This window comes from Tauraco erythrolophus, chromosome 5, assembly GCF_009769465.1.
Source record: "Tauraco erythrolophus isolate bTauEry1 chromosome 5, bTauEry1.pri, whole genome shotgun sequence".
Classification (NCBI taxonomy): domain Eukaryota; kingdom Metazoa; phylum Chordata; class Aves; order Musophagiformes; family Musophagidae; genus Tauraco; species Tauraco erythrolophus.
This window is the reverse complement of record NC_141469.1, coordinates 41,122,750-41,242,622: the sequence shown is the minus strand read 5'-3', so window position 1 is coordinate 41,242,622 and position 119,873 is coordinate 41,122,750. Positions and strand designations below refer to the sequence as shown.

The window sequence follows — 119,873 nt, the reverse complement described above, 5'->3', positions numbered from 1 at the left end:
CACCACCAGTTGCAGGGGAAACTCAGCTCCGGCACACCTCATCCCGTTCCATCCTCACTGACCTGGTGTCGGTGTGGCCGTTTCTCTCAGATCTCAGCCCTTCCTGGATGAATTCTGCCCCGTGGGCACCCCGGGAGCGGGGCACTCCCCGAGTTCCCCAGGCGGCTCTGCTGCCGCCATCCTCAGCAGGTGCTGCTGGCTCGGCATGGGCAGCTGCCCAGGTGGGAGCCGGGGAGTGGGGGCAGTGCCCTCCGCCCTTCTCTCCTCGCTGCCGGGCAAAGCACCTTTTCCGCTTCCTTTGTCCCAACTTAAATAGAGCAATTCGCAGAGGCGCTGATTGGCTCAACCCCAGCTCGAGGGGGATGGGAGTCCGATCTGGTGGCCAGAACCGGGTCTGACCCAGTTCCAAAACCAGGGAAGTCACAGGGAGCAAATCCCCTCTCCTGCCACCAGAACCCCTTTACATCAAACCCATGACGCTGATCTTGTCACACGGGAGTGTTTGTACCATCTCAAATCCATTTAAATGAGTCTTGTTCAACCAGTTGGCAAACGTAACACAGACGGACTTGGCAATTTTATCCTTTACTTAAATTAAACTGTAGTCTGTGATATAGTTTGCCAAGTTAGGCAAATGGTGTTATGATTATTGTAAGCTAGTGGTCTCCGTATCATGATTTCCACCTACTTAATACTTGCAGTTTTAAACCTGCCTGCTTTGCTATCGTAATCGGGAAAAGGTTATCAGTGCACTGGATCAGGTTGTGTGTTGTAGTAAAATATAAATGTAACATATAAATATAAAAAATATAATGTAACATCATTAAACACAGAACATACTTAGTGAAAATACTACTCACACCCTTAGCACAGTGGTTACCACACATGATTTTCATGGGACTGGGATAAGATAAAATGAAGGGAGAGACTCTTGCTTGGAAATGAGTGTAAACAGCAGTGGAGGAGCCTCTTTCCATCCTGATGCTCTCCATGTGGCCAGGAGTGGAAGGGCATCCAGTGATGAGCAACCCACCTTCAGATAGTTGTTTTATGAGGAAAGAGCTAGCAAGGGAGTAGAAACATCTACAACTATTTCAGTGTATAAATACTGTAGCGGAAATGGACCAAGGCAGACTTACAGGGGAGAGAAAGGAGCAGACAGAGCTTGACAAGGCCTCTTACCCTTCGGTTAGCACTGTCCCTTCACACTTCCAGTGGCATTTAGCACGCTCAGGCTGCACAACTGATCAAAGCCACATAGAAATTAGGAGGAAGATGAGACAAATCTAGCAAAGATGGCACCAAATGCTATGCTGCCAATATACCCAAGCTGTTCTGCATCTCTTTGAGTAATTTTGGACGGTTCTGCCTGTCCTCCTTTGCTGAGAAAACGGGGTTTGACTTTCCTGAAATTCAGAAAATATCAGCACTTTCTAGCATAAATAAAGCTGCGTCAGATTAAGTCTGACTGGTGTTTACGACCTGGTGGTGACAACCTCTAAGCTGAGCAATGTCTGTTGTGTGACAGACGTTATCTTTAGCTTCATCTCAAATGCACAGAAGCCAATTTGGTGTCGTTTTCAGGGAAATTGGGACTGCAGAGAATCGGTCCTCTTCTAAAACAGAGTGACTCTTTGTTCCGTTAAGGGTGCTGTACCCAGCAATCCTGGTTTGAATGGCAAGGCTTGAAGTAGTTCAGCACACATGAAATCAATAAGCGGAATTGGGGTGAAATGGTCAGGGAACTGCAGTTGATCAAATGGCATTAAAATTTATTAGCTGATTTTACAATTTGGCAGTAAACAGGTATATGCAAGGCAAAACCCAGCCTGCTGTATCTTAATAGTCCCCTGCCATGATTCCCACAAAGCCTGCTCTCCTTCTCCTGCAGCCTCCCTGCCTGTTTTTGTGGGTTATCTGAAATTTTTGTTATCTAAGGATTCATTTTCAAGTGCCTACGCTTTCGAGGGACTGCAGGTTATCTGAGCTTTGGCCATACATGGAAGAAAATACAGTAATTCTGTTTCATAGATTTCAAAGGACATAATCCACCCACAAGTGGATCACTTTTCTGTAGCTAAAGGATGAATTTTACCTTCGTTTACAAATCTAATTTAGAAACATTTTTTCTGAGTTTAAAGTGGAAAGAGAAAAAATAAAATTCCTCATTGATTTTTGGGGAGGTTAGGTGGTCAAATAGTGTACCGAATTTCACATAGCAAAATAGTGAAATGCAGTCATCCTGCGAATATGAAAACCTCTTTTCCTTATTGTTGTGGTTTAACCTCAGCCGGCAACTAAGCCCCATCCAGCTGCTCACTCACTCTCCCCTGGAGGGATGAGGGAGAGAATCAGGAAGACAAATGTGAGAAAACTCATGGGTTGAGATAAAGACAGTTTAATAGGTAAAGCAAAAGCTGCACACACAACAAAGAAAAACAAGGAATTCATTCACCACTTTCCATCGGCAGGCAGGTGTTCAGCCATCTCCAGGAAAGCAGGGCTCCATCATGTGTAACAGTGACTTGGGAAGACAAACGCCATCACTCCAAACATCCCCCTTCCTTTTGAGCATGGCATCATATGGTATGAAATATCCCATTGGCCAGTTTGGGCCAGCTGTCCTGGCTATGCTCCCTCCTGTCTTCTTGTGCACCTGGTAGAGCACGGGAAACTGACAGTCCTTGAGTGCTCAGCGACAATGAAAAACATCAGTGTAGTTAGCGTCAGTACTGTTCTCGTACTAAATCCGAAAACACGGCACTATACCAGCTAACATGAAGAAAATTAACTCTATTCCAGCCAAAACCGCAGCACACTCATAGAATTGTTATCATCTCTATGGGGTTTTTCTTTCACCTGGTGTCCTAATGATATTAGAATCCTCTTATTGCACTATCAGTTTCATTTTGGTCTGTTTGCGAGAACCCTTTGATAACTTGGAGCTCATTCGGTTTGATAGAGTTTGGAGAAAAGGACCCAGGATGCAGACATCCTGAGTCCCACTGACTGGTCCTAATATACTACAAATACCTTTTCTCCTTATTGCAGGGTAGGACCGTAGGTGAAGCTCAATGTGAAAACCTCTGGGACACCGCAAACTGTTCTGCCTGTTCCTCTTTCCATAGTGGATCCTTTCCAGATCTGAGGGTTTGGAGCCACCGTGAATCCCTGTTTAGGGGCCTTTCGGAAAACATAAAAGCAAGGACAGTACGTGTGACCAAGTCTTCTTTTTCTGGTGTAATGTGAATGACCACCTCCACCACCCATGGCAAGCAGCACACCTCTGTGTAAGCAACCAGGGCTGGTGAGCAGAGTGTCACTTCAGAGGACTTGCCAGCTCACCCAAAGGAGGATTTGGCAAGCTGTACTTTTGTTTGATTTCTGATAATGCTTTTTAAAAATAGTTTTCATAAAAGCCTATCTTGTAGGGCTGCATTTCAGCAAAGAAAACTGCTTTTGCGCTTCTTTAAAGGAAAAGTGCAGTAATGCACCAGGTGTGTGATCTGGACCAGAAATCTTCAGAAGTCAAAAGCAAAGGACATTTAATCCTGACCAAGCAGACAAAACATTTGGTACGAAAGCTGGAGAACGTTCAAGATTATAATAATGTACTCTGCATGTTGCAGTACATCTCCTCTAGCAGTTGGAGTCCAAAAAGGTCACATCCACCATGAGTGCGGAAAGAAAAGAAAACACTCAGCAAGATGAATATTGCTCAGAGCATTAATTTTCCCACACCTTCTTCCACAGCAGGGTCACAAGCAATTAAGAATCCTCATAGTGGGAACACTTCTACTGACATACTTTCCTCTCACCCACAATTTTTTTTCAAATTTCTTACTTTGGGCAGGCAGTCGGTCGTGATCCAACAAAATTCATTTTTATTTGCAAATTAACCTAGAAATTAAACTTTCTCAGACAAAAAGTGTTCTTCCCTTCTATACTCCTCATTTTGTATAGGGTGAGTCGATCAGCAGCTTTCTGTCCATTACTGTCCATTCCCGTCAAGCTGCTGGAAAAATACATTAATGCATTGCATTCCATTGCATTTACATTGACGTTATACTCAATAAAGCAGGGGGTTTATGAAAAAAGGGTTGAGAAGCAAAAATGAGAACGTATGAGAAATACCTTCCTGATCTTGAAGAAACAGAGCTGACAACTTTCATATCGGGGTATTTATTTTAATATTTATGTGCTCCTAAATGTTCATCTGATTCCATTTCTCTCTGCAATTCAAGATAAATATCCGAGATTTTGGAAAAGAGAAAGAGTCGTCGCGTTAGCAGCAATGACAGTGATAACGTAATACATCAAAGTGACAAAATGTTTGTGTCATACTCACCTGGGAATTGGAATATTTTCCATTTGACGTCCACTTGGAGGATCACATGCACCGTTGTACATGTGTGCACTGGGGCACAGGAGGTGTGCCAGGGACCCGCACGTTCCCCTGCACGCCCAGTTACAGTGACTGTTGAAAGACACAGCATATCCTTTGAACTTCACATTCCTGTTCCGATTTTTATATCACGCCCATTGATGTGCTGTCTGAGTGCTTCTTTGATTGTGTTACCCATTTGAAATGCCATTTTGTCTATGGGTATCTGATAGCACAACCATTCATGTGCAGGTGACTGCATTTATTTGTGGCATGGCTTGAATGGATGCACCTGCAAGTCTACTTAAAAAATCACCTGAGCCTATGAACTGGAATCTGAAGGAAAGTAACAGAATGCACATTTCAGTGTTATTTCTCATTCCTTGGAGCTCTATTTCAATGCCTTTTTTCCTCTCAAAGAAGAGAGAGGATTTTATTTTTATGCAGGGATACATATGTGTGTGTCGTGGTTTTAGGCTGATCCAGCAACTAAAACTCACACAGTCTCTCCTTCTCCAATAAAGTAGAGAGGAGAGAAAAAAAAACAAAAGGACTGAGGGTTGAGGCAAGAACAGAGGGAGCACCCACCAACCATGGTCCTGGGCAAAACAGGCAGCGCTTTTCTCAAAGCAAAACAGTTTATTAATGATTACTTAGAAGGACAAAGGGAAATAAAAACCGATTACTTGAGAGGACAGAAAGAAACAAAACCAGATCTTAAAACCGACACCTTCCCCCCCCCCCCTTCCTTTTCCTCCCGGCTCTACCTCCTCCCCCCAGCAGCACAGGGGGCAGGGACTGGGGGAGTGCAGGTCAGTTCATTCCGTGCTGTTACTGCTGCTTCTTTCTTAAAGGAGAAGGAGTCCTTACACCCTTTTCCCCTGCTCCAATGGATCCCCTACCCACGAGGAAAAATCCACAAATTTCTCCAACGTGAGTCCAGCCCACTGGAAACAATCCTTCCCCACAGATTGCTCCGGTGTGGGCTCTACCACAGTCTCGGGTACTTAGGGAGCTGTAGCCACTCGCTCCGGCGTGGGTCGTCACGAAGACTCCAGATGCCTTTCTGCCTTGCCGTGCCCCCAACACGACCATCCTCGGGCTCAGGCATCTTCTCCCCACGGGCTGCGAGTGGGTTGCTGCTCCACCGAGGCCGTCCTGGTTGCAGGGGGGCCGCCTGCTATCTCACCATCAGCCGCAGGGGAAACTCGGCTCCGGCACACCTCCTCCCGCTCCATCCTCACTGACCTGCTGTCGATGCAGCTGTTTCTCTCAGATCTCAGTCCTCTCCAGGTGAACTCAGCCCAGTGGGCACCCCGGGAGTGGGGTGCCCCCGAGTTCCCCAGCTGGCTCCGCCGCCGCCATTCTCCGTGGGCGGCGCCGGCCCGACGCAGGCAGCAGCCCGGCCGGGAGCCAGGGAGCGGGGGCAGTGCCCTCCTCCCTTCTCTGCTCGATCCTGGGCGAAGCACCTTTTCCGGTTCCCTTGTCCTGACTTAAATAGGGCAATTCGCAGAGGCGCCCTATTGGCTCAACCCCGAGGGGGATGGCAGTCTGATCCGGTGGCCAGAACTAAGCCTAACCCGGATCCAAAACCGGGGAGGTCGCAGGGAGCAAAATCCCTCTCCTGCCACCAGAACCACCCCCCCCTCCACATCAAACCATGACAGTGTGGATACAATAGACATCACTTTTTAAAACAAGTAATTTTTGAATGTTCTTTTAAAGAAATTTATGTGTGTGTGTGTGTGTGTGTGTGCCTGTGTATATGCATATTTACACTTCTAACCCTCCACACACCTGTTTTCCATCATCTGAATGTTCCGAAACAATCATTCATTTTTAGTTTCAGCAAGACAGGGCCGTCTGTTGCATCCTGCTGGTGCTCCAGCCTCCCTCCGCCTCCGACAAAGCCCTCGCTCTCTGCGCCAGGATCCCTCCTGGGTGGTACTCGGCCCTGCTGCACCTGCCTCCCCTTCCACCTCATCCTTCTGGCTTACAAGGAAGGCTCCTTGATGTCTCCGAGACCCCTGGAGAGTGCAGTCTATGCTTGGCAGCCCCTTGCTGAGTGGAGCAGGGCCGCTGCGGGTGAAGCTGCATAAAACATCTCAGGCAGGGAGAGCAGGAGAAATCCTCCCTCCTCGTGGAGGGGGAAATGATAACTGAATAGATTGCAGTTAAATCAGAAAACACCTTGTCTGCAAAATTAATTGTGGGCAGTGATAGCAGTCTCTTCAGAAGTGTCATGGGATTTTTAAAGGTTCAGAAACAGCTCAGCACGAGTAAAAGTTGCAGAATTCAGCCACAGAATTGGGACCCTAAAGTCTTTGGGGTGAAATAGGTGTGTATCTTTTAGAGAAGGTGCTTTACACACCAATACAGCATTTGCAGACATTTAAAACCTTATAGCAACACCAAGTCCCCAGACTGTTTCCTGACAGCATGCTGAGTGACACTTGGAAAGGGTGGGCGCACCAAAGGCTTCCCTAAGTGGCATCCCTGCATAGCCACAGCAGCCGCGCTTCAGAGAGAAATGTCCTGTCTCGTTCATGGGAGTATCACAACTTTGCTGCCATTTTGGATAATTATTGTTGTGCCTTGTTTATTTTATAGAATCATAGAATATCTCAAGTTGAAAGGTACCCATAAGGATCATCAAGTCCAACTCCCTGCTCCTCCGAGAACTACCTAAAATTACACCATATGACTAAGAGTGTTGTCCAGATGCTCTGTGAACTCTGACATGCTTGGTGCCGTGACCACTACCCTGGGGAACCTGTTCCACTGACCAACCACCCTCTCAGTGAAGAACCTTTTCCTAAGGCTCAATCTGAACTTCCCCTGATGCAGCTTCATTCTGTTCCCTTGTGTCCTATCGCAGGTCACCAGAGAGAGGAGACTGACACCTGCCCCTCCGCTGCCACCCTAAGGAACTTGTAGACTGAGATGAGGTCACCCCTCAGCCTCTCTTCTCCAAGCTGAACAAGCCAAGTGACCTCAGCCACTCTTTGTAAGTCTTGCCCTCAAGACCTTTCACCATCTTGGTCGCCCTCCTCTGGACACACTCTACTAGTTCGGTGTCTTTCTTATATCGAGGTGCCCAAAACTGCACACAGTACTCAAGGTGGGGCTGCAGCAGTGCGATGTAGAGTGGAACAGTCACATACCCCGACTGGCTAGCTGTGCTGTGCTTGATGCACCCCAGGGCATGGTTGACTGTTTTGGTTGCCAGGGCACACTGTTAACTCATATTCAACTTGCCTTCAACCCAGACTCCCAGATCTCTTTCCATGGGGCTGCTCTCCAGCCTCTCATCCCCCAATTTGTACGTATAACCAGGATTACCCTGTCCCAGGTGGAGAATCTGGCACCTGCTCTTGCTAGATTTCATATGTTTGGTGATCACCCAGTGCTCTAGCCTATCCAGATCTCTCTGTAAGGCCTCTCTACCCTCAAGGGAGCCCACAGCTCCTCCTAGTTTAGTACTGACTTAATGTACGTTTGATTCTTGCATTCAGAACATTTATAAAAACATTAAAGAGCATCAGCCCTAAAACTGAGCCCTGGGGAACCCCACTGGTGACTGGCTGCCAGCCTAATGTGACCCCATTTACTAAAACTCTTTGAGTCTGACCTGTCAGCCAATTGCTCACTCAACGTATTATGGACTTGTCTAGCTCTATGCTGGACCTTTTGTCCAGAAAGACACCGTGAGAGACAGCATCAAAAGCTTTTGATTTCTAGTAGCATTCTTGTATTTATTTGGGGGGGGGGGGGGTTTTACAGTGACCTCAGGATAAAGCACCTGTGACCCAGCCGGAAGAGAATGAGAGGAAAATCCAACAGGACTCACAGTTCGCAACAATTTCTGTCTGCCCACCAACAAAATAGACATCCTGAGATTATTGCGGTTGTTGAATTAAGATGCAGCTGTGGTGCGTAATAGCTCCAGCGAAGAGGTGTATTACATGAATCATTAAAATCACTGAAAAGATAAAATCAAGCAAACTGGGAATAATAGTAACCTCAAATAATTTCTCTGTCTTGTTTCTACCTAATCAAACGAAAAAGAAATTAACTCGCTAACTCAGGTGCTGCTCATGCTTTCTGAATTTCTGGCTCCCAGAGGGACTATGTATAGGTGGAGATGATGAGACCCAGGTCTGCTCAGCATGAAGAAGAGGATTCTCACTGCTATCCTCGACTACCTACCAGGAGGCTACGCTGGAGCTGCAAGGCAATTGCTGAGAGGCAGCAGACACAAGTTGCAGCAGCGGAAATTGTCACAGAAATTTTGCAACAGGCCCGTGGCGACCAAGGAGAGCCACTAGGACTCAGAGTATAGAATTACGAAAGTAATTCTTTTATTCATGCGGATGAGGTATCCCAATCAAATTGGAGCACTCCTACGAGGTTCTACACGTGGTTCTTATACCTTTCAGGCATTCAGATACAACAGGACTTGATCAGTTGCTAAAAAGACCAAGTGCAAGGTCCTGCACGTGGGTCAGGGCAATCCCAAGCACAAGTACAGGCTGGGCGGAGAATGGATTGAGAGCAGCCCTGAGGATAAGGACTTGGGGGTGCTGGTGGATGAGAAGCTCAACATGAGTCGGCAATGTGTGCTGGCAGCCCAGAAAGCCAACCTTATCCTGGGCTGTATCCAAAGAAGTGTGACTAGCAGGTCGAGGGAGGTGATTCTGCCCCTCTTCTGCTCTCGTGAGGCCACACCTGCAGTACTGCATTCAGCTCTGGGGCCTCCAACATCAGAAGAACATGGAACTGTTGGAGTGGGTCCAGAGGAGGGCCACGAAGATGATCTGAGGGCTGGAGCTCCTCTCCTATGAAGAAAGGCTGAGAGAGTTGGGGTTGTTCAGCCTGGAGAAGAGAAAGCTCCAGGGTGATCTTATAGCAGTCTTCCAGTACATAAAGGGGGCACATGAGAAAGCTGGAGAGGGACTTTTTACAGGGCATGTAGTGATAGGACAAGGGGCAATGGCTTTAAACTGAAGGAGGGGAGATCTAGATTAGATATAAGGAAGAAATTTTTTACAATGAGGATGGTGAGGCACTGGAACAGGTTGCCCAGAGAAATTACGACAGCCCCATCCCTGGAAGTGTTCAAGGCCAGGTTGGATGAAGCTTTGAGCAACGTCATCTAGTGGAAGATGTCCCTGCCCATGGGACACCTAGACTATCTTTAAGCTCCCTTCCAACCCAACTCATTCCATATACCTTAAGAAAATCCACACAATTCTCTACCACAAAGACTAACAGGGAACGAGCTTTCTCCTCCCAAAATCCAGCCTCCCTAGGAGGAAAACAACTCATCCCACCCACAGCACCCTGCGAAGTCAAGTCATTCTTCTGACCCCCTATTTTTTTTGGGGGGGGAGCGGGGGGTGAATGATGCTGCAAGAATTACGAGCGGGAGACACCGGCGCGCTCCAGCCCCCCGGGGGGGCTGGAGCGCGCCGGTGTCTCCCCCCATCGCACCGCCCCTCCCGGGACCCCCCCCCCGCTCCTTCCCCGCCCGCCCTCCAGTCCACGGGGCGGCGCCGCGCTGATGTCAGGGCGCGGGAGGCGGCGGCGGCGGCGGGGCCGGGGCGGGGGTGGGGGGGGGGGTCGGTGAGCGGCCGCCGTCCGAGCGGCGGGTCACGGCGGCGGTATGGCGTCCCCTCTGCGGCTCTCGGTTCTCTTCGCCGTGCTGTTCCTGCCGTCGTCCGGCGTTCCGCGGAGGCCGGCGCGGTGCTCGCCGCCCTGCAGCTGCTGGCGGGAGTCGGCGCTGTGCGTGGGGGCGGCGGGGGCTCCGCGTAGCCTGCCCGCCGGCCTGGGTTCCTTGTGAGTTTTGGGGGATGTACGGCGGCGGGAGGAGGTGGTGGGTGGTGGGATTTGTCCCGCTTCATAGGTGGCTTCTCTTTTTCCAGGAGCCTGGTAAACGGGACCTTCTCCGAAGTGAAGGACAGGATGTTTTCCCACCTGCCCTCCCTGCAGCTGCTGTAAGTAATGGCGCTAAAAAAAAAAAAAAAAAAAAAGCCGACGGCCGATTAGCACTTTATCGGGTGTCCCCCTCCCCAAGCGTGATCACGGGTGCGCTGGTAGAAAGGGAGGTAAGGGGTGAATCCCCAGGTCGTGCAGCCACGCTGGTACGGCTGGTGTTTCGTAACAGAGGGATGCGTTTTCCGCTCGTAAAACCGCTTCATAGAACGTGCGCTGAGTTACTGAAGGAGGACAAAAATGTTTGCTGATGCCCTGCTTTCAAAAATTCAGCTTTAATAAGTTTTAGGGCAGAGTTTTGCCCCTGGAGTCAGGTGGCGGTTCTGACTCGCGCTCACTTTGTGCCCGTGAGTCTCACGTTGGCTTTGGGATGTTGCGGTTGCGACGGGGGGCGAGCAGAGGCTGCTGGGACACACCTCGGAGGAGGACATCTGTGCGCGAAGCGCTGGTGGTGTCTGCAGCATGACTCTGTGCTTCAGCATCCCACCTGGAGGGTGGCCCTTCAGATGCCTTCTGACCTGGTGGATCTACAGGCAGGATGGTCCTCTCTCCCAGGGGACAGCACTCTACGGCCCTCCTCCCTTCCTGACCTCAGGCGAATCGCTCGGTTGTGCCCGTGTTGCAGTCAGCTCTGGTATCGTCCCCAAACTCGCTTTAATTAGCTGTCCTGGGAGGCACAGAAATACGGGGTGCGGTACAATTCCCCTGGGGAGCCCAGATGCTTCTCTGGTAGCCTGCAGAGAAGCTGTGCCGCTGCCTGCACCCTGGCTAGCCCAGTGCAGCCTGCCTGTGATGCCCAATACCGAGCAGACCCTCCACACCACCCCGTGTAAGGACCAGATTACCCTCAAAGCAAAGGCACGCTGCAAAAGAAAATTCAGCAGAAAGATACAAGGCACGCTGGAAACGCAAGCTAAGCGCTTGCCACAGAGCTAGATGTTAAAATTTGTCTTAGCAAGAGATAGTCCCTAAGAACATTTGGTAGCACGATGGCCCGCCTCACCTCCTCGGGCACTCCCATCTCATTCTCAAAGGCCTGTCTTGCTATTTGGGGGGAGTAGCACCCCATGGAAAATGCCGGGGAGAAGTGGGCAAAGCAAGGGGTGGAGGCTTTCACTTTCTTTAGCATGGCACTGGTCCCAAACCCGAGTTTTTGTGGGACTTGGGGGCCAGCACAGAGCCCTGGGCAGAGCATGGGGGGACTTTGCTCACCAGTGACCCGGGGCAGACAGCAGAGCCATTCTAGCTGGGAACGACAGGAATGAATCCAAGGGTGAGTTGAGAGAAACCGTGGGTGGAAAATTGAAGTTGGTGGAATCCAACTTGTTTTGGATAGCAGTACTGGGAAGAGGGAGGAAGAGAAGATGAAGGTTATCCCTTTTCCTTAGCTGTAGTAGATTTCCTGGAGGAGATGGGGGGTGTGAGGTGGTGGGGTGGAGGTCAGTTGTTGAGAGGGTCGAAGTTGCTCCTGTCACTTTATGCAGTAGATCAGGTGTGGGAGCGAGAAGTGTTTGTCACCACCACCACCTTGGGCCTTGACACGTTTTGTTGGTTTGTGTCATTTGTGACTTTTCCCTTCAAACATCAGAAAAAAGAATTATTAAATGACTAAAGAGATACATGCATAATTGAGCACTTGGGTACCTCAGGACTATGTTTTCTGTGGCAGTAGCCATGGTAAAATAGTAACTCAAGGACTTCTTTTTGATGGCGGTCTGCATCTTTGTCAGATTTCTTTGGGATAATTTAAGGAGCATTCGTCTAGTATTAGTATAATAACCGAGGATCACAGGGAAAGTTTGCATTTCATGTTCATTAATCTTCTAAATTAATTTCAGTAAAATGCCTAAAACCATACGAAAAGAGGATTAATAAGTTACTCTAATAAAGCGATTAGTGCAGACGTATTCACTTGTAGTGGAAAATTCTGAGATTTTCCAAAAATTGTTTCTTTTGAGTAGTGTTCAATTTTTAGACCAAATAAGAAATTTTGCTATTTTCTTAAAAGGAGATGGCTCGCTGTGCCTTTGAACATCGACATTAGAGATCATCTGTTCTTGTGCTTTGATACAGCAAAGAAGGAACTTTGCTGGCAAAGCCTTTCCGTAGCATCCTTCTCCCTGACCACCATGTTCTGGCTCAGGTGACAGCCGCTCCAGTGCAGCTCTAACATGTTTTGTCCCTGAAGTTCACGCGGGAGGGCAAGGCAGTGCCTCAAGCAGGCAGCACCGCCGCTCTTCCTCGCTGGCTGTGGATGCAGGGCTTTGCTTTGCAAGGGTAGCAGGACTCTCTGTCTCTGGCAGTTTGGACACATCTGTGTTTTGAGCTGATGAACCTGCTGTGTGAATCATGCACTGTCCTCCCATGCCATGGGCCATAGCCCATATGCAGCAGGTCAGGCTTGGAGCATCCCTCTGGGAGCACAGGATGAGCGAGCGCTGACCCACAGCGACTGCATAACTGAGAGCTGGTGCTGGTGCTTGGGAGCTCAGGACTGGTGCTGAGATGGTCTCTTGAAAATTGTCGGTGTGCTGGAGGGGTGGTGGGCAACTGGGTTCCACACTCCACAGACATGCCCTATAAAGACAGCTTGTCCTCAGGGGACCAGGGAGTCGAAGGCCAGGTTACATTTAACCAAGGTGAGTGGCACAGAGAGTATTTTTCCTGGGGAGTAGTGGACATTAACTGGCATCACGTTATGCCTCTGATTTTTTTCTTTTTTATAGACCATTCCACAGTATTTTATGTGTGCTGCATTGGTGGGGCAATATGGGCTCAAGTCAGTAAGATTAGTTTGGTCATGGGCAATAAACACAACGGGCATAATCCAGTGTGTCGAGTTTTAATGTGCTTTTCTAATGCCTGCTCTCCATTTTCAGCTTGCTGAACTCCAACTCCTTCACTGTTATACGAGATGATGCCTTTGCTGGTCTCTTCCATCTAGAATACCTGTAAGTTTGGTATTTTATGTCTTCCCCTGTCCTTTATGAATCAAGATGTTTTGATAAGTTGCCAAGACTCCTGCTGTGCAGTCTTAGTCTTTACTGTGATTCCCAGGAGCAAGGGAGATGAAGGATTTATGTTCCGCTCCTGTTCAAATGTTCTTTACAGTGGCTTGCCATTTTTCAGAGGTTGCAGTGGATTTTTAAAATACACCGTGAATGCAAAGTGGCTCTGTGCAATTACAGTACGTCCAAAAAGGCATTGCTTACCTTGTCCTGGCTTTCCAGAACAGTGCCAACACCGTCGAGGGGCTTTGAACCTCAGGAAAGAGGTGGGGAGGCCTGTTCTAGCCTGCTGGCAGCCTGAAGACGAGTTGAAGAGTATCCGTGTACTGCCCAGAACAACCCTGATTACCAGACTGCTTCTCTTCCCTCAACTTTCTTCTTCAACTTTGCCTTTTTTCTGATAACTCATTTAATGCCCATGGCATTTATCTTTGCATTATAAATAATTATAAATATAAACATATAAAATATATTTCATATAAATGATTGTGATTATTTATATTATTATTTTAATTTATTTAACTTTCCTACTTTCCTTTTCTCTACTTAGCTGGTTTTTACATTACCTTCATTTCCCAATCTTTTTTTTTTTTTTTTTAGGTCACCCTTTTTTCTTTTAAAAAAAGTATTATCCCTGGTACCAGGTTGTCCTCACTTCCTACTCCAAAGGACTGCCATTTCTCTGTTACTGGACATGAGCTGGTATGTTTGAAACTCTGAATATGATCTGAAAAAAATTCCTCTTTCCACCCACCTTCCCATGCTGAAAGGTAGCTGTGGAAAACATTTCTGTCTTTTTCTAAAGGAAGACCAATGCTCATAAAACTGACTCTTGCTAAAGTCTTTTAGGAAAGTAGGTATTAAGGTGGGGTGTATTCAGGATCAATAGTCTGATATGTGTGGAGCAGCCAACAATGGAATTTGCAGACCAAGAAATCGGGGTTAATGGTAAATGGTATATGCTGAAATCCATGATTCAGCTACATCTGGATTTTTCAGAAGTAGCGAGTTATCTAATCATTCTCTTTTCCATGTGTCTGCAGGAAAAAAAGTAATTTGCAATATGTTTGTAAAAAGGAAGAAAAACCTTTTAATGTTTTTTCATTAATGACTTGCTTCCAAGTGCCAATGAGCTTGTCACAGCAGCATATGCAGTTGTAGCGGTTGCATTGGTGACTGCGGCCGGACTCCTGTCTGAAAGAAAAAAGTCCTGCCCCTCCTCAGCTGGTCAAAGGGGAAATCTCTGTCCCTGGTTGCCAGCTGTAAGCCAGGGAACAAGATGAAGACTGGTAAAGCCTTACAGTTCCAGCAGCTGAACAAGTGGTCTCAGTTGATGGTTGTGGTCACTCTCCCTGCCAAGTCCACAGAGCTCTTCGTCTTCCCACCAAATTGTACCTCCACCTTTTGGGAATTGGGTGCAAGTGGCCTTTCTCTGGGTATCTTTTTGGCCATGGAGCCAGTAACACCATTGCAGCTTCAGTAGCTAAGCTGCAGTAGCTAAGGTGATCAGACCTTACGTAGAATAAGAAAACCTCACTGACAAACAAGAATGACAAGTGTCTTTGTGTACAAAGCAAAGTCTCTGGATGAAGAGCAGCTGGGGAGCACCCACAACAGATACCTATCTCTCTCCCTCTCCCTCTCTGTCTCTATCGCTTTATGTCTCCAGCTGTGTCCTGCGGCGCTTGCAGCACTGATAATGGCATTCAATGCACCCTTAAACTAACTGGCTCCATGTACAGAGTCTGGGTAAGACAGGTCTGATCAAGACAGGAGCTTTGCTGGCGAACCGAGTGGCGTTTCCAGGGTAGGATCCCTTTGAGGCCAGGTTTGGTGACTCAGGAATCCAGCAAATTCCTAAGTCTTAGCCCAAATTTGCATTCTGTTGCTGCAGTGTGTGCAGTGAAGCTATGTTTATTTGCACGGACTAGTGAGCTGGCAGTGCGCAGGGATGCCAGGTGCCAGTGAGAGTGTCAGGAGGCAGCCTGGCTCTCTGCTCTGTGGGTTGAATTCGTGTTCCCGGGCAGCCTTGTAATGGCTGACCCTCTGCTGACATCTTCCATGTAGACACAGCACTTTCTCATCCACACCCTTTGCGTGCAGTCAGGGTCCTGGTCACTTCATGAGGATTTTGGGTATGTCTAAACTGCAGAACCCAGAGCACTGGCTATCATCTCCTGCATCCCCATCTTGACTCTCTCGCGAAGAGACCTTGGCTCCTAGCATTTTTCCTCTATTTCCTCTGGAAGGCGAACAAAGATGCATAGGATGAAGGGAGACACTTTTATCTCATAAAACCTTTTATAAAGTCAGCATGCAGTTGTCTTCATCCAGGTACAGCTGTACTATGCAATATCTTGATGGCCACCTGGCTGCAGTCACTTTGCAGGGCTGATGGTGTATTTAGGGATGCGTCCTCAAGTGCTCAGGGGTCAAGATGCTCAAATATCAGCTCTTTCTTTAAATGCTGACGTGCAGTCAGGAGGAGCAGCATGCTCCTGGAATCGATACGTGCCTGTCATTATTCCCCCAGCGCACGGGGCTGTGACCTGTGTGCAGCCGGGCACCCCGCAGAGGTGACGTCCTGGCTGGAGAGAGCTGAACTGCGACAGCAAGAGGGACAACAAGGCAGCAGTCTTGCCTTTTATGCAGACTTCGGATGTCTGCAGTTCACATCTCAGCTGTGCAGGTGCGAGATGCAGCCACGAGATGTGGCACTGCCTGCAGCCACGGGAGCCCCCCATCAGAGCGCCCGTCTGCAGCCTGGGCAGCCCTGGCACCACGGAGCTGCCCGGTGGCTTTAAAACACAGGTGGTTTGTGAGAGGAAGGCAGGACTTCAGCTTCTAAAGTCCATCTCAGAAGTCTCTCTTACACAGGTCTCTTGCCTCACACGACACACCTCGAGAGGACTGACCAACGGAGGAATAATGTTTTTTGCTTTGTTCATTTTGTTCCTCTTCTGCTGGATGTTTGTGTCACGTGCTGCCCCTTGTGCTGCCCGGTACCTGCATCATTCCTTGCGGCCCACCCGAGGAAAGGGGAAAAGGGAACGTGAGCAGCTCCACAGAGACTTCCTTGCCTTTAAGTCTGAAGGGGCTGCCCAGGAACCTGCTGAATTTGGAGGCCATAGCTTAAAGCACTGGTGATGCTAATAATAATTAAAGTCTTTCAAAATCCTTTTTTTTTTGTTGTCTAGATTCATTGAAGGAAACAAAATTGAAACCATTTCAAGAAACGCATTTCGTGGCCTTCGAGACCTGACTCACCTGTAAGTTATTTGACACTTGGTGGAGTAATTTGTACTTGAATGAAACTCTTCTGGGGGTCGGCTGGTTTTCTGGCTATGTAGGAAACCTCCCTGCCCCTCTGTGCGCCAGCTTTCTCCTACTCTCAATAACGTGCCTTCCACAAATTAAAAACTGGCCTTAAAAAATTTCCTGCTTGAGCAGCACTGCGGCACGTTGGGCTGCCTGCGCACACTCGCAGCTCGTGCTGGGCTGCGGCTGTTACCCACTGATGCCGCACTGGTACCACCGTCACACTATGTGCTCGTGATGAACATTCCTGTTTCTTTTCAGGGTGTTCAGTGACCACTCTGTGTGTTACATTTGCACCTGGGCAATAAAAAAGCTTTATGTATTTTACTTTATGTGAGCTTCAAGCAATCTCCATTCTTGAATGAGAAAAATTAATATGTGCCTGTTCCTCATGACCATTAACAATGCCAGTGGCTGGACAGTACCAGATAATTAACAACCTGTAAGTGAGCTCAGACTTAACTCAGAGTCAGCCAGTCAAGAGATAGCAACAATACTAAGCTCTAACTTTCTTTTCTAGTTCTTTGGCCAATAACCATCTCAAAGCTCTGCCAAGGGATGTCTTCGGTGATTTAGATTCTTTAATTGAACTGTAAGTAACGAGAATCTTTCTGTTGACTGCCTGCTTCTGTCACTCTGTTACTCTGAGCGTTATGGTCTGGGTTTGTGTGGTGCTGTATCTGATATCTGCACAGAAAAGAAATGTGCATTTTGTTGTTCTAGCTTTTCTCATTTTAAAATTGTTTACTTGGTAGACTCCTCTAAAATAACTGCCATTTCTCAAATCACTGTTGCTTCGTGTGATGCTGTACACAGCTTGCATTATTGTACTTCTTTCTGGTGTTTCATATAAATTCTTTTTTAGGAGAAGGGATACAATGAATTTTAAAACTACAATTTCTCTGAACATTTTTTCCTCTTATTGTTGCATGTATTCTCTGAGATTATTTTAGTAAAAGGCATTCATGAAAAAAAAAAGCTTTTTTCCTTGTTTTTGTGCAGTAGTAGCACATTGCTGACTTAATGTCAGTGTTTTCTTTTATAACTGAGCTGCTAGTCAGCTTCCCCTATTTTTGTCCTGGCTCTCCCGAACAGAAAAGTATAATTGTAAGCCACAAAAATTGCCAAGGGATCGAAGAACAGGTACAGTGTTGAAATTGCGTATACCATTAGTAGGGGGAGGTTAAATTGACTCCACATCAGCAGTGGCTCTAAAAATATAAGCCTTACATTGGTATTTTAATGTCACACAGAAATGGTACCAGCAAGGCCACTCTGTCAACCAAGGGTACTGGAGTAGTTTAGTGAAGGAATGGGATTTATCTGTGTCAGTGGTAGATGGTGGGACGGAGGCTTGCAGCAGACAACCAGACTGCCAGGATTTATTACATTGAGTCCTAATCCTATGAAAACTTATAAACATGAGTGACTTTACACATGAATCACAGTGCTCTATTACTACGATTCTATTTCCTAGTTTGAAACAGTTTTTCCAAGGACAGCACTCAGTGAAGGAGAGTCCATAGTAAGAGAGTCCAAATAAAACTTAAGAAACATCCTTGTTCTCAGTTCAAAAAGAATCCAAGGCTACTCAGATATTCTTAAATTCAGCATGTCAAGGTGATAACAGTTCTGTAGTATTCATATTGCTATCAACCTTTTCAAATATGTTTATTTCTGTGTGTTTTTTTAGAGATTTAAGGGGAAATAAATTTGAGTGTGACTGCAAAGCCAAGTGGTTGTTTTTGTGGTTAAAGATGACAAATTCCACTGTTTCTGATGTCCTGTGTATTGGTCCAGCAGAATATCAGGATAAGAAGTTAAATGATGTGACAAGTTTTGATTATGAATGCACCACTACAGGTATTCAGAACGTATATTTCTAAGCACACTACAAATGGTTAAATATCAGAAGTTTAGACTATAACCTTTCGCTTCTGTGAGCATGACCTGGGGGGAGGAAAGGGTTATATACAAAGCACATCTGAGTACTAGAACAAGCATAAAGTGGGAAAATTACATTTTGAAGCCAAAGTAAGTACCGAGTTTTTATTTGGATTAAGGGATAATGGGAGAAGAGCTCTGACTATTCATATTCCAAAAGACTTGATTATGACTCACTTTGTGACTTAATTTTCATCACAGAATGCTTTCTATTATCTGGAATGAGGCCATATAGTTATGGCAGATGAGCTTCCCAAAATCTCTGTATTTCACAGAAAGCAATGAAAAGAAGTTCAAATAATGTGGCTATATCTGTTATCTTTATTCAATAGGCCACGATTTAATAGCATCAAATGTGGCGGCAATACTGCCAGCAGTTCTTCACGGAACTCCATTAAGTTGGAGAGAAATGTCCAATAATATTCTGACTACTGTCTTGTGTAGGATCTTGATTTTTATTTTAGGTAATGTAAAGCATGCTGAAGGAAGTGAAGAGCAGCTTGCATGTGGTTATGCTTATATTTTATGACCGAACAGCCGCAGTTACCTAGCTTGAAATGTAGTCACATCATATAACTGAGAACATCAGCTGCGAGTATCGTTTTTCGTCTTTCATGTATATGATGTCAGCATTCTGCCTTTTTTCTGTACCATAATATCAGAAGCGTTCAAGTTCTCATCAGTCATCAAGTCAGTCATCATTATTAAAAGAAAATAGAAAAGTTGATTACTAGTAATGTCAAATAAAGTTTCAGGACAAGGTATGAAAGGCAATCCAAGGGCAATATGCAAAGGAAAAGCAAACGAACTCAAAATTAAAAAAAATATGTCAGAAGAGCAGCAGAGGTAAAGTGCAATAATCTGCTACATAAAAGGATGTCAAAAACAGGAGAGCAACGTAGCTTAGAACGGTACCAAAGTTACGTTCCTGTGTCTGCAAATCCACTGAGATGCAGAAGTACAAAGTAAAAGCAGGCTTCATTTCATCTCAATGTGGTTTAAGCAATTGTGCAGCACTAACTGCGTGCGAGAGCACGCCTTATCTATCTGGTCGTCAGGCCTATACTGACCTACCTGCCCTCCGTCATCTCTTTGTATCTAGAAAGTTAGCTAGAAAGTTGCTACAGGCAAAATTCACCCTTAATCTTAGTCCCTTTGTCTGCTGCAAGCGATATTACACTGAGCATAAATCTAATTTCACATGCTGTAGCGTTTGCTGGGGAGCTAAGGCGTTACGTGGTGCAAGCATTGCCCAGCCGAATATTTGTTCAGAGGCCATCAGAGAAGAGCTCTTGCAGCACAGCGTATAGCTTTAATACACTCTTCAGACAGCAAGGGACATTTTCAAACCAGTCATTCGCTGGGTGTTGTGGGGGAAGGCTGTGTGCCTGAGCTCCCTGGCCTGGGGGTGGGCAGCAGCATGCTTCCCGCAGCTCCGGCACGTAGTGCAGGTGAAGGGTGCAGAAGACATGGAGCTCTGGCGTCCTTACAAAATGTCCCAGAGGTGCAGACTGTATGCAGAAATGACCCATAAGAGACAAACCAGAGATAAGCAGAGTAGAAATGCAAATCTTCAGGAATGTGTCACCCTTGCGACAGCATCATGTCCCCTGCACTGAACTGCAAGCTGCCTTGCTCTAGCTGTAACCCATGGTGGTCTGTGGCATCAGGCCACAGCTGCTTTTTCCTTCTCTGCCGTTGCCTCCCTCAGGTCCAAAGGGAGCGTAAATATGCCCATATTCATTCCTTGATGATTGATTAGTCACAGGCTCAGTCTTGTACCATATTCTGAAATAAAGCAACGTACCCTGTAGGTGTGTTCTCCTTTCCCACTCGGTGATGGGCAGTGCTCCGCAAACCTCTTTCATTTGTGTTAATCTTCAGTATTGTATTTCCCTCCTTTGCCAGGCATGATCAGACCTTCCATCCTTTCTGGTCTCTGGTACTCTGTGTCGAGCATGGCTGGATGTAGGGTGTGGTAACAAAGCAGTTTGCTTGGTAAAACGTGCATCTCGGCGGCTCCATCAGTTCATTGCATCCGCTGAACTGCTACAATGGTAACAGGAGGAGAATGGAAAGAGGTGCTGCCAAATTAAAAAAAAAAAAAAGTCAAAGAACAAAACAGTCCTATTTCTTCTTCACAGAGAAGGCAATTCACAGTGTTGGTGATCTTTTACTTTTAACTCTTTTTGTGTTAGCATCTCTCTTTTCCATTTCTCACGGCTTGCATCATGGAAGTAGGTTAAGCTGTTCCACTTCCTTTCTTGTCTTCCTCCCGCAGCAGTGTGCGAGGGGAGTGTGCTGTGGCTGTAAGCATGGCAGGGGAATGTGTAACTCACTTTCAGGAGACTGGAAAACAGGCCCCGCGCTCCCGCAGTTGCTGGAAACAGGCTGTGTGTGTGCCTGGGACCTACTTTGCCCAGACTTGCAGGCAGGGATCATCCCACTGAGCTTTGGAAGCTTGGTTTCCCATTTCTTTATCTAGCTGGGACTGTCTTCTGGAGGTGGTCCTCTCTTTCCCCACTGGCTGGGAGGAAGGTAGTTTGCAAATTAAGACTACCTGCTCCGTACTCACTCCTGTGCCAGGGATCACCTATGCTGCCGTGGTGGGAGACGGGAAGGGACAGCTAATGCTCCCTGATAGCACCCCCAACACCCAGGTGGCCTCATGTGGAGTAGAAGTCTCCACCATGGGGAAGAATGGATGTGAGGAAAGGGGAACTGGGTCACAGGATCTCGTTCAGGAGCTGCTCCCCAAACAGACCATCGCTCCCCTTTCTCTTCAGTGTCTTCCAATGTTCTCCGCTCCCCTTGGGCTCTGCCACCACCGGTGCGCCTGTGTGTTGGGATCAGCCAGAGCAGGGGCTGACGGAAGGGACATCAGCCCAACTGCCAAAGTGTTGGGTCCCTCATCCGTGATGGCTCATGCCAGTTCCATAGCAGAGGGACCAGAGGCGGAGCGGGCAGCGGGAGGTCTGGGGTCACCACCCCAGCCCTCAGTTGGCAGAAGGCAGTGTTAAAACCACCTCTCTTGAGACAGGGAGAGTAAAACTGTGCACTGGGGCAAGGGAGAGAGCGACAGCCCATGCAGCCAGTGGCACAGGGGGAAGTGAGTGCCATGTCCTCTTCCCTCTCCCATGAAGGCTGATCCAGCTTAAAAGAGAAAAATGTTGGGAAACACCTCCCCCTAACCCTATATTTACTGTATGAGCTCTTTCTAGCATTAAAGCAAGGCATGCGGACCTGCCTGTAGAACTAAGTTAAGCCCCCAAAACCTAAATTTTTGGCAAGTCTGATGCAGCAGCATCTCTTTACTGTGCAACCCTGTTCCACATTGAAGTCTGGTATTTCCAACTGGTGCTAAAAACAACGTGTATTGCTCTTTACTGGTTACAACTGATTTTGTTACCCATTTTTACTCATCTGGTGACATAAAGAGCCCAGTGACAGGTACAAGTAAAAATAGCTGTGTTAACACTGAATCATTTCTGAATGAGCAGTGGGTTTTAACACACAGACTGGTTTGTTTTAATTCACAGATTCCCTCAAAGTGTTTCACAACTGTTGAGATTTCAAGAGATGTCTTTTTCAGCATTTCTCAAGATTTTAAAAATACTTTGATTTTCTGTGACTGTATCTGCTATTGTTCTATCCTTAGCTACCTTTCGTGATTTATCACTTACTTTCTGCATATTTCAGTGTCAGTTTTCTCCAGTCCTTTTATTGTCCCAGTAAGAATGAAGATAACATTCTTGTTTTCCTACCAGCATTTGTGAATCAAGCCCAAACTCTATTTATAATAGTCTCTTGAAGAATGGAGACCGTCGTTTCTTTCGCAGCTGTAGAATCTGCTCTGTTTATTTAATGGTGGCCATCTATCTTTATTCTCCAGAAGCGTAACTCCTCAAGGGCAAGGCTTTCAAGCATGCAGAGACAGAGAGTTCTTCATTCAAAAACAATTATTTCATAATGCAAGAAAATGAGGGCCTCGAGTGAGGACTTAATTACCATTTCACCAAAATCCCTAGATACTCAGGCCCTTCCAACGTAGGCGTGCCTGGTGAAGGCATGCAGCAAATGGAGCTTGAAGCAGAGCGGTGTGTGGTTCTGCAGAGAAACACCGTCATTGTGGAAGATGTGTTTCTTTTTCTGTATGTCTATACATCGGCGCAGGCCTTCTGCCACATTCTAGTCCCAAGTGCTGGCTTTTCTTTGTCAGCTCTGCTATACCGGTTTCTTTTTCTGATAATAATGACCTTGCCCAGCTGTCAGGCCACAGATCAAATGCAGACCCAAGTTTTCTGACTTTGCCCCAGATTGGCTCTGTGCTGACAGCTGACTTTGCCCAGGGTGAATTTTACAGTTAAATCTAAAAAGGTACTTAGGTTTTGAGAAAAAATATTGAATTTTAGAGTTACTCTCCTAGTCTTTACAGGTTGCTCCAACTCCTCAGACTAAGTGTCTAGAATAAGTTTTCCACTGGATAGTAATTTGCAGGTTGGTTGTATTTTATGCCTAAACTACTTTACAATGCCCCATAAAACATTATGTTAACTGAGTTTTTGATTACACCGTTTTGTATATGGTCTAGCCAAAATGGGGTTATCCCCAGGCAAACTTCAGATACCATTTCACTTTCTGCCTGGTTTAGCATAACACAAATTGCTGGTGATTAAATTTGCATGACTTAAGAAGTTATTGGACTTCAGCTGGAAGTTGCTGTCTCTCAGCTTGAAAGTGATTCTAGCAAGGCCATTTCACTTGATGGGAAAGCAACTTCCAGCTGTGGGGAAAGAGACTTCTCTCTTGATACCCTGATTTCACTGATACCAGCCAGCCTAGCTGGAAAACCTGATTTCTGCCACTATTTACCTATTTGATCTCCTTAGCAACTGTATTTCCAGAGGACAGATTATGAGGCCTAAAGCAAGAGATGCTTTCCCCTGTTGCTGCATGCCTAACGTGAGCACTGACACTTTGATGCTAGTGGTAAAAATCCAAAATCCAGAGTATTCCACTCATTTTTCAGTGTAAATCATTATAATCAGGACCACTTACTCCGTGTTTCCAGCAAGGATGTATCCTAACTGTTGTAACTGTATGTTTCTAGATTTTGTTGTTCACCAGATTTTGCCCTACCAGTCAGTTTCAGTGGATACATTCAACTCAAAGAATGATGTGTTCGTAGCCATTGCACAGCCCAGCATGGAGAACTGCATGGTGCTGGAGTGGGATCACATTGAAATGAATTTCAGGAGTTATGACAATATCACAGGTATATGAACACTGGGATTCCAGTCGTTGATGAACTGTTGGCATTTCACAAGGACAAGTTTCATAGATGAGACCAGTTGATGGTTTTTGTGCTGAATCTCTGTTGAATTAGGCTGATCAAAGTATGTGATGTTTGGACGTGAATGATTTCATGGCATAGTGCGTCTCGTTAAAACGTGCACGTTTAACCTCACTGTAGCATGCAACTAGGTTTTTTTTCTGTCTGATCTTGTAAAGTGTTCTGAAGGCACAAACACTTGCTGTGAATGTCACACCGTGGCCCAGCTTAGCACTCGCTGCCTGAATCACACTGCAAATTGAAGTGTAAGTTGAAAGAGCCCTCACTCTTGCCAAAGTGCCTGTGAAATAGAATATGAAAATACTCTACTGCATGTAGAAGGAAATAGGTCTGAAGGATGCTTCTAGGTTGGGCTGGACAGGAAAGTGTGTTTCACAGCTGAAGATGTCATAGCCATGGTTGTTACCTAAAGAGACGTGCTGTAAAGCTTTCACGTTTGCTTTACAAACATGTTGAATTAGCATCCTGGCCAGATTACTCATCAAGCAAAAAGCCCATGTGGATGCCAGGTGATTTTCTAACGCCAACAACGGTTCTGTCCCTAACTGACACTCATGTCACTCAGTCACACCATGACAGCAGGGACAGAATCTTTAGAGCTCTTGTATGCTGCTTGATTTCCCAGCTACTTCAAGCTACTGGTTCTGCAGACTCCGGAGCTAAATTTATTCATGGAGCATCCTTCTCTCCTGTTCCTTGTTACGTGTGATAGATCATTTTTTACCTTGCATTTTGGGAAACAAAGAGTATGTTGCGTCCTCACCTGGTGTTGGAGTCTATAAAGGCAGCCAGCACCCACCTCCCCAGGTTAGCTCTGTGTGTCACTAACAAAAGTTTACAAGATGCTACCCCTCCATCAGGAAATTTTGAAAATGAAAAATTTTGATTTTTTAGGTTTCACTGTGTTTTGGTAGATGAAGGGGAAATAGGTACCAATGGATGTAAATTAAGAAGTCAATGGCCCAAAGAGAGCTAGCAGAGCTCTAGAAAAGCTCTGGAAATGAAATTGAGAGTTGGGTCATTTCCAAAGACACCTGTCTTGCAGGCATAGTTCACCTTCCTGTGAATAACGTGATTAGGAGACTCTTCTGCTGGGGACTGGTGTCCGAGCTCCACTCCCAGTGTACGTGCCCAGACTTGTTTCTTGAACAACTGTCCTGTGTTCCTGGAAAGCCTGAGCTTGAACTCTGGACTCTGAAACATAAACGAGCAAGCGACTTTTGCCACGAGGCACAGGCATGTAAAGAGCCTCTTGCAGAGCCTGAAGAGTGTTTTGCAGACCTCAGGAGCCAGCTATGTACTCCATGGGGAGTTTCATTACTGACTGTATGCCTGGCATTCGGATATTGGAATTTAGCCTTTTACAACATGGGCTTATGAAGCTGAGCTAGTTGTCAAGATTGCCTTTACAGTCAACATGCAGAGAATAGGCATTGCTGTCCTCTGCAAAAGGAGACATGTACAGACCAGGTGAAATCTCTTCCAGAGAGCTTTTTGACAAAGTTAGACCAGAAGGAGCCTGGATGATCAGCTCAAGCATTCATGTCTATACTGCAGATACCTTACAGTACTTGAGATGAAGCCCACCCCTCCTACACTGGGAGGGTGGTGGATCATCCCAGGCCAGCTGTGAAACAGCTGTGGGTAGGGGACGAGCAGAGATGCCAGGGCGAGCCTCCTGTAGTGACTGTGACCAAGCACGCATAGGGGAATCTGTGCAGTTACAGTTTTACTTAAACTGTGCTTCAGAGAGGAGTTCCTGTCTTCTTCCATCAAAACCTTTTGTAAACAGTCTGGTTGTTACATCCTGATGTGGTTCTTGTATAGTGACTTGACACTCTCAAAATGGACTATAACCTGATCTGATCTAATCTGGCAACTGCAATATTCCTAAATATTTCTAGTTTAACGTAGTCTCAAGAATACTTCACAGAAACAGAAGAGTTAGGTTTATCTTTTTCATCCTGCTGTCAGGTGATATATCCACAACATGCATCAATATTTCTATTTACAGTAGCAAAAAGTTGACTGGCCCTCTTGGAGTAAGAAAAATAGACTGTATGTCATTCTTCTAGTTAAGCTGGGAAGACAGACATTCCAAGAACAAGAGAATTTCAGATTCCTGCTAAGTCATGAAATAACAACTCTTGGTATTTTGGAATAATAAAATTTGGCTTAAATAATTGTTTTGGATATTAGGGGGCATGTGTTTGAACAAACAGAGAAAGAAAAAGTATTCTGGATAAAAGGGAATGAGCGTTTTTGGGTGCATCATACTTGCACACCTTGAGGGGTGTGACATTTCCAACATTGAAGTCATCTTTCCAGTTATTGGGGAGAAAAAAGCATGAGAAGAAGCTCTGATGGCATGTCAGCAGAAGACAAAGTTACTAGATGGTGCAGATTTAAAAAAGGGGAGGGGTGATTTGGTAATCTTTCTGTGGTTTAAAGGGTATTTTGTACTGTGCTAATGTATCTGCTTTTTTTTCTCTTTGGGCAATAGGTCAGTCCATAGTGGGATGTAAAGCCATTCTTGTTGGTGACCAAGTCTTTGTGGTGGTGGCACAGCTCTTTGGTGGCTCACACATTTACAAGTATGACGAAAGCTGGACAAAGTTTGTCAAATTCCAGGATATTGAAGTATCTCGCATTTCCAAGCCAAATGATATAGAGCTCTTTGAGATAGACAGTGAAATGTTTTTTGTCATAGCAGATAGCTCTAAAGCAGGTTTGTCAACAGTGTACAAGTGGAATAACAAAGGATTTTATTCCTACCAGTCCCTTCACGAGTGGTTCAGGGACACTGATGCTGAGTTTCTCGATATAGACGGGAAATCATATTTAATCCTCTCTAGCCGTTCCCAGGTTCCCATTATACTCCAGTGGAACAAAGCTTCCAAAAAGTTTGTCCCACACAGTGAAATCCCCAACATGGAAGATGTCTTGGCTGTGAAGAGTTTCAGGATGCAAGATAACCTGTATATCACACTCACGAGATTCATTGGTGACTCCAGAGTTATGAAATGGAATAGCAAACAGTTTGTGGAGATACAGGCCCTTCCATCCCGAGGAGCCATGACGCTGCAGCCTTTCTCCTTCAAGAGCAATTACTACCTAGCCTTGGGAAGTGACTATACCTTCTCTCAGATTTACCAGTGGGATGGTGAAAAGAAGATTTTTAGATTATTTAAAGAAATCTACGTGCAAGCACCACGGTCTTTCACAGCTGTGTCAACGGATCGAAGAGATTTTTTCTTTGCCTCTAGTTTTAAAGGAAGCACTCAAATATTTGAACATATCGTCATTGACTTGAGTTTATGAAAAGCTGCTGGAGTGACATTCATCTAGAATGACATTTATACACAAACAAAACAAAAAGAGACCTTTCCAAAAACAGGGTGCACCTATGGAGTATGATGACATTTTCTGAACTTTTCAAACTTGCCTATTAATCAGGGATTGCATTTACTTGGTTATTGCATGACAAGTCCGTTTTATCCTTTTTCAAAGACATTTTGTTATCTGTAGTCATTCAGAGGAGACTGCAGTGCATTAGAATTAATGTTGACATCTACGAGAATGATCTAAATTTTATCCAGAAAACTACCTTGAATTGAACATGTCATAAAGAAAGTGAAGAGTAAGCCATATAAAGCATAGAAATTATGTTGACTCTTGAACTAACATGTTAGTAATTATTTTAAGACTAGAGCCAGTTCTTCATGGTTGCTGATGAATTGTAAAAGCAAACAGTAACGTTTCAGAATACACTTTACTTTGGTTTCTTGAGGTCTGTCTTCAAAATTTGTCTTTGTGGTTTATAGTAAGTCCGAGGCATCATTTTAATCCATTGTAGATAAAAGGGAAAGTCAAAATCTATTGCCGTTTCTCTTCCATTATTCACTATTTCAGCAACAAATTGTGCATAACAAGTAGCCCAGCCCACAGTAATTGGGTAGCCAGCAAAAGAAGAGTATATCACTTCTGGACTGTGAGATCTTAACAAGTTAACATAGACAGAAAATAATAAGAGGTCTGCATGGTGCCATGAATGAATCAACTACAAATTCTGTTCACTTTCTGGTTTAATAGGTATTCCAGAAATCCACCCCATTTTGCCCTAATTTATTCTTTTCCTGATGATTCCAGTAGATTCTGGCATGTTTTAACAGGTAAATCTGTTGTAATCTCTTGTTCTAGAAGGCAGAACTTAAGCTCAGCCTGAAACACACATCTACATTCACATACTCCGTGCTGTAGCTCGTCTGTATGCAATGAGATGATTTATTTTCCAGTGGCGTTCTCCCCCCAGCACAGCTCACAAGCAATCAATTCAGGTTTGGGTCATCACAAGCGGTATTTGGGGAATCCTTCTGGCCGAGATCTAAATGACTTTGGTATCACCAAGTGTTTTGGAACCAAGGCAGCTGGAGCTGTTTCAGGCTAGAGCTAACCCTGTCTCCAAGAAGGACTTCCTCTTGGCGGCTCCATGCTTTTGCCAGGTTGCCAGTCCATTGAAGGTTAAACAGAAGGATGCGGACAGACCATGCCTCATTGGTGTTTTGGGTGGCTACAGACTAAGGCATTCAGTCTTCCTAAATAGGGCATTCCTGGCACACAGAGCCTCTCTCAGGATAACAGCAAGGGACTGTTTTCCTGGAAGGGCTCTCCACCATCCTTACCCAAGAAAATTCTGTATCGGAGCCCTTGTTTGTTCACTTAGACAATAGGTTTTTTACATTTTCTTACCACTTAGCATTCTAGGTTGTTTTATGTCTTGCCGCTGCACTGCTGCCTTGGATAATAGGGAGGCTTTGCATAAAGCAGATGGAGCAAAGGAAACTGTCCTTTATTCCTTCATACTTGGGGCTATCTCACCATCTCTGTGCTGAGTGAGCTCCACATTTTTGCCCTGGACATGTGAAACATGGCCTATTATCACAAATAGAGATGTTCTCATAGGCTTTCTGACATCCAAGATGTGAGCAGTGCTGCAGGAGAGGATTATGCACAAGGACTCCCATGAGGAGTCATAACCTACCAGTGACCTGGCGTATCACAGCCTTCCTCAACTTTTGCCTTGCTGCTATGAAATAAAATATTTCCTGTCAGAGACATAACTCATTTTATTCTGTTTGAAAAATTATGTGTTTTTTTCCTATAGAGGTGCTTATCCTGGTCTTATTATTAATTACATTGACAACTTAGCCCGTCCAGCCATCTGAAGTATTGAGTGCTGCCCTCTGAATCCCAATGCGGTGTCAGTCCTGGTGGTTCAATCAGACCTGTAGATGCAAACTAACCCTCTGCAGTAAGTTTTAGAAATACCTCTCCTTGGATTAAGCTAACAAATCCGACAAAACAAAGAGATGATTCATATGTCTGCCAGTGAATGCAATTTCTTACCATGTTCCCAGTTTACTTCTTAAAGCAGGTATGGCTGGCAGGCGATGTTTCTTTAATCTTCTTTAATCTGCGTTGTGGGAAGGTGTTTTTTTATTGCTTTTCTGTCGAGCGTGCATGTTTAACCAGTGTCAGATATTCTGATGAGGCGGGGCATTTCTCAGTGCGCCAGCACTTTCTTTTAGGGCTCGCCGTGAGTACCATTCACTCAGCAAGGGGCATCAGTCACCAGAGCTAAAAGCTAGTTTAGAGTAACTAGATCTTGACATTTTTTACTTGAAGGGAAGCAAGGGGATGGAGGAAAAGCGCTTGTGTATCAAATACCAAGAGATTGTACTGTTTTGAGAGCCAAGGGGATTTTGAGACTTGGCTATCAATTTGAATTACATTAAAATGATCTCTGCAGCGACAGGCTTAATAAAGAGGATAAAGTGATCCACAGGAGTCTAGCTCATTCACACGGGACCAGAAGAAGAAAGCGAGGGAAATGAATTCTGCAGGCAGGCTGCCGCTTCTGCCGAGTAGGTGTGTTGGTTGGTCAGAAAGGCCAACTCAGCATCCCTCCTCAGACACCGGCCCACCTGTTCCGCTGAGTTAGTGCACAAGAGGTCAAAGCAGCTGAGAGGGGAGGCAAAACGCACCAGTTGATGAAGAAAAGGTTATGGTACACTTCTCAGGATTAAACAAAGGCAGTGTCTCAAAGAGAGCTTTGTTCTGCTCTTCCTGCTCCCAAGGAGAAGCTGCAGGATGCAGCCATAACAACAGAAATCACTAAGCATCAAAAATACTTTCTGCCTTTCCAAATGCAACAACAGTTTTGTCTCCATGGCCTATATTCTGTAATAGAAATTGTTTTGAATAATAAATAAACTATGCATATCCATCATTAACTGTTAGACCATCAGGACAGTGAGAAAGGATAACAGAACATGCTACCTGGTAATTTTTAATGTATTCTAAAATACATACAACTGTGTAAAGAACAGTAGTTTATATAAGCATAGATTTAATACAGTGTGCTAGCTAGTGGGAGCATTTTAAGGCTGTATATAAATTGAGCTTTTTTTAGTAAAGAGGAGCTGATGCAATCTATGCTACTGACACATGTATGTAGTCTTTCCATGTATGAATAAAACATAGCTAATGAGACCAATAGTGGTGCGTTGTGTGTGTTAGAATGTCACGCTGTGAAGATCCACACAGCCAGAGGGATGGACAAGGTGGGCAAACGAGTCCTTGTCCACTTATGATCGGGTTTGGCTTTTGAAAACGTGGAGGATGCCGTGCTCAGCTTAGTTAAACTCAGGTTCTGTGCCTGAGCTAGCTGGGCCCTCCGAGGTTTTCCAGTTCCCTGGCTGTCCTCTTCACTCTTTCCTTACACCCCATCTAGTGTTAGCAAGTATGTAATGCAGCGATTACTACGATTTTTAGTCCATGTTAAAATCAGTTGTTTCCTTCCTTTCTTTTCCATCCGCAAAACCAAGAGATGTTAGTTTTCAAAATAATTTTCAAAAGATACTTAACGTGGGTTTCTTACATGCAGAGTGGATGGGAGCCGAGCCCTAAAATTAATCCCTAGACTTTGAGATCTTCGCTGTGGGGTCTCTTAAGATTTATTAGATTTTACTGAATCATTGGCTTTTACTGTGAAATTGCAACTATAAATATAAATCTATTTTATTTAAAGCAATCCTTGAGCATTAGCCACTGATCCTGCTAGTCACTAATGCAGGGAATAATTCTTTTTCTTTCCTCTTCTTTCTTCAGAAACAATGCAATTCTCTGTCACTAATTACAGGCTTGTGCAATCAAAGACATGTCTAACATACCATAATGGGATGCAATTGCTCTGGGATCACTGCTTTCCTTTTGGGTATTGCACTTTTTTATGAGTCAGCAGCCCTTGTGGTGTGGTTCACTGAAACTCCATCATAGCTCAAGCATCAGCTTCAAATCAGCACCATTTCCCCACCTGCCCTCCCCCAGTTTCTTTGCCCTTGCTAGGTGAACATATTTTTTCCCACCCTTTACCACCTTCTTCACATCTTCCTTGGAAAGCTTCTATTCCTCCTTGAAAGTCACAGCAAGATACTAAGAGAAAAGCATTCCCAAAGAGCAATATAAGGATGGTTGCTTCTCTGCAAATCTCAAGAACACAGAGTGGGCTCTTTCTGAAAGTTCGAGCTGAAGGCAGATGTGTAAGAAACAGCTGTAAGAGTCCTAGTAACCCCTATAAGTCCCACTCCATCCCATCCTACAGACTTGAGCTTCTACCACCGCTCCGTCTTGGCAGCAATTCTCACATCCAAGAATTATTGAAACTTTTTGTTTCCATACACACAGAAGAAACAGAGGCAAGCTGCTAACACTGGGGCTTTTTTCTAGTATCTAGAAACCAGCCTCTTAACCCCTCTTGCATTCCCCATACAGTCCAGCTTCCTTTTTGGGGAACTGCAGCCTAGATGATCTAATGGGCTTCAAAACAGACCTTCAAAATCTGACAATACCAGCTGGCCACATGGTGTTAGAGCCTCCACAAAATAAAAGTCTGATACCGTTAAAGGATTTCAAATGATAGCTACATAAACTTAATCCACCCTCCCACCACCACTTTCCCCATAAAAGCCATTGCCATTCTTGTCACAGAGGCGCGTGATGATTTGCAAAATCTGGAATGGGAGGAAAGTAACTGGAAGATGAGATCCATGTCATGAAGCACTAGGCAAATTCTGTTACCTTTAGGTCTGAGTGGATGGTTTGGAGCCATCCATATACATGGTGGGTAGCTGCGTATATTGCAAGTTGGATGTGATTCTTTACAAAGCCACGCACAGCAAAATCAAAGGCAATCTGAACCCAATGTCCTGGCTCCGGGTGAAGAAAATGTTGAAGGGAAGCATTTGGAGTTGCACAGTACCACCCTGGCATGATTCACAGAGGGGTGTGATGCACTTTGACAAGCAGGCAAGAGAGATTTATATTTTACAATCTCTGGGATGGGTTGAGAAAGATGATATGGGTCTTGGGAAGACTGGATGAGCAATTTCTGTAGGCACCTCCTTATTCTAGTTTTGTTGTGTCAGTGATGTAGCTTAGATGGAGTTTGGTGGAAAGCAAGGAAAGCAGGTGGCAGAAGTTTGATATAAGTAATACTGAAGTAGAGATTAGAAAACTAGAGATGGTGAGGCTGTAGACAAATGTTTAGTTACCTTGAGGGAAACAAACCACGTTTTGTAAGCACAGAGATAAATCAATGGGAGATCAGGGAATCAGGGAGAACAAAAGATATGTTTCTAAATAAAGGAAAGGAATAGGAGTTACAGCATATGAAGCGAGTTTACTTAATTGCTGTGTAGAGAAAGTATCTAAGTGCCTTTCCAAGGTCACTCAGAGAATGCAATCCACATCATTTTCCTTTCCAGAGTCACCCTAGTTTATGCTTAATTAAACTATGCAAGCTCTGCACACTCTAGAAAATGCCCTTTTTATTACATTGTAGGCAATTTGCATTTCTGAAGGGCATTTGGGAACCATGACATCACCACAATGAAGGGCTTCTGGTAGCTTTGCTCCCATTTTTATTCATTTGCAATTGTTGACTTTTATTCCAAAGTTCATTTCTATTTCCTGCTTGGACATTAGCGCTGGATTGTACAAGAATGCTCATTTTCCAACTTCAATGGCTGTTTCAGTTCTTCTGACTCAGCAGCCCTTGGGGATGACTCATCCTCCAGCTGCAGGTGTGCCCTGACAATTAATTCCCCATTTTAGTCCTGCGAATGGAAGGCCAGTGGGTCAAGAAAGTACTCACCACCCACTGCTGGTGGGTCAGTGTGGATGGAGCCTGGGCTGGCACACAGGAGGAAGGAGCAGCACTGCTCTCTGCATGTTGATTACTCACTCTCTTCCATTTCTTTCTCTTCTGGTTTTGCCAGTATGGCCAATGGTTTTGCCAGAGTTTTACAGAAAGCAAAGTACCAATGAGGCCAGGATGGTGCAGGTTTACTTGGGACGGTTCTGAGAGCAAGCTAGAAATAGAAAGGGGAAATAGAAGTTAAATTCGCAACTCTGGTGAATGGCATCTGCCTACTATTTGTTTGTAAACTCGGTAGCCCAAGGGTCTCCTTGGATCCCCAGCTTCTCCTGGTTCCTGCTGACAGCATTTTCTGACTCTGCTTTGTACCATTAGTGTCTGGGGAGAACACTGCAGGCCTTTCATTTTGGAGGAAGGCTCATTACAATTATCTGTGCCTCTGTCACCTCGGGATCTGATTACCGTGCTGGGGTTGCACCTTGAAATCGTTACAATTAAGACTTAATGAAGTGAGTAACTACAGAGTCCTGCAGTTACTCCCCACCAACTTATTGCATCTGCCTCTATCATAAGAATAGCTACTACCTGATTTTTACAGTTTTTAAAAAAAGAAACCTTATGTTTGGAGTTTGTGGTATAAAATCCCACATGATCAGGCCTGGGTATTTCTCCTTCCCTGTCACAACACAGGCTGGATGTGCTAGGAGCATGCTGCTGGCTGAAAGAGAGTGCAGGTAGGAGGAACAAAGCCATTCACTGCTTTTTGGGCTGGAAAATTATAAGGAAATCCCGGGTGACAACTGTGTGAAAAGGGCTATGCTCACATCCATGCTGAATCCCAGTCCCAGTCTGCAGCAGTGCAGGTTCAGAGGTGCAGGCAGCCTATCTGCCTGAGCCAGCCTGTTCCAGTGCTGTAGGAGCTCCACGGCTCCCATGTGGTTTATTCCAATGTGCAGTAAGGATGTACCTGACCTAAGCCAAGAGAATGAAATGAAATATGAAACTAACTGACACTTTAATGCCTGCTTGCCACCCTTGGCTTGAAATGGAGCATACACGCGTACAGATGCACTTCCCAATCCTGTGCTGCCCCGCTAGTAACAAATAGCGATTTGTTCCTTTACTTTTCCCAGATATGGATCAACACAGGTTTGGGGGTAAAATGGAAGGTAATAGTTTATCTCCTTTCAATTTGCTGTCTTTCCCCTTTGCCCCCAATTTATTTGCCTCTGTCTTCCTAATCGCTGGGAGATTATTATGTCTGAATCACCAGACGTGAAGAACCGTATGCCATTTCCCCTTAAATGACAGCTGAGATACTTATCGTTCTTGTTGCAGGGAGACTCATATCAACATCTGCAGGTCAGATGAGGACAATTTGCCTTTTGATATTTTTGATGGACTATCAGTGGGGACCAAGTGGTCCAAATTGTGGCCTTTTGGTGTACTGGGCAGAGGAGAACAAAGAGGTTCATGTAACTTAACATCAAGCAGCTCTGGGCCCCTTTGTTCTTTGCCATGGAAAGTACATAGGGAAATACTAATCTATCTATCCATGAAAGTAATGAACTAAAAAACCTCTTTTAAGAAGACATTAACTTCAGTGTTCCTGTTCTACTCTGGAACATTTTGATAAATGTGACCAGAACATGGTACTGGTAGGTTCTATGATGTTGCTTGGTACAGGGGTGCAGAAATTATTTCTAAAATGCCTGGAGCTTTAGGATAGGCAGAGATTTAGTAACAAGGGGCAGGAGGGAAATGCAACCAGGAATAGGTTACTTGCTGATGCACTAACAGCTGTAGAGTATGAGAATTACCCTTTGAATTTGGGGGCTCATGAAGATGCTAAAAGCTCCAGGCTGCCAGGTGGAGTCGTACGTACAGGTCTTTGTCATCTGATCATAAGCACTGGGCCTTTTGAGAAGGTCCTGTTCAGTAGGCGCTGGGAGGGAAGAATCCACTTGCAATATGTGGACCGTAAAGAGAAATGTGCAAGTCAAGAACAGCTCTCTGCAGTGAGAAATGCTGCACGTTTGCTGCAGTCATCCACTGAAGCGTGCTAGATTCCTTAGCAAAAAATGTAGGAATATTCACTTTTTGAGCTGTTATTCAGTTCCTTATTGATATTGTCTTTAGTGTTTGCTTTTCTGAGACTCCTTTTCTATTTTTTATTTAGTGAGCTGAATATTAACTGTGTTTTCTACCTTCTCTTCTATTCTGCCCATGTTGGTCAGGTCTGTCATAGAAAGGATCAGCAGAGACAAGGCATTCGGGTATCAGAAAGGCTGTCAGATCCTGACCTGAGCCAAAACAGAAAAAGTCACAGAATCACAGAATGGCTGAGGTGGGAAGGGTCCTCTGGAGGTCATCTGATCCAAGCCCCTGCTCAAGCAGGATAACCTTGAGTCAGCTGCTCAGGATCATGTCCGGAAGCCTTTTGAGTATATCCGAGGATGGAGGCTCCACAAGTCCTCTGGGTAACCTGTGCCAGTGTTCAGTCACCCTCATAGTGAAAAAATTTTTCCTTTTGTTCATTTTTTTCCTTATGTTCAAGTCCTCCCTATGGAAGGAGAGTAAAGAAGAAATACACTGCTTATAATCACTTGCATAGAAAATCCAGCCATTCTGAGAATATTTAATTCTCTGTTGCTCTTATCCTCGTCAAAATGTGTATAGATGAAATCACTTCTATGTCATTTGCAGCACCAAAGTGTTCCTAAGTATAGACTTAGCTTAGTGACCTTGTAGTGAATGTCAGCAGTCAGTTAAGTCACCACTTAGCACTGACACTGAAGCTATTTAGGAAGTAATGAGTTGGCACAGCATACTAACTTCTGGAATAACTGGGAGCTTGCTAATGTCTGATGCATGCCCCACGCAATGGTATAATTTAGGGAATAGAGTGAGTCACTCCTACTGCTCCCAACTGCAGCCCAAGGCATTAAGTTTGTCTTCGCTAAAAACACCTCAGGATCATCCATGGATTTCTTCCCTGCTGTACTTCACCTTCACTAGTCTATACTGACAGCTAGCTCAGGATCTTCCCTCTCAACCCAAGAAGACTAACTATCCATAAATACTGTGACATTGAGGTAAACATTGTAAAAATTATCTAAAGTCATAACAACGACGACAAAATAGTCTAGCACAAACCCTCTAATTGGAAGTAGGTCATGAGTTTCTCCCAGGGTCTCCCCATGAGTGGGCTAAGGAGAATGCTTATTGGGCCCTCTCTTGGGTTGGTAGGAAAGCTCAACCCTCCCCTATCCTGAGGGGAGACAGGGTCTGGCAGCCCAGTCCTGAGGCTCCCTGTATCCTCCACTTGGAGACAAGAATAGGTAAGCAACCCCCTTCGGAAATGATGTGTGGTTGTTAGGCACAGGCAGCATCTGAGGGTGTGCAGGTCTTTCGGCACAAGACAGAGTGTTATAAGCAGTGGCTCTGAATTCCTCTGAGCAAGAGAAAACAGAAAATGCTCCTTGGGGAGCAGCTCCTCCCGCCTGGAGAGTGCACAGTGCGTGGCAACTGCTCCTGCAGCTTATTTTGTACAACGTAAGTTTCGGTCAGAAGCACCTGATTTACATGAACAATTCAGCAAGAGAAACTGGGAGGAAGTTTGCTCCAATTCATAAGGATGGGGTTTGCGCCTTCCCTTCTCTTATTTGGTAAAAACTGATAATTGTTGTCACGAAGAAACCGAGGCACAGCAGAGAGTGATAAACCCGTTTGCGTGGGAGAGCAGAAAGGATGCCTGGATGCTCACACCAGCTTTCAGCACTCCCCTATTCTTGCAGCATGAGTAGGTCCTTTTTGTACTTTGAGTAGGTCTTCGAATGTGCCACCTCTGTGTGCTGGCTGCTGACCCTCCAGTTACAGGTGCTACCTCCAGTAGGTATCACACCTGCATAATTCCGTATTTTTGTTTCATATTCTTAAATCCAGACAACTCTTCCAACTGGTTCCTCTATGAAGATACAAATATACTCCTGTGAGGAGTACACAGATTCAGTCTAAGGCAGCTTCTGAGCAAGACAGACTATCTCTTTCACTGAGTTTGTTCTCTAGTGTCAACAAATCAAATCTGAATTTGCTCAGTTTAAATATATTTTCAGAAAAATCCACCGTTGGATAGATCTTATTACACAAGTGTATGAAAATCAAAGTAAAAATGATTAGGAAAGGTTTCTGTCTTTTTTTTTTACTACTTCTCTCTCTGAAATCTTTCACATGCAGATGTTGATGGTTTGTCAAGCACACAAAACCAGATCAGTTTCTGCAGGTGCAAGGAAATAGAATATCTAAGGAAACAGCAAAGAGTAGAAGCAAATGAAACATCTTTTTCAATAACATGCAAGGTTAGGGAAAACAAGCATGTTCATGAAACTTCTAAAACTGAATACAAAGCAATGAGATTGTATTGACTTTAACGAGTGAGCTTTCTTTTGTCTCTTTGTATTTAACCCCAAATTGCTTCTCATTGTCTCCCATGACAACAAATTCAATCCTTTGGAAATGTATTTGCCTTTTGCTAGTAATATCTAGTAGAATAAAACATACAACATTTATTGTAAAGAGCTGTAGGGGAGACACAAATGGAAACTCAGGAAAGGCAAAACAGAGCTATTACACCATGTGTTCAGCACACCAGACTACTTAACCTCTAGTCTCCAGTCTTTCGCTCTTCAGGTCAGCAGACGGCTGAAGTGTTGCCAAGATAACATACGCCTTTTGCATGGACTAGTGATTGCTCAGTAGTGACCTCTCTGCCCAGTTAAAGGCTGGACTGAAAAAAGACCGCGTGTCTCTAAGGATTTCTGCCTTGCCCTGCTTGGCTGCATACTGAGAAAGACCACGAAGGTAGTGATTACCAGCAGGTCTTTAGATGCCTTTCAAGAAATAGCATGAAACAATGACTTCATCTGGTGCCTTGGTTTACTTCTTGGCAGATGGTCAGGTAGATAAGAGAAACACCAAGAGCACTGTGTTTGATGGCACTGCTGGGGACCAGGAGGAACAGGTGGGCAGGGAGGTTTGCCCATCCAATGGAGCGGCGGATGGCTGAGGCAAAGTACTGCACCAGCACAGCACTTCTGGGCTGGTAGATCCTCAGGTCTCCGCACTGCACATGGGTTTATTGGGCTGGGCATCATTGCGCTGTGCTCTGCTGGAGGTGTGCCACTCTGCTTCAGTGGCCATAAATTTGATGAACTTGCCAGAAGCTTCAGAGGTAAAAAAGTTCTCTTTTTTGCTTCTGACCCCCTTTCTGATGAAACAGAAAAGGCTATTTCAAAGATCTTTCCTTGCATAGTCCATCTATCCTCAATTCCTCTGTTGACACCTGAAACTTACGATAAGCAACATGGAGTCATGAGCAGCTCAGGGAGTGGAAAAAGCCCTGTTCTAGGGAGAGAGGTGGTTTCTGACCAGGAAGACCCCACGTTGAACTGAGTCTTCTCAGCTCTTCTCCTTCATGCAATCCATGGCTAAAACCAGGATGGAGCAACAATGCAGACGTGTACTTCCGCAGTAAGAGATGGTGCTGGCTGGGGCGGGGAGCAGAGCTGGACTTCAGTGAGTGCTTGCGTGTTTAACTTCCTAACAAACGGCATCATTACAGTGGGCCAAGCAGTGACTTGGAGCCCCTGGAAGGGGAAACAGATTTGCAAATACCAAAGCACTACTGCTGCAAATTGCAAGGAGGGAAGAGTGGATGGGGAGACAGAGCGGCCAAAGAGCTATTGTTTATTTGTGTGGGAAGGAACCTAAACCAACTATCAACGAGGTGGAAAGGATGTTTTGCTCTTTATTTGTACATGTTTCCTGCTGGGTTCTGAGCTTCTGACTGTTCACTTCCCTCAGGCAAGGTATCCCTCTTCGTACACAGCTTCAGGGGATGCAGACAGATGTTCTGGACACCCACAGTGGGTGCATTCAGCCTTCTGGGGTTTCAGGATGCAGGATTAGCCTGTTCTATTACTTGTTAGGTTGCTCTAAGTACCCTGAACCATAACTATCTGATAGGGCAATGTAGTCAAACATTCCCAAGACAGTAGTGGAATACACAATGGATTCCGTGGAAACCTCTGCAGATTTCAGGCACCTGATACTTCCACTGAAGTCTTGTATCTCACCTCACTGTGTGGCTGAGGATAATGGAAATTTGAGACAATGTTTTCAGGCAGTTTCTCTTCTCATACTATTGTGCAGTCCTCAGAGGGCTTTTTACTCTGAACCCTGCATAATCTATGCCCCTAGAACTGCAAGTAAAATATGCTTAAGAAAACCACAAAACTTAGTAAATATAGGAGTTTCTCCTACATGATTTTCCTGACTATCAGTCTAGTTTATGCTTCCAAAGAGCACCCATTTATCTCCTCCTGGCTGTTAGAGCTCCTTTTCTCTCTTCTTCCCTCTTCCTACTGCTCTTTCACCCTACAGCTGGTATGGGCAGCTAAGCTAAAAGAAAGAATAAATGAATGGAAGAGAAAAGAGTAAAAACCTCTACCAGAAATTTCTTGCCAATGGAAATTTGAAGTTATCTTTGTGGTAAGAGGGTAAGAAGGTGTTTCCAGAGGTCTTCCTGTCTTCATCTTTATTGTCTGTCATGGGTATTACTTGCAGGTGAGGGAAGCAGAACTGAAGCATTAGTCTGAAATCATTCCTGGGACTATATCCCTCAAACCATCATGAGGTGACAGCATTTAAAATGGGGCTGATTTTGCTCAGTCTCTGCCAGCCCCACCTCTAGTCTCATTCCCAGCACCGCTCTGAGGCACGTGTGCATTTTTCAGCAAAGTAACCCCCACGGGCACTTCTTGCCCCCTCTCTGTTAATTTGATTAATAAGCTGGATTGAGCTTATTTTCAGAGCAACCTCACGTCACTAGGAGGGTGCAAAGGCTGGCTTTCAAACCACGCAGCGTGGAGCACTAGGGCTTCAGGGACGGCTTACAGAATTGTCCTGATAAGCAATGACATTAGTCACAAGGAGACCAGGGCTTTGACAGTGACAGCTGATGATGTACAGCACCTGCATTTGGTTTGCAACCAGTTCAGGCTATGCTTCAGATGTTTAGGTGACTTTTGGGGGGTTTTTTGGGGTTTTTTTGGTGCTATTTTTTAGCATATCCACAGCATTATGCACATTGCTCCAGTTGCTATGCATGCGCCAGACTGAAAAAGTGTTCTCTTTCAAATCCCCAGTGGCCTCCTAAAGCCCCAAAACAAGCAGCAAGGATTAATTCCTCCCTAGATAAGATTTTCCTAAAGCCTAACAGATAATTTGTTTGAAGTTTAATTTTAGTCTCTTATTACACACACGGGCCTTATCTTCATTCAGAGTCGTTAGCAAAATTAAACAAGCCTCTTCAAACAGGAAAGGGAAGCATAGCAAGAGCCCAAGCAAATGAATGAAATACAGGGCTAATGGCACTGATGGTAAGCTTACACAGTGCTTGCAAGCCCAAGCCCTCAAGGAACTTCCAGTTTGTCATGTTCTTGCATGTTTGACCCATGTGGTAGGGGGCACTCCCTGTCCTCTGGGATCCTATGATGCTCAAGCCACCTCTGCTGTGATCCATGTTAGGGTACCTACATCCTGCCCCTCATTCTAGTTAACAGAATGCCTCACTCCACGGGTCCCAAACTCCTGCCCATCTCCCTACATTGCAGCAGCTCTGGGTTTGTTTCTTTACGTGCCAGAAGAAGTTACAGCAGCAGCAGTGCACAGTGTAACAAAGAAGAGAAGAAAAACAAGGCCACGTCATCACATCTGTGTGATCCTTCAAAATGCGCACTGTACCAGTGGTACCACTGGTTGAAGTCTATCCTAACTGCTTTCCATGGTGAATCCGTATCTCCACCCTCTAGCCCTCATGACATAGGAGCCTGGGGAGGAGGTCATCTCCTCATTGCATCACTCTGCAAATAGGATTTGGGCCCTCAGTCTCCAGGTGCAGAAGAGCGTCTGAACGTGTTAGCATCGCAGTGTGCTCCTGATCAGGAGGATCAGGAGGTTTAAGGGCATATCTAGGCAGCTGCCATTTTTATGCTATTTGACCTCAGTCAACAATGTTTGGACCGGAGCTCAGCTGACCATGTTAGTATTTTATATACAGCCTTGTCTTCACAAAATGCAAGATTCTCTTCAGACAGTGCTACGAAAGTCTCCCTTCCCCAATTACAGTTGTATAAAAACCCCCAGATCTAGAAAAAAGGGACTATGATTACTAGTGACTTAAACCAAGTTGGGAAAAGAGCAACACTGCTGTTCTCTGCCTTTAAATCACTGCCTTCTTTAGTGCTGCCAGGACCACATGGGCTCCCTCTAGCGAGTACAGGACAAATTCTTCTGCACTGAAGCTATGAAGGTCACCTGGAGCTCAACAGCTTTGGCATATGAAACTGTGGGTGATAAGGTACTTAGGATACACAGTATCTATAAGATTAGGCCTCAGGACAGGATGCTGAAGACCTAGGTTGCATTTTCTGTTCTGCCCCCAGTCCATATATCCACGATCAAGTCACTTATGGCTAAACTGACAGGAATGTCGGGCATGCCACTGTGTCCCTTGGGCTGTCCCCGATCCCTTGCACAGTTCGTAGGTAGCAGGAAGCACCTCAAGAGGTTAGAAATTGTGGTGGCCATGCACAAACCACTCCATGGGGTTTTCCCTTCTCAGCATTTAAGCATTAAATCCTGGCCTCCCTGCCATATGCAGATCCCTGTTATCAGAAGGTAGGGTTTCACAGCCCAAGCCTCTCCTGGAGCTGGATTGGTGATGAACCCTAGGGGCCACCTTCTGTGGGATGAGCTAGATGAGCACTGTTGCCACTCCACAGCACCCTCATGGGTGCTTGCTCACATCCTGCAGTGAATGCAGGATTATGCATGGTAGCCTGCACCTCCATGAAAGTGAGGAACTATAGGCATGTGGAGACTTACCAAAGGTAAAACGACCTGCTGCAGAGCTGCACCCTGCATCAGCCATGAGAAATCTGTGTGATTGCTCATCAGTGTTTGGGGCTTTTAGGTGGAGCAGAGGTCATCCTTATCTTTAGTAGCTTCTCCTCCAGTACTGCTTTTAAAGTAAAGTGGTTGTGATCACTGTAGACCTATCAATTGCGCTCTGGGACACAGTGGATCAAGTCTAAGGGCTTAAATAGAGGAAAGCCATCCAGAAGTTTTCAGACAGCCTTAATCATGAGACAGGTATGGAGCTTTTCAGTGCAATGGAAAGGTGATTCTGGCCATACGCACAAGCTAACTTTACCCGCAAAACTTACAGTGTCAGCTGAGGCATTGGGGATTGCAGCCTTAGGCAGAACACAGGTGTCCAAGCCCAAGGTCCAATGCTACGTGTGGATTTTGGCATTAGTCTCACTCCACCTCGGTTCCTAACCTTAACCTTTGATAAATCGTATTTCCTAATCTTCCAGATGTATTACAGAGGTAGCCACCTAATTTATTATTTACCTATGGATATAAAAATCATTAAGACGAATAGAATCCTTAATTTTTAAATCAAAGATTGTAAGTCAGACTCTCTTTTTAACTCAATTAAGCAAGAATTAAGCAAACCAGTCTAGATTAAGGAGGTGCAGTAATCTCCCTTCCACACAGTCTACCTATATGTTCACTAATGTAAATACATTTGTAACTATTAATCAGCAACTTCAACAGTTACAGGTCTGTCATGCAAGTTTTAAGGACAAAGTAGAAGAGTGAGTGGGTAACACTATTTCCTTATATTTCTCACAAACATGAAATATCTACTTCTACCATAGAAATGAAAACTTGTTAGTCCTTGTAAAGGCAGCCTTGAGGCATGAGAAATCCTGTATCTGAACACCAATGTGATGCATCAAGAAAAAACATTGAATTCAGCCATTACCTTCTGATAACAGAGAACTGACTGTATAATGTAATTTAGTACAGCTTGCAAAAAGAAACTGTAATAGCCAGAAAATATCTTCATTCTTCCTGCCTTGTAATATGGGTAGGTCTGTGTAGAGTTAGATGGAACAGAGAATAATTTTCTTCTAAGTTTAGGTATTGCACAGCAAAAGGACAAGAGGCAACAGATACAAGTTGCTGTAAGGAATATTCTGGTTAGATATAAGAAAATAAATTCTTCTCAATGAGTATAGCCAAACACTGCATCATGTTGCCCATGGAAACTGTGGGATCTCCATCCTTGGAGATATTCAGAACTTGACTACACAGTTACTCAGTAACCTGGCCTAATTTTGAGGGTTGCTCTGCTTTGAGCAAGGTGTTCGACCAAATGACCTCCAGAGGTCCCTTTAGCCTCAATTATTCTATGATTTTATGATAGATATCAAAGACCTTTTGATGCATTAATTGACAATTTTTTTTTATACTACCAAGAGGGGGCAACATGTTTTAATTCATGCACACACATACACACATCTGCTGGAAGTAGGCATGGTGAGTTCTAAAGGCAGGACACAAAAACACCATATAGGTTTTAAATATCTACATGTAATTTCACGACTTCAGAGACCAACCTCCTGCTCTGAGTCTCAATGATGGATTTTGAAGTCTGCAAGTATAGCTGTTCCTTAGAGGTTGGACCACATCTTTGTAAAGTGGCTCACAGATGGAGTGGTACAGGTACAAGTGAAATTGAAAATAATTTGTCCAGAATGCCATTTTTAGGCTTTCTACTTGCACTAATCTGGAGGGTTTTTTGGGGTTTTGTTTGTTTATTTGTTTGTTTTTTTCTGGAAAGAATATACTACCTCTAAATAGATTAGGTAGTATTACTTTCCTCTAAGAGATCACTAAAATTAGGCCAGTTTCTAAAAAAGTTACTAACAGCAGGTCATATTTTCAAGTTATTTCTTTCACTATATCTTCCACAAATTAATTTCAAGCTTTTTTCTTTTCCTTTACAAAATCACCCATTTTGATACCAAACCTATTTAAAAATAGTATATATTCAAGTTTCTGTGAAAATACTACAGCAAATATACCAGTGCATGTATGTTCCTCCTTAAATTGCATAGTCATGCTAGCCTATTTGCTGTAAACAGTAACAGCATGTTGTACTCTCACACTGGGAAGAGGAAAAAAGCACTTTCAACAGCAGCCTGAGTAGGATTGTAAACAACATAACAAGCTGTAGAAAGACTAAAGTGACGCTCTCTTGCTGAACAAAGGCCTCTAAAGACAGATAAGCAAGCTAAGGTACCTGGGTACCAATATGGCTAGTGCAGATACGTGCTGAATTTGAATTCCTCTGCTATGGAACTGTGCATCCCCTGTGAGATGCAAAGCCCGCCTTTCATAGACTGAAAGCCCTTCTGATTCAGGCTAAACACTGTAACTCACTCGCATAAGAAGTGAGTCAAGTAATTTAGATTGCTCTCAGGTAATTTAGATCTCTAAATCCAAGGTTCAGGTGGCCAAGCAAAAACCTTCTTTTCATCACCTTGCTTTCATACCACCTCTACACAGTTTGAAAGTGTGAGCCAGCAGAAACTCAGCATTCAGAGACAAGGAGACAAAAAAAACCCAACGTTGTGACTCATGAGCCGATGATAATGCAGCAGTAAATTCCAGATATTTGGATGGCCAATGGTGTTGATATCAAAAGTGATTTCTCTTTATTGTGATCACTTTTTATATCACTGAAAAGTTGATTTTTTTTTTTTTTTTTACTTCTGTACTAGTCTAAATATCAGTACTTCTTCAGTATTTGGAGATTCACACATGTTCAGGAACAAAATTACCGGGGGTATTTCCTCTCATAGTTCAACTTTATACATTGTTTAGGGTCATAGCTAAGTGGAAGAAGTGTTATTAGTTTTTGGGGGGAATGATGCTAGCTCTCATGGTGGTAGCGTTGAACAGTCAGCTACATTTTCTGAAAGCACACTTTAGTAAGTCTCTATGCCAACAGAGATCTGGGATCAATCAAACCTTACATGCTCTCCAAATAAACTGTATTTGCAGACCTTTCAGTTTTATGCGGCGATGGGCATAATCCAAAAGAAAAACTGTGCTCCGAACACCTCAGACATTTTGGGAGCTAAGTTTGAAACTCTCACCCTAATATGGGGTCACCTTTAACAACTTTATTTATGGAAGGAAAATTCTCTCTGATCTAGACCACGGTCCTGAAATCTATAATGGGATCTGATTTGTGTGGTTTGATTTCATCTGGGGTTTTAAGACTGTTGGTTCTTATTTCTTCATATGCTATTAATTTGTGTTCCCTGACAGAATAAGCACAAGATTCATTTACATGAATAACCCCTGAGGGCTGAAATGCCCCAATACTGTAACAGAATACCTCGTTTCTATTTATTTTTTGTGGCAGTGTTTTCTTCCCCATTGGTTACTAACTGCTTTTGTCCTAACATTATACAAGTGTAAAACTTGGGAGCTGATTTAAATCCTTCCCTTAACAAAAAAAGAAAAATGGTAGCTGTAGTGGCAGGAATGAACCCAACAGGCAATGCAATGGGGGGTGTTCACTCCCACATCGCCTCTTGCTGGTGCGGTACACATGGGGCAGGTCACAGAAGCAGCTACACAGCCCTGTTGACAACAAGACAGCTGTGGGGAAACATCTGTGGTGCAGCCTGCATGCGACAGCTCTTTGCCTCTTAGATAAGCCATAGTGTAAACATTATCCTGTGGACTTCTCAGATTCATGGAGTTTTTCCTTCGTTTTATCATAAATCACTTGTTCCAGTATCATTTGCTAATATGTCTGGTTATTGTAAAATTCAGTAAAAGTATGGTATATGTGGAATGGATCCATGAGCGGAGAATGTTTTACAGAACCACCTATACTATTGCTGCTCACCTGAAGCCCAAAAATCGTGACTCAGACTCCTGAAAAAACACAAAATCCTGCCATTTTTAACTTGCACGTAGGATCACATAACACTGTTGATTTTCTGTGTGGTTTGCACAGTGTGCAGATTGCTCTTTCATGCCAGGAGCCCTCTGCTTGGGCTGGGAGCTAAGCAGCTTGGTCTCCTCCATTGCTCTCCCGAGAATCAGCCTCTCCTCAGCTTTCCTGTACTACTTTCTTCTGCTGCCTGGGGAGGTGTCTAGTGCCTGCACCCAGACTTGCCTAATGCTTTGAATCTGCTGTGGGAACACACTTTCAGCCCAGCTTGGTGTTGTCCAAGTTGCTCCTGCACCCTTTGTAAGTTGCTCAGGTGTTGGTTCTTCTACCTGTCAGCCTCTGCTTGGCTGCCTTTTGGTCTTTGAAAGGACTACAGTGACAATCCACCATCACTAGCCCTCTTCCTCTGTTCTGCGCCTGTCCTTCATCCCTTGCGCTGCTTGGCGAGGAGGCGTTCTCCACTGAGACATTCTGCATTCTGCAGCTGCACACCATTCCCACTAACAGACCTGCTCCAGGTGCTTGGATGAGCCAGGCTTTGCATTACGTGCTCGGACACACCTCTTGCCACCGTGAACAGAGGGTGGCCCAACTCCCAGAACTGGAATATAACACACCACCAGTATGGACATCCTGTTGTGTGAAGGCAAGAACCATCCTCTGGCTTTTCCTCAAGTAATAGCCTCCTTCTTTTTCATTTTTGTTTCATTTTCTTTTTTCAGCTGTTGAGATGGAAACAGTATTGTCTTCACATGTTAAGCTGTTCCCATTATACTCAGCTGGATATTCAGTGCACTTGGCTTAGCTCAAGCCTATATCTCTTACATCCCTATCTTTATATGGTAGGCATTCATCTTGTTGGGTCCATTTTTGTGCTTTCCATCACTAGCTGGCATTTTTCAAAGTCCTGCCTCACATACCCAGCCCACCCTTGCAGAGAGTGGAGTGAACTCTCTTTGACAGCCATGGACTGATCTGCTGGACCCAGCTCTTGTGTATTGTCCAGAGTCCTCCTGGAAAAGGCTGTGGTCCAACAGCATGCCAACAGATCCATGTCTGTCATGCACAGTCTCTGCTTACAACCTGGTCTGAGCGTGCTGTTCAGGCTGTTGCTGGTAGTCACTCTCGTGGACTGACTTTATCCTTGGCTCACGTTACTGGAGGCTTGGGTAGGATGTGCTGTTGTGCCTTGCAAGTGCTTGCTTCATGATGCTCTGCAATGGCTTCTGATCAAACTGCAAACGTACCTTGTGCCCAAAAGTAACTGCCAGAGTTATAGCAAATACAGCAGTCCACATTCCACCCTCATTTAAGAACGAGACGGGAGTCATGGATGGGCCAGTGACAGACCTAGGGATTCAGGAGAGGAAAGCCTCTCTGATCTGGACTTCTGTAATTGTGAACTAGTCCTTCAGTCAGGCCCTGGGGTGGAAAGCATGGAAAGCTGCTCAATGACAGACGCACAGACGCACAAAATAAAGTCGGAGAGAAAAAGGGCCCATCTAGAGCCAAAGGGCAGAAAGAGACCAAAAATAAATACAAAGAGGAGGAAAAAGAGCCAATGCAACAAAAATAGGGAAATTTAGAGTGGATTTATTGTAAGGAGGGGGAAAAAAGGAAAAGGAAGCTGAAAGCTAGAAAACTACCCAGTAGGCTAATAACGGGCAGGTAGATGCACATTCTCAGGCTCTAATTGTCCCTTTGGTTAAACTTTTATGCTTCTATTTAGAGTTAAGAGAAGGAAGATGGACTTGTCAGCACATTGCTAGCTACTATGTCAGGTCACAGTGACTATCTTAGATCTTGCAGCCCTAGGGATAATATTTTCTATATTGCGTGTGGGCTATCTCTCCAGCACTCAATTCTGATGTAACCATGCTACAGCATGTAAAAACTTCTATAACTCCTGTCTCAAAAGGAAGGATTGAAACCTTGGCCTTTCTAGCGTCAATGAAAAAACTCTATTTCACTTCAGTGTGAATTCAGGATTTCATCTCAAACATGGAGTTTGTTCAATACTGAGAGTTCTGTGAACTTGAAGTCATCACCAAAGCCAAATCTTGGGAGTTCAGGTGTTTTTTTCCCAGAAACTAATGTAAGTTGACTGGAGTTTCTCCCATTCCTCATAAGCGGAGAGGCTGCCCAGGGTTAGTACAAAATAAGCTGCAATTTTTCTTACTTTGAAGAGGAATTGCTCTATGTGGTATAGCAGGGCCAGGTTTCACAAAGGTGATTAGAAAACAAGCATTTGCACACAGGACTTTCAATGAGGACGTTATCTCCTTCTAATCCAAGAATTTTCTCTTTTTTTCCTGGCTAGGGGTGTGCAGCGCTTTACAGGCAAACACAAAGGCAAAACAGCCATGTGTTCTGAATAACTTACATTCAAATTAGATTGACAACATAATGAAAGCTGAATAATGTTATATTTGGAAGTCATTGATAGAAATCATCCCCAGCTCGTATCTTGAGAGGATAGTAGGATGAGTGGTTATCTATGCCTCTGCTGCTCTGCTTCTTCTTTCACAGTCATTTTCTTTTCTCATCTTGCCTAGCACTCTTCAAAAATAGCCTCTTTAAGATATGAAATTTATCTTTATTCTTCAAAAAAAAAAATCCTCCTAACTTTCTGGATGGACTCTTATAATGCTCCGATTATGTTTTAGAGTTGGTGTACTCAAATCCTCGCTGATTTCCAGGATGGGTCTTAAATCACACATTATATACCCTTATCCCCCAATACTCTGCTTTGGATTTACAGTTCCAGTTAAAGTTACATCTGTGAAGGAAGATGACATCTTGCTGCTCCCTATCCTTTTAAAATACCAAATCGATTTAAGGGCTTAACTTATTGTTATAGTTTATCCTGAACCTTCTGAATCAGTTCATTGAATTTTAGCTGTAGCTATATAAAATTCTATACAGTGAAATTATTTGGCCATACTGAGAATGGCTATGCCATGATCCATCAATGCCACTAACTGCCAGCAATAAAGAAATCCTCTTTTATTCTCCATTCATTTCAGAGAATTTCTAAAACTACTGTTGAACACCGGGAACATATTTTACTAAGTTTTAATTTTTTTCTTCTTCTTCTATGGAGCATATCAACGATATTTACCTGAAATGCACTTCACTGTTGAGTGGCTTCAGTAGCTGTCAAAAAGAGACACTGGGAAGACCCAAAGAAATACAGACTTTTAAGACTGACTGTAGTAGTGAGCAAGATAATGGACACACTTGTAAGGAAGAAGATTACAATTCATTTAGAGATGTGATTTAGTAAAGGGAAAGCTGCATGCTCCCGTTAAAAGAAGATCATGTATGACAAATGTATTAGGGTCATTTCAATGCACTGCTGAATTGATAAAGACGAAATTGTTGGCATAATTCATCCAGATTTCAGGAAAGTATTTGTTACAGACTGTACAGGAGATCGATCTACAAGGTCAGAAAGCTGAGCATAGGGGACAAGTCTTGAAATGGAATACAAATTGGTTTAGGCACAAGAAACAGATGGTGTCAGTAAAATGAAACAATTCAGGGTTCGATGAGGTGCGGATATGCCTGAATGCGAATACTGAATACCATGTGATTCAGGTCCCAAATCATTTGTTGCGCTACGAATTTGGACATGGGCAGGTCTTCACCACTTTGCAAAGATATGCAAACCTCTCTGGGGTGATTGATTGAAAACAACCATGAAAATGCAAATCATTGTGGAGAAACCCATGCAGTAAATGCACTTCTAAAGCCCTCTATGAACAGCAGAAAAATGCCTAAAATTCACAGGTGATTAACCACTTCTACCTGCTTCTTAACACCATCTGTGCACCTTGTTAAATATCAAATTGAAACAGATACATTTTCCTGGTGTGTCAGAATCTGCCCAACCACTAAAGTTGAGAAAAATGACATTGTGCTGTTAGCGAAACCCATGAACAGCACAGAATTGGAGGGCTGGAGAGCACAGAGTACACTCTCCATCACCAAAATGTCCAAGCAAATGCCTTAACCAGGCTTTGACTTCTTTGTTGTTCTTGTGTGTATTTTTTCTCTTCATTTTAGGAATAGCCTGAGAAACACTTTGGAACCAAGCACAACTATGACTGAGCACAGCAAGCTCATAGGAGGGTCCTAAAAACTAGCCATGTTCCACCAAAGTCTCATTCTTTGCATACACAAATTGGCTGCCATCTTACTCAAACACGATAACAACAAGGGGCCACATTACTCAGTACGCTCTCTTAGATGATAGTGTTATTGCTTCTTCTAAGGCGGAAAGGCCAGGTGTCTTAAAAGTCTGGATGGGAATTAGGCTCCTCACAGCATTTAAAGTTCCACCATGGGTGTCTCTACATCTTCTAGCCCTAAAGTTGCTTAGTGTGGTCCTCTTGGACCCCACCTCCAATGGTGAAAGCATCCGTTAACTTAATTTATTCCAGCTTTTAAATGTACATATTTCTGTAAAGCAAAGATGCTTCTACTTAACAAGAATCTTGATATAAAACTTTAAGTCCATGACGGAGAAAACCCTTTGTTGAAGAAATATTTCTGGCAAAAAACATGTGGAGTCTGACCTATTCAGCTGAGGTCTGAGTGTCTTTGGCTCCTTATTTCTGAATACAAACCACACTAAATGACTAGTACACATCCTCAAAACTATTCCTTATAATCTGTTGGCAGGTTTCAGGAATCTCACTCGGAAAAGAAGGCGGATGTAAAACAGATGACTAAAGAAAGCACCACAGATATGCATGACATATACAAATTAATTGAAATCCATTTTCATTCATTTCAGTGTGCTTGGCTTAAAATCATGATTCAGAAGATGTTTCATAATTTTTTTTTGTCCCTACAAGCTGCCTCTGGAGGACAAGGCAAGGGCCAGGGAGAGTACTCACTTCAGCCTGTGATTTCTGTCCACTGCTGAATACACGTCAGGGCTCTCAGCCCTTAACTAGTCTTATGGGGTTCTGCTTGGTACTGACAATTCGGTGCCTCCACCACTTGTCAGAGTAAATAAATAAACATACCATCCACATATGACCTCTCACTAGGACCAGGAGATTATATTTTAAATTGATTCAGTGACCAACAAGCATGAAGAAAAAAAAACATTTCTTGGTGAAAGGAAATAGTTTATTTTAAAAATAAACAGTTAGGAACCAAGAATAAAAAGAAAAAGGTAGGAAATTCCAAGGTAAAACGAGCAGCAATAAATAAATTAAAGGCATAGCTTTACTTTCACTGGAATAATACTTTAATAGGATCATCATCTCATCAGTTAAATGTATAAGCCAAGTGAAATTCTGGAATAACATTACAATTTTTACATAATATCTACATTTTGTCCAGAGCAGTTTAAGGGGAGGCGTGTACTTGAAAAGAGCTCCGAAGCACCCTAGTAGCGCTAGGTATAAAATCAAATTATATAACATTGAGCAATTAGAAGTCACACAGGAAACGAAGCAGGCACTATACAAGAGAGTGGTGGGAGCAAAGAAAAGAGACAGTCACTCTAGAACAGCATCTACTCCAATGGCTCCTGTGATAATTACAGGGTTCAATTTCTTTTCATCTGATTCAAACCTGGAGCATAGAAATAGATCTCTTAATTTCTTCTGTTAAACCTGTTGCACTTTTGTAACTAAGTATTTATGTGAAGACAGAGAGGTTGTATCCTTCCAGTTATGGTCTTATCTGGAATGTAGAAGCCCAAGTTTCAACTCCTTAATCCAACTGGGTTTACTAAATGGAGAAGCTTCTAGGGAGATAAAAGAATGCTTACTAAACTTCACTTAAAAAGGACTGAGGCTGAAGCCCCAAAAGTCTGCATAATTTGAACATGTAAACTTCAGCTTAGTGTCTCTGTATGGTGCCATTGCCCATTCTAAGGCATGCAGGTGGGGTTTGTTGAGAAATTTTCTCCTGAACCCAGAAAAATTGCACATCAAAGCTGATATATATATTTTTTTTCCAGACAGATATTTTCTAATGGAAAATTATTTTGCTGTCATATTCTCAACAAGTTCTGCTTCAATTTAATTGTTGTGCTCTTCATCAGTGGGCTTTCCTTCTCTATTCCCTCTAAATTGACTAGAAAGGACAGGATCATGCTGGCTGTCCTTTATGTTCCCCACCTTGTTCTTCGCTTACAGTCTGCCAAGTATTGACCACATATGTAAAGTGATGGTCTTTGTGCCAAAGAGTCAGGTGTGGTCACAGCAATAAATGTCTCCACAATGGTCAGACAGCTTTCAGGGATTTGATATACCCCACCAGTTGAAAAATGAATTTACAAGTCTGAAAAGCCACTCATATGCCAGATCTGATGACAGTACTAGGTCACTCTTCAATTCCATAGTAGCAGAAAGTAGTCTGAATTCTGAACCTGGATTTCTTAATAAAATGAACTATTTCTTATATTTTTCTAGTGCACTCAGAGGAACATAAAATGCAGTACACGTTTCCTTAGTACCCATCAGTTGTGCCTGTCTGAGTCACTTGACAAAATATTTTCTCTGATCTTATATTGCATTTTTAGTTACATCAATAGCAAGATATTTTAAGGGAAATAATAATAATGCAGAAGGAGGGCAGTGAGAGACTTTCCAGTCTCTCTTGAGAGACTGTCTTGACAGGAGGAGTTTGATGCCTCTGGGAAAACAGAATTCATTTACACTAACTCTATATTCAATTGTAATGACAAGGCCTTAAAACAGGCTCTGAGATTTTCTACATTTTTTCTTTACTGCTATCATCTAGTTCCTACTGAGCGGTCCTTATTCTTAGGGTGAGGGAAGAAGAGCCAGGAATTCTGCTGGTGAACATAAAATAACTTATTCATAATCCCTACACAGTTTTCTACTATCACTAGCAGAGACAATAGTGCCAAAGTTTTCCCATGCAGCCCAGATCAAACCAATTAATTTTACAGATGCTTTTAAAGAACTTAGAGCTTTCTTGTCCAAGTTGGATTTGGACAAGAGCCTTGTCCACAGCCTGGTGTTCCTGGGGGACTTCACTGAAGTCCATGCTTGGTGTCAGGCCAAGTATGACCATGAAAGAGTGTGCTTGAACTGAACAGTTATGTGTAATGGGTGTCTACTAGCAATATCTCAAACACCTGTGCCCACCATCCTTCCCATTTTTTGAGCATTTCAGCTATAGCAAGCTAGGAAGCACCCAACCAGCAGTTTTCCAACAAAAGCTTCTGTATTGCCTGAGGCTGAAGATTTCTCTAGACACAAGTGTGCCTAAGAGTTAGATGCTGCAATATCACAGGGCCTTGGAGAAACCAGCCTTTAAAACAAATTGTTTGAAGCACTTGCATATGAAGTTATACATAATATATTACTCCTAGAAAATCTATACAACAGAATACTCTTGATTTTGGATTTTCAATCACTCAGAAAACCTCAGAGTTAGGAGAGTTCTCTTGCTTATACGTGTTTGTTCATTTTCAAAATCAGTTTATTTTCAAATTTGCAGCCTCTCTTCTGCCCACCACCTTACAGCCTTCCCCTCAATTCTTTCCATGATCATCCTACCCACTACCCGCACTCCTCCCTCTTGGATGCTGCTATGCGTCATTTTTCCCTTCCCTCCTTCAGCCAGACCTCACCACCTATCTCCTTCCTAGAGCTGGTTTGTGTAACTCACAGTCTGTTCCTGTCTCTTCCCCTAAATTCTAGTTTTCCCTCTCTCTCTCTCTCTCGAGGAGAGAGCAACTCTGCTCTGAACTCCAGTATCCAGTCACACCAGCTAATAGTCATACAACAGCTTAAAAAAGAAAAAGAAAAGAAAGACTGTCTCCAATTTTAATGTTACATGCAGCATCTAATACACAAAGGAATACAATACATTGAAGGTCCAAAACTGCTGAAGAGGAAAAAAGAAACACCATCACTTTAAAGATCTCTGTTGTTTGCCTAAGATGTGTCCTTCACGGACTTGACTGGGCACAAAAGGATTCAACATAAATGAATAACTGCTAAACTGCTTCTGATCTGCAGATCATATTGTCCTGCTGACAGATCATGCATGTGAAGTAGAAGAGCTGATAGAGGATAGTGAAACCAGCAATGAACCCGAGAAAATTGAGAAGGTGCGGCTGGAATATAAATGGATAAAAAGCAGCCTCTAAAAAGGAAAGGCGAAAGCAAAGGAAAGAAAACAAACAGGGGAACAGATAAATGCTAAAAGTAATAGGACCCTCCCCAACCTGCTTCTGCTTCCTCCAAAACGTGTACATGAAGGTTTGAGCATGTATTTATCTATCATCAGATTAGCAAGAACATGAAATGGATATAAATGCTGATATAAATTACCAAAAGTACTAAAATGGATGTTTTATCTATGATAGGCTATATCCTCATTCAGAGGTATTTAAACCCTGATTAAATGGAACCCTGAAACATCTGTGGAGAGTCAGACTGAATCATCCTTTAGGGGACAAGCACTACATGTTTTCATTACATTTCAATTATGTAGCCTGTCCAGATCTTAAGGATTTACACTGTTTTTTTAATCATATATTTCTTTAGAGTTGGACGTGGATGTAATGATGATGTTAGTGCAGTAGACAAACGTTGACAAAAATAAGCAGCAAAATTTGAAACGATACATTCCTTGGCTTACCTCTGGATAAAAAAAATGAGTTGTTTTCTTTCTTAATATCTGACAAAGACATCGATTTCTTAAAGGTGTGTTTTAGAACTGTTGATTAAATCTCCTACAAGCGAAAACTGCTGGTTAAATCTCCTACATATGTTCACCTGAGCAGTTGCACCAAAGAGCCACAGTAGCTTGGAACTGATTCTGAACGTGTAATTTATCCAGGGGGAAAAAAAAAAAGTCTTTTTTTAAAAAAATTTTGGAGCCTTCTTAATGAAATGTATAAAATGCTTAGAGAAGTGGAAGGTAATCTGTTGAAAAGACAGATGAACTCAAGATACTGAGGGAAAGATTGATCACAAAGCAGAATTGCAGAGAAGGGAGATGAAACACTAGAAGCAGATAAGTTTATCTAGTGAATGTATAGAAGAAGAAAGCAAAGAAGACAACAGACGTAGAGACAAAGACAATGGGATGGTAGCTGAAGAGGAAGGTTGAGAGATGATATTTTTTTCTCAGACGTTCAGTGACAATACTGTATTCTTCTGATGTTGGCAAGGTGACGGTGCAAAAGCAGTTATGGCAGGAGGGAGGAGAAGAATCAAGACACCTCGTTAGTTTTGCAACGAGAACAGCGCATTGGTACTCCTAAAACCCACAATTCTGCTTCCTGGACATATTTGAAACTTCAGTTTTCTTGGGTGAGGCCATTCCTTCTTTCTTCAGCTACCTATTTATAAACTAGGGTGACAGTACTTCTTTTCTGCCACATTCTTCTTGATTTGTTTGTCTTAGTTAAGGCAGGAACCTTAATACCTATGTCAGTACATGTCTGCCTAGAGGTGAGCAGGGTAGCCTGGTCCCAACCAGGACCCTTACGTAGGAGTGTTACAGTAACCACTGGTAAGTATGACAGAGAAGATCAGGAAAGCTGAAGCTGTCAGAAGGCGTGATATCAGGCATTAAAGTGATTATTTAAAAATACATACTTGGGTTCTTTTACTTCCTTTCTGATCCTATCAGGCGTACTCAAGGCACATTTCAGCTTATTTTTTATTTATTCCCTTGAATCTTTCTTTTACTTCAAAAGAAACTGGTTATTTTCATACAAGAGCTTGGGCTTTCTGAAAAACACCAGCTCTCATCAGACTTTTGATAAAATCGTAAGAGCTGGAAACACTGAGAGTTCTTTTGTTTCAATAACCTCTCTTTCATGAATATTTACTTCTCATTTGAATAACTATCACCAATAAAAATTAAAACCTTATGTTTGTGGGGAGTGCAAGCAGTGTAGGGATTAAAATGAGTGACATCCCTCAAAAGTAAGGGCTATTAGAGGGTTATCTTTCTTACAAGCAGAGCTCTTTCTGCAAGAGCACTCTGAGTCTCGAGTACTACCAGACCAAGAAAACAAAGGAGAGGAATTCTGTAGATGAGAAACAGAACTGGGAAAAAGATTCTGTTTGGTTCATCTACATTAGCAGTTGTACAGCTTTAACTATTAACAATACTATGAAAATGATGGAGTCTCTAATATCATTAACAATGCTTTTAATCAGTGAGTTTATATTATAGTCCTTGTTAATTTAATTTTCATTATTTGCTATTTGCCTGTGCAAACAAGATGCTGTTTTCAGCAATGGTTTGCCAAAAAGCCTGCGAGGACATGCAGGATTGTGATACATCATGCACATGACAACATAAACCTCAGAAAAACATAAGCAAAGAGGAAAGACAAATGTACCATTGCTAGCACTAAAGTGCACACAATGCCTACAGATAAGGAACAGCTAAATTAGGAGGAAATGGGCTATAATTTGGAGAAAATGTCTAAGTTTGATTTATAATTTGCAGGTAAAATGTACAAATTCTGTATGTATCTTTATCAAACTAAAGTTCCACAGTAAAACTAGCAGCTCCTCTGGTCTTATTTTTTTATCTGGAGATAACCAGTTATTAAACTTCATAATCTTACATTCAAAGAACTGGGTTTAAATGTAGCCTATGCTTCTTCCCATATAACCTGTTAATTAAGCACCGGGAACAGGAATGTCAATGGTAAGGCTGAGGCACCACCTGCTCAGAGAGAGGTGAAGTTGTCAAAGGGAGATCTCTCAGCCATTTTAGAGCACAGAAGGACATTATGCCTAGATGCCAAACCACAAACAAACCTTAACAATGGGGAAATTGTGGTAAGGAATGATACAGGAATATTTTACTGTGTCGTGTTTCGCTGTTTGTTGTGTTGTTTAAAACAAAGAGTAATTGTGGGTTAAACTGCTTGTATACTCCCTGAAATTACGCTCAGACTCTGCCTGGAAGATAAAAGTCCTGGCAGCACTCACCATGTTAGGAGTGTAACAAAGATCACACGTGATGTGCCTCGAGGTAGACCTGGTCCGTGGGGACGTACCATGCGGCAGTTCTGGCTGCAGGGGCTGTGGAGGGCACAACTGGCATGGAGGCATCTGGAAGGGCACAAAGCAGTGCGTGGGCAGCGCGCTTGTGTTCCAGTGCTGATGGAGGAGCGTCTGCAGTAACGGGAAGACAAAGAACCCAGAGCAAGTCCTGAGCTGTTACGCTGTTAACTCTACCATGCTGCGAGAAAAGGGTTTTTTACCCGTCTTCCTGCTGTGTCTTAACTTTACACGTACAACGCAAGCCTGTGCATGATTCGCACGGCTTTTGCTAGGTACGTATATAACGTTACAGCCTCTACTGCAGTACAGCCCCTTGATGCCCGTCCCCTCACCAACCGCTCTACGCCTGCTGTTCAGTGCCTGCGATGGCGCTGCTGTTAATTCAGGAGCACGCTAAGGAGACGAGGACCCTTCTCTGGGAAACGCATCTCAGAGGACACTTGTGCCCCGCCGCGCTGCCCGCGGCGTGACCCACGCTCTCCGCTGCGGCCCGGCCCTGCGGCCCGGCCCTCCTGCCCGGGCATCGCGGCCCTGCCCGGCTCCATCGGGGACCCTCGCCGTGCGGAGGCGCCCTGGGCCCGGCCCCGCTCCGTGGGCAGGGCCGCGCCAGGCCGCGGGCGGTGGGGCGCCGCCGCAGCCCCGGCTCCGGCAGGCCCGTGCCCCGACGCCGCGGGGCGGCCCCGGCCGGGCGGCCGGCAAGAGGTGGCCGCAGGCCCCGCCTCTCCCCGCAGGCTCCTCGGCGGAAGGCCGGGGCGGGCGGAGGCGCTCGCCGCCGCATGCCGCCGCGGCCCGCCGGAGCCATGAGCTCCCACCGCAGCGAGAGCGACTGGCAGGGGCTGGTGAGCGAGGTGAGGCGGCGGGGCGGCGGAGCCGCGGGCCGGGGCGCCCTGCCTCCCGCGGCGCAGGCCGCTGGCCCTCCCGGGGCCGCCGGCGGAGAGGGGCGGGGGGCCCGCCCCGCCGTGGCGCCCGGCTGCTGCCCCGCTCCTCGGGGAGATTCTGGCGGGCCGAGGGGCACGGCTGGATGGAGGGGATCCGGGGCCGAGAGAGATCCCGGCCCCCGCGGCGGGGGCGGCAGCCGGCGGAGCCGGCGGGGGTCATTACACCGTAGCCCGGCGAGGCTGAGCCGAACGGCCACGTCTGCCATGTGGCTCAGACCAGCCGCGATCCGCCCTCACGCCGCCGGCCCCGACCCCCTGCCCGGCTGCCGAATAGCGGGGACGAGCGGCTGCGAACCTCTGGCGGGTGCGAAGTGCCGCGTGGCTGCCAGAAAACAGGATTTGTGGGCGCGGAGCCTGCCGGCGGCGTGCGGCCGACAGGGATGCTCCTGTGGCGGTGGCCCCGGGCCCCGCACCGTCGCCGGCTCGGAGCGGGGTCCGGCGGCGCAGCGCGGCCGCGGCAGCCAGCGCGGGATGGGGGGAATGCTCCTGCCAGGGCGCTCCTCGGGCGTGGGCTTTATTTTCCTGCGTCGCTTGAACCACACTTGAAAGGGCTTTGAGATCGTGGTGGCATGGATGCAATGGGAGAAAAGTCTGTAACGGGATAGGGACCAGAAGCTTCAACAGGTAGAGGGAGGGTCTTCAGAATACAAGAGCAGAAAATTGTGTTATCTACTGCGTCACATTAAAAGATCCAAAATGTTTACAGGTACGCGTTTTCATGTGGGATAAGTTACCCAACTCAAAACAACTTGAGGTCAGTATAATTTAAAGGAAAGTGGTCAAAGTCAAATCTGTTTCATAGGCGAAACCATGAAGTTTGAAGTAGGTTGCCGTGCTGATTTTTACATTGTATTTTGCATTGCGTTATTTTTTCATAACTATAAAAATAGTATTTTTATGTTTACAGCTAGCAAGCAAAGCTTCTGCGCAGATGGCGTGGGCCTAGGTCAACCTGACTGAGTCCACTGCCCTAGGGTACAATGCACGCAGGTGAATTCCTCTGATTTCCGGAGGGCTTTGCCTCCGTGGTGTTATGTGAGCATGGCTTAAGGCCCTGACCTGTCAGAAAGACGCATATGAGTTCAGAGTCCTGAACCTGTCACTTCTCCAGGTGATTTCAGTGGGAGTTTGTGTGGGCCCAGGTCTGTGCTAGTACAGTACGTCCAAGCTTGGAGTCTACCTATGCACACAGTGCTTGCAAACACAAAAAATAATCTAGAAGAAAGTGAAAAGTGTACTGTTAGTAGTATCCTGATTGTGCAGTGTTGCGTCTGACATCTCTTTTCCCAAATGGAGTTTTATTTGAGGGCAGGGGTGATGTCACATGGCAGGGAAGGGTAAGAGATGGAGACAAATCAAGAGGTATGTTCAGAGGAAATGTCCTTATTCTTGGCTTTAAAAAGTAATTTAGAATTACTTTGAAACTTTTTTACTTTTTATATGATTTAACCTAAAACCTCAATCCTGAAATTGAACACTTATTTCTGGTTTAGGGGCTTCTTGATTGTAGCGAAGTTTAATGACTCTGCCAAGCTACACTCTTGCAAATACTTAAGCATACGTATAATTTCTTTTTTTCAGGAACGATTGGAGGCCTAGTGATTTATATTCCATTTTCTTTCCTTTCTCTCTGTTCCCACAGCAGGCTTACAGCCTGTTTTTCTGCGTGAAGTCTGTAGCACATACTGTCAGCATATAGGCTTCCCTCTTTTGCCTTCCTCTTCCTCTGGCTGTTGTGATTAAGTTTGTGCCATTTACCCATTAACTCCAACATCCTAATGGGTCTGTGAGAAAGTGACTCAACTTCTGGAGTAACATGTAATAAGTTTTTCCAGTTTACTGTATCCCGCAGTGGTACAGAGCTTCTCCAGGCCTCTCAGCTTCAATGCTAAGTAATTTAAGTTTTGTTCCCTGCGCATTTCATAAACATTTTGAATTGCTTTCAAAATGCAAGGTAACACAGGCGGGAAAAGACATGGTAGCTCTAAACAAACACTCTCATGTTGCTGACACTGGACAGTTAAAACATAGAATGGGATTCAAAATCTTAGTATAAAAGACCAGAAGCTGGTGGGTTCAGATCCATGGTCACAATCTTTTTTATTTCCATGAGTTCCGTTCTCCAAATTTGAAAGCTTAGGAGTGATTGAAATAGTCGTCAAAGCAACTGTAATATTTTCAAAAGTCTGATATTGCAGGTGTTAAGAAAAGTGGTAGGATGTATTTTTGGTCTTTGTATATACGCATAAACACTTGTACGCACAGCTGTGTGTTTTTGCAGTTTGACTTTTTATTCTTCATTAGATAAAAAGAATACTTGGGTTTTTTTTTGTGTTGCAGTCTTCTGTATTTACTCTTTTTTTTTCCTGTTGACTTTTGTTCCGTTTCAGTGCCTTTTGCCCTGTACTCTTTCACATATGTTTCTCTGCTTTTATTATGCTCATCACTAACTTCTTGCTTGTTCTTTTGCCTCCACGTTTATGTATTTTTCCACTTTCTCTACACCCACATGCATTTCAGGCCTAGTATGCACCTGGTACTCTGTACAATCTTTGCACCACGTGTACCTTGAGCATTCTTTAAACTAACTCTGAATAGGATGACGTAGGAATACTGGGACAAAGCCAACTTAGCAAATACCAGAGGAGCAGAAAGAGTTGTTATTTCCATTGATAGTCTCGCAAACTGAATGCAAAGAACAAGCTTCAGGAGTGAGCATCCACATGAATTTTGCCCGTTCTTTAGCTGAGTTCAAGTATTGGTGGTGGATGAATGTGTACAAGGTAAAGTACTCTATTGGATTACTACATAATTTTTGCTTGGAGTCTGGGTTTTTGTCTAACATTTACCTCACTGAATGACCTGTATTTAGGATATTTAAAAGGCTGTGTAAAGCTGTAGCATGAAGACCTGGTCAATAACTGCTTGGCACAAATGAAACTGAGCCATAGCAAGAACTTTCTTGGTGGCTGGACTGAGATGGTGGTCTCAGTCCTCCAGAAACAAGTGACCTTCATAAATCTCAAAAGACTATCCCAAGAGTATGGCCCATTCCTTTGAATGTACCTTTGAATATTTCTTACTTTAAAAAAAGAAAAACCCTTGGTGCAAACAAAATACCTCTCCCACCTGAAAGAGGATGAAAAGAGCAAAGTGTGACAATTTTTAGTTACTTTGCTGAGTGCGCTGCTAGAAAGCAATCACCGAAAGGTGGTTACACTGTCCTCTTCTCTGAAAAGAATAGAATTCTTGAAAAGAATTTTGGTCACCAAAATCTTGGTTGCAGAGGTTTGTTTGTTTGCTTTTAAGTGTTTTTAAATGTCCATACTTACTTGTCAGCCTGACAGCCGTGTTTATGAATATGCTAAGCTGTTGACTCACACAAACTGATGTCAGTCAACTCCTTAGTGTCTTACTTTTCCTGTCTCTGTAAGGGAGGTGAAACATAACTAAATCCCATTAATTTGAATGAAAACCATGACATACGAACTTTGTTTGAGGGTAGTTGGGGGCTTCTTTTTGAAGAGTTGTAGAAGCTTCCGTCTCTGTGTGTTCTGATGTGGAGAAGAGTGTGATTTCGGTTTTTGCCTGAATGCCATGTAATTTGTCTTGGAATCATTTGATCTAAGGATGATGACAGAATCAGTGATGGAGTGGGAGTAGGTGGTAGCATGATCTTGGGGTGGTGGGATGAGTTGAACAGTACTGGGAGATCATGGGTGGTAGGGCAAAAACGCTTTTACGTAGTCTGCAAGACCGCCTCTGTCCTTGCTGACTTCTATAAGTTTGGTCTCCTTTCTGCAGAAGTCAGTGAGTGTGCTTCCATTCACTTCATTGAGAGTTGGCACTAGTCCTAATTCAATACTGCTTGGAAAACATGTACTTTTGGCAATGTTTTCCACTGGATGCAAGAAAGGTTTCCTAGGAAACCCGTAAGACTAGAGTGGTTGTCCTCCGTCCTTTCTGCTAGCTTCTCCCTCGGATTTGCCAACTTCTAGAATTAAATCCAATGTCAAAATGCTTCTCTTTTTTTTGTCACCTCCCACACATTAGAGCATTTACTGTGTGCTATTTACAGCTACTCATATGTGACTGTGCCTCCTAAAATTAGTTTGAAGAAATTTAGTCTCCATTTAATTTGTCATTCTCAAGAGGCTATTTCTTGATTATTAACTGTGTGTGGTCTTCAGCACCCTTGCCTAGTGCTCTTGAGCTCCCTTGCCTAGTAATTGGCAGCTTAAAACTTGGAGAAAGAGTTTTTGAGAATTATTTATCAAATGTGCATCTATTGAGTAGTAGTTCTAGTTGAAATAGCTAAATGTTCCAGATGTGAATTCTGAATAAGAGTGAGAAACCTAACCTGCTTGTAATTGGCAGATCGTCCCTTTCCCATTGGTTGCACTTTGTGTTTTTTTTTATGTGGACAAGAGAGAAGAGGAAGGAAAATTAGTGAGATTTTCATGTTTATAATAGCTCGAACTTTCTGTCACGTTGCCTTTCCAAACAGAGCGTGAAATGTAATTCACCAAACCTGTATGATGGGACCCAACAGGCTTTGGAGCCACTAATTTCAGAGCTTTTCTAAATGCAGGCAAATGCTAGTGTCTGTAGGGAAGAACAAAATGGAGTGGATGCGCTGAGGTCCCTCGGTGACTGGGTTGGCATCGTGGCTTTGTTATTTGGAAAAAGAAGTGGAAATGATAAAAGAGCTGGTACTGTGGCTGCTCTCCGAAGTTCTCGGGAGCTATGGGAGAGGTGCTATGGAGATCTCTATGCTGGGCTTTCAGGCAACAAAACAAATGTTTGCTTGTCATGTTTCTGTGTCGCAGGTTGGACTACGATATTCACAGGGTTGTTGAGGAGCAAACACGGAGAAATTATACACAGTATACAAAACTTTTAGGGGCTGGTCCACATCGCAAAATAGCGTTATTTTGACTAATCAAATCAGATGATGGTAATATCTAAATGACCAGTGAAGATGAAGTGGTGTAATGTTGTCATCAACACAAGTTGTGGTGTTCTGGGGAGCTGCTTATATTGCTTAAATCATCAGTGAATGCTACCAGCCTGCTTTTGCAGTCAGGAGGTAGCTAGTGAAGCAAGTGCTGGGCAGCAGGAAAAGCAGAGTTGATGTTGTGGGATAAAACCAAGGACACTGCATTGTCTCAGATTTTATCAGAGATGAGGACATGAGATGAGATGGCAGGCAAATGGCCAGTAATTGTGTATTTCTCTGGGTTTGAGAGCTTGACTCCTTCAGATAAATTGAACAGTTTAATCTGAAGTCAAGGAGAGCAACATTACTGAAACAGTCAACAAACACCCCGAATAGTGACGTTACAATGCGTTTTGGGCGTCTTCAGTTTGTCATTTCCACAATGAAATTGCCTCCAAGAGTACAGTGAGGAGAAATCTGATAAAACTTAAGACAGTTCAATAGCAGTTGGATCTCTTGTCCAAAAGATGGTGAGTAGAGTTCAAGATTTCTTTGAGAGTATGGTGGGCAATATTTTTCCAAGCCCACGTACAGTGTGGTGGCCCATCAGCATTTGGGAGGACACTAGGTTGTGGAGTGCTGAGAGAACACAGAACGTGATCTACACGGATTCGAAAGCACAGTTTGGATACAGCATCTCTACTTTTACCTTCAGAAAATTATTTTTTTTTCCTTCTTGGCACTAATTACCATTAAATATCAAAGTATGGGCCAGTAATTGTAGAAATTTAAAATAAATTACTTTCTGATGTGAATTGGTGTGTTTGTTGGTTTAAAAAAAGAAAGTCTAAAACCTTGACAGTGTCCCAGCTTCATCAGATTATTAGACCATGTCTATGGCGTCGTTAATGAGATCTGTCCAGATTTGTCACTAAAAATAGCAATGGACAAATAGTAAGTGTTCGATGTAGAGGGTCACCTTGGAGCAGTTACACTCTCCTGTAATGTCAGTCTTTTTTTACTCAATTTCACTATAGCAGTTATCTGGCTGTAAAGCAGTTCAGGCAGTAATGTAGGATGTCATATATATTCCTTTAATTATTACGATCTTCCTTGTAGCAATTATAATTTGCTTTATTGCAGATAACAGCGAATTGGTAGATAAAAGTCACTAGACAGATATGAAAAGTTGTACGTTGTAGCTTTTGGATTGAAAGTATAGCAGCTGGTTCTTGGTTAACTTTGTTTTTTAAACTCAGAGATTATTTTGGAACATCAATTAAAGAGAAACAAGAGACAAGAAGAATAGTTTGTAGTAACTATAGTGCGTAAGAGAATTCTCTTGTTTGTCTCACTGGTAGACAGTACATGAGATGTAGGCTTTCCTTCAATTACAGAGGAAGAAATCTCTATAGGAATGTCAGAAGCATCTATTGAATGCATTTTCTCAGACTACATGAGAAAATTTTCTTTACTGCTTACGTGGCTCCAAAAAGACTGTTAAACCCCTGTGTTCCTTTTGACAGCATTCCAGTTTTTCTGCACTTACTTGTCCATATATGGGAAATGGTTGGTGGGACTCAGTTGTTTCCCTGAGTAGAATCTGTTTCTGGTACATTATTACTATTTTTAGCTCAATAATTTGGGAAAGTCAATATATGCAAAGGGCAAAAATGGCTTCAGAAAGTCTTCTAGGTGGCCATTTTTATAGTAAAATCCAAATAGTACATTGATGAGAGATGCCAAGCTCCTTCGTTCCGTGTGTCATATAATCAGTATATAATTCATCAAGTTAAAATATACTTTAAACAAGGAGGATGTCATTGTTCCTTTTCATTTAGACCCTGAACACAACTGTCCCCACAATCTGCCTATGATTCATTGTCCTCAACCTATAGATAATGGGGCCCTTGTCCCTACCGGTGCTGCTGTGAAAGGTGAAGCCTTCTTTTATGCTTTGAGCGTGTCCTGTGACTCATGGCAGAAGCAAGATTTGTTTGGCACTAGGTCTGCATTTCCTGCCTGATAAGTATTATTATTTTTTATAGTCTTATCCACATGCTCCAGTTAGCTTCCGGCTCTCTCGTACACTGTTTCATACACCAAGTCTCGTGGCAAGGCTTGGAGGCACCTGCAGTGGTGTGGGTGTCCTAAGGTGAGATGTTTAGCTTTGCTCCCCTCCCACTATGTACATCGTGTAGGCTGTTCTGCTCCACACAGGCATTGGCTGGATGGACCAGCTTCCTTCTTCCTGATGGTTCAATGAACAGGGCAGGGTACTTGCTTCAGGGGTTTGAGCTGTTGGCTTTTTCTTAAAGTCACTGCAAGTTTTGCTTTTACTGGTTTTACTGGTTTTGCAATTACTGTATCAGATTGTTAGTATTTAAAACAATTTAGTGAAGACATGTTTTAGAATTGACTAAGACGTGAGATGAAATTAGAAAAAAGAAGAAAGATTGTCAAAGGCACATATTTCAGTTTAAGGGAAGGAATTATTTTATCAAGTTTGAAGCAGGTTTACCATGTCAGTATAATCACTTGCTGACAATATTAAAGTTTAGCTTGTGATACCTTTCAGTTTTTTATCAGGGGACTTGACATTTGTGTAAGGTATCAGTAAGGACATAAGTACATAGGTACAGTTGCCTTTGTAAAGTTGATGCCAAGGCATCATAATCCAGAAAATTTATGGCAGCATTTCAACTTCAGTGTTGCCAGAAGTAAAATTAATCCAAGGTGGAAGTGTCCTTTTAGTGAGTTCAAATCCTTCTTGGAATTACTTTTCTCATTCCCTTCCCACTTTTTTGCAACTAAGCATTTCCCATTTTTGGAAAATGTTGGCTGTACTAATATACCAAACTCGCTTTTCCCTTTCTCATTGACTTGAAATTGAGGTTAACAAAGTCAATTCCAAGCAAGTAGTACATGCGAGTAATGATTTTTATCCCAAAGAACAGCACTGACTTGAACAGTATGGAAGTGCTGATGCTCTTGCTTTGTACAAGAGCCCATAATGACAAAGTATTCTTGTCACAGTATATAATGAAACTATAAATTGTTTTCATGACTGCTGTGATATTTGGTCTCTTGCAGTGCACATTCAGAAAGTATTTAGTGCCACGTCTTATGTGAGTCACATCAGAAATAGAAATATATGCTTTAGCATGAGCAACGTCAAGTGATGGGTAAGAAGAATCTGCTGATTGAACATCACATTAAGTGAAAAAAGTTGCCTGAAACTTCTGGTAGGTAACGTTTAGCCACTGCAGGAAAGGATGATGTACACGTTAGTCTCTCTTCCTTTCAGTGGGGAAAGGCAACGAAGCAGATCAGGCTGATGCGGAACAGCTAGGATTTGCTTTGCTTTGTGCATGAGCCCTGCGCATAAGAGGCGGTGGCTGGAGGGGAAGGCTCGCCTCTGCCTTCCCTCCCCATTCAGGTGCTTGCCATATTCCTGCATTACTTCCCATTCTTTTGATTCAACAAGCAAGTGCTTGTGGTATCACAGCTAAATTAGTTTTTTACCTGTGCCGATTACACTGTAATTGTTCCAGCCTCAAGGTAAATTTTGATTGCCACTCATGTAACCCTTTCTGCTGTAACATGGTCCTCTTTCCCTGTCCAGGTGGGAGGTTGAGCCCAGAGGACATTGCTGGTAGCGGGGAGGAGGGAAGGGGGAATGCTGGTTGCTGGCTGAGAGTGTTGTGGACACAAGTAGAAAAGGGAGTTTGCAAAGGCTTTTTCCTTCCAGCAGCCTTCCCAGGGCTGCGGGTCAAATCGTAAGGTTCCTCATACTACTGCATAGGAGGAAAAACAGGAAAAACTTGAATTGGTGAATTTTCTAATTTGCAGTTGTCAGGTGAGCATGTGGCCTTACAAATGCATTTCAGGCTTCTGATACAACAGATTTCTTTCCCGTGATTGTTATTAATAAGCTAAGATAACTTGTGGCAGACTTTGATCTCGTGCAAGATTTCTTCTTTTCAGAGAAATACTTGAGCCTCTTGAATCCAGTACTGGCTGGAGTAGAAATGACTTGTTACAATTATGTTTTTTTTCCCTTCTGCAGTATCTGGTGTGTAAAAGGAAGCTCGAAAGTAAAAAGGAGGCATTGCTAATCCTTTCCAAAGAGCTGGACACCTGTCAACAAGAAAGAGACCAGTACAAGCTTATGGCCAACCAGTTGCGGGAACGACACCAGTCTCTGAAAAAGAAGTATCGGGAGCTGATTGTAGGTTGTTCTTCATGAATACTGTATAATTGAGAGACAAGAATCAACCTCAAAAAAAAAAAATTGCAAGGAGTCCATAATGACTTCTGTAAAAATTTTTGGGTACTTGTTTACTGTAGTCCTGCAGTTGTATAGCCCTGATCGTATTATTACTCAGTTGTTCTGCATTGATGAGGTAGTGCCTGTTATATAAGACACAGAAAGACAGTGCATGCTCTGAGGAAATTAGTTTCAGTCATAATTCCATTTAAAAACTGACTGCATTATTATTATTCTACGGGGACTTAATGTACCGTTATGAAAAATAATGCAACATAAATTTGTTGCATTATTTGTTGTAATGACCTGCTGTTCTAGAAAAGTAAACAATTCTTCAGCCTTTGACAGTTTTTTGAGATAATAGTACTGATATTAATCAAAATACAGTATTTCAGAACAATTTTGATAACAGTTTAGTTAAAATATGTGTTTTAAAATTTGATCCACAAAGTTAATATATTTTCTGGCTTCAGAAATAAGTTGACAATAAAATATATCTGTTTACTTGTAGGATGGGGATCCATCCCTTCCACCTGAAAAGAGGAAACAGGTAGGATTTATTTTTCAGTTGACGTTATCGGTCTGCTGCAAAAGTACTTTGCAAACGTGTGAAAATATAAACTGAGAAATCTGGTAAAAAGCAAACAGTTCTGTTTATAGAAAAGCTCAGTCTTTAAACTGTAGCTTCTTGTGCTTTTGTCTAAGCATGTTTCACTCTGAAATATCTGAACTATCATTAATTAGAATATATGGCTATTGCTTTTATGTTCACCTGAGACTGAAATTGGGCAGTGTACGGAGACTTGAGATTGTTCTTCTTGTTTATCCTTCTCATGTTGAGTCCTAAAATGGGTTTGTGACAGGACTTCTCATACTTAAAAGCAATTTAGGAATGCATTGTCTGCATGCCCTAGTTGTTAATCTGTTGTTGTGAGTACTGTTTTCCAGTAGTTACTCTCCCAGGTCACTTGGACTCTGTGAGTTATAAATGGTATGAACAATGGTAATTGTGTTTTATGCTTCCCCTGAAAAACTTTTTGCCTTCTCGCTTTTTTTTTTTTCCTGGAGATCCATGTAGTGTGTCCCTGTTACGGAATATTGATTGTCACATCTTACAATTATCTTAATTTTTAGAGAAAAATGGCACCCAAAACACAATGTGTGAGCAGGGAGAGAAGAACTCAAAAGAACAAAAATTGTTACTGTAATTGTTAGTCCTGAAAGTCTTTTAACTGTGTTTAAAACATGATTATTGCATTCTCTTAATGGGTCAGAAGTTTTATGCATCATCCTTTCCCTGGGAGCTTGCATGCAGTTCTTGCTGTTTTCTTGAAATTTCAGGGGCTTAGGGTTTTGGTTGTTTTAAGCTAAACTTTCAGGGGCAATATAATTACTCCTTCAGGCACTTAAACAAATAGCAGCCAAGAAGTCAGTGGCTTAGTGTAGAATCATTTAACTTCCTCATTATTTAGCATAATTTATTTGATATAGGTTAGGTTTGTGCATTCTGACTACTAAAATTGGAGCTGAAGAATATATAGTTAAAAGGAAAAGAAACAATGCAGTATATAGGTCATTACAGAGATAAGTAGGAAGGGAGATTTGCCATCCCATGGATGTTGTTCTGATTCCTCTTCCATCTTTCAAAACAAACAAATCTGACACTTTTTTCCTAAAATACTAGTAAAATTTAGTCTAAAGTCAGAAGATGCAATTATATTAAGTTTTGGTAAATCTTACCATGGTAAGTAAGTGCCTGAAAAGCCATTTAATAATCTAGCTAGAAGTCTTTTTTTTCCTGAGGAAGTTATGTATTCATGCCAGGTAACAGTGAAAGGAATAAAATCTTGTTCTCAGATGGGGTCATTTACAGGTCTCCCCCAAGCACAATATATACCTCAGGTTGTTCAGTAATAGGCTGTCAGTGCACTTCTTGAGTTTTCATTCTCCTGAGAAGTGTGTCTGTAGCATACAAGGTGGATAGTCCGGAGTAGTTCGGGCAACCTTTCTGAAGAAGAGTGTAGTTTCGCTTTGAGAAATGCATCAAAGAATAATAAAATAAAGTTATGAATATTTTTCCATTATTACTCTACATACATTTCTAACCATTCTCTTATCTAAGAAAGAGTCATGTTCTCTGTGCTCTTTTGGTCTTTTTCCATCCCCTTTTTGCCCAGGAGCCTAGCTGCCTGCTGGGGGAAGTTTGTGACCTCGATCACTTTGTAAAAACAGATACCCTGATCCTATGATGAATTTTGTGTGACACAGAAATGCATGCTGTTCTCATGGTCAGAAATGAGATGAAAACATGATGTGCTGAACAATTTGCTATCTGTTACATTTCCTTACTGCAACTGAGAAATTATTGTTGAAATGGCAGTCTAGAACCTTAAATGTAGTAGGTGGGTTGGAATAGCTACTTTCTTCTCCTTCATCTTTTCATTTTTCATCTTTATTATGAATTAGGCTTTGTGACTTCTTAAATTATCTTGTTTTCCACACTGAGCCTCATCTCTCTGTTTCACAACACAGAATTTTCGTATTTTATATGGAAATATCATGTAACCAAGCAGTTTGTATCAGCAAGCAGTTCACTCGGAATGTGTTTTTGTAAAATTGGTGTTTCTTAAAGGTACCTTAATGTGCAGTGCTCTGCAGCGTTTTCCCTCTCAAAGCTGTGTGTTTAGTGGTACACATCTCTGACATAATCCAAAGGTTGTTCCATGTGTATTGCCTTCTGACAACCAACAAACACAGGAAATGAGGAACTCTGCTACTGAAATATCTTTTCCTGCAGTAGTTGTTTTCACATTAGTGTTGTTATCACAGCCTGTGAGCTGTCAGTGCTTTCCTGGCCCCTCTTATCAAGCACTCACCATTAAATGCTGCGGTTGAAGGTAGTTTTATAATGTCATGTGGTGTCAGGAGTGGGGTAATTTTTGGATAAATAATGAAGGGATGAAATGTTTCAGGAGGATAAGAGTAATGAAGAGTTGATTTTGATGTTAAAATTCACCAGAGATGCTAAACAGTAGACACTCCTCATTTTGAAAGGCGTGTTAAAACGTTGCTCCATCTACAGAGTCTCTGTTGTGCATCCTGTAGAAATAGAATTTCTACCATTCTGCATTGGTATACGTTTATATGCATATTCTGTGATGCATAACGTGTTTAAGACATTGGCAAACAGATACTAGTTTGGACAGTGTTGCCATGCTGAGAAACCTAAAGCAAAAAACATCGATGGGATTTCTACTATTATTTTCATCTACATTGTTTAAATTTTCAGTATAATTTCAGTTTGGGAGAAGCTTTGTCATTGAAATACGAGATCAGTGAATCCTTTGACCTTCTCTATGAAATGAAAGTTCTTTTAATACAAGTGAGATCTTTTGAATAAACAAAGGTGAAGTAAAATGCACGGTTAGGAAAATGACTGTTCTGGGCCACAGTCCTAAATGTGCTTTGCTTAATTTGATCTCAGTGAGACCACTCAGTTGGAGATAATGGGTTTGCAGTGGGGCTGTGTGTCAAGAATAAAGCCGCAATACATATGCTCACTGGCAAGGGCTTATATTTGTATTTTAAGTGTATGAGGAATCAAAATAAATGGAGCTAAACATCACAGGAGCACAGAATGGTTGAGATGGGAAGGCAGCTCTTGAAATTGACTAGTCCATTCCTCCTGCTCAAGCAGGGCCACCTAGAGCAGGTTGCCCAGTTCTGTGTCCAGTCAGATTTTGAGCATCTGTAGGGATGGAAATTGCACAGCCTCTCTCCTGACAACCTATTCCAGTGTTGGTTTGGGTTTTTTTTGTGTTCAGATACCTAAAGGTATTGGAGTGACTCAAGTCCCTTGTGAAGATCATGGCCTATGAATGTGAAACTTCTTCCAGTTGTATGAAGAAGGCCTCATCTACTACTTGTTCCTGATCAGATAGCAGATACCCAATACAAGAGCATCCATGTTGGTCTGCCTGCTAATCTTGACCCAAAATCTCTCAACAGACTCCTTGACCTGTCCCAAGGCAGGGCTCCATGCACTCCAGCTGCTCTCTCATATTAAGGGCAACACTCCCTCCTTGCCTTCCCAGCTGTCCTTCCTAAAGAGCCTGTATCCCTGCATCTCAGCACTGCAGTCATGTGGGCTATCCCGCCGTTTCTGCATGATTACAGTGAGATTTTAGCCCCCTGTAGCTGCACACAGACTTTCGAACTCTTCCCCATGCTGCATGCATTAGAGTAGACGCCTTTGAGGCGCATCCAAGTGTGCCAGTTCCACAGTACAGGCTTGAGAGCTTTCCTCACGAGGCTGTTCTGCAGGCACTTCCTTCTTTACATGCCTACACTCAAAGGGTTTATGCTTCAGCTCAGTTGTTTGTGAATTGCCATGTCGCTTCTCTTCCCATCACAGAATCAAAGGCCCTTAGCATGCCTACCCTATCCCAAACCTCCTTGTTCTCTCCTCCGTCGTTTAATGAGAGAGCATTAAACCTCCTTGTTCTCTCCTCTCTAGTTTAAAGCTCTCTTTGTGAAGTTGGCCAGCCTACTGGCAAAGATACTTTTGCCTCATGTAGTCAAGTGCGTCCTGTGTCTTCCAAGCAGCTGTTGAGCCTTAGAGAGGATCACATTGTCATAGAACCCTCTTTGAGACTCCTAATAATGAGCCTTACAACATAATGATGACAGTCCTAGTATAGAGCCCAGCTTGATAGTTACTCTTTTTGCCAGGCAAAAAGTCTCATCAGAGAACCTGTGTGCGTTTTTCTTGAAGATTGTGGTCCTTAACTCTGTTATCTGTAGGTGTCCCAAGGTGATTCATTCAAGCCAAGACTGATTGCTTCAGCGATCACTGACATCACCGCAGCATGCTACCCACTCACCAAGACATTGGTTAGTCAGCTTGATTTCTGCTAATGAGTAAGTTCACGAGCATGGCATTTTGGGGCAAGCAGAACATCAGAAGGACCAGAGGTTCTAGACAGAAGTATGTTGTGACATAGCACAAATGGACCCATTTTGATTCCTTTCACTTCCACTTCCAGCTTCTAGCTTAACATACTCAGCTGTCACAATTCACTTTCAAAACAAACTTCACAGATTACCGTAGCACCATTTTTGACATCATCAGAAAACATGACTAGTGTGATTATTTCTTGTTAATTAATGAATTTGGGAAGTTTTGCTAGTCTTGTGCTAAGGCATAAAAGCCGCATTCAGAGTCCTGTGAGATAAAATCTTCAGATAAAGTACACTACAGGCTAAGCAATCACTTTGTATTTATCTCACAAGGGTACTGTGAAGATTAATGTGATTTCCTCGTCTCTTCAGAGGGTTTGAAGATGAAAGACATTATGCATGTGCCAAACTGAGACCTGTGTGCTTTGCTCTGGTTATAGGTGCGTGTTTTTGACTCCTATAGAGTAAGGTAGCAGATGGAAAAACAACGCATCAGAGAGCAATATTCCCATGGATTTCAAAACGTCCCTGTGTGAGAGCATAGCCAGTGGAGGGATTTTGGTTTCTACATACTGAAATTTGCTGTTCCATTGATAGGAGCAGGTGACAGTACACAAAACTACAACTTTTAGCCACACTAGGAGTCATGCCTTGTGAAGTGACACTATTGTTTTTTCAACACATAGGTTCTTCAGTAAACGTGAGGCTAGCCGAGATGAAATGCTGTTTCCAATAAATGTGATTTATGTCTCTAAAATTTGGAGTGCTGTTTAGACCTGATGTGTACAACATCCTTTCCTCTGGTTGCTGTGTCTTACCTTGATGGAATAGAGAGACGCTTTTCCACATCCCTGCACCTGAATACTCTCGATAAATATTCTGTTTATTAGTCACAACACTCAAAATGTTCGAGGGATTTTAGTTCTTTTTGTGCATTATCTCGAAGTTTAAGTCATCCTTAAGATCTCAAAGCAGCTGAAATATTTCTGATAAAACAAGCCAATGAAACAATCTTTTCTTCTATCCTAGTATAGTAGTCTTTGTATAAGTACAAATTAATCATTTCTCTTTGACTACATTCATCTGCTGTCAACAAAACCTTGATGCCTATATGAAGTATGGGGGGACCGACGTACCTTATTGAACCTTCACAGTGAAGGGATTTCATCATAGAATCACAGAATCATAAAATGGTTAGGGTTGGAAGGGAGCTTAAACATCACCTAGTTCCAACCCCCCTGCCACAGGCAGGGGCACCTTCCACTGGACCAGGTTGCTCAAAGCCTCATCCAGCCTGGCCTTGAACACTTCCAGGGATGGGGCATCCACTGCTTCTCTGGGCAACCTGTTCCACTGTTTCACCACCCTCGTTGTAAAAAATTTCTTCCTTATGCCTAATCTAAATCTCCCCTCTTTCAGTTTAAAGCCATTGCCCCTTGTCCTATCACTACATGCCCTTGGAAAAAGTCCCTCTCCAGCTTTCCTGTAGGCCCCCTTTAAGTGCTGGAAGGCTGCTATAAGGTCACCTCAGAGCCTTCTCTTCTCCAGGCTGAACAGCCCCAACTCTCTCAGCCTGTCTTCATAGGAGAGGTGCTCCAGCCCTCGGATCATCTTCATGGCCCTCCTCTGGACTCACTGCAACAGCTCCATGTCCTTCTTGTGTTGGGGACTCCAGAGCTGAATGCAGTATTCCAGGTGGGGTTTCGGGAGAGCAGAGTAGAGGGGCAGAATCCCCTCCCTTGACCTGCTGGCCACGCTGCTTTGGATGCAGCCCAGGATACGGTTGGCTTTCTGGGCTGCCAGCGCACATTGCTGGCTCGTGTTGAGCTTCTCATCCACCAGCACTCCCAAGTCCTTCTCCTCAGGGCTGCTCTCAGTCCATTCTCCACACAGCCTGTACTTGTGCTTGGGATTGCCCCGACCCATGTGCAGGACCTTGCACTTGGCCTTGTTGAACTTCATGAGATTTCTGCCAGGTAACCTCTCATGATATTGGTAGTTCATACTGACACCCTCAGTTGCTGCTTATAACGTATGTTAACAAGTTGCTTTGGAAAAACTGGCCTCTTAAAGGAGCCTGTAGTTGATGCTAACCTTTTTTTGTTTGTCAGCCTTTGGCAAATGCTCTAGTGGCTGGGTGGTGTTTGGTCCTGTACAACACTATGCTAAGCTAATACACAGAAGACTGGTTGAAAAGAAGGGAAGAAGTATTTTATGTGTCTGCTGCTAAAATGGCCTTTTGGTTCTGTTAATCAGCTCTATAAAAATCCGGATTGCTGAGTGTCTGGAAGGTGTGTAAGCGCAAACGAGTCTTTCTTGTTTTGCAGAGCCTTGTCAAGCTTTGACTGGTGTGCTTCTGTGGTGGGGTTTCTGCCAGGTTCTCAGCGTGGCATATACTCAGAGGAGGAGAGGATTTTCATCTTCTTTTATGTCAAGTGTCTGCTTGGCAAGGCTTTGATTTTTGCTGCTGTTTTTCTGTGGGGAAATATGATCTGTATTAAGTGTATTTTGTTAAGTATGCCCAGGACCTATAATTTTGGAAGTCTTCTCAACATGATTTTTCAACTTAAAGAGAAAAATAACAGTAATTTTTGCTTTTTATCATAAGGAAGCTAGTACTAGAGGATGTTGTCATTTCTTCTACCTTGGAGTGAACAGTGGTAGTTGGTAATCAAAGCAGGTTTTTCTTTATTAATTTAGCCATTGCAATCATATGAATGCATTGGAGGAGAAAATGCAATTAAATTTGCTATCAGTCACACCCATCAAGTGTGCTTAATGTTTCATCAAACTTTTTTCTGTCAGCCGTGTAATTCAGTGTTCTTCTTTGTTTGAAGGTGTGGCTGAAAGAAACATAAAAGGCCGTAAACTGCAGTATAGAAACACTTGTTTGTATTTAAAAATATTTTTAAACTGTAAAGGTGTGTTGGAAGTTTTCCCCTCTTTCCACTTGCCAAATTACTTTTTCAGGCGGTATATAAAGGCAGAAAGTCCTTTTTTATTTTTTATTTTTTTTTAAGTGTCGGATAAGATTTATGTGCAGGAGAATTGAGGGCTATATTAAAGACTGTGTTACTATCCATCATTTTTAAAGTGGTATGAAGAAAAATAACACTGTGTGTATGTGTGGCTGGATTTGCAAAATTGTTAAAGGAGCCAAATTCAAGTGTGGTGCATAACACCAGGGATAGATGTTTGGAGTTACTTTCCCCACCAACACACACACTTCTTCTAGGGTCATCAGTCAGTAGTGAGCAAAGATCTGTCGCTGTCTGACAGGTATTCACTGGCTTACGTTAATAAATATTTATAGGTATTTTTGCCGGTAGTTTCAGATGCTCATCTGTAGCTAAAAGTAAGGTTCGCTTCCACCTTCTGTCTCAAAAACATTCTTGCAAATTTTAACAAAGTCTAAGTGGAAGAGGTTGAGGTCTGTGATCCGATCCCATTGAAGCTTTCACTCTAGTCTGTTCTGATTTATGGTGCTTTTTTCCCCCCTATGTAATAAAGGTAGGCACTTCCCACTTGGCACTCTCACATCAATCTTTTTCACCTTTCATCCTACCTTCTGGTGGGATCATTGTCAATAGTTGCGCTTGCTTTTGGTCAGAGGAAGAAGGGACGTGGGGACAATTTCTTATATCTGTGGAGGTTTGGACTTCACTCAGATCATACCTGCACGCTTCCCTGTGACAGATGGACATAAACCAAATAGCTTGTCGTGCTGCAGAGGCTCAAGAATACCTACCAGAAACCAAACATCACCAGAGATGGACAGAGCTCCAGAAGGATTGTCTGATATTGGCCAGTCAGTCAGAGACTTGAATGAAGCACTGTCTGTTATTTAGTGTTACAAACAGTTGCATTGAGAGAGAGTAGGAGAAACGGTTTCCGCTGCTGTGAGTTGTTGCAGAGGCGAGACAAGATGAGCTGGAGAAAGGTGTAGACCTTTGTGTCTTTCCCTCCTGTTACACACAGCTCAGAAATCTCTCTTCATCAGTACTTTTGAGTTAGTTTTGAATAGTGTGAGTGAAGGAAATAAAGCCTCTGACAGTTAATGTGCCTTTTTAAGACTGCACTTAGAATCAAAAGAAACTGTTGAAGAAATTGAGTATAGAGAACCTGAATTTGGCTAATTTTCAGAGAGTTTTCTTTGTTGCACAGGTAAATGATATGAGCTTTATTGTTTGCTGAAGTAACTTGTCTTAAATTTCTAAGTGAACTCTGTGTTTCGTCTGTGAATATTGAAAAGAAGTTGCCAGATGGAAAAATGAATCGCCTTTCTCCTTGCAGAGATTTCTACCCTTCAAAAAATACACGCTTACAGGTTCACAAGCTGGTCCTCCATTGTTAGTGTTATCATCTTTCAACCATATGGGATGTTTTCTTATATGTGCCAAAGAAATGGTACCAAGTCCAGGTGTCGTTCAACATATCCTCTTGGCTGGCTCTCTTTAAGCCCAGTAGAGCACTTTTGAAAATCAAATATTTCTTCTTCTATCCACATTTAACCAAGAGCTTTAATTAGGTCTTGCCAAAACCTTTAAAACTGGGAACAATTTAAATTATAGTTGTATGGAACCTCTAAGCCAGGGAAATGAGTAATTACTGGAGACTACTTCTGTGACATAGCTTGGTTGGTTTAGTTTAACAGAAATATAATAGAAACTTTGCATTAAGGAGCAAGTCTATACTTAGCTCATTGTAATGCTCTTAGCATGCTTAAACAAGGCTGGTTTATTTTGGTGTCTAAAATTCTTTGTTTAAAGTTTCTTCCAAAATCCTTGTCTCGAGTATAAAGGTTTTTGTCACGTTAAGTCATTTATATGACTGACAAATAAAATTCAGCATAGAATTGCAATCCTAGAGAAATGGTTTTAAAGGAAATAAATCTGAGCAGGAAGATTTAGTATAGGCATCGTAATGCCTTTCCTGCAGTTACTGGGAGCCAGGTTTTGACTACAGACTGTTAGAATCCTGGTGGTGTAGCTGTGAACACTGATTAGTGAGATTGAGTTCTTCCTACGTGTTGAAATTACACGTGCTGTTGCAGTGTTAGGAGTTGTTCAAATCCATCATAAAAAGAGACTTTATAAATAAAAGTGTTTCAGAGAGGTTTGTCGTGTTCCTTTTAACTAACTCAATCTGGTGGTTGGATGAACTTTATTGAAAGTCAGCTTTCTTAAAAAAAAAAAAATTGCATCTGAGGAGTATCTGTAGATACTTCAGTTTAAATACAATTTCCTGCAAACATAGATTGTTTTCTTTCTTTTAAGCAGCCGTTAAGAAGTACCTCTCAGAACCATTGACTGAATGTGTTCTGAAGCTCCTTGATTCACTCGATATATGAACGACTATTACACATTTGTTTCACGTCTAGGAAAAAAAAAAAAAATTCTACCAAAGCATACTTGAGGAACCTTTTGCATTGCTTGAATGGTTGCTGTCTTCAAGATAAAATTAGAGACAGCTTGATTTTGGCCCTAAAATTGGATATTTACTTTTTTTTTTGCTATTACACTCTTTTCCCAAATTATATATTTGCAGTCTTAAGATTTATCAGTAGTTTAAAAATTGCTTTAATCTCTTCCAAAACTGTGGAAAACTTACCTTACTTTCTTGTGAACCTGTGATCTCAGAGCACCAGATGTACAGAAGCTGTAGCAGTGAATCGCGCTTGTTGTTCATCAAATAGGATATATCAGTTTCTCAAGTTATTTTTCCTGTTTAAAAGTTTGAAGCTATTGCTATTTTAGACCAACTGGAATTTGGAGCCAGCTTCTTCATATAGTAACATACAAAAGTTCTGATTGATTGTAGTTTAATAGTCTAATCCTGCCAGTGGTCAGAGGCATGCGTAGCTATATTCATGTTAATAGTTCTCTTAAATATGAAACAAGACTTGTGGAAAGAGCAGTTGTTAGTAAACAAGGTGAAAGATTGCAGGAATGGCTATCAGATGCCTTGTTGGTTTGATAGTGTATGAGTTTTAAAGATAAAACTCACAGAAACATCCTATGAGACATCAAGTGGTAGTGAGAATGACTGAGTGAAAGAGCAGGACTCAAAAAGAGAGAGAGATCAAAATAGAGAAATGAGGGAGTTGAAAGAGAAGCACAGCAGCAGGGAAACTAAAACTAAGCCTAAAATCCCAAGGGAGAACTAGGAACAGTCAGGTGGTGCCTTGGCCTCTAACCCAGGGAGTATAGGTAAGGGTAGCTGAGAAATACTGACTCATGGGACTTTACCAAGTCATGCTTAGAAGACCTGGAAGTTCTTGTTTCATTTCTTTTTCTACTCTTTAGATTTATGGCAATGGATGACGCACCTAGCTGTCCATAGGCAATGTTTCGGAAGGCTGCATGTTAGCCACTGCAATTATAACTCTTAAAAGAGATGTCATTGGTAGGCTCTTCCTGTGCGGGGTCAATGTTTGTGTATTCGTGAGATATTTTTAAGGTAAAAATATAATAAATTTCCCTGTGTTATTTGCTCATTTTCAGAGATCATAGATAGGAAAGGAGGAGATTGCATTATTTTTTAGTTAGTGATGGGCTGACAGAATTTAATTGTAAAATTATAGACCAGACTGCTCGCCCTGCTAACTTAGTAGGTTGATATGAATGATTAATTTTGACCTGGATTATTTGGTGGTGGGGTGGGTATTTGTTTTTAATCTCTAGCTTTCAATTCTGTTTTTCTAGAAGTCTATGTACAAGATAACAACACAGGTCAGGTCACGTCTGACATTTTGTGCTACTAGATATCCATGATACAGCTCCGTACAGGGGCAGGGACTCTGGCTGGCATGCTCTTTACTGGCTAGCAATCTGCTCTAAACACTATTAGGGAATATAATTATATAATAATTATTTCTCGGCTGTGCCTTTTATCTAATTATATGCAAGTTTAAAACTATTATTTTGGCAACTTTGTATAAATATTGTCAAAGTATTCTGCATTTTGCTTTTCCCACTAGCCAAGGTATCAGCCTCGAAGTTTTCACATTGCCTTGTTTGGGGTTTGTGTGCTGCTCTGGGAGTGTGTATGCACACACGCTATGTGTATTTCCTACTATTAAAGATAAAGGAACCCTGGTGACTTTTTTTGTTATCTCTCTAATGGAGCGCATGAAGTCTGGGTACCAACAACAATAAAAGTAAAGATTGGTGGCAGATAAGGAGTAAGTCTAGGGTTTCTTTTCAATCACCACTTTCACTTCTCTCCATAGGCACTACCCTCTGACTGATATTTTCTCCTTTTCTAGGCAAATCTTGCTCAACTACTGAGTGAGGCTCAAGATCGAAATAAACATCTTGGAGAAGAGATTAGAGAGCTTCAACAGAGACTGGGAGAAGTACAAGGGGACAATAAGGTATTAAAAACTTTTGTTATCAGTAAATGGCATGGAACGTGTAAAGTGGGCTGGAGTTTTCCATTTACTTCTTAGGAAAACAAAGAAAACAATGGGTTACAGAACTTCTAGAATACTTTGATTACAATAAGTGCTCAAAACAGTAGAACGAAAGAAGCTTGTAGAGGATACCAGTAAGTGCAACTTATTATATATTTTTGAATGCTGCTTTTGCTCTGTTGTCCTTAACTATTTATTTTGCACCTAGACCTGCTTTAATATCTCAGACTTTCTTTCTTTTTATAAAATATATTTTATTAGTGGTATTTCCTCTTACAAATAAGTACAGATAAGCACGTCTTCTTCATCATGTGATAATTTTCAATTCTTTTTGCAATGAAAATGCAAAATTTTAGTAGGTGATAAAACCAGGGGAGGCATAATTTTTCCCTTCAAAAATATGGAGCAGTTGATCACAAATATATATAGTGAGCTTTGTATTAAGCCCTCATCCTATTACCCTTACATAACCCATTTATTTTATTGCTAAATTTAGCAAATTATATGGAACATTGCTCAAAATCTACCATTTGGTATTAATCAAACTCCTGTTGTCTCTGTTAATTGAAATATCTAAACTCAAGCCAAATGTGTGTAACGTTCACAGCTGGAGCTGTATGCAAAAGTACGTTCAGAGATCAAACTAGTGAGAGGTTGAATTTGAGAGTTGAGGTGGTTAACGAAGTAAAAAATGAAACAAATAATGAATGATATCTTCCCTCCCTCACATACAGTTTTAAATTTACAAGATTTAAAAATATGAATAAAAATGATGCAGCTTTTGATTATTTAAGTGGTTTTTTTCTTTCCATTTAAGTTCATGTTATTTATTTTATTTTAAACATAAGCATATTGTGGTAATGCAGTTTTATTCATTGTTTATCACAAAGGACTTCCTTCAAGGTATGCAGGGAGCTGGGAGAGGGTCAAGTGTGAGACCTGAACTTGTAGTATGCATTAGCATTCAGCGTAACTTGCTCAGGTCTTCAAAGACCAGCTTTCCCAGTGTTACTTTTCGTTTGCATGTTATTGTTTGAACTATATTACAGTGTAGAAGACAGTGCCTTGCAGTTCTCCAGGACCATTATGCTATACAGCCTTTCCCAAGCCGGTCCTGAACAGATAATAGGGGTTTGTAAGTACAAACAGAATACAAAGGTAGTAAAACTACAACATATTTAAATATCAAGGTTATGTACCTATTCTAATTCCTTGTAACAATATGATCTTGGTAACACATTTGTGTTACCTACGAACTTACGAAGTACCCACCTACGAACTTACGAATTACCTACCTACAAACTACTCCTTTGTGCTTGAACTGGCTTGGATTAGGTTTGCCTTGGCGGGTTAACTTGATATTAGCTGATCATCTTTGTGACATCTGTATTGTCAGCATGAATTTAAATTTGTGATCCTGATAACGAATGGAAAAACACAAAAAGAGTTATGCTGCTCACTGTGCCCCTCTCCAAAAGGTGGAAAATAGTGCATCACTAAATAAAGAGAGGGAGGAAAGAAGTGCATCAGACAGGGATTAATTTAGACTAGGACTTTCATTTTTGGAACACATTCTTCACTTTCCTAGTAAATGAGAAATAGAGCTTATTTTAGAGTCAGGTTGCTGTTTTTTGAAGTGCCTAAAAAAGCATTGCCATCTCTCTGAGGGATTTAACACTCTCCTCCTGTGTCAGATTTTGCTCCCTCCTAGCTTTGATGATAAAATTCTAGGCTTGTTCCCGAAGCCTTTCTGTTCTGCTCATCAGTTCTCCTCTACTGGCAGCTGGGTTACTTCAGGCACTGGACTCCAGATAATGCATGGTATATACAAAAACAAAGAACTATAATAATTTGTTTGTTCCTACATTTTTCCCCTGCATTCTTCTCTTTGCATTTTCCAAAGTGAGGGAGGGCATCCTGCCCAGCTGGTCTACGTCAACCTTACTTCTGGCAAGAGATGAGCAAACAGCTGCTTTTGCAGCAAGTGAAGCTGCTTATGGATGAACAATCCCGCCTGTGTCTGAGCAGAGGTGACTCATGCAGTCTTTGTCACAGAATGGCAAGAGCTTTGTAGGACTAAAAAAGAAAAAAAACTCTTCAAATATCACACATTAGCTCTATTGATAAAGAATTGTTTTGATAGCTTGACTTGTTTTTCACCGCATTAATATTTGCTACTAGCAGGATACAGTCACTTGGATTAGCAGGACCTTAAAGTGGTGACATTTTACTTGTTGTTGAAATCATGTTAAAAACGTCATCAGTTAGGCAATAACAAATTACTTGCATTTCACTTAACTGGAGTAATTTTTTCCTTTAATTTCAGCTAGAATTCTGTTAGCACGAATAATAAAACTTCAGGCAATCTCTGAAAGGATTTGTTGCTGCAGTTTCAGAAATACAGCAATAGACTGCAGCGCTCCAGCAACAGATATCTAAGACTATTTATTTTTATGATTGATCACAATATCTTATCAGCTCTGGCACATGAAAACTATAACTATTCTATGCTTATGATAGTTATTTGTAAATCTTTTTCCTTCCTAACGTTATGGCAGCAATGCTTGGAGAACAATTACTGTAACTTAGAGGAGGATAGTTAGGAAATACAATTCTGTCTTGTCAAAGCGTGAAAATGTAAAGCATAAGAGAAAGTGGAGGCTTCTGGAAGACTGGATGGCTCAGTTGCCTTCCCTTGAATTCCTGCTACCCATGCAAAGAAATTGTTTTGTAAGCTGTCGAGGGCAGTGCTAAGCGATGGAAGATGCACAGAAAACAATGGCTGCGGTATTACTGACAGTTCATTATTATAAGGCAGATGATCATTCATGCAGCAACAGTGCGAAATGTTAAATGTGGTGCATATGTTTTGGCAGAACTGGGACTTGCAGTAGCAAATTTGCATAGTTCTGGTCTGCTTTTTAAGATCCTGCAGGCAATGTAGTGAAGACAATTGCTGTCAGTGACTGTGGTTAAACATCATGGTTTCTACCCATGAAGAATTTACTGGTGCTTGTTTCCCTTTCCCTTTCCTTATTAGGAACATGCAGCTTTGGCATAGGCATTGCCTGTGAACTCCTAGCCTGCACAGCAGCTATCGCAGTGAAGCCTGTTTGGGGCATTGTGGGCTGCTACAGAGTTGCTACTTTATAAATAATTATTTTAGCTGATTCTGTTTAAGAAAAAGCTGTGATATTAAAATAATAAAGATTGGTGGCTTGCAGCATTGGATTGTTTTGGTTGACAATCTATGGGTTCTTGACAAACAGGAGCTATCTCTGGTAAGGTGCCATTAATTTAAATCCAGTCTGCTGTGGATGCTGTTCACAGACTCCTGAGGGGTAGCGTTAGCCTATTCCCTAGCTGCAAAATGAAGTTGAGCAGTCCTCTCCTCAGTGATTTCTGAATGACAGAAATAAAAATACAGCAGCCAGAGGACAGGTGCATAAAGTTTATAACAAAGCACTAATATATGAAATAAACCCTTAACCCTCTGGCATAATACTTAGTGTCTCTTTAGGTCACAGCATTTTCAGGGAAGAATTTTATAGCAGGTGGTGCTGCCTCATGAGACGTTCGCAATGCAGAATTAAAGGACTTGGCCTGTTCTGCCCTGTCAACTCTCTGATTGGCCAACTGTCTGGAAGAAGCACTCTGTCGTTTTATGGATTGGTATTTTACTTTATTTTATGTATGTTTATAATGCTGCTTTTACTGGCCGAATTTGGATTTCCGAAGCATTCTTTTCGTAAGACTTCATACATACTGGTTTTTTTTCCTCAAAATTAGTAGTAAATAAAGAGTTCTCCTTTTATTGGCAGACTGTTTGACCTTGCAAGCAATAATTGCTTGCAGTTATAATTGCATTTTATGCCTCACGCCCTCCCGGGCTGGAGGAGAGTTGGTCATAGTGCGTCAGTCACAGCTCTGATGCAGTGCCCAGCCTGGTGCCCAGCGTTATGCAGAAGTTTTGCTCTGCTGCAGGCATTGGAGGCATTGGTAAAGTGTGATTCCCCTTCCTGTTTCCAGTTTTTCTGAAGAAGATTGAGTCCTCAAAATGTTAGTACGTTAGTTTCTTACTGCCTTTCTCACTAGCCGGAGACTCTAGAAATTAAATTAATCCGACTGAATTAAATCACGTTGCCATACCTTTTGTTCATCAGCCTTTAGCATTTAAAAAGACCAGTCCCGTAGCTAAGAAGCCATTCCAGGATTTGCTAGTTGCCTTTTTGACTTACTTGTTTTGATAAAGAATTTGCTAGGAATCGTATCTCCTAGGACCCATTCAGCCTTACTAACTGTGCAGTGGTTTGTACTTTCCCTGTGGGGATAGGGAAATGTAGTTTGCCAAAATCAGTTACTTTTGGGGGCACAGCTTCCCCTGAACAAGTGAACTGCTTATCAGAAGAAGTTGTACTAGCTTCAGTGACTTGCACTGAACTGGAGCTGAAATAAGTGGGGAGGATGATTTTGGTAGTCTGTCTTGCATCAGCAGGATTTTAATTGGCACATTGCAGCCATGGTGACTGGCATCCCATAAATACCAAAGATAGATTTTAATGTACAATCTTCTGCTTCAGAAGATTGATTTTTTCCTAACTCTGCAATATAATGATGTACATTAATTCCTTGGTGCAGTCAAAGATACGGGGAAAGTCAGGCTGGTTATCGTGGGGGGTTTCTCTAGTCTCTGTGGAGCTCCGACAAATGAGGCCATGGGGAGGCAACACTTTTGCCTAGTTGTACTCAGTATAAACAACTGTAAATGCTCAATGCCTTATAGAGTGTTATTTTAGTGCTCCATGATTCTTTAAAGGTAGTTTCATTTTGCTTTGGATATTGGATATAACTGTGTATTAATTCAAGTCAGACTGTTTTCAGCAGTCAGGAAGCCCATGAGTTCATTAGCTGTTTGAGCATTTTGGCCAAGTCTTTTTGTTGGCCCATTTTTTTTTCTTTTTAACATGAATTAACTTTTGTGAGTAGATGAAAAGATAATGCACAGGCAAATGTATTAGCAGCTGTTAATGCAAATTCTGCACTGATGTAGTGCAGTGGGATTTTAAGCAGTATCAGTAAAGTGAAGCTGGGCAAGCAGCTTCGTGCCTTTTTATTCTTCACTAGGAAGAGTTCTCTGCTGCAGAGAATTTTAAGATTTACATATGAAAATGGTTTTCTGAGAATTCTCTAGTTTTAGTCTGACTGGAATTAGTTCCTGTCACTCCTAAAAAACATTGACCACATCTCCTAAAAAACATTGACCACGTCTCTGTGTGTACTTGGTCTTTCATCATTTGTATACTCTGGTGACTGTTGTTGCAAGGTCTAATTCAGCTCCTGTTGATGTCTGTTTGAGTGTTGACTGGAACTTTTCACTGAGAACAGGATTGAGCCCTCAGCTCAGAAAATTCCCTCTGATTTAAATAATACCAGCTGTTTGACCTGGAAGAGACAAAATCCGTGACAGCTTTACTCTCTCTAATGCAGATGTACTCTGATGCTACAGTCTGTGTTCTCTTGCTTACCGAATCTGGTTTTGTAATCGCAGCTCCTTCGAATGACAATAGCAAAGCAAAGACTTGGAGATGATGAAGTTGGGGCTCGCCACTTTGCAGCACATGAACGGGAGGACCTCGTTCAACAATTGGAGAAGGCTCGAGAACAAGTAATAACTAAATGGGCATATACTGTCATGTTTTACAGAGCTAGCGCAGTAGCAAGTAAATGACTGCTTCTGTTGTGTTTGGAGGACTGGTACCTGATTAACATTGCAAATAGTGGTGAAAGTGTTGGGATTTTTACTGAAATAGTTCTTATTGAGCACTAATTTAAGCATGTATACATGGTTAGAGTGAGTTTCCTAATCTCAAGAATTTCGTTCTCCAGATTATTGATTCTTCTCTTCTTATAATGTGCAGTAACAACTTGTGACAATTGAATATTTTCAATGAATGTCAATGAAAGAGACTTATTAGTGAAAGCTGTTACGAGTATTCAACACAATGTGTGGTAGCTAATGCATCTCCTAAAGATATTCTTTGAGTCAAATTTTCTGTGGAAGTGGTGTTAGTCTCCTCTTCCTTCTACCTCTCAGCTATTTCTTCCCTTTTTGAAAAATTCTTGCGTCAGACCTCTTTTCCCTGCCTCAAGTCTGTATTAGTTCTACATACCGTGCAGCATCCAATTCATCGGTCTCTTTCCCTAGGACCGATACATAGCTTTCTGGGCAATTTTGGAGGTTTGTGTTCTCTGTTGTCCCCACTCCCATTCCTATCAGTGTCTGTTCCACCCTGAATGAACCATTTCTGTGATCCAGGAAGAGGTGTGTATTTCTTGTTTTTGAGTCTTCATTCAAGTGCAGCGCTGCTTTAGCTTACCAGAACTGTTGACTGCACTTGGTCTTCTTCCAATGTCATACTCTTTGGTATCTCTTTTCCCGAGCTCGTACTTTCTCTGTTCATCACCTGCCCTCTTTTGACATTGTCTTCTCTTCTTCCTGGCTTACCGGTGTTTTCTGACATGCCAGTGGAGACTACTCAACTCATTGCACACTTTTCTCACGCTCTTCGATTCCTCTCCTTGGAAGTTTGAAGCTCTTTGTTTTTGAGTAACTTTCATACTGGACTCATTTACCCTTTCGCTTAATAGCAAACCTTACCTTGTCAACTCCACACTAGCTTATTTGGTACTTTTCTCAGTTCTTCTTCCTATTCTGTGGAACTTCATTTTTGAAAGTCCCGTACTTAGTATAAATTTTCCCTTACAGACATTTTCTTCATCCTCCAGATTTACCAAATTCTTAGTCAGTTGAGTTAATTCCTGGAATCCTAGAAATTACATGCTAAAACCATCTTAATATGTTTGTAGCAGAATTATAGTATGGATTAAGGTTTCTTTTGCTGTTACATTTTAGATGTTTTCTAGAAATTTTGTAAAACAAGTTTAACTCCTAAAGTTACATAACTTCAGATTAGTGAAATAATACCAAAAGAGAGTAAAAGTACCAGGAGTTATGAGCTTTGGAAGGACTTTCGATTGTCCAAAATCAGTCCTCTTCAGACATGCAGTGCTTGTTGCTGTTTTCAGTTTGGGTGCTATGTAACCTTTTCTTTAAACTTCAAAATAGTCATATAGCTCTCTTCTCAGATCGAGACTCTGAGATATGATCTTCAGGCTGCACTGGATGAGTTACAGGATGTGAAAGAGGAACGCTCTTTTTACCAAGATAAGTCTGACAGACTAAACCAAGAACTTAATCATGTCTTAGGAGGGCATGAAAACCGTATCATCGATGTCGATGCTCTGTGTATGGAGAACAGGTGAGTGCATTGCAAACCTTACTGTTTCCCTAGAACAAGCGGTGCATTGCTTAAACAGAAGCATCAGGAAGTCAGTCACAATAAAACTTTAATGAAAATATATCCAAGAGTAAAAGTTAAGAGATTTTGATAATTTGTTTTGTCTTGTTTTGTTTATACTGTAGCTAACCATCAAATAATATTGAGAAAGTTAGGCTGCAGGAAATTACCAGTGTTTCGTTTGGCTACAGAGATGTCAGTGATATTCCCAAATATTACTAAACAAGGAAAAGGAAGAGAAGTGCAGACCTTTTTATTCCCATCACTGTATGGCACCAAAAGCAATAATATTAAAAAATCAGTCTCTTCAGAAACTCATAGTGAGCCATAATGGGCTAATCTTGGATTGGAAACAGGGACTTTGAGTACCCTGAGTTAACAGGTTTGGACATAATTCTCACCACAGGGAGAGATGGCGTCAACATGGAGTGATTTGCCAACAAAAGTTGCTGGTGAACTCACCCATGTAGATATTCCTGCCACTTCCTTGGGAAAAGAATGTGTTTTATGGTCTCTGCTAAGAGTGACAGAGAGGAGTCACTGCCAGAGCCATAGCAGGTACCTCCCTTAATGTCAATGATTACCTTGAAGTGAAATAGATCTTGTAAGACACATTCCATTTACAGAGACTTATGCTTCGGGTGGGAAGGTGTAATACCAAAGGCATTCCTTCCTCCCAGCATCTCCACTTGTTATTTTCCTGTTTTGCATGGCCTACAGAGTTCTGTACCAGTTCTGTATCAGCCCTCTGCTCCCCTGACGGTGATATGACTTTTTTTCTCTAAAATAGTTAAATTATCACAAACCTTAATACAGCTACAGTTGCACTACATGAAAGAGGATACTTTATAAACCCTTTAGACATGGAAAAAGATATTTTCCTATGTGGAAATACCTGTTTAATCCAAGTGCATAAACTCTATTAGGAAGAACTGTACCGTTTCAGTTAACTGTATACCGTTTTTCAACTATACTGTTACATTTTCTACTTGATGATTGCTGATGAGAAGTGCCATGTAAGTGGTGGATATTGCAATGCAAAAGTTCTACCTAGTTGAGTCTTGTGTTGACATGTATACAAATCTTCATGTGTCCATCTCACAAAGCTTCAAGTGCAGAGGACACGAATAAGTACTTCCTGACTATTTCCTTTAGACATAAATATATCCTTTTAGCTTCCTTCTCCAAAAACCTGAGGACCAATATAAAATGGTTGTGCAGTATGTTTGACAAATCTATCAGAAGGGCAGCCTCCCTTTCTGAGGCAATTTGTTTCCCTACTTAAAGTTTTATGGGGTCAAGAGCAGTAACATTTTGTTATTTTATCCCTTACAGAACTGCAGAGGGAAAAGAACTCTAAGTAGTTCAAAGAGAGGACATGCCAAATAGTAGAGAGGCAGTACTTGAAGGTAACATGAAGTAAAGGATTGCATTTTTTTTTCCAGGTATCTTCAAGAGAGATTAAAACAACTTCAAGAGGAAGTCAACCTTCTTAAGTCTAATATTACTAAATATAAGGTAAGATCCTCTCAGTGTATCATCTAAACTGCTTCGTTGTTCATGGAAGTTATTGTTCATTCTTATGCTCATATGCATTTAAAGAACAAAATTGTGTCTTCAAAGAAAAATCCACCATTAATGTTATGACAATATTAGTATGTATAAATATTACATGGCTCAGTCTTCCTTGTAGGTTTCTTAGCTGATGTAGTACAAAGGGATACCCATTAAGAGTAATTTGAAAAATTAATTATGTACCTTTTTTAAAGTTCTTTTGGGGAGCCCTCCTCCTGCTGGGGAGGGTGATCAGCCTTCCAGCCTGCTGGTAGATGAAAAGTAGCAGGTCATGCAGTGTGTGGTCAATGACTGCAACTGTGTTGTCCTCATAAGCAGGTCTTGTCTTCCTATTCCCTAATGGCTGTGCTGTTTCTTCATGTGTCTTAATGATTTCTAAGTCTTCATTGTTTTTTCGTTCTTGGGTTAAGACATATGCTGTTTTGCATGAAATCTTCAGGACTGAATCCTGAGGGCAAAATATTCTTTCTCTTCCCTGAAGTCAAGCACTCTTGTTTTCTTTTGCACCTGATTTTGGGGTGTGGGAGTGGAGGGCTGCTTGTCAGGGCATGAGAAGGGTTGTCTTAGGACTGCCAATAGGACTTCTTAACCCTTTAGGTCATTATTAAGCAGCACAGCACTAAGGGCTTTTTGTGTGTGAGCAAAGCTCCTTGAAGCACCAAGCTCATTTTAGTGTCTATTCACACTTTTGACTTGGGTCTCTCAAGGTGTGAGTTAGTTTATTGGTGAGAACTGAGCATCTTGGTAGTCTGGCGGGTTTCACAGAACTGTAATTGTTTTGAAAGAACTGGGCTTTTGTAGCAGGATCATTCTGCTGCTAATTCCTGAAAGTCAGTATTTGCTACTAAAAGGGCCTCTAGGAACTCTGATAGAGGAGTTTGAACTTTCCCTTGGAAGCCTATCCAAAGAAATGCCGGGGAAAGTCTGATTTTGTTCCCAACTGATTTTCTCTACAGGATACTGCAGTATCTTCACTGGCACTCAACAGAATAGGCAAGTCTTAAAAATACATTGGGGGAATGGATGGGAGAAACTACAAAAAAGTGATTGCAACGAGACAGAATGAATCTTTGTAGCATTGCGAAGGCTCTTTTGGCTGGAGAATAATACTCCAGGAGAATCATGCTCCCATAGGTTACTGTGGGTATGAACTCCAGGCCCTGCAGAGTTGTTCTGAGATAAAAATCCAAAGTTCCACATTGTTTACTCCTAATGAAAGAATTTGTTGGCTACTGTTTTTCTAAATAAGATATTTGTTGTTTCCTTAGAATGCACTAGAGAGACGAAAAAATTCAAAGACTCATAGTAGATCCGGTAGCAGTGCTCTGACTGGAGTCCTGTCTGCAAAGCAAGGTATTACATAAATGCAGCATGGTGTTGCTTATCTCATTGAATTCTTTCCATTTTACCTCTTAATTTCAGTAACTCTTCCCTCACCAACCAAACCGTTTCTTCTCTTTCCTGTTTCTTGTCATCTGCTAATTTTGTCCTTTTCTCAGTTGACTTGACAATATGAAATTTGCCTCCTGAGTACTGCTTCTCCTTTTGTAACTCTTTTGCTATCATTCTCTCCTCCATCAGTCTTATCAATTTATTTTTTTTACATCGCTAAACCCCTCTGCAACTTTGACCCTGACAAATCACTTCTTTATTCATCTCTTTGCTAACAGTGGCAATCACAATTCATGTTCCAATGAAAAATAGACTGTGTGGTAGAGGAGGGGCCCTGCGTCAGGTTTTCTGCTCGTGTTCTTGGGAGCTTTTACATTCAGATGTTTTGGTAGAAATCCTTTTGTCCCATGTTTCTTCATGGGATTGCAAAATGGAATAATCTCTTCTTCTCCCGTCAAAGAAAATATCAAGATTAGGAAAGAAAGGAAAGATAAAATTCTTTGAGTCAAACAGTATATCTGGCACCCTGCTGTTTAGGTGTTGGTGTATTCATACACACGCATGAGATCGTAGTGTTTGTCTTTGTAGTCTGAAACTCACTTTTCTGTTTTTTACTTCTCTCCTGTTCTCTTCTCCATGTACTTGCATACACATATGTATGTACAAAATGTATATATATATATAAAAAGAGGCAGAACCAGGCTCTAGTTACAGAAGTTAATGATGCTAGTGAACTTCCTGATGTGGTTGAGAGGTACAGGCTCTACGCTGCAGAGGAAGAGTTCATGGGTGACTCTATTTTCACATCCATCTTAAATAACCTGGAGGATATAATAATTCTAAGAAGTAATATAAAAGCTTCCTTGTGGGCTTATGTTTTAATGTAAGTGAGAGAGAAATGACTGGGTTTTACCAATGTGTAGGCCTGTAGAAGAATGAGTTTGTTTCTTTCTGAACAAAAATAGTTTTCCAAAAGCAGATTTAAATTAACATAAGATGTGTCTGCCTATACTTGCTGAGGCAGTTGCTGTGGAAAAACAACCAGTTTAGAAAGCCATCATCTTTTTACCAGCTAGAGATTATATTTCTGGTCTTTTGGCTTGCTTTGTTAATTGAAGGAAGAAAAAAAAAGTATTCATTTAAGTAATGTGAGTAGTTCTTTAATGATACGTAAATGTTTATGTCACATCTCTATGCATGAGAAGCCAAAACTCATTTGTGTTTTTAACATTATAGTCCAGGAGTTGTTGTCGGAGGATCATGGATGTAGCCTACCAGCCACACCACAGTCCATTTCAGATCTCAAATCACTGGCCACTGCATTGCTGGAAACTATCCATGAAAAAAACATGGTCATACAACACCAGAGGCAAACCAACAAGTAGGTAGCATGACTTCTAAATAAAATAGAACTTAACCATGCTATGGAAAAGTCATAGTGTTGGGGGAGTTTAAGGGAAAAGGGAAGGAAGGTCCATTTTCACAGAAAATTCATTGTCATTGTTAACTGGTGCATTTTTCAGTTTTTAAGATCAGGTATGTGTTTAGAGAAAAAATACACTTTCAGAGTAAAGTCTGGGATTGTCAGAGACCTGTCTGCTCTGCTAGGCAAGGACTGGTTTAAGACAACCCATAATAACACAGGAGGGACTTCTAGCAGGTAGTCTGCAGGGAGGGCTAAAGAAGAGCTGCCAGGAGGGAGGACACTGGTGAACTGGAGGAGAAGATGGGTGATAATTGGTTGTTAATGTAGGAATTTGCTAATGAACTCTGGTGGGAATAGTGAATGTTGCACCTAGGAAAGGGATTGAAAAGATTTAGTGTAATGTTTGCCACAGGCTAGCGGCCCATGTGTTATTCAAATGATAGCTGTTGCTCCTACAGTTACTTTGCCAAAAGTTGTAGGAGATATACACAGTTGGATTGCTACTATACAATTTTTTTAAAAATCTGAACTTTCAAGGAGGAGAGTTTGTTTACTCTTAGCTGTTCTACTCATCAGTAGAATTCTTTGTGTCTTGCACAGGTCCTATCATGGCAGAATATAATAATTTTTGACACATTTTCTGACATTCTGATATTATTGTCCTTATACAGTGTATGAAAATCAGAGCTTCCTTGATTCTGTGCTCAGGGTTTTTTTTTTCCGTTTTTTTTTTTTTTTTTTTAAACACTGAGTCACTACTAGTAATCAGAGGTTATTCAGGCTTCTGAAAAGCATATCAGGACCAGATGCCAGAAACAGGCAGACATCTTTTGTGAAAGGAAGGAGTAGTACTGAAGTAAACTGTATTGTACTAGAATAGATGATTCATTTTGAAAATTGGTAACTCTGATACTAGGCAGACTCCATTGCATAATTGTTAGTGATGTGGCAACAGAAGTGGAAGAGCAGTTTATAGCCACTCTTAATACTCTTGAGAAAGCAAATGCCTGATCAGCTAAAGGGAGACTAAAGTGGTGAAAATGTAGCCCAGATCTAACTGAGGGCAACTCAGTCAATTTGTGTCTGTAAGTGTGTCATGTAATGCAAGAGGAGTTCCTGCGCTGAGCAGTGCTCATGAAGGGCTAACACCTGCTTACTCTCTTCTTACTGCTAATATAACATCAGAAGGAAAAACATCCAGAGAATGTCTTTTGTTATTCCAGGTATAACCAGTCTTTTACATCCTGATACTGTATCATGACATCACCTGATGCCCTAGTTTGCATACTCTTGCCTATAACTATAGCAGACTTCTTTCTTAGTTTTGTATCTCTCTTTGATCACATGCAGTCTCTTGCGTCTCTCAAATATATCATTGTGATGATGGCTTTACTTTCTGATGCCATTGTCTCTGCTTTCAACTATTGTGTATGGGTTTTCTTGAGATAAGCCTTCACGAGGAGATAGGATTCTTTTATGTGGGTGCTCAACTGGTCATGTATAGGCATGGGAGTAGAGATTGGATGTGTGCACAAACTAGTGTTCTATGCCCAACAGAAAATCAGCTCTTAAAGGGAGGTAACAGTCCACATTGCTCCCAGGTCAGGACTGTGCTCAGAGCTGTAGCGTTGTGTTCAGTTCAGGATGCTTCAGGGCAAAAAAGAAAAAAAGAAAGACAAATTCTGGGGAAGTTGAGTGCAGAGTCTCAACAACACTCCTATGTGGTATGCTCATGCCTTTTGTCACCTTTGGCTTTAGTTGGATTAAAGAAGCTTTTGAGGAGCTAGGAGGAATGGGAACTACTTCAAGTAGAAACACCTAAGTCACAAAAGGTTTAAAGTGAAAAAGGGAAATGCAGATAGGACACTAGGGAGAAACATCCTTTATTTGAGGCGCATGAGCTGGTTGTTGGGGGCACTTATTTACCATGTAAAAAGTTACAAGTAAAGACTGCTAACTTCTGAAAATGGGGAAGAAACTGCCTATTTGTCAGAGAAGGTTAGAGGTGAGAGTGAGTTCAGTGCACAAGTAAAATGAACAGGTCCATAAACTGGTACTAGTAGAAAATGCATTCTTTTGTTAAAGACATTTCTCCATTCAAAGTAGGAAGTTGAGAAGGATGTGAGGCTAGAGAGAATCGTGATGACAAAAGGTTTTCCATAAATCAGAAGGTAGAAGTCTTCTTCACCCCTCTGTCCTGTTTACATGGCTTTCCCTGCGCAGAGGGCATGTTTGGAGGACACAGTTACTTTTTCAGGTGGCTGTGTGAAGAAGGTGAGATTCTATTGGGTAAAGGACATGACATTTTTTGAGTGGTTGTTTCATTCAGGGAAGAAGTTCTGCTTTTGATACTTGATAGATGACTAACCTACTAATGTTTCTATTGTTAGTAAATTAGACTTTTCAGACCATATGAAGCTATTTCCCTCCAAACAGTTAACCTATTCTAAATTCAAAACCTCTTTTGTTGCTTGCAGTTTGAGATAGGCTATACAAGTTTACAATAACAGAATGGTAGATTTGCTTTCTGATTAAGCAACAAGAAGACAGTGGATTTTTTTTTACATAGATTAGAATTTGAATGTGCTGTTGAAGTTGACTTTCTGCTGTTACACTGTTTTTAAAAACATCTGTTGCCACTTACTTTTGGAACAGACACGCTATTATTATTGCGACTTTTCTAAATATGTGGCATTACAAAAGAAGCTGTGGGAGTACGTGCCTAGGAATGGGTGGGCTAAATCGAGCCTTTCATTTTTTTAGCCCGACTTTTAAGAAAAAAAGAAGTCATTTGGGGAGAAAACAGGTAATTTTCCCCAGGTGATTGGTAGCTACTGTTGCTAAGTTTAAGTAACGTCCTGTGTTTTTCCTCACAAGCACATTAGCTTGATTTGAAAAGGCAGTTGTATATGAATTCTGTATGCAGTAATGTGTTGCAGGATTAAATAGTTATTAAATGCAAAAATAAGCAGTCCTAACCCTGCCTAGCAAGTGGATAAAAATCTTTTTTTTTTTTTTCTACCAGCAATAAACCGTTTATTAGATGTTCTTTTAGTGCAATTTGTTCCTGAAATTGCCAGCACCCGTGCAGGCCAGATCAGTGTAGAAGCTGCTCTGCTGCTTAGACACGTTGCACTAATTTTAACATTTCTAACTTGGGCAAGCTTGGTCATGACCAAAATTACAAAAAGGGTTGTGTCAGCCTGTAACTGAGTAAATGTTTCCATGTGATCCATAGAGCTAGGTATGTGACTGTGACAGACCCTATCTACAGACATTTGGGTGATTGTATCTCTGTGAGGGTACATATCTTCTGTAGCAAGATCTAAATTGAAAATGAGGTGAATGGAGCTCAGGTGCTGTAAATCAACACAGCTCCCTTCAGATCGTGGCCATGTATGTTGGGAAGCATGGGAGAGATAGAAGGGAACTTCTGGTTTCAAGTGGGAGCATTGCTGCTGTTACTTGAAAAACAGATTTCTGTAAAACCTTATCCTAGAGGGAGGTTTAGACCAACTCCCTTGTTGTATTAGACACATGACCAAAGACAACAGAAATAGCTATCAATACCTTTGACCATGACATGATCCTTCTTTTTTAGTTGAAGGATCTGATCCACTATGGCTAGAGAGAAAAGAATAGATTAGGGAATTTGATCTTACCAAACCATGCAGCCCCTTTAAACATACCTACTGTTCCAGGCCACCACAGCTCAGTCTTCCCACAGCACATATGGAAGTGGCTAATTATCTGGAGGTCACAGGGGGAAGGAAGGAATGGGATAAACTGCACTGTGTTCAGGATTATTTACACAGTTATTTTTCAAAAAATGTTTCTATGGGAACTCACAGCTTTATGTAGAGTTAATTTCTCCCATATCTGTCTTGAGATAATGTGGGTCGGAGGAAACTAGAATCATGCTCATCACCAAATGTATTTTGCTCTCTTCCTGCATGAAAGGGGCAGGGTTAAGTATTGTCCTCTCTTTTTGCCAACCATTGTTCAGAGCCCTAGAATGATCCTTCTATGTGAGAGCTTGCAACAAAGGTTAAAAAATAGCTCAGTGCCTCTTTTGAGGATCTAGTAGGAATTAACAGGATATATTTGCTCTAAAACCTTTAGAACTAGTATGGTACAGCTGATAAATGAATTACAAAATTTAAGGGAAGCAGGAAAAGAGTGACATTCCTATTGTTTGAATAAAAAGAGCAGTAGCAATAACTGAACTTGATGCAGAGGGTTGAGTTTCCTTCTGTGATACAGCTAGCTGACAGGGAGGGCGGTATCTTTCCCCCCTGGGACTACTGGTGAACTACTTATGAAAGTAATAAGAATTTTTTCTTCTCCTGGCAGAAGTGCTAAACTTGTGACCCATTTGTGGTGACAGTCATTAGCCACATCAACGTTCTTTTGTTGGCTCCCGGGCTGAGCTAATCCGATGTGGAAGAAGTCTTGCATCACCTCTGTCTGTTCCCTGCCCCTTTAAGCCAGGGGAACTCCATGTCCTTTGCTGACCCTTGGTGGGGCCTTAGTCAGGGAGATGGGAGTGGGCTTCCTGTGCGCAAGGTAGAGCTTCTTGAAAGTTGCTGTGTGCCTTTCTCCATCACCTGTTGCTTTGTACTACAGAGTGCAGTTGTTGGATGTCGAGCTATACGCTGGGATATGAAAATAGAGTTGTTAAGGCTGAGTGTCTCATATCAGATGGAAGCATTCTGAAAGGGAAATCTAGAGTTGAACACTTTTGATTGTAATTGGGGAAGACAGTAATAGATCATCATAACCTTGGTAACCTATTTGATTACTGAGTTTCAATGGGGACATAAGTGTAACTGCTCTCAAATGTCTTCTCTTGTCTACTTGTGAATGTGATGGACTGTTTGCTCTTTTAGTTTATATACACCCCTTTACGTCTCAGCGCTTTCTTGAATATTTATTCTAAGCGTTTTCTTCTTCATTCTCTTTCTCATCTTGATGTTTTTGTGATCTTTAAAATACTTACAGGCTTTTATTGTGTCATTGCAGAGCCCTCACAGTAGAGATTTCAAAAATAGTTAGTCCTTGTTAATCAATTTTTCTAGCCCCTTTGATACTTGCTGGGTTTGCTGTTCTTCACATCCTTCCCAGATTCTGCCATCTTGTCAGTAATGACTTTCCCAGTACGCTCAAATGTCTGCAGCATGAAACCCTCGGTGGAGAGCACGCAGTGCAGTATTACACAGCTCCGGTGAGCATGGGAAGATACTATTGCCATGCTGTGTAGTGATATTCTGCTTCTCAGCATTCAGTTCACATTTAACTGACTTACCCTGTTGCTGTAATTTGATGAGTAAAACTTGCTGTCCATTATCTCTGCTGTCATGTTTAGAATTGCTACCTCCTCTAGGTTTCTCACTCTATTGAGTATTGTTTGGGATTTATTTAAAGACTTTTAACTCTAGGAGACTTGCTGTGCTTGTGAGAGAAACACTTTCAAAAATTCATTGGAAAAAAGCTCTCTTTGCAAGATAGAAATCTCTCATTTGATCTTGGGAGAGAATTAAGACTAACAGTTAAATCCTGCAGGAGAGCTAACTGCAAATATTATTTGTGTAGGAATCAGATACAAAAGAAGAGATGACCCAAGAAATGCAGTGAAAACTAGGAGTGGGTGATAAAGGCACTAAAGAGCTTGAAGCTTTTTAGTAAAGTAGAAAGCAGAGTTCAGCACTGAAGGAAAAGACGTAGTGGAAAAGATATTCCTTGCCATTTTAAGCAATCTTAGTGATAGAGAAACCTCTGTGAATAAAGGAGGACTAGGCCAAAATTCTGTCTTAGAACTTCAAAATCAATCTAGATGTTCACTGGAGTTTTCCATGTTTCGTCTGCATAGCACTTACCTTCTGATTTTAGCTGTAGAGAAAGTAAAAGTAACCAGGAATAGATATTTGCAGGCAAGGAAATAGAAATATTGTGAGTTGCTATTCTTTGTCTTTACCAAATGGCAAAGGTTGAATGTCCAATACATCCTAGACCTTTTTTTTTTTTTGACCATGGGATAGATTAGACAACTGTATTTCATTTTCTTTTAACGCTGAGGGAGGTCGTCTGCTGCCATTAATGAAAAAAGACGACTGTATACATGTTTACTCCACTAGCTAAGGAACAAGTTGAATTTTTAACTGTAGTCATGTAAGCAGTTGGGCTTTGGTTACTGCAGTATAACAAGAAATCTCATCTCAGCTGACTGTCCTTGGCTTTTGTTTTTGTTTTCTTTTTCTGAAGAATTTTAGGTAATCGAGTGGCAGAACTAGAAAAGAAATTAAGAACTTTGGAAATTGCTGGCTTGTGGAGTCTTCCAGGTTAGTAAAAATTCAAGAGAACAGCTTGCATTATTTAGTTTTCGAGGATATATTTGCATTTAAGAAAAGCTTGGCTACAATTTTTTTAATGACAGTTATTTTGCAAATGTGCTGTTCAGCACATTTGCAAAATTAGAAACCTCTAATAAATGTTAAGTTGAAACCAAAAATCACTAGACTCTTTAAACGCTAAGTCAGATATGTATACTGAGGAAAAAAAAAAAAAAAAAACCTGGAAATAATCAAATTGTCTCCATAGTCTGAAGGCAAAAAAAAAGGGAACTGTTTTATTTAAACAGTTGTATAAAATGATACACAGGATATTGGCCATTATGTTTTTCACCAAATTTTATTTATTAGTTTTGTAATTCTTGTAACTCCCATGGATTTTATATCACTGTATTTTTAATGTTTTTCTGTAGAATCATAAACTCTGAGAAATTGGAAATGTAAATGATCTTAAATTTTCTAGTCCATCTCTCCAGAACAGGCTTATTCCCCGTAGCATCTTAAGTATTGTATTTGCTTTTGAATTACCCAAGTAATGGGAGATTAATCTGCTTCCTAATAGACCTCGCTGTTAGGAAAATGTGCAATATTTAATTTACATTTACTTTTTGCTTCTTTTCTTCCCATTACACCTAATTGTATCTTCTTTAACCACTGTAAATTATGCTACTCCATCGTTGGTGTTTGCATCATTAGGCTTTGTTGTTTACAGCTTCCTGTCAGTACTGCTAGGGATGGGAGAAGGTGTGGTTTAGGTTCCTAGTTTTTTGGCTCTGTGTTTTTTCCACCTAACCTTTCCATCTAAAGGAAACACTTGACAAAGCTGAAGAGACCTTCTGACAAACCTATGCTATTCAACCGTTTGCCCTGATGTAGTGTATTTCCACTTCAGCTTGCCCGTGGTAGGCAGTCTCAATCACCTTTCTGGAACTGACTCTCTTAATGACACTTTCCAGAACTGAAGGGCCCAAATTTTTTTCCATGGGTTACTTTTCAGTTAGTCACCTTAGTTCATTTATCCCTCCCCACATTCTCCAAAAGATGCAGATGATATATTTGTCTAAGACCCTCCTAATGCAGTTTTGTACATATGTACAAATGTGTGTCATCAACTCACCAGTTCAAGATACTGTAGGGTTTTTTTCCAAAAACAGCATTCCATGAAATTTGTACACTTAATAAATGCAGCGTTTCTAATCTTTGCAAAATGTTTTAAAACAAATGGAACAGTGGGAACTTCTTGCACAATTGTTGGTCTATGTAGGTAAGACATCAAATTAATATTTATACAATAACAACTGTCTCTTTCCTTCTTTTCTTTTGCTGCCTGAAGGCCTGAGCTACAATGTCTCAGTGGGATTTGGGAGTATGTTCTGCTTGACATATATTTTTAGTAACTGATTTTAGCAGTACGTTAAATATTGTCACTGCATGTAAATAAATGGAAATGTTATCTGAATATTTTATCTGACAGATTAAGATGTTTAGTCAAGTGAGTTGGATGACCACAAGAGAAATAGAGAGTGCTTTACAAGACAATTCCTTTAAATTGAGGAAAATAGTAAGAAAGGATGATCTTAAATAGTTGTAGAGGAATTTTACATTGGATTGCGAATTCTGTTGAGCCCCCAGGTTTGTCGATTTGCTGCTTGCCTTTTAAATCAAGAGTGCACTTTTGTTTCCAAGTGCGCTCTAGTCCCAGGGTGGTCAGAAAGAGCCTTGCAACACCTGGTAGGTCACCAGTTTTCTTTTCAGAGCGTGGAAAGCTTCCGCTCCATAAAACAGCAGCGTGTAACAAATAGTGTGGGAACTACCATGGTGGACTCTGCAGCTGAATTTTGGATTGAGTGAGGAGCAGAACATGGAGAGTATCTCATCTAGTCAGCCTTAAATCCAGGGAGAAAAAAATTAGTATTTGGTTGTGAGTTGAACTTTTTGTCATTGGAAAAAATACGCAGATGAAAGCTGATGTTCAGTCTAGCACTGAAAGAAGTGCACATTATAAATGGCAGGTTTTTAATCTGAAGTTAATGTTCCTACTTAGGCATCATTGTCCATATAACATTTATAACATCTGCTGTCACCATGATATTAATATCTTCCAAATGATGTTAATAAACTTTATCCTATTGAAGAAAGAGCAAGAGCGAGCTTGACCGCTTCTCATTTTTTTTGTTAGGTGACACATTCGTTGCCTGCTTTTTAAGCAATGCATTAATGAACTGTGGGGAAGCTAAATCAAGAGAAAGAGCATATTTAATTTTTTAAATGGTGAAACTGGTGACATAGTTTCATTTTCTGTAGAAGTTCTGCCTACAACAAACTTTAGCTTCCCGTTTGGAAAATAGGCTTTAATTAAACAAATGTCTTGTGAGGTTCATCGCTGAAAAGAAAACAAGATTGGCCATAGATTTGGCTCTGATTTTCTTTTTATGAGCGTGCTTGCCTGAGAAGGAAGCAAAGAATGTGATAAGCATTTAATTCTTTCCTTTGTCTTAGGTACATAGTGGTTCAAATATGCATACACAATACGCTAAGTGTATTCAGTAATAATACATAGTGAACACCACCTTATTCCTCTCACAATTTGATGTCAATAGGCATTCAGATAAGTAATTTTTATTTTTTAAAATCTATCATTTCCTGAAAATTCCTGATGTCCACTGAAAAAAAATCCTAAGAAAAGAACCGGCCATGACTCAGCCTTTTTCTGTTTAGGATGATAAGAAAGTTTCGGCGCTGCCTCTTGCTCTGCAGTAATCAGTGTGGAGCAGAGGCGAGGTAGAATTAATGGGCTCAACAGCTGCTGTGGGTATAGCCATTTACAGCAGTGTGGGGTGCAGCAAAGGTTATAAGAAGATGCCCAACCCTGGAGAAGAAAATGAAGAATTTACTACTGTTGAAAACTTATTTATCTGCTTATTTTGAGATCTGTATACTTTTCACTAAAGTCCTTGAAAAATTCGTTAAATAGAGGGACACAAAGCTATGTATGTTATAAAAGTGAGCTTACTTGGCAGCTAATTGAAATTCCTTGTGTGTAATCCAACTTCAGATCATGATTCACAGAATATAGTGCAGCAATACCCATGTCCCTCTTTCGTGAATGGATGTGAGTCACTGTTAATAAATAAATATGCGTCGGACTCTTTGGGCCACATCTGTTGCTTAGATGTGTGAATAGTGAGCTTAGCTCTATTTTCTGTAACCAAGTTGGTTTTCAGAGAAAAATATGGAAGTGAATGTGTTTGCTGTGTAAATGCTGGCTGCAAGTCAAAAAGTTTCTTTTTTGAAGCTTGTCTTGCAATCTTCGGGGACTTTAGCAGGGCTTTACTTGTTTTATTAAAAAAAAAAAAAAAAAAAGAAAAAGACTCTGCTATCTACTTTCCTGGTAAAGCCTCCCCTCCATTTCTTTATTCATCATCTTTTTGAATTTTACTTCCTCTGTTGCATCTTTTGTATCTTTTTGGATATGTGGCTGCTTTTGACTGTGTATGAATATCTGCTGGATGTTTTCATACCACTAGTTCCCTGTATGATTTAGTTCTTCTTCCAACATAAAATTCCTTCACTGTTACAGGAAGGTGCATTCTTCCAGGGGCTTTTGCATTTTGAAATAGCCATTGGATTTGTTTTGCCTACTTTTTTTTTCCATTCTAATTAATTTTGCCTTAAATTAGGGGAGGTTTCTCCACTTTGCTGTTATTGAATTTTATTTTTTTATTACTTGCTATGGTGAAGGCAGACTTCTGATGCATACTTGACAGAGGGATCAAAGCTTGACAAGATCCATGATTCAAAAGCATTAACTGCATTGATATTGCTGCAGTATATACCCCAAAACATTAAGGATATAAAAACGTCATTAATACCTTCAGGATCAAGATATTTACAGCCAGTGCTTTCAAAAGTAGTTAAGGATTGGAATAGTCCAGTTAGGCTCTGTGGGAACAGCTTGACTTTCATTATTTCTTAGTAGGTACCAGAACTTTCTCAGAGCTGGATTTATTCCGGGTATCTCCTGACCTGGTGCTCTTTTGAAAGTCTTTGTCTTGGATGGGTGATTAGATTTAGGATGTTGCCTTAAGGTGAAACGTACAAACAGATTTAGAGGGGAGAAGTGGTTGTTACATAAATGTCCGTTCTTATGGAGATAAATAGAGCAGTAGCTTGCCGCCTCCCCAGCCATTACTTATCAGTTGGCAGTTGTTCTGGAGGCCACACAAACACCACGCTTAGCTGATCTTGCACATTTCCTGCCATTTCCCCTCTAGGTTTAAGGTAGTGTCAGTCACTAAAAACATGAGCATCCTGAATAGCGGAGGACTTCCTAAAGGATCTGCAGGTGTTGCTTTCTGTATTGCTAAAATGTATAAAGACTAAGCATCTACAGCAGAGTCCTCAGCTGAAGAGTTTCTTACACTATTTCATCTGCAAAACAGCTGGAAAATTTCCCTTTTCTATTTGGCTTAGAGTGAAAATACTCAGAAACGTTTTTGGAAGTTTCAGATTAAAATCCCTCCTGTTGCCCGGCAATGTATGCTTGTTTGCTCTCTCAGTTCTTAGTTATGTTAAGTTTTTGCTATTTATTTTAAGGGAATATTGTAGGATAATATGTGTGTGAGTCTGTAGTGTAAAACTACGTATGTGATACAAGCAGGTTCATCACTGAGGCAGAGTAATGGAGAGTAAATAGTCAGTGCTGAACACTTGCTGGTAATAGCATGCAAATGATCCACTACTCTTTGTAAAACTTTTGGTATGTTCTGATTATTATTATTCTGAATTGAATGTTAATTGCCGGTACAATTTGCTGCATACAGCACCTGTTCTTCTTTCAAAATCTATTTTTTACTCAGTATTGTAGGTAAAAACATATGCCTTTTCTGTGTTTGACTTGCATATTCCAGCTATAGTACAGAGTATTTCTTTCCGTGCTGTAGAAGGATCATTTGAGATGCTTTTCCTGTTCTGTACTTTTCAATAACATTGCAAAAAAAAATGTAGGATGTGTTTGAATATCATTAGTGCACAACAGATGTAATTGGTGAATTAATAATTCTAACACTTTGACTGTTTCAGGTGGAAAGGATACCATAACATTCAGTGACCCAGCCTTGCCTGTTATACAGCGCTCCAGGTCACCGTTGTTAGCGTTTACTGACAAGCCACAGAAAACTGAAGCACAAGGTGAGCACCTGGAATGTAAGGAACATGATGAGAGCTGAGCACTCATTTCTTTCCAAATAAAAAGTAATAAATTTTTGTGCAGGGATCGCAGGAGTCAGTTTAAATGGTCACAGAGATTGAATAAATCATCCGCAAATAAAATGGTTAGATGGTCCCAGTACAAATAGCAAAGAAACGACTGAAAAATGACTGTTGAATAGATTGCACAGGGCTAGGGATCAGGTCTTACACCTCAAACAATTTTCCTGCCAGATAACTCGATACTGTGAGAAGTTATTCATGCCGTCTATGTTACAGTTAACTACCTCCTGCGCTTTTCCCCTTGGTTAAAATGCACGGTAGGAAAGCAGTCTGTGGAACTGGCTGAACACTTTCCTGCATTACAGCTGATATCTAGATGAAAGGCTTCCTGATTGCGCCCGGTAAATTGAAATACCCGACTCTCGTTTTCCCAGATAAATCGACTGCTCTTCTTACAGTCTTGCATGTGTTTTGTTAAAAATCCTTCCCCAATAGCAAGCTTTAACACCCCTCCAAAGTCAATCTTAACTTTATTTAACAGCAGCAGAAGATAGTGTTTTGCTGATAACTCGTGATTTTTTTTTTCCTTAGTTTTTCATAATGGCTGAGAGATGGATTATATGCTTGCCTATTGGCATTTGGATAAACTCTTTAGTGGGCATAACATTTTGGTGTGCTCAAATCTTACTCAGCTAACCATGAAGCATCACAAACAATTTATTTGTTAGTCCTGAAACTAAATAGATCGTGGCTTAATTTTGACTTTATTATCCATGTCATCACCTGATAAAACTTGACAGCCAGACTGATCATTTTTTATAATCTTGATCAGCTGATATTTTTGCTAAAAATAAGAAGTGAAACTATAGTGAATAGTTCTCCGGTGAGTAATAATAACTCATAAATATTAATTTTTTGCCTGCTTAATCATTAATTTTTAATTAAATCTGCAGTACTGAAAGTATTTACCTGGTGGCATTATGCTCTTTCCTTTACATGTTTGTCCTAGGTGAGGTTGGTATTACAGTTTTGATTAAAGCTGCCTGTCAAATTTCGTCAGACCCTGTTTCTGTTGCTTTTTAACACTGCCAAACTTTAGCTTTGGGCTGAAACTTTCCGTGCTGGGTTTTCTACTTTAGCTGATTTTTTTTAATGCCAGCCAAATCACTTTTTTGTGTTAAATTCTGATGACTACGTGGTTTTGGTTTTTTTTCTTTGTCTGTGTGTTTTTAAACATGCAAGCATTTAATATATCTATAATTGAAAGGAATTTGTAATCTGGGGAAAAGCCTTCCACTCTGAGAAAACAGGCTGGAGTTTCCACCTCATTCTAAACCATTCACTTTCAAATCTCATCTGCTAAAACCAAAGAAAACCAAACCAGTGTTTCTGTTAAGCTTGCTTTGTGCCACCAAGGCTGGTAAAACTGCATGCACCATTCCTTCAAAATAATGTAAACCTAAAGGGAAAGACACCTGGAGCAGAGAGGAAAGGAAGGCTGAGATCAGGACTCTCAAGTGATGGGAAGACTAGAATAGATGGGGATTGACACAGTTGAAGGAAGTCTGAGGGAGGGTGGACTTGTATCTGGCTGAGCAAAGGTCAGAGCACAGGAACGAGGAATAAAAATGCTGATAGTGAAAGCGAAGTGTGATAAAAAAGATTGAAAAGTGGATGAGAAATGGGCAGAGTGAATGCAGGGACTGGGTAAACAAGGGGAAGGAGCAAAGAGCTGGGCAGGGGAAGAGAAGGGGAGAATAAAACAGCCTTGGAGAGAAGAAGGAGGGCAAGGATTAGGTCTGTGGCAGTCATGGGAAGAATCTGCTCCAAGTAGGTCATCACCCTCTTTCCTGCCTCCCCATCCTATAACTGTAAAAGAACCAAGATCAGTGACAGAAATCTTGTCATTAAACTGGAGTAGGTTAACAAATTACTGTTCTGCCTGCACAAACAGCTTGATTTTTTTTCCTTTGCATGTGGCTCAGTATACCTGATAACCTGCAGTGAGATCTTGGGCAAAACTCACCTCTGTGATAGTTTGAATAAACTGGGCCAACTTTTCGGTGACGCAGATGAGGCCGTATATGCTACCAGCTGGGCAGGGGACACCATCGCTTCTAGCAGTGGGTGGAGCAACAATAACTTCTTCCATTGCTCCGGGTCCTTTCTCTGGAGGATGTTTGGGGCTGCCATCTTCCCTTTGAAGCCTGGAAAGGAAGCAGTGTGTTTTCAGCTGTAGGGCATGTCCCTGTGCTTGGAGTCACACAGCTCCTCTGCAGTCAGCAGCTATGTAAGACTGATACACTGAGTCACCTTTTGTGCCACTCTGCATAGAGAATGGCTTTCTGTTGTTGAGTTTTAGGAGCTTGGTGCATATTGCAATTTTTCATCTATACAGTGTACCTTCAAAATGTGAGGGAGCTTGGCAGCTGGGAGGAATATAGGAATGTCTTCATCTGCCTTTGTTTACGAAGCAAGTATGCCCTTGGTTTAAAAGTATTGCAGAAATGAGAACAAAACCACTTTTCTTTTCCCGTTAGTTGAATTATCAGTTGAGTGAAAACAGTTGATAAGCAGAACAGCAATGAAGTTCTTACATATCTTTAAATACTAGGCCTGATGTCACGTCGGTCAGCTATGGTCCTTTAATAGATTGATACCATTGATATTTGATGCCTGTTAGGCCCAGGAAATTTTTTTAGCTTTTGCATTAACACACATTCTTTATCAGAACTTTCTATAATACATCAAATGTTGCTTTAGCTAGATCTACAGATAATCAGAGTGCTTTTTCAGGCTTTTTTTATCTAGTCTATCTGCTTACCCTGATCTCATCAAGGCGTTTTTTTGTCTGTACTTGTTATCGTTTCAATTGAGCTGGATGGTAGAAGTCTGTAGAATGTTCTGTACATTTCCTGTGTGAAAATGCATAATGGCATAGTACAATCATATGAATTAAAGACTGTCATGCCACCAAATCTTACTTTATCCAATGCACAGGATGGATAGTGTCGTAGAATAGATTGTACTTGAGCATCACAGCTGCTAATGAACAGCTATTCAGGTTTTTTTCCTCTTCATTGTTGAGTGCATTGTTCCTGCTGTATTGCCTGTGCACTATTTCAAGCATTCCCTGAAGACAAAAGTACTGTTTTTCTGTGGACTTTTCTCTGGTGTTCTAGTGCTTTGAAACAGTTTATCTTCAGAAGATTGCAGCAAGGTGATAGAATGGTGTTATCCCACTGTAGAGGGAGGAAACTGAGGCACGCAAAGAATAAGGTAGAGACCCTGCTAATTTCGAGGGCCAGTTTGAGGTACGTAAGTTTTGGCTCTTTTTGGAGCACTTTATGTGTTCAGATATAGAACATGAGCGGAGTAGTACTGCAAATCAAGCTCCTAGGTTTCCAGCTGAGCACTCAGATAATGAGGATTAGATCCAGTGGATGATCACCTTTGGAAGCTAATCTATCCTTGCCTTTTCCACAGACTTAAATTTCAGCTCTTCAGAGTAGTGTTCCTAGCTTCCTTAATGGTAGTAAGAGTGTCTGTCCCCTTCATGCCAACCCTTGTCTCACTCTGCAGCTCCCAAGTTATAAATGAGACGTGTCTGACAGAGACGGTAAGCTCCAGTATTGCGTAGCTCTGATCCCTCCCTGCAGCCAGGTTGCCCTGTGCAGTGCGTGAGGCAGGATTCCTGCGGGAGAAGTACGAGTAAGTACTCGTATGCTAAAAGATGTTGCATATGCACAACAAGTCATTTTAAGCTGTCAAGGCAGCCGTACTTCTGGCATTTCCTGATTTTTCTGACTTGACTTCACAAGCTTAGTTTCAATGAGGCTTTTTGTCCTTTGCGGAGATGAGGACAAATTCTCTCTCTTTCATAAAGCTGTTTGTTTACTCACTGCTGTTTTCTCTATTCTGACACTTTGTTCAGTGTTTGCCTTTTGATATAATGGTATATTTAAAATTCTTCCATTGCTGCTTTGTTTTATGTTGTTACCCCAATTAGAATAATCTTTTATGTTAGGAGACTAACAAAATTCCATTATTGGATGAAAGCCTGCAAAAAGCTCCAAATAAATGAAGCTTGTGCTAACCCCTGAAAGTGGTAGTGATGTGGAGATTAATGTTAAGCTGTAACAAAAATTTCTGTAGCCGAGCACCTTGCTTAGAGTTGATATTCCTTTGAAAAAGTTTGCCTGACCCTGCTGTTCTACGATATGGTATCGGCTATGGGGCTTCTAGAGTTGTCGATGTTAGGGAAAGACAGGCTCCGAAACAGGGCCAGATCCAGCAAGAAACTTAGTGCTGATTGCTTATCATCTAAGAAATGGGCTGAGATGGGATAAGGACTCGCTCTTAAAAATTCCTTGCTGAAGTAAACATCTCTGCGGCCTGGCACTGGTGGTGATGATCTCCAGGTCAGATACATAATAAATACCTGGACTGACTAAAGCGTCTTGCTTTTCCATTTCTGTTTCAGCAGAACAGAAGGAAGAACATGATGAAACTTGTGCTGTGGCAAGTGAGTCCCTGGCTCCAGAGGGAAAGAACTTAAATAACAGAAACCAAAGTAAACACTTTTATCCTTCGTTACCCCAGCTACCTTCCGAGGAAGAAGAAATAAACAAGCTCGGATGTCAGATAATTAAACTGACAGAGCAGGCAGTTGCAGAACTGGAAGGGAAAAGAGCAAGCACTTCTGCAGGGGAGCAGAACACCGTGGTTGGAGTAGAGGTTAATGGTTCATCTGAGGGAGAGTTCCCACTTTCCAGCCCTGACCCATCCGACCCCACAGATCCCTCAAACTCAGAGAACGAACAAACAGCTGAAACTGAGGCCCTGAAAGGTAATGACGAAACCTCAGAGAGCGATTGTGAAATTCCAAATGAAAGAGGGGATCGAAATGGCAGCACGGTGGATGTAGTGCATTCTGAGGACCCTGGGATGCGTGGAGGGCTCAGTGTTAAAACTGCACACACAAATAACAGCTTTGAGGAGCTCCCTGAATCTGAAAACAAGAAACCATCTGATCCTGCTGAAAACTGTGAATATTTGGATAACAGTTTGGCTTGAGGTATGAAATCCAGGCCCTCGAGCTTCTCACTGTAATCCTTTTGCAGTGTCTGTGCTGCTGCAAGTATGACCGGTGAAACAGTGTGCTGTAGGGTTGATTTTTACATCCAGCTCTCAATACTTGTCTCATAAAGGTGTTTTTCTGTTAGTTTTGGCTACAGTGTACCGAAAATGTAAATTACCCAAAGGAAATAATTAGTGATGATGTTTAATCATGTTGGATTTTTTGTAATGATTTGAAGTTTCCACATAGATTGATGTAAGTTGTATCAGCGTAGCAAAGAGACTAATGATAATGATTTATTGTGTTATCGCTAGGCTTCTGTAACACGTATGATCCTAGTGCTGGACTGTATTTTAATAGTTAGAAGTGTCTTCCAAGGATGAAAAATTTGGAGTGATAAATTGAGAAGCATCTTAAGGCTGCAAGCTTTTGCTTGTTTTTCAGGCTGCATTCTGTTTCTCTTTACATATAGTGACTGTAAGTACATCCTTAGAATAAAATCACTGTTCCCTTATAGGAAGTTTCTGAAAACCATCCCTGCATGTGTATAGTTCCCTCGTTACAAAACTTTGTATCTTCTCAACTGTATGAAACTTTTCCTTCCCTCTCCCAGCTCATCTCATGAAAATACAGGGAGTTACTTCACCAGATCCTGACAACCCAATTTAATGACGCTCTGAAGGAGACGTCATCAGAGAAGGCAGAAGTCTTTCTGTGAGAAGTGGCAATGCTGTTGCAAAGCAAGGAGAACAGCAAGAGGAGAACCAGTGATGTCCTGTCCACCTGCTTGCTTCTCTCAGTTACTGGAATTGCATTTCTCAACCTACAGGAGCTGGAACAGCCCTCAGGCTGAGTAACGGGCGGTAGGTTTCAGCCTACTCCATCTGTGCCCTCCTTTTTAAAGGAATCTCTGTCTTTTTGTTTTCTCATGTTTTGGAATTAAAGATAACTCTTCCTTTCTTCCTCATTTCACCAGTCTGTGGTGCAGTAGAAGGTTTATTTGCATTGTTGCCGCTTTCTTAAATTTCTTCCCTTGTTGATGTTTAGTCATAGGAGAACACTCCTATAATAACTGAGGAAAAGGGAGGCTGCTGTGTCATTCCCTAGCTTGCTCCTGATGCTGGAGCTGTGCCACTCTGCTCCTAGGAAGGCAGCGACAAGGGGATACTTAATGTTGAAGTTAGCAGCTGTTGGAGAAGAGGAGTCATGTCCTTCGTCTCCTGTTTGTAGCATAAGGAATAGTCTCTGCAGCTGTGGAGCTTCTATGGGCCAGCAGCCGTCAAGGCAATTTTTCTGCTGGCTTGGGACCTAATTGTCTGTAAATGTTCATTTCTCACTCGTAGAACTTGAAACCAATCAGAGAGAATTAAACCAAATTTAATAAAATACTACTAATAAAAAGGAAAATCCCTCCCAGATTGAGTCCTTCTTTGACAAATAACTGCCAGCTGCAAATTTTTACAGCCCACTTGTCAGCTACTGAATAAACAGAGTTTATATTAGCAGTACTGACAAACTCTTCTGTGTATGGAAGATGAGCTAGCAGGTGCTGCCATAATCAAGGTGTCAGAGTCCATGAACAGTTTGTATTCAGCAGAAGAAAGGCAGTATGTAAATGATTACATATAAATATAAGGAATGATAGCGGGAAGGTGAAAAATGTGGCTTGTCTCTGTTTTCATGTGTTTTCCCTAGCAGATGCATTCATGTAACCCTTTCAGTGTCAGTCTGCAGGCAGTAAAGCCATACTCACAGTGCTCCTCAAATGTTTCCTTCCTCTTTAAAGGTAATTTGACATTGCAGCGTTTCACTGATATCAAGCAGCAGCCCTTAAGAACAAAAACCATCTATATTTAATTGTGTTAGGGGCGTGAAACAGTAAAAAGTTCTTCTTTCGTTATCTTGATCACTGTTTAAGTTCCTCATCACCTGAAAACCAAGAAGAGTTTAAGTATTTGAAAGATTGTTATGCTGTTCCCAGTAATTGTAACTTACTGCATTATTGACTCATTTATATGGCAGTACTGACAAATCAGAAGAGAAATAGCTGCAGGAGCTGAAATCTCCAGGAGAATGTGGCAGGATTTTTTCCTTTAATACTTGAATGTCATATGAAGTAGCATTTTATTCAAGATGTATTCTTTTCCATCTTTCATAGACTAATCCTGTGCAGAGCTAAATACCAATGCAGTCAGAACTGAGGCAAGTGAATAAGAAGGTCAAGATTTCACACAGCTGAGCTCTGAAATGTTCAAGGCGTTATGTTGCTTCCCTGCCCTGTGTCTTTCCTGACCCACAGTTGTGTGAGTTAGCATTTTGCTCCTGATCCCTTAACAGCCGGTTAATGCTATTAGTTAATGAAGAGCTTGGTGCGAAAGTTTGAGCAGGTAGAAGCAGTGCTGGACCAACTTCTTTTTAGTATGTTTTTTCTGTGAGAACATAGTGATGTACAACCTAACAATTAGGACATCTTGGTAATTATCCTCACACCATTCTCCCTCTTAGGTGCCATTTTTATATCTTTGCAATCATTAAATTCCAGTGAGATATCTAGATCTCTGGAAACCTCATTTTTAGTGCTCTATCACTGCTGCCATACTGTACCTCTCCTTTCTGCCTTAGTGAATGTGTATTCTAGCTACGTTTTTAGCCTTCTCCCAGGAACACAAGACTTCAAAGCTGGGAGACTTGTAAAAGTAAGACATCTTTACTGCACTATGTGATAACTAATTGAATATTCTTGTCAGTATCTTCATTGGATATTGCTTTAATTAATACTGCTGTGCTATTAGAACAACGATTATTTTTTTTTCCCAGTAAATTAATTAGTGTTTTGTTATGGAATCAACACTACTTTAGGTTTTGGGGTCATTTTTTTTTGCGGGGGGAGGTTGGTTTTGTTTGGATGTTTTGCTTTGTTTTTTTTAGACTGGCATATAAGCCTTTTTGGTGTTGGGCTCTGGGAAAGCAAACTGGGAAGGGAATGTTGTGGCAGGGGTATGGAGAAGATGCATTTTGCAAACTGATTTTAAGGAAGTTGTCTCACCTGAAAGTGAATTCATACCTTACCTCTGTGAAAGTATGATGTTCTGGTTATTTAAAAAACAATGTTGATGGAATTTGTAAAATAAGTGTGTGAAAATGACAGATTAAGAAGCATCTTTTAGAATGTGCTTCTTCTGAATGCTGCTTTTCTAAGTGAGACTATTTTTAAGTATATGGGAATTTGTATAATAAAGACAGCGGAATTTATTTAATCCGTATGAGCTCAGGAATCTATTTCAAAATCTTAACTGAGATTAAGTTGAAAGTCTGCTACATGTCTAAAAGATAGGATTTTGTCTAGAAGATAGGATTTTGTTTACCAGCTTCTGTGTTGTAGCTTTACTTTCTAAATTATGCAGTTTAATTTATTTGCAAACCTCTCCTTTGTTGCTGCCTGGATTAACTGCACAATATGGTTCAGCTATATTAATACATTTTGTCATCTTTAATAAAAACGTTTCCTGATACACTTGTTCTACCTGCTTGTTCCCTTTTCTTTTCTCAGTATCAGATGAATTATAGTCATGAGGTAGTGTCTTAGCATTTTCAATGAGTTGTGTTAAATTAAGAAAGTAAAGCTTTATTGAGTGAGAGTTTTAAGTTGGAAAATGATCTGATTTAAATCTTTTCACTGTCACTTCTCCCTGTCTAAATTGACTGATTTACTTCCTACATTTTTGTGTGAAGAAACCCAGTCAAGATTTTTTTTGGCTTTGAAAATAATATTTATCTACAATCTGCTAACTTGCAGATACTTAGCTAACCTGCTAACTATCGTTGTCTAAGCAGCATGAAAACTTTTGTATACAACCTAGTTACTAACAGGCACAAACTATAGGCTTTAGGGAATTTTTACTGGGGAGTGATGGCAAACTGGCATATTTCTTTTAAGTCTGCTTTCAGATGTAAACAGTATGACTTAGCTATAGTCATGTGGACAATTTAAAATAGCTAAGAAGCTTATCCATGTTTGAGAATAAAACCTGAAAATACAATAACGTAGAATAACGTAATGGATCTGAAATTTAAAACTGAAATGTCTGTACTTTCCCTAATTTTTAAGGGAAGTCCATTATCCAGATCTTGCAACACAACACCCAACACAGCTGAAAGCATAGAGATATTTTTACCTGTCAGATTTGCAGCTAAATACAGTATGGCGTCTAATGAGAGGTGATTTCTTTACTTACTTGTATTAACTTTATTTTCCTTTGGTGTCTAACTTAGGATCCCTTAAGAGCCCTTTGCAGCACACAGACCCTTTACAGACTATCAGCCATATCCGTTAGCACTTTTGCATGCGTTCAGCTCCCAAACTGCATAAAAGGGAATCTTTTCTCTTCAAGAAAATACATCACAATGTTGAGTTGATGCTGATTTTATTGATGGAATTACAGAAAGGAGGCTCTACAAAGTGATACGCGTTTCTCAGAGGAGCAAGCGAATGGAAATGGGAATCCTTTAGCGGTATATCTTAGTGGGCAGTGGCACAGCCTAAGGTACTTTGTGCTGCCCAGGCCGTAGCCAGCTTGTTGGTCTTCACTTAAGCCTGGTTCTATGTTCGTTTGTTGAGCGCTCTTTTCTTCTTCTCTGTAATCTCAGACAGCTTCCCTTCCCACAAGATCTTGTTGCATATCCCAATCACGCAGCAAGCCAGACGTTTCCCAGCATTCCCGTTCTCCAGACTGGCCTTATTGTTGCCCTTGCCCATGTCATCTTCCTGCTCGTGGATCACAACAGATCTGCCCATGATGGAATATGGACCAAACATAGTAGCAGAGAGATTTGTTTTGTATTTTCTGATTTTGCCTTCTTTAGGAAAAAAGTTGCCAAAATCCCCTGGGTGGCGGGGGTGATTCACGCTAAAAGGGTTATAGTGTCCTCCTGTAGAATCACAGCCATTGCCGAGATCCCCAAGCTCGTGGATGTGTATGGCTCTACCAGACTGATTATCATCCAACGGAAACCCATCCAAGTGAAAAACAGCTTCTAATCTTCCGTATGAGTGATTCTGTCTGAATAAGACTTGTCCAGTCACTTGTGGCTTGTCAGCATCTATTTTGGAGCTGGGCTTCATTTCACAAGTGGCGTAAATCATCCCATCAGTCTTATTACCAGGCATTACTGGATAGAGCAAATTCTGCCAGAGGTCGTTCACTTTTTTCTCCATGTCATGAAATGACTCTTGGTTTGGACCAGTTTCTTTGTCTGTCATGACACCAGGGGCAGACAGGGCAAGCCCAGTGACGAGAGAAAGAAGCAGAAGCATCTTCACAATTCGGAGCCTGCAAAAGGTACAAGCAGTTAAAGAATTAAGGGCATTTTGCAGCAGTATGACTGGAGAGAAAGGCACGCAACCTGTGATAGGGCTGGGCAAAACAGCCGGAGTACAGTCCCAGTGGACTGCTGCTTTCTGAATCTGTCTAATGTGATGAATTGAAACTAAATCAGAATGCTTTTTCATGTTTAAACATATACAACTGACACCCATGACTAAAAGAAAGACTGATGATTTTACATTTTACACTAGATCTTGTGTAAAATGTAAAACAGGAAAACTTCCTCTGTTTTCCTGCAGGAAGCAAGTAAGCCAAAGTGTCACTAAATCTGTTTTTGAGTTTGTATTGAGTCTTTTCTCCTACTACAAATACCAGCAAGACAGTTTGCCAGGAGGCTTTTTTTGGTCCATCTACTTAACCACTAGTTAGACGTTATAAATGAAAAGTAAAAATCCAACAAGTTGATTACCTTGCAAAGCCGCTGCAGAACCCCTCAGTAGTAGCTCTTTGCCTCTGCTCCCCTCTGCTCCAACAGAAAGCCAGAGCTGTTTGAAGTTGATGCATACGGGAACTGCGTGTTTGTGCAAAAGTTAGGTAACGCTGGCTCAGGGGAGGTGTCAGCAGAGAACCATGGGAGGGGAGGGAAGGAGGGAGGGAGGAGGAAAAGGTTTTAGACATTTTTGTTTTGGACAGGGTGAACACTTTGTCCTTTCTTGGTTAGTTTGTTAGTCTGGCTCTCAGTCCTCACTGATATTCCAAAAAAAGCAAAAAAAGTTACCAAGCTTTTAAATTAATCTTGCTTTTTATGACTCCACGTGCTTATCTAAAACAAGTGACCTTCAACATGCAGTGAAGGGAGAGGAAGGAGCTTTATTAAGGCACAGTTGGGCACTTTGCTCACTTCTGTGCTGGTTGTCGTGGAGCTGGTTTGCTTTTTTATTTCTTCGTTAGTCAAAATAGAAAGTGGTGCTTGAGCAACAGAAACTGTTCCACGTGGACATGTACCAAAGTTTCTGTGGTTTTAAAACCTGAATTCAAACTGTAGATGTTGAGGTACATTTCAGTGATGCTTCTCTGTGAAGTTTTAGGGCTAGTTAGTGTCTGCTGCTTTACTTGCCAAGTTGTCTGCTCTACCAAAACCGTTTTTCCTTCTTTTTTTGAAGACAGCAGTGATTTCTTTCCAAAGAGAAAAGTAAGCAGGACTGAGGCAGTGCAACATCAGACTGAGGCACAGAGAAATTGTTCCGCAGAAGCTGGCTGGAGCACAGAGAGTTCACATGTGTTTCATCATCCCGTGAACTGAGCACTGCTCTCCTCCTGCGGGCATCGCCCTGCCTGCCGCGCTTCCCGCTGTTGTAGCTGAAATGTGGATTCAGCCATCACAAGAGCAATTTAACAACCTGAGAGTTCTGTAGAGAGAAAAGAGTAGCTCTTATTACTCAGGAACAATTCTCAATGCAAGAAAATTGCAAAGAAAATCCTTTTTCCCAGTTCATGTCTACTGCAAGTTGGGTAAGGAATGTGACTGTTGGCTTGTGGAACGGTAAAATTGTGCGTGTTAATCTTACTGCTGTCGTATTCTACATCAGATCTGAGATACTCAGTTATCTGAGAGCTGGTTTTTTTTTTTTCTGCAGGAGGGAAACTAGAGCTAAAAGGGTGTCCATGACTTGGATTGTTAACTAGGGACTGGAAATACAGACTTAACTTCTGCTTGGGATATTGGGATATTTAGCCCTGGACTTCAGTTCCTAATCTATGAAACAAGACAACTAGCGTTTCTTTTCTTCAGGGTATTTATGAGTTGTTCAGATTACTGTGCACGTGGGAACCATGCAAGGTTCAGTGGACACTGAACTCCAAGACCAAGAGCCAGGATTGCCCATCACCCCAAGCCTAATGCTACTTCCTTTGCATCTTTTTCCCAAGTTCATTCACTGGCTGTTTCTGAGCTGGGGAAATCCGTGTTTCTGACATCATAATACTATGAAATTTTTCAGTTTTAAAGCATTGAAAGAAGTAAAATGTTTTTTAACCAGGTTTTATAAATATACGCAAAAAACATTCAGCTAACAACTAGCCAAATGCAAAGACGGATGGTTTAAGTTTGCAAAATGCAAGAAGCAACTGTCAAACTAGGTACTATTAGAAAAACTATTTCTTAGCATCATAAACCATTTTTTAAGGGGATATGATGAATGGAAGGAAGAAAGGAGCATCATTCATGGTTTAATCCTGTCACGAACTGTAGGTATTCTTCTCGCACTGTATCGCAACCAAGGGTTGTTGCGATCACCTCGTATATCAGAAGGTCTTTATCTCACTGAGAAGGTCTTTATCACAAGAGGGCTTCCAACTGCTCTCTAAGGGCTCCTACCTCTCCAACGTCCTGGAGGGAAATGCCCCACTCCCAGGAGGGAGTGCCCCGCGTTTAACCACCCATGGGTCACGTGGTTTCCAGCTGACCAACGTGACTCACAGCACCTGTTTTAACAAAACACATGTGCTTTCTATTCAACCCATACAGCAGCCAGAAGACTTCCCCGACAATTCCCCCTTTCTTTTTTTTGAAACCAAAACCAAGGGAAAGTCTTGTTTCTCATTATACCACAACAGCAGTGGATATATCCATTGGTCTGGCGGTGACAGATACATCCACCCCGGCCATTCTGGCTGCTTTTCCTGTTGATCTATTACTGGATTGGCCTGCGGCTGCCACAGCATTCCCTCAGAGGTTTTTTCTGGACTGTGGTTGGCCTGCAGCTGCTGCAACGTTCCCACAAAGGTTTTATCCGGACTGTAGGACGCGCCTCTCCTTGTTTTGCCTTTCCTATTTCCCCAATTTGACCGGCTGTTAGTGTAGACCTTTGATCTGCAGTTTTTAGCGAGATGACCTATTTTCCCACAAATATAACATCTGTGTTTCTTAGCTAGGGCAGTGGCCAGTGTGGTCATCTCATGTTCTACGGACCTGACTTTGGCGCATGCAATAACCATTTCTTCTAGAGAGGGGTCCCCCGGCAATACTTCAATAACTCTCCGGCAATCGGGATTGGCGTTATCTTTTGCCAGCTGTCTTGTTAACAAGGCCTGTAGTCTGCTGGCAAATATCTACTTTTCTATTGCCCCTTGCAACCTTTTCACAAACTGTAGAAAAGGTTCCTTGACCCCTTGTTTAATCGTAGAGTACCTCACTTTGGGCTCCACCATTTATGTCGTGCGCATTAACGCCTGCATCCCTATTTGTTTAACTTGTTTAAGAATCTGGGGATGCCACTGCACTTGGATCGCCGGATTACTAAATACGTGACCTGTTCCCATCAGTACATCTGTGCCAACAGCATAGCACGGGTCACCTTGGGGCAATTGTATATTCTGCAGTGCATGATGATCGGCCAACTGCCTCCAAATGTTCATGAAAATAGAGGATTGTACTGGCTGGAACATGACTTGAGCCAGATGTTGAAAGTCATATGGCACCAGTACCTCTAGGTTCAATAATCGCAATAATTGTGTTGCTGCTGGGGAATTCGGTCCGTACTGCACTACTGCCTTCTGCATATCCTGTATCACTTTCCATGGCCAGCCCAAATGTTGATTGGGCTGGTTAGAGCCCAGGAGGGCCAGTTCTACGGGGAATGCACTCGGCCCTCCCCCCATTTCCGTTACAGATCATTCTTTATTGTTGACTGGTACCCCCAGAGCTTGAACCAAATTCCAGTCCCCAGCCTCCATTGCCTTCATCTTAACCTTGTCCCAAAAAAGTACTGGGTCACGAGATTGAACTGTCATGGCCAGTGGGGTAATTTTTTCTGCCGCTTTCAGCTGTGCTATGGGGGATAGGTATGCTCTCAGGGGGTCCGGCTCCATTAAATGGGCAGATACCAGCGACCTTTTCCTTGGCTTAGATACCGGTGGCAACTCCCCAGCTGAACTGTCACTTACTTTAGAGGTCTCTCCTATAGCCTCTCTTACTGCAGGGGGGGTTATGGCCTGCTGCAGCATTTCCACCATGACTGCTAGCTGTTGGGACACTCCTCGCAGTATTGTCATAGCCTGTTGTACCGATATTGGCTGCGTTGCTTGCACCTGTGCCAGATATGTTGCAGGATATGAAGTTGCCGGGGATGGGGCCAATTGCTCAAGTGGCAGAGCTGTAGGCATGACAAATCCCGAAGAGGAAGGGGGGGCTGCTGGGGCAAAGGGTGGGGGACGCTTCAACACCTCCTGCGGGGTGGGGCAGAGTCCCTGCACAGTCCCCGCAACTTTCTTAATCTCCGTGAACAGTGAAGATATGTCAGATTCACTGTTCACGCTGTCTAGGGTCAGTCCTCCCTCAGACAGTTCATCATCTCCATCAAAACCTTCGCCCACAGATACATAGTCTGTTTCCTCTCCTTCTGCCATCCCCTTTTGAATTATATCATCTAGGGCCCCCCATGTACACAGCAGGCCAGTCAGGTCCTTTTGCTCAAACACAGTTTCACAAAGTAACTTATCCCCCAGCTTTTTCCGCAGCTCAAGGCTAAAGGTGGTATTAAGATTCACTAGGCCTTCACGCTCCAATACCCAATTAAGTAAATTATAGAGATCTTCATTGCTTATATTGGCCCCCGCAGCCATTATCGCAGATTTAAGGAATACAAAGGTCTGGTTTTCCTTTACAAAGTTCTGTCCCATTTTCCGTTCCCAGCGGCTCACCTTATTCCAGATGTCTAAGTTGAAACCAATCAATCCGCAGCTCCCCCGCTGCTCTCAAGCTTCGCTGGGCTCTACCGCACTTCATCCTGCAGTCCAAGAAGTTCACGTTCTGATGAATCACATCAGGGTCACCAGATGTCATGAACTGCAGATATTCTTGTCACACTGTATCACAACCAAGGGTTGTTGCAATCACCTCCTATATCAGGTCTTTATCACAAGAGGGCTTCCAACCACTCTCTAAGGGCTCCTACATCTCTCCAACATCCTAGAGAGAAATGCCCCATTCCCAGGAGGGAGTGCCCCACCTTTAACCACCCACAGGTCACGTGGTTTCCAGCTGACCAACGTGACTCACAGCACCTGTTTTAACAAAACACATGTGCTTTCTATTCAACCCATACAGCAGCCAGAAGACTTCCCCAACATAATCCTTGAGTCACAAAGTAATGGACTGCAATTGAGTTAGCACTTCTGCAGGAAATTTCCAAGCCAGCAATCAGCCCTCCAAGAGAAGAATTTTAAAGCTTTAGTTGAATTATAAGGCATTTTGAAACAGGAACTGGGGTCAGAATTTTATCTGGTTTAAATACAGTAATGCTGCTGACTTCAGTAGCATTTGTGCTGTTTTACACCAGCTGGGATTCCGTCCCTGAAAAAAGCCACCCTGAAAAGCCCGAGGTACTTGCTGCAAAGCTCTTTTTTGATGTACTGCATATGCGGGAATGAAGCAGAAATGCAGAAGGGTGTAAAGGAGATGATCAAAGGCATGGAAAGGACTGCAGCAAAGCTAAATGATGTGTTTGTAGTGCTCTGCACTTCACAGAATGAAAAGGAAATACTAGCTATGGGCTGCTGTCAGAAAGATGTATTTTAAAAAGGAGAAGGGCTGATAACTACAAGAAATGCAATTGCCAGGGTGATTTAGCATTCAGTCTGGGTCTGAAAGATGGAAGGCACTAAGTACTAACCAGGTGTATCATTAAAGTCTATTGTTACCCACTGCCTATGTTTTAGATTTCTGGTTAAAAAGAGGTGCTGAATAATGGGCTAACAGCCTTTAAAGCAGGCAGTGGTTAATGGGAGGAAAGACTACAGTGACCTGACCATACACATGTTACAATCCCTGCTTAAAAAATAGACCTCTGCTTTTGTCCCAGTTATACAGGATCTGTCACAGCCTGAATTCCATGCTATGTCCTAGAGTCTCCCAGGCTGTACAAGACAGAGTCATCAAAACAACTTCTGCAAGGCTCTCTAGATGACATAGAAAAAAGAGACTTAGCTTTACTCATGGACTTTTCAGTGGACCTTATACGTGGCTCTGCTCACAAGTTCTCAATCCATGCAACGACCTTCAGGATTGGTTGGTTAGTGGGTCTGTTTTGTGGTGACATCATCCCATTGCCTAACCTTGCTGTTGAACTTAACATCATTTGATTTGTCCAGCATAGAGTTAAACATGATGAAGGAACGCTGTATAGGAGAGCATCCTTTTGTAGCAAGCAGTAGCCTTGTTTTGTGTCTTCAGCCATTGGATCAGCTCTCAGTGATTTTATGGTAGAATGATTCTCCATAAAAATGACACCCAGAGAATTCAGGTTTTACATCTTCTGCAGTGGGTGGTGGAACTGGCTGCTTTTCTCCACGTACGGCTGAGGCTGAAGCTGCTAAAAGGAGGAGGATGTTTGTAGCCTGAGGGAAGCAGAGTCAAGATCTTTGGCAACCTATTCTGCTCCTTCAGTTCAGGGCACTTTCTGCCATTTCTGAGTCATGGTCTCAGCCTGTTACGC

At 42.1% G+C, this 119,873-nt stretch overlaps 3 protein-coding genes across 5 annotated transcripts; 2 read left to right on the top strand and 1 right to left on the bottom strand.

Annotated features, from left to right (window-relative positions):
* The first annotated feature begins 10,049 nt into the window (after positions 1-10,049).
* LGI2 (leucine rich repeat LGI family member 2) lies at positions 10,050-27,322 on the top strand. Its single transcript, XM_086611887.1, has 8 exons — positions 10,050-10,222; positions 10,309-10,380; positions 13,258-13,329; positions 16,584-16,655; positions 17,225-17,296; positions 18,398-18,567; positions 23,759-23,923; positions 26,505-27,322. The coding sequence occupies exons 1-8, from the start codon at positions 10,050-10,052 to the stop codon at positions 27,320-27,322; spliced, it is 1,614 nt and encodes a 537-aa protein (XP_086468013.1).
* A 30,600-nt stretch (positions 27,323-57,922) lies between these two features.
* Positions 57,923-108,051, top strand: CCDC149 (coiled-coil domain containing 149). Of its 3 annotated transcripts, none has more exons than XM_086612128.1 (13): positions 57,923-57,994; positions 67,093-67,254; positions 67,805-67,843; positions 79,520-79,627; positions 85,215-85,331; positions 86,813-86,985; positions 88,470-88,542; positions 89,868-89,952; positions 91,228-91,372; positions 97,679-97,755; positions 99,098-99,130; positions 102,847-102,954; positions 107,459-108,051. In XM_086612128.1, the coding sequence occupies exons 1-13, from the start codon at positions 57,923-57,925 to the stop codon at positions 108,049-108,051; spliced, it is 1,785 nt and encodes a 594-aa protein (XP_086468254.1). The 3 variants fall into 3 exon arrangements, with proteins under 3 accessions (XP_086468254.1, XP_086468255.1, XP_086468256.1); XM_086612129.1 differs by having other exon boundaries at positions 57,947-57,994; positions 102,847-102,969; XM_086612130.1 differs by lacking the exon at positions 99,098-99,130 and having other exon boundaries at positions 57,947-57,994.
* A 4,604-nt stretch (positions 108,052-112,655) lies between these two features.
* SOD3 (superoxide dismutase 3) lies at positions 112,656-113,369 on the bottom strand. Its single transcript, XM_009993100.2, has one exon. It carries the CDS (start codon positions 113,367-113,369, stop codon positions 112,656-112,658), a length of 714 nt encoding a protein of 237 aa, XP_009991402.1.
* Positions 113,370-119,873: the final 6,504 nt, after the last annotated feature.

Coding starts and splice junctions, on each gene's coding strand:
- LGI2 (XM_086611887.1), top strand. CDS start 10,050: ATGGCGTCCCCTCTGCGGCTCTCGGTTCTCTTCGCCGTGCTGTTCCTG. Junction 10,223..10,308: donor CCCGCCGGCCTGGGTTCCTT/GTGAGTTTTGGG, acceptor CTCTTTTTCCAG/GAGCCTGGTAAACGGGACCT. Junction 10,381..13,257: donor CTGCCCTCCCTGCAGCTGCT/GTAAGTAATGGC, acceptor CTCCATTTTCAG/CTTGCTGAACTCCAACTCCT.
- CCDC149 (XM_086612128.1), top strand. CDS start 57,923: ATGCCGCCGCGGCCCGCCGGAGCCATGAGCTCCCACCGCAGCGAGAGC. Junction 79,628..85,214: donor AAGTACAAGGGGACAATAAG/GTATTAAAAACT, acceptor TTGTAATCGCAG/CTCCTTCGAATGACAATAGC. Junction 86,986..88,469: donor GCTCTGTGTATGGAGAACAG/GTGAGTGCATTG, acceptor TTTTTTTTCCAG/GTATCTTCAAGAGAGATTAA.
- SOD3 (XM_009993100.2), bottom strand. CDS start 113,369: ATGCTTCTGCTTCTTTCTCTCGTCACTGGGCTTGCCCTGTCTGCCCCT.